Source organism: Hemitrygon akajei, chromosome 4 (assembly GCF_048418815.1).
Source record: "Hemitrygon akajei chromosome 4, sHemAka1.3, whole genome shotgun sequence".
Lineage (NCBI taxonomy): Eukaryota > Metazoa > Chordata > Chondrichthyes > Myliobatiformes > Dasyatidae > Hemitrygon > Hemitrygon akajei.
In genome coordinates this window covers 132,057,522-132,201,700 of record NC_133127.1, presented here as the reverse complement: position 1 = coordinate 132,201,700, position 144,179 = coordinate 132,057,522, and the positions used below count along the sequence as shown (strand labels likewise).

General features: G+C 40.7%; 3 protein-coding genes across 4 annotated transcripts in view; 1 reads left to right on the top strand and 2 right to left on the bottom strand.

The window, feature by feature from the left end:
* The window catches only part of med17 (mediator complex subunit 17), a 36,548-nt gene extending 6,599 nt beyond the window's left edge, over positions 1-29,949 (top strand). For both annotated transcript variants that reach the window (XM_073043332.1, XM_073043333.1), the window contains 9 exons: positions 202-338; positions 4,248-4,332; positions 16,841-16,993; positions 20,876-21,006; positions 25,185-25,369; positions 26,492-26,629; positions 27,015-27,132; positions 28,986-29,145; positions 29,494-29,949. In XM_073043332.1, coding sequence (XP_072899433.1) covers positions 202-338; positions 4,248-4,332; positions 16,841-16,993; positions 20,876-21,006; positions 25,185-25,369; positions 26,492-26,629; positions 27,015-27,132; positions 28,986-29,145; positions 29,494-29,702 — 1,316 coding nt within the window. In that variant the 3' untranslated portion in view covers positions 29,703-29,949. The remainder of the gene's footprint in view (positions 1-201; positions 339-4,247; positions 4,333-16,840; positions 16,994-20,875; positions 21,007-25,184; positions 25,370-26,491; positions 26,630-27,014; positions 27,133-28,985; positions 29,146-29,493) is intronic.
* A 3,521-nt stretch (positions 29,950-33,470) lies between these two features.
* On the bottom strand, positions 33,471-51,031 carry vstm5 (V-set and transmembrane domain containing 5). The gene is made up of 4 exons (XM_073043331.1): positions 50,898-51,031; positions 41,884-42,210; positions 35,425-35,565; positions 33,471-34,040 (listed from the first exon to the last, which is right to left on the bottom strand). Exons 1-4 carry the CDS (start codon positions 50,980-50,982, stop codon positions 34,009-34,011), a joined length of 585 nt encoding a protein of 194 aa, XP_072899432.1. The 5' UTR covers positions 50,983-51,031; the 3' UTR covers positions 33,471-34,008.
* Positions 51,032-88,387: 37,356 nt separating this feature from the next.
* On the bottom strand, positions 88,388-132,991 carry LOC140726019 (high affinity choline transporter 1-like). The gene is made up of 9 exons (XM_073041917.1): positions 132,946-132,991; positions 130,723-130,922; positions 124,966-125,079; positions 121,243-121,398; positions 120,991-121,139; positions 113,842-113,985; positions 107,870-108,023; positions 96,256-96,473; positions 88,388-88,891 (listed from the first exon to the last, which is right to left on the bottom strand). The coding sequence occupies exons 2-9, from the start codon at positions 130,904-130,906 to the stop codon at positions 88,388-88,390; spliced, it is 1,623 nt and encodes a 540-aa protein (XP_072898018.1). The 5' UTR covers positions 130,907-130,922; positions 132,946-132,991.
* Between the last annotated feature and the right edge of the window lie 11,188 nt (positions 132,992-144,179).

Here is a 144,179-nt window from a genome sequence, read left to right as displayed (position 1 = left end):
TTGTTGGCTAACACTAATTTACAAAAAAAAAGTGCTCTTCATCTTCACAAGAGAATATTTCAGTTTCTGATGTAAATAAGAGGGAATTTACATCATAGAGTTTAAGATAAATCACTGTATGCATAAAATTTTAGAAATAATGGATATTTCCCTTGAAGAATAGTGAAACACACTTCCATTAAACAATTTTTCCCCCCACAGGATCCCTTTTTCCTCATCATGGGACATTTGAAGTAATAAAGAATACTGATCTGGATTTAGATAAGAAAATTCCAGATGATTATTGTCCTCTTGATATATTGATTCCTAGTGATCTGGAGGGATCAGCACATATTAAGGTAATTATTAACTCATGAATAATGTTTGGTGATCTGTAGTCATTCTGCCTGCACCCTTTTAACACCCCCCCCCCCCCCCCACCACAAATTGGGAGGATGTCTTGCCACAAGTTCCATTCTTCTGGCCACTTTTGGAGAGGCTTATTGAGACTCTTCACTGTTAATATTTTCTGATCTTTCAGGGTTTGTTTTATTCCAAATTCTCCCTGCTTTCTCTTGTGTTGCACTAATGTCTCAATACCTGTTTTGGCTCTTTTCTCGCTGAAATCCTCAGGTCTACTTTTTGAAGTTATTACTTGTATTTTCTTGTACTACAAATACATCTGAAACTACTTGTAATCCTTGCTTTAAATATTAATTTGTATTAAGTGTGCAACTAAAATGAATTTAACGAACAATATTATTTAGTATTGTATTTCTTAAACCATTATATTTTTGAATTCCTCAGATAAAATGTGAAATTGACATTAACCGTTGTATTTGTAATAGTGTAGCTATTCAGTTTATGAAAGGGTTGCATTTGTGCAAAATGTTTTATAAAGTGAATATTTGCAAACTGAAAAAGCATTTCCCATTATTTTCCCATGCAAAACCTAGTTGCATTCTAGAACTTAAATAGTTCAAGCAGGAAAAGATGCACTTAAATCAAATAACAAAAGCAACTGAAATAAATAAAGTGCTGTGTTATAGCAATTAAACCTCAAATTTAAGTGATATAAAGCAAGGGGGACTCAAGAAGTGAAATGTGTTATTTCCAGAGAGGATGTGATAGGTGAACATGGAAAGATATTGCTTATGAAAAAAGTTGGAACTATTGATCATTATCTCCAAATAAGAACTTTCTCATTTATGACGAGATGAGGTATGTTTGTTTTTCCTGAAGTTTTGTGAAATTAGAATCTACTTTGTGGCAGGTTCTTGATAAGTAAGGGAGTGTGAGATTACCCTAGTCCAAGTAGACAGGAATGAAGAATCAAATAAATATTATTGAATGGTGGTACAGGTTAAGAGGACTGAGTGGTGTACTCCTATTCCTTGTATGTAAATAGCAGTGAGGCTCTGCATGTCAAGATAGTCGAAAGTGAAGTGGGAGGCTGAGTTGATACTGATGTTCAGATGATGTTGGTGGTAATGGTAATAGTAAATCTGTAGATGTGGTGCAGTTTGAGATGTTGATGGTCAGGATTTATTTTGTGATTGTTCCTGAGTGGCTGATGAGAAAGGCTTAAAGAAAATGTCAGTAACAACTTTTCAGTAAAGCTTTTGTTCCCACACCAATTCAGCAAATTTGCAGAATCAAAGAAGTTTCAAGTGCTCCTGCCACGTTTTGTTACCCTGCAACCTTATCCTTCAATCTCTTTGAATTGTGGAGGACAGTATGTGTATAAATGTGTCTCGCCAGCAGACTTCATGATCATCATGACTCCAGTATTTCTACTATTTTTTAATGTTTCTTAATTGTACATATGATTTTTTTTGTGTTCTATCGCTGACTGGCTTATCAGAGTTCTCTTTGGGATCTAGTTGACTTAATCAGCATTTCTGATTTGGCTATTGTTCACGATTGTACTTAATAAAAAACACACCAGGTTCAGGAAAAGTTATTAACCTTCAACCATCCAGCTGTTGAACCAGCGTGGATAACATCACTCACCTCAAAACTGAACTGATTACTGAACACAAGCTCTGATTCTCTCCAGCTCGTGTCCCCCATCCCCCTCTCATGTATTTGGACTGTTTGGCTTCTTAGCACATTGGTTGCTTGCCAGTCATTGTGTGTAGTTTTTCATTGATTCGATTGTATTTCACTGTTCTTCAGTAAAGCTGTCACTTTATTGAATATCTCCAAAAGCCTTTTTGTAATGAACTGTTTTGTTGGTGTTGGTACTCCTGCATTGGGAACTGCTTGTTACTCTTGCGACCATTGCTGCTCAAAGAAGCTATGATGACTCTGGCCGTAATAAACTTCATATATACTTCATGGTTTCTTGAGTTGTGTTATTTCAAGAATTACTGATGTAGCTGTAGCTTTCTTGATACTGCACCTGTCAGGTGTGAATGCTGGGTTTGTCATTGCTACTTGATTCAGAATTGACATACCTCACTGATCATTACAGGTACCTGAATGCCTTGATAGCACAATGATCCATGGGTTGTAACAATGAAATGGTATTGGAGAACAAGATTTAACCTGGTTGTTGTCAGCCAATTCCTTGATAAGTGCATGTAACCAGATTGTATCATTGATGAACAAGGCTCTTTTGTCCAGGTTATTTGGTCAGGTAGAGAAATAGTGATATCCTCAGATTGTCAAGACTGCTGGAGAATTGACCATTTTAGCATTTTGAGTGGTAGAGCTAGACAGAATTAACTTACAATTACCCTTGGCAGGAGAAACAGTTTTCATATTTTGAGGTAAAGTGTGAGGGCATCCGCTTTCAAAAGAGCTCTGTGCTACTTATGTAAACCTTAAGTGAGTAACCAATTGCTTGATTTATTCCACGTTCTTTTGGATCTTGGTATAATGACATCACTATTGTGGATCATCAAGGAGGCATATGCCAATTATTTAAATTTCTAACCACAGTTTTATATCTTTTTCCATTTCTCCATAATGCTGATAAGTGCGAGGTGCTACATTTTGGTAGGAATAATCCAAATAGGACATACATGGTAGATGGTAGGGCATTGAAGAATGCAGTAGAACAGAGTGATCTAGGGATAATGGTGCATAGTTCCCTGAAGGTGGAATCTCATGTGGAGAGGGTGGTGAAAAAAGCTTTTGGTATGCTGGCCTTTATAAATCAGAGCATTGAGTATAGGAGTTGGGATGTAATGTTAAAATTGTACAAGGCATTGGTAAGGCCGAATTTGGAGTATTGTGTACGGTTCTGGTCACCGAATTATAGGAAAGATGTCAACAAAATAGAGCGAGTACAGAGGAGATTTACTAGAATGTTACCTGGGTTTCAGCATCTAAGTTACAGAGAAAAGTTGAACAAGTTAGGTCTTTATTCTTTGGAGCATAGAAGGTTGAGGGGGGACTTGATAGAGGTATTTAAAATTATGAGGGGGATAGATAGAGTTGACGTGGATAGGCTTTTTCCATTGAGAGTAGGGGAGATTCAAACAAGAGGACATGAGTTGAGAGGAGACAAAAGTTTAGGGGTAGCACAAGGCAAAAAATTTTTCCTCAGAGTGGTAGCTGTGTGGAATGAGCTTCCAGTAGAAGTGGTAGAGCCAGGTTTGGTGTTGTCATTTAAAGTAAAATTGGATAGGTATATGGACAGGAAAGGAATGGAGGGTTATGGGCTGAGTGCAGGTTGGTGGGACTAGTTGAGAGTAAGCGTTCGGCATGGACTAGAAGGGCCAAGATGGCCTGTTTTTCGTGCTGTCATTGTTATATGGTTATAATAATATCTCTTCCAATTGTAACAATAATACACTTACAAGGGTAACAACTTTTAATTCATCCACATAATTAAGAATTGTTTCCATTGTCAAGATTTAACAAGCGGCTGATGTCCAGGGACCTCTCACCTTTTTCACTTGCATTAATGGGATCGAGTTTTATATTAATGTTTATAGCTTGCTGTGACTTTTTAGAGGAGGTGCATTATCGTTTCAAAGTCAAGTTGAAGGATACACAGAACAAGTTAAGGTGAATCCTGTTAACAATGAAAGCACTATTATTGCCTTGTTCTCGATGAATGGTGTAGGAGGAAGTACAAAATACATTATAGATGCAGTTTGGCAAGCATTTCACTATAACAGTGCAAATTAATCTCCAGGAATGGAGGACAGTGAAGCAGTGAAATTTTATATATAAGGAAATGCGTTTAATAACCTTTCTGTGTTACTTGCCAAGTGGCCTAAAATTATTGTAAATCTATGAATTTTCTTTTAAAGGTTTCTATACAGAAGCAAGCTAATGATATTGGAGATCTTGGCACAGTCAACCTCTTTAGAAGACCTTCACAGAAACCTAGTCAAGGTACTTAGATTTTCAGAATCAAAAATTGGTTTATATTTGGAATTGCCATTTGCTTCTTGATGTAAATCCTGTTGCATGACTAGTATGCTAGTTACAATTGTTACGAAAACCCCGTAACCAGGTAACTTACCAGCAAAGATAGATGGGTCAGCTGAGTCGGATGCTACTATTTTCAAACGTTTTATTCAACAAGGGCACAAACGTATGGTTAATACAAAACATTCAGATCATACACGTCGTCAAAACTCAATCTAAAACACCGGTGTAACCATAATCAATCAGAAATAAGCTCTACAGTTGTCTAGGGGTTAATACTGAGTCCAACGGAAATATAAAGAGTCACTCAGAAGTTTGCCGGCTTTTCCTTTTGGGAACCGCTGGGATTTTCACGTTGTAGAGAGAGAGACGATTTAGAAAAGATACACACTTGCCCGTTGTCTTGGCAGAGCTGGTTCTTGGAATCAGGGGAGCAGACTTCCCCGTTGTTGTTTAAAAGCAGTCTTTCGTTGGTTTTAGCCACAGATTCAAATTCGGAATCTACCGCACGTGGCTTCCTTCAAAATGGCGTCCCGCTCCCACGGGAATTCGATCTCGTGTCTACTGGGTGCGTCTGGGTGCTTCTGAGGGTCCTCCTCTCAGACCCGCCTTTATACTTCTTCACGGGATCGCAGGTGTCAATCAAGTTGCAGGTAATGCGATCTCTCTCTCAACCAGCCCACTTTGCCCGAGGGCTTTTCACGTGGTCTCCATGAGACAATAGTCAAAGTCACCTTTATTCTGCTTCTTGGGAGAACGTGGTCTTCCGCACGTCTCTCTCTTGGGTCAGTTGACCCCCCTTAACTAGAGTTCTTGCGATTTTCACAAAGGAGGGGGCCAATGGCATAACACAATAGAAAATCTTACCTTTTAATGTACATATTTATTGCCTGTTTGAAAGTGGAATGATTCTAGGAACTTGATTTTTTTATATATGAAAACTTCACAACATTGATTTGCCTATCATCTGTCCTAAGCGTATCACCCTTTGCATTAATGATGGTAGATTTATGTTCCACATCACAGATGAAATTATAACACACAGATTTAGGAAGAAGCTTTGGTGTATTACCAAAGGCTGCATATCTCTTTTTGGAGACAATGCCAAGGGTAATTGTATATTAAGTCTCTCTTGATCTACTGCTCAGAGAAAACTAAAATGGCTGATCTTCCAGTAGTGTGACATCCAACACAAACATGTGAATGTTGGCACAGCTCTTTGAGGATTATATCACAGTTCCTCTACCTTAATGATACCATACAAAGAATAACCTGGTTATAAGTGCTGCATCAGATAAGACAGCTTTTGGCAGAAATGTTAAACTGAGTTCATGTGAATAAAAGATTCCATATTGTGTCTTTCCAGAGACCAAGTGATTGTTATACTACAGTTAACACTACCACTAAAGCAGTTACAATTCCTACCTCTCAAAGCAAAGTTGGCTGTAAAGGGCTTTGAGATATTTTGGTTTTGTGAAGGTCTTAGGAGAGCAGGTAAAAGAGGCAGGGAAGATTAACAAATAACAAGCAATTAAAAAAAGATTTCTAAGGTGTAGAAATATAGATGGCCCTTTATTTACAGTTGAAGTCAGAAGTTTACATACACCTTAGCCAAGTACATTTAAACTCAGTTTTTCACAATTCCTGACATTTAATCCTAGAAAACATTCCCTGTCTTAGGTCAGTTAGGATCACTACTTTATTTTAAGAATGTGAAATGTCAGAATAATAGTAGAGAGAATGATTTATTTCAGCTTTTACTTCTTGCATCACTTTCCCAGTGGGTCAGAAGTTTATATACACTTTGTTAGTATTTGGTAGCATTGCCTTTAAATTGTTTAACTTGGGTCAAACATCTTGGGTGGCCTTCCACAAACTTCTCATAGTAAGTTGCTGAAATTTTGTTCCATTCCTCCAGACAGAACTGGTGTAACTGAGTCAGATTTGTAGGCCTCCTTGCTCGCACACACTTTTTCAGTTCTGTCCATAAATTTTCTATCGGATTGAGGTCAGAAAATGATGTCAAGTCTGGTTCATCCTTGGGAGCAATTTCCAAGTGCCTGAAGGTACCACGTTCAGCTGTACAAACAATAGTACACAAGTATAAACACCATGGGACCACGCAGCTGTCATACCGCTCAGGAAGGAGACGCATTCTGTCTCCTAGAGATGAACGTACTTTGGCACGAAAAGTGCAAATCAATCCCAGAACAACAGCAAAGGACCTTGTGGAGATGCTGGAGGAAACAGGTAGACAAGTTTCTATATCCACAGTAAACGAATCCTATACCAACATAACCTGAAAGGCTGCTCAGCAAGGAAGAAGCCACTGCTCCAAAACTGCCATAAAAAAGCCAGACTACAGTTTGCAAGTGCACATGGAAAAAGATCTTACTTTTTGGAGAAATGTCCGCTGGTCTGATGAAACAACAATTGAACTGTTTGTTAGAGGTCAGCAGGAGACGCTCATGGAGTGAGCACTGTTTCAGATTCGCTCCATAACCTTTACTTTTTTTAACCTATGATCACCCTTATTTAACTTACTTTTACCTACACCAAAAGATTCTTGCTACTTTTTTGGACTTACCTTTAAGAGTTTATTGTGAATTTTGAAGAAATGAATACAGAAATGGCTCTGAGATCTAAAGGGCGAGACCCTGGGAAAGATTCTAACGGGAACGGGAAGAAGAAAAAGACCGATCCTAAGCGCACTGAATTGACTTATGAAATGTTATTGGAGGTTTTAAATGAAAAATTTGAAGAACAACAATGAGTTTTCAAACAAGATATAAAGGCTTTTCAGGTTTATATGGAGAAGACTGATTCAGTAGTTAACCAGCAGCAAGCTTTATTCGCAGCTTTGCAAGAGGATGCTCGGAAGCGAGACTTGATAATCGAAAAACTGGAGCAGAAATTATCTTCGACGATTAAACAGGTGGAAACACTTAAAGCCAAGAGTGTCGACTTTGAAAATCGGTCCAGAAGACAGAACTTACGCATACTTGGTCTCCCGGAAGGTATTGAACAAGGGGACCCCTGAAGTATTTTGCTCAACTTTTAAAGGATGCGTTCCCTTCTGTATTCCCTGACGGTCCTCCGTTACTTGATCGTGCTCACAGAATTATGCGTCGATCACCAAGTGCTTCAGCTAAACCACCGGTTGTAATTGTCCGATTTCACTATGTGCATGTTAAAGAGCAACTTATTCATGTGGCTCGGCGTGTAGGGATTGTCAAATTCCAAGAATTTGATTTTCGATTAGTGGAGGATTTTAGTCCAGAAGTAATGAAGACAAGGCATCTTTTTAAACCTCTGATGTCCGAATGTTATGAGAAAAATCTAAAACCTGCGCTCTTATACCCTGCGAAGCTCAGAATCTCACCTCCCAATGCATCTCGGCGTGTTTTCTTTTCTACATCTGAAGCGAGAAGCTTTCTGAATGAGAACTTCCCTACTGCTGCGGATTCTCATCTTCAATAAATGAGTGATTTTGATCGTTGTTAGATGGTTTTTGTTTCCAAAACCAGATTTTGTTTCTGGCTATTGGTGTAGGTTTACTCTATATTTTATACTCCAGCTAAAGTTTTTTTTGATGTACTAATCTTTTTATTTTACTTACTTCAATCACTGTACTTTAGCTTTGGTCATTATTATTAATCCTTTGAAGGTGAATTTCTTTTACTAAGATGGCGGTTTCTTCTCTAAAATATTTTTGTTTTTTTTTGATTTCGCCATTTTTTTTCTCTCGTCTTCTTCCTATAATGCATTTCTTATCACAGTTTAAATTTTTTATGGTTTGTTTGGGTTTTAACCTGATTTATAAGTTACTAGTGATTATATTCTTTTTGGTTTTTTTTTACTAGCAATTATATTAAGAAGTTTGGTTTCAGTATAGTGATTATTATTTCTTTAGAGTTTGGGTGGATCTTTTTTATCCTTTATATCCGGAGTTGCCTTCTGCTGATATGGGGGTAGATTTAGTTTCATTCCTCTTTTTTCCCAGCCTTTTCCTAGCTGGGGTGGCTTTTTTTCCTCTTGGGTGGGGGGATGGGGGGGTCTATTTCTAAATCTTATGCTCTTTACACCAGTTTTTTTTTAGTTTTTTCATTTGGGCTGATTTTAAACTACTAAAATGTCCGCGTTGTCGTCATTTCCGGGTCCGCCCCTTATTTTTGTTCCTCTTCCGGGTGCATGAGTTCATAATTTTGTTAACCCTTTATATACCAAAGGGTTGATTTTAGAAATATGGCTCAGACTATTAATTTTGTCTCTTGGAATACTAATGGCTTAAACCATCCGATTAAACGAAAAAAGATTTTCACAACCAATTCCAAAGACTGAATGCACATATTATTTTTGCACAAGAAACTCATGTGAGGAAAGAGGACAAGTACGGTTTTTTTAGGTTTTGGAGGGGTGAACAGTACCATTCGAATGCTAAAGTAAGGGGAGTTTCAATTTTTATTGACTCCTCTATTGCATTTGTCCAACATGATATTTTTTCGGATCCGAATGGTAGGTTTTTGTTAATTACTGGCTTACTTTTTAACAAAAAGGTTGCTCTGGTTAATGTTTATGCTCCAAATGTGGATTATCCTGATTTTTTTTTTAAGTCCTTATTTACTTCTCTACCTAATCTAAATGAATATAAGTTAATAATGGGTGGTGACTTTAATTGTTGTTTAAATCCTTTGTTGGACAGATCTATATCTACTCAGACTTTACCTAATAAGTCGGCCACTTATATTAACTCTTTTTTGACTGATAATGGAATTTTTGATATTCGGAGATTTCGGCACTCTAAGGACAAAGAGTTTTCATTTTTCTCACATGTTTATCATTCCTACTCGAGAATTGATTATTTTTTTATTGACTCTTGTTTTATTCCATCGGTAATTGGTTGTAATTATGATATTATAGCCATTTCTGACCATGCTCCATTAAAACTTTCTATTAAATTTACGGATACAGCTTCTAATGCTAGACAATGGCGATTTGATTCTACCTTATTGCAAGATCCGGATTTTATTAAATTTATGAAGGAACAGATTGATTTCTTCTTTTCAACTAATTCCACGGATGATATTTCTTGCGGAACACTTCGGGACACTTTTAAAGCATATATACATTGACAGATTATCTCCTACTCCGTTGGTCTGAGAAAACGCAATAAGAAGGAAACTCTTTTATTGGTTGAAAAAATTAAAGAGATTGACAAGAAATATTCGACTACTCCTAGTGAGGAGCTTTACAAACAAAGGGTTGAACTTCAAATGGAACATAGTTTATTACTTACATCTTCAAGTGAAAATCAATTAATGAAAACCAGATCTGATTTTTATATACATAGTGATAAATCCGGTAAACTGTTAGCGAGTCAATTGAAGAATGCTTCGGTTAAACGTCAAATTACTAAGATTCGTCAGCAGAATGGGGATCTGACAGTTAACCATGATGAGATAAACAAACCTTTTCAAGATTTTTATACCTCCCTGTATCATTCTGAATTCCCTCATGATTATAATACCATGTATGATTTTCTTGGGAAATTGAATTTTCCAAAATTATCATCAGATGATCTTTCAATATTAGAAACTCCTATTACGGATGCAGAAATTAAAGGGGTTATTTCCTCTATGAATTCTGGGAAAGCACCAGGTCCAGATGGGTATACTGTAGAATTTTTAAAATGTTTTTCCGCTACTCTTTCTCCTTGGTTATGCAGAGTTTTCGAAGAAGCAATTAGATTGGGTAATCTGCCACAATCTTTTTATAGAGCTTCCATTTCTTTAATATTGAAGAAAGATAAAGACCCTACTGACTGTGCATCCTATAGACCAATATCTTTATTGAATGTAGATTCCAAGATCTTTTCCAAGTTACTGGCATCCAGGCTGGAGAAGGTATTACCTCAAATTATCTTGGAAGATCAAACTGGTTTTATTAAAAATCGCTATTCTTTTTTCAATGTTAGGAGATTATTGAATATTGTTTATACTCCTTCACATAGCACTTCAGAATGTGTCATTTCATTAGATGCGGAGAAAGCATTTGATTAGAGTTGAATGGCCATACTTATTTACTGTGCTTGAGAAGTTTAATTTTAGTCCGACATTCATTTCCTGGATTAAACTGATATATCATACTCCAGTAGCCTTGGTGCTTACTAACAATCAAAGATCTCCCTTTTTTCGTTTATTTCAGGGTACTAGACAAGGCTGTCCTCTTAGTCCATTATTATTTGATATTGCTTTAGAACCTTTGGCAATTGCTATCAGAGAATCACAGAACATTTTTGGCATTAATCGTGGGACGGATATACATAAGCTATCATTATATGCAGATGATTTATTATTATTTATTTCTGATCCTGAGAAATCCATTCCTGCAGTTATATCATTGTTGGCTCAATTTAGTAATTTTTCCGGGTATAAATTAAATCTTAATAAGAGTGAATTGTTTCCTTTAAATAGACAGGTTCCAATTTATGGAAATTTACCTTTTAAATTAGTTAATGACTCTTATTTATTTAGGGATTAAAATCACCAAAAACTATAAGGACTTATTTAAGGTTAATTTTTTACCCCTAATCGATCAGATTAAATGTTTGTTTACTAAATGGTCGCCAGTATCTTTATCTCTGATAAGTCAGATTAATGCTACTAAGATGGTTATTTTACCCAAGTTTTTATATATATATATATATATTCCAAGCGGTACCAATTTTTATTCCGAAATCTTTTTTTGCTAATGTTGATTCAAAAATTTCCTCATATATATGGCAGAATAAAAATCCTAGATTAGGTAAAAAATATCTACAGAAGGCAAGGAAGGAAGGTGGATTGGCATTGCCTAATTTTAGATTTTATTATTGGGCAGTCAATATCCGATATTTGATATGTTGGTTAAAGGATTGGGATTTATCTTTTAGCCCTCATTGGGTGAACCTGGAAATTAAATCTGTACAAGGATTTTCATTGGGTTCTATTTTAGGGTCTTCTCTTCCCTTTGCTCTTTCTAAATTGCAGAAATGAATTGACAGTCCGATAGTTAAACATACTTTACGTATATGGTTTCAATTTCGGAAATTTTTTGGGTTGACTCAGTTTGTTTTAAATATTCCTATTGTATCCAATTGCTTTTTTTATCCTTCTATTATAGACCAAGCTTATTCAGCTTGGAAGACTAAAGGATTACTACGTTTTTCCGATTTATTTTTGGATAATTGTTTTATGTCTTTTGAACAATTATCTAATAAATATAATTTGCCTAGATTTCATTTCTTTAGATACTTACAGATTAGGAATTTCTTAAATACTGTACTTCCTACCTTTCCAAATCTTGTGTCTTCAGATATTTTGGAGAATTTGTTTGAACTAAATCCTTCTCAGAAAGGGCTAATATCAAAACTTTACAATATAATTATGAAGATACATTCAGAGCCCTTTTATAAGATTAAAAATGATTGGGAAAGAGAACTTAACCTTACTATCCCTATTGAGAATTGGGATAAAATTCTTCAATTAGTTAATACATCATCTATATGTGCTAAACATTCATTAATACAGTTTAAGGTTGTGTATAGGGCTCATATGTCCAAGGATAAATTGGCTCATTTTTATTCCTATATAAATCCTATTTGTGACAGATGTCATTCAGAGATAGCATCTTTAACTCATATGTTCTGGTGTTGTCCGCTTTTGAAAAAATATTGGAAAGACATTTTTGATATTATTTCCACGGTATTGAACATTGATTTACAACCTCATCCTATTACTGCAATTTTTGGTTTACCAATGATGGACTCACTTCATTTATCCTCTTCTGCTTGTCGAATGATTGCATTTCTTACATTAATGGCTAGAAGATCTATTTTGTTGAATTGGAAAGGAATTAATCCTCCTACCGTATTTCATTGGTTTTCTCAAACTATGTTATGTTTAAATTTAGAAAAAATTAGAAGTGTTGTATTTGATACTTCTATTAAATTTGAAAAGATATGGAGACCATTTATTCAATATTTTCATATGATGTAATATGACCCTGTTCCAAGCCTATTTGTTTTTCCAGTTTTGATTTTACATATGTTGAGTGAATCGGAGTTGACGACACTGATGATTTTGTATCTTTGTTAGATATTATAAACAGCCCTTTTTTTCATTTTTTCTTTTTCTCTTTTTTTCTTTTTTTGTTTTTTTTTGCATAATTTTTTTTCTTTTTCTGTTTTCTTTTTTTTAATACATATTACGATATACCTAGGTTTGCCTTGTTTATTGGTTACTTGTATCGTCCATGATTTGGGAAGACTCATTTATACTGTAACTGTTGCTTATGTATTCTCTCATGTTCAGTTGAAATGTGTATGTTTGTAATCCCATTATCTATGTATCAATCTTATTATGTTGATATTAATAATAATAATAATAAAAAGATTGAAAAAGAACAATTGAACTGTTTGGCCATAATGACCATCGTTATGTTTGGAGGAAAAAGGGTGAGGTTTGCAAGCTGAAGAACACCATCCCAACTGTGAAGCATGGGGGTGGCAGCATCATGTTGTGAGGGTGCTTTGCTGCTGGAGGGACTGGTGCACTTAACAAAATTGATGGCATCATTAGGAATGAAAATTATGTGGATATATTGAAGCAACATTGCAAGGCAACAGCCAGGAAGTTAAAGCTTGGTTGCAAATGGGTCTTCCAAATGGACAATGACCCCAAGCATACCTCCAAAGTTGAGGCAAAATTGCTTAAGGACAACAAAGTCAAGGTATTAGAGTGGCCATCACAAAGCCCTGACCTCAATCCGATAGAAAATTTGTGGGCAGAACTGAAAAAGTGTGTGCAAGCAAGGAGGCCTACAAACCTGACTCAGTTACACCAGTTCTGTCTGGAGGAATGGAACAAAATTCCACCAACTTACTGTGAGAAGCTTGTGGAAGGCTACCCAAGACGTTTGACCCAAGTTAAACAATTTAAAGGCAATGCTACCAAATACTAACAAAGTGTATGTAGACTTCTGGCCCACTGGGAAAGTGATGCAAGAAGTAAAAGCTGAAATAAATCATTCTCTCTACTATTATTCTGACATTTCACATTCTTAAAATAAAGTAGTGATCCTAACTGACCTAAGACAGGGAATGTTTTCTAGGATTAAATGTCAGGAATTGTGAAAAACTGAGTTTAAATGTATTTGGCTAAGGTGTCTGTAAACTTCTGACTTCAACTGTAAGTGGTTACAAAGGTGATTACATACCATCGTTTTGTGTTGTCTTAATATGACAGCAAGCCTTCAAATAGATAAAATTAAGTCTTATAATGCAAGTAATTGGTGGTGTCAGTTCAATGTTACATCTCCACCTTGCAGCAGATGGTGCAACTATACAGCTGACTTTCTTTTCATGAATAATAAACCCACCACAGTTGGAGATAATAGTGCACAATAAATGTCTTTCAGGTGTACCATTCTAGAGGGCAAAACCATTTTTGATGCTGCTAGCCTGGTGTTGAACACTACAAGCTGACTGTTCTATAATCAGTCATTTCAAAGCAACATTGAACATTAAAATTTTATTAACCTCTTCTATTGAGGAAAGCAAAGACAGCAGATACCTGAGAATGTCATGATGTAGCTTTTATCCCTTGTGAACATTACTCTGAATTTGAAAAATGTCCTTCATTGTTGCTGGATATAATTCGTGGCACTCCCAACCCAATAGCAACTTAGAAGTATTTTCACAAAAGGCCACAGTAAGGTTGAAGACGATAGCTCATTGCCATTTTAAAGAACGAATAGGGTTGAGCAATAAAGATCAGCTGTTGATGATGCCCTCATCTGTAAATGAATTAGAAAAAAAAGGTAATTTTTCAGGTATGTTTATTTTGTCATTCAAGATTGTTTAATGTAATTTCCAGTACACAAGTGTAAAGAAGAACTAAATAATTGGTACTCTGGCTTTGATAAAAAGAACACATTAATCATAATAAAAAGACACAAATATAAATAAGATATCTTGTACGTAGATTGTTTTTATGTCTATAAAGTGCCGCTAGGCACAGGAATGTCAATGTAAGGTTACCGACAGGAAATGATAAAATAGTAATGTCTATGGAGAGATGGCTTATTGGGTGGAGGTGTTGATCAGTCTTCCTGCTTGAAGAAAGTAACTGTTTTCAAGTCTGGTTGTCTTGATGTGGATGCATGCTACTTAGCCTCCTTCCTGATGGGAGTGGGACACAGTTTATGAGCAGGGTGAGTGAGATCCTTCATGATGTCCTTTTTTGGCTCCTTTCTGTACAGAATATGTTCTTGTGTGTAGGCTGGATTTGTGATGTGTTGGGCAGTTTTGACTGCCCGTTGTAGAGCCTTTCTGTGTCATAGTGCTGTTCCTATACCACGCAGTGATGTAGCTTGTTAGGATGCTGTCTATTGTGCTTCCTTAGAATGACATGAATATGCTGTGGATGTGCATAGTCCAGCTCTCTTCAGCCTCCTCAGAAAGTAGAGGCAGTGGTGAGCCTTCTTGATTGCGTAGAATGTGTTCTGGGACCATGAGAGGTGCGAAATGTGCACTCTCAGGAGTTTGAAACGACTCCGTTTCCATTTCTGTGCTGCCGATATAAAGAGGGGTCTGAGTTTTCCTGATGTCAATAACAAACTACTTTGTCTTGTTGACAAAGTTATTTTCCTGGCCTCAAACTGTTCGACCTCTTCTCTGTAAACTGTCTCCTCCTTGTTCCTTTTCAAATAAGAAAAGTATACGATAACTTTCACACAAAGTGTGGTTATCTTTCTAATGTGTTGCAGGAGTGAGGTTCTAACAGGTGGTAATAGCACTTTGTAATTTAAGGCTATGTGCACACTAGACCTGATAATTTTGAAAACACCGGTTTCACGTAGAAACGATAAGGCGTCCACACCAGGCGTTATTGAAAATACCTCCGTCCACATTAAAACGGGTATTTGGGCAAAACTCCTCCTACTGGGCATACACAGGACACATCTACAGAAAACAAACGAAGAGGAAACGGTATTCCATTTCCGCGGTAGCATTGAAACCTGCGATGTGGAGGATAGGGTTGACGCACATCACAGCGACCGAAGTTCAGCCTCTTCACCTACTTCGATGAGTACACCCAACTCCGACAGTTTGGACCAAGCAATAGGTGATGGCTGCAACATGTTTGGTGTCGAATCTTGCCGTGTAAGACTTGGTGCATGTTTGTCCAGTTACAGACCAGAAAAACTCAAAAAGAAATTGCCAAACGACGGACAGCTGTTGGCTCTCGTGCAGGAGGACATAAAACTAAAAGAACAAATACTGGAGCGTATGGAGGCGACCGACAGGGAGTTCACAGACAGTGTGACCCAGCTGACGATGAACATTGAAAAACTGACTAACTCTGTTGCAGAGGGATTTGCAATGATAAATATGACGACGTTCCCCCCCCCCCCCCCCCAGTACTTTTCACCGCCACAATACCAGCCTCACAGCCACTACCATAGCTACACATACGGACGCACAGACCCCCGGGTGGCTCACCAACATCTTCCCCACTCCCACAAAAGGGTCACCCTGGAAACATTTCCCACAACCATAGACACATCATGACAGCATTTTTAATAAGCTCTGGCTTCCCTGTCCACACTACACCACCCAACCAGTGTTTTCAAATTTACACACTCTGGAGAGTGTTTTAGAAAAGCTCTGTTTTCAGGGGAGGAAAACGCCGTTACAGTGTGGACGGAGGGTCAAAACGAAGAGAAAAAGCTTTGGTTGTGGATTTATCCGGTCTAGTGTGGACGTAGCCCAAGTTGTTTCCCGATGGTACTTCTCTTGCAAACATTCTAGTTAGGGTAGTTTTCAATAGGAAATTAATTAAAATAAAGAATGCAGATGATTCTGTAAATCCTTGATGCTTTGCATAAGTATTAATGTGCTAAAGGGCCTGTTACTGTGTATGATTCTATATAATTAAAATAACTTTTAAGTTATTAATCACTAATGTGGAGCTTTTTATTAACAACTTTTTAAATAAATATTTTTAATATTGTCAAAATTGTGCTGGAAAACTTTTGTGCTTCTGATATACTATGAGATTTATGCACCTGAAGAACATTATTCTAATGCCTTTGATCTGTGTCTCTCAAAAATATGTATGGTGATGGGAGACGGCGGGGGGTGGTTAGGATTCCTGCCTATTTTCTGATCTTGGTTGCCTGATGGACAATAGAACATGTAGAAAATTTTATTTTGTGTGATCAAGAGCTTTCTCCTTGTTGTGTTAAAATGGTTTTCATGCAGGGTGAATGCCAAAATTGCAACCAAAAATGACTTCATTTGGAGGAATCTGTTAAGAAAATGAATGAATCTGAAAGTGTTATAATAGATATTGCAGATGAGAAATATTTTAAGTAATGGAAGTATACATCAAATGTTCTAAGCAGATTTTAAACTACACATAATTTATAGGTAATGCACACTGGCAGACAAAGCTAGAAGAAGCACAAAATGTTCTGTTGTGTAAAGAAATCTTCGCACAGCTGTCCCGAGAAGCAGTTCAGATTAAATCACAGGTACCACACATTGTAGTAAAGAACCAGATCATCTCTCAACCATTTCCAGGTAAGGCACTGAATTTGTTTTAGCATTTATTTTAAGTGCTGTTGTTTTATGCTTGTAACTTTGAGGAAAACTTTTATGCAGGGCTAAATGTAAGATTTGAAACATGTTTATTTTATGTGTGTTTTGTATTGTTAAATCTGTTTGAAATGTTTCAACTTGATGATAATTTTTTTCAGTTTAATAATGTTTCATGGTTCAATTTCATGTCATCTATTAGAACATCAGCAGTTGCAGCAACTGGGGGAACATTGCTGCAAATGCATGAAAGGCAAACTTATCAATGACAATAAACTAAGACTGCAAGACAGCTGAACCCTCCAGGTAGTGGAAATGCACCAGCACAGAATTCAAAAAACTTGAGATATGGAATAGTTTTTCTCTTGTAGAATTTGTGGTGGAAAAAAAGTATGAAAGAAACAACATTTTTGTCAGATTTTATTTTTAGTCACTCAATATTGTGGGGCAATAAGTTTTATATTTCAAAACTAAGCTTTAGTCATTATTTTTAAAAATGTATAAATACAAAGGAAGAAAGTGCAAAAAAAATCTTTATATTTACGGTCGGTGCACTTGTTTATTAGATACTGTGCAGGGAATATGCCCTCCTGATCCTTTGAGCCACACTGTCCAGCAGCTCCTGATTTAACCCTATCCTAATCATGGGACAATTTTACCTTGACCAGTAACCTACCAACTGGTATGTCTTTGGACTATAGGAGGAAACCAGAGCACCCAGAGGAAAGCCACACGGTCATGGGAGAACGTGCAAGTTCCTTACAGTCAGCTGCGGGAATTGAACTCTGGTTACTGGTACTGCAAAGCGTAGTGTAAATTCTAAAGCGATAAAGGCACAAAGAAACATAGTGCCATTGCCAGTCATGTAGCTTCCTGAAGTAATCATAGCCTTTGATTGTTTGAGGGGCTTTCCCCTCTTCCCCACCCTACTCAGCCCCTCTTTGTATGGTGATAGAAGGAGCCTATGCAGTAGCTCTTCTGCAGAGTACCTTAGCATTGGCTGCATGAAGCTTTTGTGCATCCCTCAGCATGTACATCTGCAGGCTGGACTGAGGCAGCCTGCATCATTCTCTCGAATCTTGGTGCTACGTTTAGGGCAGACCAGAGGGCATCTTTTATCGTTAATGACCTTCAAGCAACACATAATATCTGTCTTGGTGTGTGTCCCTGGAAGCAGCATGTAGATGAGAGTCCTCTATTACACAACTGCTGGGTCTAGACCAGTTACGGACCATTGCATTCTCCTCCGCACCCCCTTTGCAAATCCACATTCTGCAAAGAGGTGGGTGATTGTTTCATCTCCACTGCAGATGTTCTGAGGGCAATGTATATTTAGAGTGATGAGTCATTTGTAGAGGAAAGCTCTGCCTGGGTGGGCTTCTCTCACTGCCAAGTAAAAGAGGTCTTGGTGCTTGTTGGTCAGATCTAACAGTGAGGTATTCTGCCATATGGTTTGGACTGTTTGTTTAGGGAACAAGCCCATAGAATCCATAGTTCCCTTTTCTATAGTGTCAGAAGTACATTCTACACTGACCACTGCCTATGGACTCGTGGTCAGAGATGATTACGGAAGAACACTTCCACAGAGTACTCCTCCACCAATGTTCAGCTGACTAGGCTGGCTAGGCCTCTCTTCAGCAACACCAGGGATAAGTAGGACCTTAGTAAGTAGTTATAATTGGTGTCCATGTACTTTGTGTTCACACACAAACTAATGCAGTCAATCACGAGGGTGGCCAGCAGGATGAAGGAAATGTTAGGTTGACTTTTGCCCCCATTGTCAGTAGACACTTTCATCATTACCCATTGGACTTGCTCCTTCTTGAGCCCTCTGATAAACTGGAAAAGATCCTAAGTTATTACCGAGGCAGTGGACCGAGGAACAGGTCATAGCTGTACCAGGTGCTTCTAAGAGTCCTGCCATTTACTACATATTTACTCTTGCATTTGACCTCCCAAAGTACAACACCTTACATTTGTCTGGATTAAAATCTATCTGTCATTTCCCAGCCTGTATTTTCAACTGGTCTATATCCTCCTTTGATAACCTTCCTCACTGTCCACAACTTGGCTAATTTTCTTGTCATCTGTAAACTTAATACTCAACCCACATATGTTTTTACTCAGCCATTGATATGTATATCAGAAACAACATTATATACAGAGTATCTCTGGTCATAGACTTCCAATCAGAGTAACATGTCTCCATTACTACTCTGTCTTCTATGGTCAAGCTATTTTTGAAACCAGTCTACCAATTCTCTAAAGATCCTATCTGCCTTATTTTCTGGATCAGTTTACCATAAGGACCCTTGTTGAAAGTTTGTATACAACATCCACAGCCCTCCCTCAACAATCCTGGTCACCTTCTCAAAAAAAAAACTCAGCTAAATGTGTAAGGTATGACCTCCCCTGCAGTAAGTCATGCTGACTGTCTATAATAAATCTATGCTTTTCTGAAATACTCACTAAAAGTGGAAAGAGAAGAAACAAAACTCTGCCATATTTCAAGATGAATACTGTACATACACCAGGCATGAATTTAATTATTTTATGGGAGCTGGATTACAAATAATAGTCCATTAGTTGGACATTTACAACCCAGGATGGCCTGTACAGAATTCTTCCTGGCTTCTTTTAAGTAACTCCTATTGGATTTTTTTCACCCCCAAAATTATGACTGACACAAATTCTCCTGGTATAAGTCATGGAGGAATTATCAAAACAAAATACTCAGTTTGCTAAACCTACTTTGGTGGCCCAAAGCAAATACAGAGATACTATTCTTATTAATGGAATGGTCAAAACTAAGCAGCATTGATTGAAAATAATCGGGAAAAGAGGGTAAAACTTTTTGTGTGTAAAGAGTAGTAAGAATTGGAATATGGGTAGTAGTGGAGTCCAGTTTATCCATACCATTCAAAAAGGAGCTGGATAAGGATTTGAATAAGAATAATTTAACGGGAAGATTTTAAAATTCTTTCAAGCTTTCCTCATAAGACAAAAGCTAGTACTTTTCTCTTTGGAGTGATAGAAGATGAGAAGCAATTTCTTAGAGATGTATAAGGTTATGGGAGGCATAGGTAGAGTAGATAGCCAGCACTTTTCTTCCAGGCTGACAATAGCCAGTACCAGAGGACATCCATTTAAGGTGGATGGAGGAAAGTTTAGGTGTCAGAGGTAGTTTCTTTTTACACAAGTGGTGAGGTAATGGTAGAGGCTGATACATTAGGGATATTTAAAAGACAAATAGGCACGTGTGTAAGGAAAATGAAGAGTTAAGGGCTGTGTAGGAGAGAAGGGTTAGATTGATCGTAGAGTAGTTTTATATTGTTCAGCGCAATATTGTATGCCAAAGGGTCTTTTCTTTGTCGTACTGCTCTAGTTCAATATTTTATCTCTTCCCAAAGTTATTTACTGGGAAGTAAATTTTTATATCATCGTACTGTAAGAAATTAATCAGCAGGTATAAAGTACTAAATGTGGTGGTTTTCTGATCTGTCTTTTTACAAGTATGTACTGTCTCTAAAAAAAGATGTTAATAAAACTGGCTAAGTTCAAGTTACTTTTTCATTTACCTTGTAAAACTCCGATAATCTGGCACCCAATAATTTGGAATTTCTAATGTTCTGGCATGTGGTTCATTTGTAGTCCAGAATGTGAACTGGCAAAGTGGGTGGACGGTTCAGAGAGTAAGAAAGCTGTGTGTCCAGAGGCTGTGGTCTAGACCCATGGATTTGGCTATTAATAGTGGCAACATCTAACAATCTGAAAAGTATCTTGTAGATGCTGATTTTTTTGAAGTTTTATATATGATTTGCATCTTTTGGATAGCATATACAAATTAATTTGTGTAATACTTCTTAGGTTTGCAGTTATCCATTTCCTTGTGCCATTTTGTGAATGATAAGAAAGCTCAGAAATCTTCTGTTGAAAAGCAACGGCCTGATGATCACCTGTATGTGCTAGAACACAACCTTCACCAGCTAATGAGAGAGGTATTGAAGGATCTTTAAACAATTTTGTTTGAGCAAATCACTTGCTGTAACAATTTTATATTAGATTTTAATGTAGATAAATATCTTAAGGTGCCTTCTGATAAAATGTTTGATAAGAAAAGCCAAATTTTAAAAGGAACTTGGGATTCCCCCTGAGGAGTGAAATAAAGAGAGAAGAAAGAAAGCATTTAGGAGCACTTAAAGCTCTGTGAAATATTGACAATTTAGGGTTAAGGAGAATCACATGCTATTCTGTAAGTATGCCAGGACCAAGAAGATAGCCAAGGAGAGAATTGGGGACTAGCGAGGCAATCTCTATAAGCTGACATGAGTGAGGCCCTAATGAATAGTTCTTATCTGTGTTCACCAAGAAGGATGTGGAAGATAGTGAGTTCAGAAAAGGATGTATAGAAAATTTGGAGCAGGTTAGAATTAAAAAGACAGTGGTGTGGCTGTCATTCAATTCATGAAAGTTGTTAAATCCCCAGAGATGGATGAGATCTATCTCGCATTGCTAAAGAGAGGAGATAGCTGGGACCTGAAGGAGATTTTTGCATCTGTTAGTACAGCCGTGGTGCTAAAAGACCAAAGAATAATCAATGCTGCTCCTTTACTTAAGAAGGGAGCATAGATAATCCTGGTACCTTCAGGCCAGGGAGCCGTGTCGTTGATAAGGAAATAATTGGAGAAGATCCCAAGGATTTAATTTATGTATATTAGGAAAGGCAAGGGCTATTCAGGGTACTCGGCATGGCTCCATCGTTCAGTTTTCTGTAAGGTTATTTAAGAAGTTTATTGAAGGGTATAGTAAATGTCTACATGGACTTTAGGCATTTGATGTCTTTCATGGTAAACTGGTCTAGAAAATTGAGGCAGAATGGATCCAAGGTGAATTGGCTAATTGGAACCTAAAATAACTTGGTGATAAAAGGCAGAAGGTAGCGGTAAAAGGAATTTTTTTTCTGACAAACTTTTGAACAATGGTGTACTGCAGGGATTGATGCTGGGACACTTGTTTTTAATGGTGTATACTAACAACGTGGATGTGAATGTAGCAAGGATGATATGTAAGTTTGTAAATGACAAGAAAGTTGGTGGTGTGCATAGCATGAAGGCTCTCTAAGACTATAGCTTGACATAGATAAAATTTAATGCCAGCATATGCAAAGTGTACAGTTTGGAAAGTCATTTTGATAGGATGCTGAGGAACATTGAACTGTGTTCTTGTCATTATTATCTATTCTTCCCTGAAACTGGAAACATTTGGTGACAAATGCTGATGGTATGTTTACCTTCATAGGTTGGAAGAAAGAATAAAGTCTGGTACTTTAGGTTGCAACTTTACAAAACACTAGTTGGATGACATTTTCAGTATTGTGTGAGGAATACAAAATTACAAGAGCCATATATAGAATAGATGACAAGAATCTTTTTTCCCCATAGTAGGGGGGGGGGGATCAAGAATATTAGGACGTCTGTTTAAAATGAAAGGAAAGAGCTGTGAAGAGGATTTTGGGGGAACATTGATTCTATTGTGTATTTTGGTTTTTACTGTGAATACCCGCAAGAAAATAACTCTCATGGGAGCATATGGTGACATTGTACTTCAGTAAATTTACTTTCAAACTTTTATTTGAAATTTTGTAGTCCATAGATATAGGATTAAATACTGGGCAGAAAAAAAGCAGTGGGCAAAGTTGTAGTGAGGTTTTCAGTTAACTCGTTACATTTTCTGTAGGTAAGAATCCTGTATTTGAATTTTATAGTTTGGTAATTAAGTTGACATGGTGAAACATTCTGACGGTAAGCAAGGTTCAAGTGATCTTCTAAAGCTGGTTACTGCCCTTTCTGCCATTTAGACTAAAAATCACAAATACAAGCTTGCTGGGGCCAGGCATTATCTATACACTTGTCCCGATACTCTTTAAAAATAGCAAAAACAAATTTAATGGCTTTTTAAAAAAATTTAAATTGCTTTTGGCTCTATGGCAACTTAGTTCACCTTGGTTTTTTAGTTTTGTTTTTGCAATGGAAAATTGAATATATTATGAGGAAAGAATTTTATTTTGGTTGATAAGTAATAGTTTTATAGGTAGGAAATAAATAAAGCTGGAAGTTTGTTTAAATGATGTAAGATGGATACAAGGAATTCTTTAAAAAGAGAAGTCAAGCAAGGGACAAAGGACCCTGGTCCTGCTCCAGGTTGATTATTTCATTGGAATTAACACATATTTATTATGTTATGTTTGAATAATTTTCCTGAAAATTAGGTAGAGAGATCTGTTTTATTTATTTTATTTAGAGGAAACCGTTTGAGAAATTGGGAATCGTGGAGGGGATTATTGAATAAAACTGAGAAAAAATTAAGAGTTTTGAGGAGCATACTGTGAAGGCTTGTTATCCTGTTTTATTCTGGGCTCTGTGCTTACTGAAAAGAAAATGATATTTGCTGTGCATTCTCAGTTGCATTATCATGGCAGTATTTATTGCCTGAGAGCAGTATGGGTCAAGCCACCTACAGGCAACCTACAAGCATGGGTATTAAACAGGTTGTATCTGGCATTGGTGAATATTGCATTGGATGATTCCTACGTAGGACTGAAGGGTCACAATCACCCTGTCAGTTAAGGAAAAGAGGGGCGATAGTAAAGTTACACACACAATGCTGGAGGAATGAGTTCTGATGAATGGTCTTAGCCCAAAAAGTCGACTGTACTCTTTTCCATAGATGCTACCTGGCCTGCTGAGTTCCTCCAGCATATTGTGTATGTTGCTTTGGATTTTCAGCATCTGTAGATTTTCTCTTGTTTGTAAAGTAGGTGTGTTACTTTTTAAAGGTGTGGATATAACGAGGAAGAGATTTGGAATGAAATGTAAATTGGAGCAAGCTGGAGGGAAAAAAATTGCAAGGTGTATTGAAAGCTGAGAGCAATACACAAAAGGAATTGCAAGATGTGTAGACCAGATGGAGAAGTTTTCTTGAGTTGTGATGGATATTTGCTACTTGGGCTAGTGGGCCTCTTGCTCATGTTTGCGAAATTCTCTTTCTAAACATAGCAGCTGCCACTTGTAAGATCACAAACAGTTGTAAGAAAACTTACAACTAATATTTAGCTTGATGTAAACAGGAGTCAGTCTTCGGTTTTTAAATGTAAATGGCAAGCAGTAATCAGCTTGAAGTTTAAAAAACAGCTTTACAAACAAGCTCTGTATTGCAGGCGGTTTGACTATAGAAAGCAGTTGCTAGTTCACAACACCTAGTTTATTTCTGCTTGGGAGATGTAGTCTATGACAGTAGGTTATTTAATTTCGTTTGTTTCAAAACAGACAATGCTAAATTGGTTAGTTCAAGGAATATTGCAGGCCAGATGGATAATGTCATTTAGCATATCAATAACTGAAGTGTTTATAGTTGGGAGTTTTGTGTAATCAGAGAAGTTAGCTTTACAGCATAAATGTAGGTAGCTGGTAACTATGTCATCAAGAGGCTTTTAGACTTCGTGTAAGAAGTGTAGCTGGGGAAATAATCACGTGTGTGAAGTCATCCAAATGGCTAAGAAGCTGTATTTATTGTAGACAGCACTTCAGGATTCTTAGAAATAGTGTAAGGAGCATCAGGAAGCATGAAAGAAACATGGAGCAAACTGGAATCTGTTCCTCTGGGTTCAGTTTCTGTGATGAATTACTTCTTTGTATGTCTTTAGATTATAGAAATTGTACCTATGTTTTGGAAGTACTTTCTGCTTTGGAAATGTTTAAGACAGAAATCCTATGTGAGTTTTAAATGTGCTTTGAGAGTGTTGTTTGGATTCAAATGTGTATCACTGAAAGTAAATGAACTGTATTTTAAACTACTTTGTTAGCTGGAAGTATCTTCTCCTTAGTAGGGAGACGGAACTCACTGCTTGATTAGTGGGTATTGGTAGCTAAGCTCACCGTGGACAATAATAGAAAAGTGAAAGTCTTTGAAGATTGAGTAGCTATGGCATAATCTCTCTCATTGCTACTTATATCTAATAAGGCTAAGCACCTTCGTTTGATTTTAGAATGTAGCGCTCAGCAAACCCAATACCATCACACAGAATTACTGATGATTTTATTGGATGATAGGGCAGGATTGAGGAACTGTGTAGTCCATTCTCATGTGTCCTTAATAAACCTTAAATTTTATCTTGCAGTTCCATAAACAGACCTTGAATTCTTCAGTGATGCCCCACCCAGCTACTGCACCTTTTGGGCTGAAGAGAATGAGGTTAGCAGGACCCCTGGCATATGACAAAGGAGAGATCAGTGCCTTACAGCAGAATGAAGGATTACTGGAGAAGATCATAAAACAGGCTAAGCACATCTTTTTGAGACGTAGGTGAGTATTACTGGGGGTAAATTGTGCATGTAGAAAAATATTAAATTTGTTGGAAGTATTCAGAGTAGAATATTTTTGTTGGCTCTTTCAGGATAAATAATTTAGCATTCTTTAAAGGAGCTAATGTGAATAAATGTTATTACGTTTAAAAACTATGTAATTCTCCACTTTAAATGCCTGCTGAGGACAGCAAGCACTGTGTATAGAGCTTTCTCTTATCTAAAATTATCTAGTATTGTTTAATTTAAAATTATGTTATTAATGTCATTTAATCAGTAAAAACTGGGAAGCTCGGTGTCTAGTTGAGGTAGAAGAACAAAATGATCTTGGAGAAATAAAGATATAGAGATGATAATTTTGGATCAGTATCTGAACACAGGTTTACCACTGAGTTCTGGATGTGTATTATAAAAAGGATATTGATGTAATGGGAGAGTGCCGAAAGAATTTACAAGGGTGATACCAGAAAAGAGGATAGGATGAATAGACCAGGTCTTTCCTTCTCATGAAGAAAAGTTGAGAAGTGAATTAGAAGCTTGTAAAATTACAAAATTATGTTTTTTTTCCCCACAGATGGATGCAGAGAGAATTCCAGTTGTGGGGAAAAGCATAACTCAAGGTCATTATTATTAGATGCTCATCAAAATATGCAAGAGGAATCAAAAGAAACTTTATTCAGAGTAGTGTATAAGTGGCATTCTGTACCACAAGCAATGGTTATAGAAACATTTTAAATAAGGGTAGCAAACCCATTAAAGAGAGAAGGGAATGGAGAGCTACCTGGCCTATTTTCAAATAAGTCTTATGTAGATAACATGCAACTCTAAGCATCCCAAAGTATTTCGAGGTGTCAAATAAACTTTTCAGACTTCCAGCCGGATACAGATATCAATTATAACTGAAGTTTTGATGAAGCTCTGCCACCTTCTGGCAGAATCTGACATTGGTTATAATTGATACCTGTACCCACTGGATGCCTAAGAAGAGTTTATTTGTCATGTACGCAGGGAAAGCACTAGGTCCTTTTTTTTTAATTTCAAGGTGTAATCATATAAAACAAATTACAAGGAATTTTCAATAGTTTAGTTATACTAGCTTTTATCTATTTGCTTTTAACTTTAGAACTGCAAGGACAATTGACAACTTGGCCAGTCGTATTGAAGATCCACAGATACAGGCTCACTGGTCGAACATTAATGATGTATATGAATCCAGTGTAAAAGTGTTGATAACATCCCAAGGCTATGAACAGATTTGCAAGTGAGTAATTATGCAATAATGACTTTGTAGACTTTTTAAAAAAGTAAATGTTGATGCTAACATTTGAATTAGGATGCTTTATATGAGTATTTGAAGATGTGATATATTCAAAGTACTATATTCAAAGTGTTCGAGGTGGGACTTTTCTGATCTTAAGGTTTTTGAGTGGTGTGTGTGTGAGGGAGAAGGAGATATGAATTATTTTATTTCTGTTAACCTGACCAAACGTAGCCCTTTATTTATCCACATTTCAATATAGATGATATTTTGTTCTTCCTTGCATTCTCATCATCTGCAATGCTATATGGATTTATATTTATAGAAAAGTTGTAGTTCTGGAATCAGAAATGGCATTCCTGCTTTAATGTGACTTTTTTCTTCTCAGATCAATTCAGCTGCAGTTGAACATTGGTATTGAACAGATTAAGGTGGTGCACAGAGATGGTAGAGTAATTACGATATCTCATCAGGAGCAGGAATTGCAGGATTTTCTTCTCTCCCAGGTAACCATATGAAAGAAATGATATCATGAACAATCAAAACACTTGGCATAAAAATGCATTAAAACAACAAGGTTTTAATGATGCAGCTTTTAATTCACTAAATGGAATAGCATTGCAGCTATAACCTACTGCAGTTCTGAATCTAGACTAAATTTCCTATTTAATCCTGGCAGTGATAACCATACTTATTTTACATTGTACAATAAGGTATATTTATAATACAGTGGGCCCTCCTTATCCACGGGGATTGGTTCCAGGACTCCCCGCAGATGCTCAAGTCTGTTATTTAACCTGTCTCAGTGCAGTTGGCTTTAGGACCCAGCAGAGCTCCGGGCCTTATTTAACCTGCTCTGAATCTGCAGTGTTTCTGTTCCATTGACAGAAAACGATCACGATTGAAAATAAAGTGGAAATAATAAAGTGATCAGAAAGCGATGAAATGCCATCGGTCATTGGAAAAGCGTTAGGCTACAGTCGGTCAATGATCGGAACAATTTTAAAGGATAAAGTGAGAAAAATGGAGCATGTGAAAGGCCCTGCCCCGATGAGAACTACAATTATTACTAAGCAATGCAGTTGTTTAATTATTGAAATACATACATTTCTTAAGTGTTTTGTATGCATAGAAAGGTAAAATATATTCTGTATACTAAGACAAACGTTTGACTAACTGACGCTAAATAATACCGGATGTACCTGTTCCGACTTACTTAGTAAGAGAACTTTTTTTTCGATCCCGATCCACGGTAACCTATGCACATCCTCCCATATATTTAAATCATCTCTAGATTACTTATAATACCCAATACAACTTAAATGCTATGTAAATAGTTGTTATACTGTATTGTTTAGGGAATAATGACATGAAAAAAATTTCTGTACATGCTCAAACAACAAGTGCTGGAGAGAGAACTTCTGGTTTTCCCGATCCACGGTTGGTTGAATCCGCACATACGGAACCCGTGGATAAGGAGGGCCGACTGTATCTGGAGCTAGAACTTGCTGCTCACAGACCCAACTAGTCAACTCAGACTTGGTTTCCCAAACCCCTTAGCATTGAATTTGCTTCCTAAGATTGAATCTGTCCAAAATGAATAGGCCTTAGATTTTTAAGGTTTAAAACATCTGACCAACAATCAAGGCTCTAAAGGACTTCGTTTCTGATTGTCTCATTCAAGAACATCGAAGAACTAATAGAAATCACTGAATTATAACTTTAATTAAAAGTTAAAGCAAAGCTCTTGGAAAAAATTTTAAACATAATCTCAATTTAAATTTCCTGATTTCCTCCCAGCCCTCCCCCTCATTTCAAGTGGATAGACTAGATATTCCATCTGCTGTAGGTTTAGTGAATGAGAATTGTGACAAGTTTATGCTCCGCTTTGGGACCAACATCAAAGTACTATTGGAGAATCAGTGGTTAAGTTCATCACTTCTCCATGCACATGAATCATGAGCTTGGTGATATGTGTGTGCAGAAATGCTGGAAAATCAATATAGAATTGCTGCCATTTCCAGCAGCCTGAATGGTATTGTTAGAACATTGGGTACACATCGGTTTTCTTTTGCATGTTATAGAATAAGATGTCTGGTTTGATAACATTTTTGAGGATATAAAAATATATTTTGTCATATACCTGTATGGCTTATCTAACGGTCCTTAACTCCACTACACCTGAAAGATTGCATCCAAATAGGCACATTATGAACAAGGTATAGATAATCTTGTCATTTGATGAACAGCCTGAAGACTTTGATTTTATATATAAAAAAAATAACTTTCTGCCTTTCTGATGTCATAATGTAGAGCCCTGATTTGTATGTAACCAAGTCTTTTTTTGTGTCTCTGATAGATGTCACAACACCAGGTGCATGCAGTTCAGCAGCTGGCCAAAGTAATGGGCTGGCATCTGTTGAGCTTCAGCAATCATGTGGGCCTGGGTCCAGTGGAGAGTATTGGGAATGCTTCTGCAATAACTGTAGCTTCACCCAATGGAGAATATTCAATTTCAGGTATGTATATGTTACAACAATTGAAACATTATCATTTAAGTTCAACAAATATGGATACATTATACAGCTTAAGTGCATTTGTATATCTATATACACCTCCTTCAGCTTCTCTTCAATACCAAGTGTACTCTATCTTTTATAGAATATTAGCAAGCAGAACAATGGCTGGGAGTCTTAAGTCACTTGCAGTGTTTCTTTTCAATTTTTGGTGTTAAATGGTTTTCAGTGCAGTGGCATAAACATCATCTGTTGGATAGTGAGCACTATGTTCTGATGTTACTGTACACTTAGGTGGAAAGTGTGTAAATTTTTATAAAGATTCTTATCATATGTTATTTCTTGTTACAGTACGAAATGGGCCTGAAAGTGGCTGTAGAGTGGTGGTTCAGTTTCCTAGAAGTCAGTGCAAAGATCTTCCCAAGAGTGATGTGATGCAGGACAGTAAATGGAATCATCTTCGAGGACCATACAAGGAAGTACTGTGGAGTAAGATGGAAGGACGTAACTTTGTTTATAAAATGGAACTCCTGATGGCAGCTCTTGCTCCTTGCCCATAATTGATGATTTTTGTACTTTCCACTTAGCGTTCTGCTGAAGCAATAGGATACAAATTTAAAACTGCCATTGAGTGTACTTTGTTTTACTGAAATTGAAAAGATGTATTCCACTAATTATGGAAATGAGTGAAAGTTTTAATAGGTACTCACTATTGGCAATTAGTGGTTAAGGTGCTATTGTATCTTTTGTTCATCTGTGTATAATTTTCTATGGTTTGTAAATAAAGTAAATTGATTTGTTTGCAAATGTCTGCATTATTTAACAAAGCCAACAATGACAGTCATATCATTGAGCTGAGACTGAACTAGCTGTCTCTCATCATAATAGAAGTGCTATATTATGAAAAAGTTACCCAAAAAATTTATTTCTTGAGTATATTTCCCCAGGCAATGGAACTGGGATACTAACTCTACAAATGGCCAGTGAAATGTCTATTTGTATAAAAGGAACCCAACACCTTTTAATAACCTTTCTGCTCACCAAAATCCATTATGAAATTCTTGGATAATGGTGCCACTTTAGCTAATTAGAGATGTTCTGTAATGTATATTCAGTGTCCTATTGCATTTATAAATATATTTTATTTAAAAGCATTGGCATTTATAAATATACTTTATCTTTGCTTTGTTTTTTTGGCCTAAGTCCTGGTGCATAAAGGATATTTATGTCATTAAAACTTCTGATCTTATTCATACCTTGTACTTTTTAAAGTTGTGTTTTTTTTATTTTGAACTGCTATCCTTAAATTTCAATGTAGGCACCATATGAACTGTGAATGATTTCTGTTTAATAATGCAGATGCATCAGACTGACTGGTTTCTATCCATCTCCTACACTGGCAGTGCAGGGTGAATGTAATATGCGTTGTAGTTCAAGTGACAGGAAAGAAGGGTATTGGCTCAAAACATTGATAGTTTGTTCATTTGCCTGGATGTTCCCTGACCTGCTGAATTCCTCCAGCATTTTGTGTGTGTTGATATGGAGCCCAGTTTCATTGAATAGAGTGCAACTTCCACAGGAAAGACATCCTAAGAATTTGCTTGTGTATACTCATTTTTAGGAGTTGTAAAGGCAAGCATTGACAAATGGTTAAATTGCCATAACTTCAACATTGCCAGCTGATCCATATTCCATAAAAAATATAAAATGTTGTTATTTCTGCTTCAGGTATTGATCATGTGGATATCTGGAAGATTTTGCCCAAGGTTGAAATGGTTATCATGAGGGGGCATAGTTTTAAGGTGCCTGGAAGGAGGTACACAGAGAGTGGTGGGTGTGTGGAATGCACTGCCAGAGAAGGTGGTAGTGGCGAATACGTCAGGGTCTTTTAAGAGAATCTTAGGTACATGGAGCTTAGAAAAGTAGAGGGCTATGCAGTAGGGAAGTTCTAGACAGTTTCTAGAGTAGGTTACATGATTGGCACAACATTGTGGGCCAAAGGACCTGTAATGTGCTGTAGAATTCTATGTTTCATCTGTTTAATTACAGTATACTAGCCTTTGCATTACTATATCCCAATAAATCAAGATGAGGAAGGCTGCACCTTAATATTTTTAGATATAAGTAGTACTTAAATCCACTATGAGGAAGTACTTTGAGAGGCTGGTGATGAGAAGCGACTTCGATCCACTCCAATTTTCCTACTGTCATAACAGGTCAACAGCAGATGCCATTTCATTGGCTCTTCACTCAATCCTGAATATCTGGACAGTAATAATGCATACATCAGGATTCTCTTCCTTGATTTACAGCTTGATATTCAATATCAGCCCCTCAAAACTAACCAAAAAGCTTCAAGACCTAGGCCTTGATACCTCTTTGTGCAACTGGACCCTCAATTTCCGCACTTGCAGACTCCATTCAGTTGTGATTGGCAACTTCTCCTCACGATCTCCATCAGTACAGGTGCACCACAAAACTGTATGCTTAGCCCACTACTCTACCCACTTAATACATAGGTCTATGAAGCTAAGCACAGCTCCAATGCCAAGTTTATTTGCTGGCAACACCTCTGTTGACCGAATCAAAGGTGGTGACAAATCAGCATATAGTAGAGAGAGTGAAAATCTAGCTGCGCAGTGCCACAACAATCTCTCAGGAAGACCAAGGAGATGATAATTGACGTCAGGAGGAGGAAACCAAAGGTCCCATGAGCCAGTCTTCATTGAGCGATCAGGGTGGAGAGGGTCGACAACTTTAAACTTCTCAGTGTTACTATTTCAGAAAACCTGTCCTGGGTCTAGCATGTAAGTGTCATTACGAAGAAAGCGTAGCAGCGCCTCTCTCAGAAGTTTGTGAAGATTCTGCATGTAATCTAAAAATCTGACAAATTTCTATAGATATGTGGTGGAGAGTATATTGACTGGTTGCATCATGGATAGTTATGGAAATACCAATGCCTTTGAATGGAAGAGCCTACAAAAAGTAGTTGATACAACCCAGTCCATCACAGTTAAAGTCCTCCCTGGCATTGCATGCATCTACACGGAGGTCTGTTGCAGGAAAGCAATATTCATCATCAAGGACCCCCGCCATGCTCTCTTCTTGCTACTGCAACCAGGAAGGTGATACAGGAGCCTCAGGACTCTCACCACCAGGTTCAGGAGCAGTTATTATCGCATCACTGAAGTGCTCCCACAATCTATGGACTCACTTTCAAAGACTTCATCTCATGTTCTTGATGTTTATTTCTTATTTAATATTACTATTATAATTAATTTTTCTGCTTGTTTTGCACTTTCTGTTATCTTTTGCACATTGGTTGCTTGTCCTGTTGGGTTCAATCTTTCATTGATTCTATTGAGTTTCTTTTATTTACTGTGCATGCCCACAAGAAAATGAATCTGTGTTTTATATGGTGACACATGTACTTTCATAATTTTCTTTGAACTTCTATGTAAACTGTGATCAATTGGAACTCTACCACAAAGGAAGCTAGAATTTTAAGTGACTGTAAGGTACCAATAATTTTCTGGGGACAAAAAGATCAAAGCTTTTATCTAAATTTCTTCTGTGAATTTACTATCGATGCAATGCTCCTCAGACGGGATGATGAGGTCAATACACCCCAATGCCATTAGGCTTTACAATTCTACCGCCAGGACTTAAGAACTTTTTAAAAGCTATTATTAATGCTTTTTGAGATAGTGATATAGATGCATATAATATTTTTTTTTTACTGAGTTAAGTATTGTATGTAATTAGTTATGCTACAACAAGTGTGTGGGACATTGGAAAAAAAGTTGAATTTCCCCATGGGGATGAATAAAGTATCTATCTATCTATCTATCTATCTATGAATACTGTTGCAATTTGCAGTTAGAAAATTTAAAATATTAATTAAAAATTGTAAAAAGATGTTTTAATTAAGCTCTTTGGTACTACAAGGTGATACTAGGAGTTGAAGAAGTCAATGATAGTCTTGAACTGTTGGTCTAATTTTATTAGCTTCTTGGGTAATATGTGTCAGTTAAACTTTCAGGTACTATGGGCCACCACAGTAGTTGAAAAGGTGAATGAATGGCAAGTTGGTATCTGCTTATTTTAATATGGAACAAAGTTGTGGTATCTTATTTCATTAAAACCAATAACTCAGCTCAGATGCCATACTGCAAATTGCAGTTATGCATTGAAAATGAATTCAGCAACAATATTATTGACTTTTATTACTCCACAAGTGATCTGAATCACTGATAAAATTAATGTTAATACTTAGTCCACTTTGTGTAAACTTAAAACTATTTGAAAAAATGAACATAACCTTTTAATTAATAGAACTGAAATTTAATAGAGATTTTACAGATTGTTCATAATATAGTCATGGACTTCAAAATATATACTATGTTTTTCCTTCAGTAAACAGTTTTGATAATCAGAACCATTTTCCTTAGTTGTTTTGTTCACCCAGCCATTCAAAAATCGACATTTTAAAGAATCCTGCAATCCAAGTTTAAACAGTTGTCAACAGAATGTACTCATTCAAATTTTCTTGCTTTGATGTAATGAATTAATTTTTATCTAGTGCATGCTTTTGCTATTCTACTGGCATATAATGGAATCATTGAGTAGCAAATGCCATGCTTATATTGCACTTTTTTATAAAGTCAATTTAAAAAATTTACACAACAGCTGAAACCATTTACTTCTCATGGCAGGATGATTGTTGGCTCATCTGTTTTGTCAAAATAAAGGAAATAAGTAACATGGACGATATTCTCAAATATTTCTAAGTATGACCATGTTCCTTCTCTTTTCAAATTCTGTTAGTCTTGATCCAGCATATAAACTGGAATCGATCTACCGACTTTAAAGTGATGTTACTTCCATATCTGTAGAACCTTAGACATGGGGGGAAAAAGCATAATATTAGAAAAAATTCATACTGTGGTCAACAGAAAAAAGGAAATAAATATTTTCAATTAAGTGTCTCAGTGGAAAATATAAATGCCAGTCTTTTACGCCACTCCAACATTAAGAATTGAGATAGCATCTTAATTAACCTGGTGGGTTTCTGTCTTGCTGTATTGATTTTGGGTGAAGCATGACAATCCTTACTGCTGAGTATCTGTCATTGCCTTTTACCTAGAGCTGTCATGTTAAACTAAAATGGCACGTAATCTGAAATGTCATTCAGTCTTACAAGTCTGCCTCAGTATTGATTTACATTACTATGCTTGTAATGTTGATTAAGACAATCTGATATTATAAATTATATCTTAACTGTTTATCCTTTCTTCCCATCCAGTGTAATACAATTTTTTTTTACCACAGAACAAAACTTTGTTATTAAGTGTATGTTTTAACCGGCTGCACAATGGTGTAATTAACAGAGCTGCTGACTCACAACTCCAGTGACCCAAATTCAACCCTGGCATTTGGTACTGTCTGTGAGGAGTCCACATATTCTCCATCTGAATGGTTGCTTCTGGTTGCTCTAATTTCCTCCAAAAGACATGTGAATTTTGTAGACTACTTGGCCTGTAATGTAGGTGGCTGCTAGAATTTAATAGGAATGAGAAGAATAGGTTATAGGAAAAATCAGTGGGGTGTGGGATTGGTCTGTCAGCATAGCATATGCTAGCATAGACGTGATGAGCCAAATGGCCTCATTCTATAATGCATGAAAACTATGAAAATGGACAATTACTATCAAGCAAAAAGATGGCGAGACTGTGAAGGAAGTAGATTTTAAATAAGTGTCTTAAAGTATAGAAGTGGATGTTTATTGCAGTTCCATAGGACGTAGACTCTGAAGTTGGGGGTGCCAATCAGTGAGTAAAACAAGGCACGTGCAAAGGGACAGACAAATGCAGAGACTTTGGAAGGTCTTAGAGGCTGCAAAAGTAATGAAAGTTAAACCATGGAGGCATGAGAACTTTAAAAATTGATGCTTTACAGAGAGTTGTTCTAGGATAGTTATAATAAATGAATGAGATTATAAATTAGAATGCAGGCAGAAAGATTTTGCATGTTTAAGTTAGGTGGGAGGCTGCCAAAAGCAGCATTGGACTAGCTGTGCCTCAAAAGTAAAAAGGTATGAATAAGGACCTTGGCAGCAGGTGGAGAATATAGATGAGAAATAAGACAAGGAGATGAAACTGTACTACACATGTTTTTTTTTAAAAATTGCACTAATTACACCACACAAAATACTGATCCCCAAGCTTCTGAGCTCCATCCTTTGTCACAATTAATTCTTCCATCAAACCACAATTTGATTACCATTTGCATTCGGTGTTCTCTTTATTTTGTAGAGTTCCACACTTTGATTGCAGATCCATAGCAAGAACATTAAAATAATAGATAATGTTACAAGTACTGTAACAATGACAGCCACAAAATGCAGGTCCTTATAAATTGGTTCTGTAGAAAGACAAATGTTAAAATGTTATAACATTTATAATTAGATTTCTGACTCTAGTTTGATTTCTTATTGTCTTGCTCATTTTGTAAATTGTTTCCTCTGAAAACTGACATGAGAAAATTAATATAGCTCTTGTGAGTTATTCAGGAGTGTAACAGAAGGCTATACTCTTGGAGGAGATACTCCAACATTCAACTTCAATGTAGCAAGGGTATGGTTCTCTCAAAGATAAAAATTAGGCTGTGACTTACATACACAGTAGGTCTTTATCCCGAAGGGCAGACCTCTTCTCACTGTCCAGCAGGATAGGAAAGGATTTGCCGTCTTAGTGCTGATAATTTCCAAACTCCAGATTTTTGTTGGTAATTACAATGTTGGAATTGGCTACAAACCATATCTAGGTGAACATGATTGGTTTGAAAGTTTTTCCAGGTCAAGTTTGCAAAAGCCAATAAATAGTTAAAATATCATTAGAATTACATCAGGTGTAAGTAAGATTCAAGACAATATTAGGAAATGGCTGTTAAGGAGGCTGTGGAAAGTAATCTATCAAAATTAACTGTTGTTTTAGACTCAATTGCAAAACACTTCGTAGGTCAAACGGTTCTTAGGATATTAGGTTCAATAGGTACATTTAATGTCAGAGAAATGTATACAATATACATCCTGAAAGTCTTTTTCTTTGCAAATATCCACTAAAACAGAGGATTGCCCCAAAGAATGAATGACAGTTAAATGTTAGAACCCCAAAGGCCCCCCCAGCTCCCCCTCCCATCCACAAGCAACAGCAAGGCAACAACCCCCCTCCCCCACTAGCAAAACAGCATTGGCACCCTCCACTAAGCACTCAAGTGTGCAGCAAAGAATCAATAAAGACACAGACTTGCAGTACCCCAAAGACTACTCATTCACTCAGTAATTCAGCATACCACAGGTGCTCTCTCCCTAATAAGGGAAAAAGAGGTGTCCATTTCCATAAGACATAGAAGCAGAATTAGGCCATCTGGCCCACCGAGTCTTCTCTGCCATTTAATTATGGCTGATCCTTTTTTTTCCCCTCCTCAACCCAATTTCCCATCCTTCTCCCCGTAACCTTTGATGCCATGTCCAATCAAGAAACTATCAACCTCTGCCTTAAATACACCCAACAACCTGGCCTCCACAGATGCATGTGGCAACAAATTCCACAAATTGGCTGCCCTTTGGCTAAAGAACTTTCTCCACTCTCTATTTTGAAAGGGTGCCCCTCTATCCTGAGGCTGTGCCCTCTTGTCCTAGATTCTCCCACCATGGGAAACATCCTTTCCACATCTACTCTGTCCAGGCCTTTCAACATTTGAAAGGTTTCAATGAGATCCCCACTCATCCTTCTGAATTCCAGCGAGTACAGACCCAAAGACATTAAGCGTTCTTTGTATGATAACCCTTTTCATTCTTGGAATCATCCTTGTGAACCTTCTTTGGACCCTCTCCAATGCCAACACATCTTTTCTAAGATTAGGGGTCCAAAACTGTTCACAAAACCCAAAGTGAGGCCTCTCCAGTGCCTTATAAAGCCTCAGCATCACATCCCTGCTCTTGTGTTCTAGACAATAGACAATAGGTGCAGGAGTAGGCTATTCGGCCCTTCTAGCCAGCACTGCCATTCACTGTGATCATGGCTGATCATACACAATCAGTACCCCGTTCCTGCCCTCTCCCCATATCCCTCGACCCCGCTATCTATAAGAGCTCTATCTAACTCTCTCTTGAATGCATCCAGAGACTTGGCCTCCACTGCCTTCTGGGGCAGAGCATTCCACATATCCACCACTCTCTGGGTGAAAAAGTTTTTCCGCATCTCTGTTCTAAATGGCCTACCCCTTATTCTTAAACTGTGGCCTCTAGTTCTGGACTCACCCATCAGTGGGAACATGCTTCCTGCCTCCAGCATGTCCAATCCCTTAATAATCTTATATGTCTCAATCAGATCCCCTCTCATCCTTCTAAATTCCAGTGTATACAAGCCCAGTCGCTCCAATCTTTCAACATATGACAGTGCCACCATTCCGGGAATTAACCTTGTGAACCTACGCTGCACTCCCTCAATAGCAAGAATGTCCTTCCTCAAATTTGGAGACCAAAACTGCACACAATACTCCAGGTGGGGTCTCACCAGGACCCTGTACAGCTGCAGAAGGACCTCCTTACTCCTATACTCAATTCCTCTTCTTATAAAGGCCAGCATGCCATTAGCTTTCTTCACTGCTTGCTGTACCTGCATGCTTGCTTTCATTGACTGATGTACAAGAACACCTAGATCTCGTGCTTCCCCTTTTCCTAACTTGACTCCATTTATATAGTAATCTGCTTTCCTGTTCTTGCCACCAAAGTGGATAACCTCACATTTATCCACATTAAACTGCATCTGCCATACATTTGCCCACTCACCCAACCTGTCCAACTCCCCCTGCATTCTCATAACATCCTCCTGACATTTCACACTGCCACCCAGCTTTGAGTCATCAGCAAATTTGTTAATGTTACTCTTAATCCCTTCATCTAAATCATTAATGTATATTGTAAACAGCTGCGGTCCCAGCACCGATCCTTGCGGTACCCCACTGGTCACAGCCTGCCATTCCAAAAGGGACCCGTTAATCGCTACTTTTTGTTTCCTGTCAGCCAGCCAATTTTCAATCCATGTCAGTACTCTGCCCCCAATAACATGTGCCCTACTTTTGCCCACTAATCTCCTATGTGGGACTTTATCAAAAGCTTTCTGGAAGTCCAGGTACACTACATCCACTGGCTCTCCCTTGTCCATTTTCATAGTCACATTTTCATAGACGTCTTGAAATGAATGCTAACATGGCATTTGCCTTCCTCACCACCAACTCAACCTGCAAGGGAGTTCTGCACAAGGACTCCCAAATGCTTCTACATTTCAGACTTCTGGATTTTCTCCCCATTTAGAAAACAGTCCGCACATCCATTTCTAATACCAAAGTACATGACCATGCAATTTCCAACATTGTATTTCATTTGCCACTTTCTTGCTCATTCTCCTAATCTATCTAAGCCTTTCTGCAAAATATCTGTTACTTCAACACTATCTGCCCCTCCACTCGTCTTTGTAACAAAGCCATCTATTCCATCACCTAAATCATTTATATACAGTATAAAAAGAAATGGCCTCAACTCCGATCCCTGAGGAACACCACTAGTCACTGGCAGCCAACCAGACAAGGGTCCTCTTATTCCCACTTGCTGCCTCCTACCAATCAGTCATTGCTCTGACTGTGTTAGTAACTTTCCTGTAATACCATGGGGTCTTAACTTGGTAAGCAGCCTCATGTGTGGCACCTTGTCAAAGGCCTTCTGAAAGTCCAAATATACCACATCCACTGTATCCCTTTTATCTATCCTACTTGTAACCTCCTCAAAGAATTCCAACAGGTTTGTCAGTCCACCACCTCATCCTTAACAACTGACTCCAACATCTTCCCAACCACTGAGGTCAGGCTAACTGGTCAATAATTTCCTTTCTGCTGCCTTCCTCCTTTCTTAAAGAGTGGAGTGACATTTGCTATTTTCCAGTCCTCTAGCACCATGCCAGAGTCCAATGATTTTTGAAAGATCATTTCTAATGCCACCACAATCTCTTAATGCTAGGCTGCAATTCCTCTGGTCCGGGTGACTTATGTACCTTTAGGTCTTTCAGCTTTTTGAGCAACTGCACCCACTTCTCTTCCTTCACACACTACAACGTCAGGCATACTGCTGGTGTCTTCCACAGTAAAGACTGATGCAAAATATTCATTTAGTTCATCAGCCATCTCCTTGTCCCCCGTTATTATTTCTCTTGCCTCATTATCTAGCAGTCCTATATCCACTCTCATTTCTCTTTTATTTTTAACATACTTGAACAAACTTTTACTATCCACTTTGATATTATTTGCTAGCTTGCTTTCATATTTCATCTTTCCCCTTCGAAAGATTTTTTTAAAGTTGCTCTCTGTAGATTTTTAAAAACTTCCCTATCTTCCCACTAATTTTAGCTTTGTTGTATGTCCTTTCTTTTGGTTTTACAATTGGTTTAACTTCCCTTGTCAGCCATGGTTGTGCTATTTTACCATTTGAGTATTTCTTCATTTTTGGAATACACGTCTTACACCTTCCTCATTTTCCCCAGAAGCATATGCCATTGCTGTGCTGCTGACATCCCTGCCAGCAGCTCCTTCCAAACTACTTTGGTCAACTCCTCTCTCATACCACAGTAATTTCCCTTATGCTACTGAAATACTGCTACATCAGACCTTACTTTCTCCCTATCAAATTTCAAGTTGAACACAATCATATTGTGATCACTGGCTCCTAAGGGTTTTTTTTTTACCTTAAGTTCCCTAATCACTCAATGACAAACTGCTCTAAAAAGCTATCTTTTAGGCATTCAACAAAATCGCTTTCTTGAGATCCATTACCAACTGGATTTTTCCAATCGAGCTACATGTTAAAATCTCCCATGACTCCCCTTTTCCACTACCTGTTGTAACCTGTGATCCACCTCCCAGGAAGCCTATATATAACTGCCATCAACAACCTCTCACAGCAAGTGGGGAGACATAACAAACAATTATGGGGATATTAGCCCCATCATTATTAGGCAGAAGAACAATGATGTAAGGAGAAATCAGCAAATAGTCCGCCATCAATTTTTAAAACAAATTGTGGACTCTGGATTGGATTGGAAGCCTGACTAGAAGTTACCTCAGGAACTCGTCAGCGATGGGAACAACAAGAGGTTCACCAGAAAGGCTATGTCTGTCCTATGGGATAAAGGCACACTAGACCTGATAGCTCCCAAAATCCCACCAGTCAGTGACTGTTACAGGTAGCGATTGTAGCGAAGTTTGGACTACAACTGAGTGTTCTTGGATCAGGGTGGTGAGACAACAGCTGTCATATTGAGAAGGAAGAAGGATACCTGGCCCAAAGGAAATGGAAGAACTTCCCTTGTGATTCAGTAAAAAAAAATCCACATTTACAAGAAAATATGAAATACAGATCTTGCCTTCTGGCATACTTCTGACCTAGGGTCTGGTTCCTGGTCCATTTTGGCTGAAAGGAATTTTACATCCCTACTGCCTGGGTCCCAGGTTAAGATTCCTAATTGACTGCTAAAATAAAATCACCAAGAATCATTGGCACTTCCTCAATGCTGAATTTTCCTGGCAGAAAGAGAAAAGGAACAGTCATTATGGAACAGTAAGTATTCTAGTTTTAACTGCAACCCCTGCCCCAACCCATTGTACAATGAGAACTTGTTCAGTGTGCCAGATGTTCTCAGGAAAGATGACACTCATGGAGTCAACATTTTAAAAAGGAAGGAGGGTCACGGCTGTTGTGATGGGAAACTAGCACCAGTCCCTGTCCTTCACACTCTGACATTTTTGCCCACTGTTACAGTGGGAACCTGGGGATGCCAAGATGTTGGTGCAAGTTTCAGCCCTCCTCCGGCACTCCTATACAGGACTGTCAACGACTCCCTGCAGTCTTGGGTCAAGCAGTTGCCATACCACGCTGTGATATATCAGGAGAGGAGGCATTCATCAATTTTTTTTAACAGATGCATCATAGAAAACATCCCATCTGGATGCATTATGGCTTGGTATGACAACCGCTCTGCCCAACACCACAAGAAACTGCACAGCTCAGCAAATCACAAAATCCAGCCTCACCACCATAGGCTCTGCCTACACTTCTCCCTGCCTTGGCAAATAAAAACCACCAACATAATCAAAGATCTCACAGCCAGACTTCTTCTCTTCTTCATCCTCTCAAAGATTCCACTCAATCAGACATTTTCTCTTCTCCAGACTGAATACATGAACCACCAGGCTCAAGGATAGCTTCCATCCCACTGATATAAGACGTTGTTGGCTGCACATCTTCCCCAAAGCAACAGCTATCAACCCAAACAGTGATTTAAAAAAAAAATCACAGGTGGATCTGTAGCTGTGAGTGTTTCGGCTCCAAGATCTAGGGTGTGATGGTGAATCTGTTATTTGAAAGCTAACACGAGCAGAGTACCACTGTCAAAGCTGAGGCTGCATGTCCTACCTTTGGATAAAATTTTATTCTCTTTTTGCACATTTTAAAAATATATTTCTTTGGCAAGTTAAAGATATTTTTAATGTATTGCACTGTACCACTGCGGCAAAACAGCAAGTTTCACAATATATGTCAGTGATAGTAAACCTGATTTTGAAATACTAAAATTCAAAAGACTGAAACTTTAAGTGAAAACAGGGAGTGGATTCTTAATTGTTTCTTACCATTTATATTCAACATAATAACACCATCCTTGCTGCTTCCTTCTTTATCTGTTATAGTCACGACATAACAACCGGCATCATTGAACTGAACATTTGAAAGCCGGATGGATCCATTTCTGTACAGCTCAATCCGGTCTTCATAACCTTTTGAAATGTTTTGATAATTGCCTGGTTTCCAGACAACAATGTTCTTCATTCCCCATGGTAATAGGTGCTTCCATTTAATAGAAAGTGTCCTATTGCATCTATTGTCCACTGAAAGAGTGGCATTCTCATTCACTGTGGCGTTGACGATATAGTGAGGTACTGATATTGTAACTCCATGAACTGAAAAATGACAGAAACAGATGTATTCATTATATTTACAAATAAGCTGCTGAAATTGTCTTCCTTCAAGCATCTTGAACATACTGAGGACATAACACAGCAGGAGACTAGAACAGTTGCAGAATTGCCCTTTGGTGATACAGCTACAATACAAAAGAGTCTAACCCACAATGGTAGTCAAGCACCAAGCAAGGACTGAAATGTTCCACCTAATATTGGGCTTACCTGTCAAACCTGCTGTTTCAGGCATGGGTTCATATCTGTGTCATGCATCTGCAATTTGGTGCTAAGAATGTGGCTCCTTTGCAACATCAAGCTGTGCTAATTCTTTCTGAAGACCTGGTTTTGAGTACAGCTGGTTCAAGGAGGTTCATAACTCTGTTAGTATCCAAAATCGTTCAAGTTTAGAGTCTAAGTGGCACGGGTTGCTAAAATGATCTACCACTTTTTTATGTCTACAGCCCAGAAAAGATCCTATGACCCAAGGACCCTAACACTAGGATGGTTGGATGTTGACTAGTGGGGTGACTGATGAGGGTAAACCTTGCAGTCAGTGTTGGGACCTTGTTAATTATTATGGATGCAAATTATTTGAATGTGAATATATATGGCATGGTTAGCAAATTTGCTGATGATACTAAATTCAGGGGTCCTTTTGATGGTGAACCTGGTTACTAGGAACTGCAAAGAGATCTTGATCAGGTAGGGAGATGGGCTGAGGATTGCAGCTTAGATGTGTATGAGGTGATGCATTTGGCCAGTGAATGGCAGGGCACTGGTGGGTGTTTTGGAAGAGGAATGTGCACAGTTCATCGAAAGCGACCACACAAAGAGACAGGGAGGTGAAGAAGATGTTTGGCATGCTGCCCATCATCAGTCAGGGCATCAAGTTTAGAAGGTGGGACATTCTGTTGTAGTTATACAAGTTATCGATGAGGCTGTACTTGGAGTATTGTGTACAGTTTAGGTCACACTATTAAAGGAATGATGTGGTCATGCTAATGTGGGTGCAGGAGAGATTTATGAAGATGTTACCAGAACTAGAGAGCCTGAGGTTGTTGGGGAGATTGGTCAAGTTGGATCTTTATTCTCTGGAGCACAGGAAAATGAGGGGTGACCTCTTTGAACTTTATAAAATCTTGAAGGGTATGGAGAAGTTGAACGGCCATAGTCTTTGGCCCAGGATTGAGGAGATCCAAACAAGTGGGCACAGATACAAGATAAAATGGGGAGATTTAAAAGACACCTGAGAGCTAACTTGTTTACAAAGGGGGAAGTGAAAACCTGGGATGAGGTGCTGGTGGAAGAGGTTAAGGAAAGTACAATTGCAGCATTTAAGAGGCATTTGGATAGGTACATGGATGCGAAGGGCTTGGAGGGCTATGGTCTGTCTACAGGAAACTAGGATGAGCAAATGGGATGCTATGGTTACAGAGATCCGACAGACTGAAGGACCCGTTTCTGTGCTGTGGTACTCTCCGACCACTGGTGATATTGATGGCCACAGCCAGAGATGGATGTTCACACATTATCTTCCACCTGGAAATGTGTGGCATGGTAAATAAATCATATTCTTAGAAAAAGCTTATGAAGTTAAACTCTATTCCATTGTCTCAAGAGATCAGGCTGTATTTAAGGTACAAAAATGTCTTATTTACAAAGCCAGATATTGGTACAATTCATGTTCTTCATTCCTGATAGACAATGTCAATAGAAACTGTGTTTTAAACACAGAAAAGCCAAATAAACAAAAGGTACATTATTTGTGATTGTGATTTCACAAACTCATGCTTGTGAAAAGATAAATGATTATAGGTTTGTGTACGATCTTGTGTTAAATGTTGGGAAGAAAGGAATTGTCATTGAGCAATGTGTCAGTTTTAGGATAACAGTCATAAAGACAACTTTAAAAACCCAGCCTGTTCATGATTAATGTCGAAGTTTACACTTTTCACTCTAATATTTATATAATGAATCAGCAAATACAGCAGTATTGAATGAATGTTTAATTTAAAATATTTGCATTTCCTGTATTACATTCTTCCATATTAATTAAGAATGTATTTTTTTCTTGACAATGAAAGCTGGATTCAGTATGCATGATAGTTCTTTTTTCCCTTATTGATTTCACTTGATGGTACTGGTGGAGTCAGGCAAGTAAAACTGGGGATAGACCACTGAACAGTACAGGTCATTCAGCCCATGACATTGTGCCATTCTTGATGACAATTCATACTGCATGACACCCTCCTCCTGTGTACCTTCCATATCCCTCCATTCCCTTCATAGTCATGTGCCTATCTAAAGCTCCTTAGACTCCACCAATCGGCCTGATTCCACCACTATCCTTTGTAACCTATTCTCTGCTTAAACAAAAGACTTGCCCATCACATTACTTGTAAACTTCCCCCATCTAACCTTAAAAGCATGTCCTCTGGTGTATGACATTTCTACCTGGGGGGAAAGATTCTGACTGTTTACCCTATCTATGCCTCTCATAATAAAATAAAATAACATAAAAAACCTATCAGGTCTCCTCTTGGCTTCTAACACTCTAGGGACAATAACCAAAGTTTGTCCAAACTTTACTTATAACTCATACACTCTAGTGCAGCCATCCCATCATCCTGGTAAACCTCTTCTGCACCATCCCCACTGTCTCCACATCCTTTTTATAATGGGGCAACAAGAAATGTATGCAATGCCAGTGCAGACTGACCATATTTTTTATATAGCTAAAAATTGACATCCTGATTCTGATATTCAGCAGCCCTTCCAATGAAGGAAAGCATACCATATACTTTCTTAACCATTTTATAATATTGTGTAACCACTTTCAGTGACCTGGACCCCAAGATCCCTCTGTACATCAATGCTTTTAAGGGGTCTACCAATAACTATGCTTTCTCTTTCAATTGGCTTTCAAAAATGCAACAATTCACACTTGGCTGGATTAAACTCCATCTGCCACTTCTCTGCCCATGCCAGTAACCGACCCACTGTATTCTTTGGTACTCAGTTACACTGTCTACAACTCCTCCAGTCTTATTGTCATCTGCAAACTTGCTATTCTATCCATCTACATTTTCATCTGAATCATTAATATATATCACAAACAACAGAGGTCCCAGCGCCGGCACTTGTGGAACACCACTGATCAAGGGCCTCCAGAAAAGATAACAGACTTTCAACCTTGCTCTGTTTTCTATGGCTAAACCAGTTCCGTATCCAATCTTGTAATTCGCGCTGGATTCCATACATCTTTATCTTCTGAATCAACCTGCATGAGGGGCTTCTTAAATTCCAGGAAGACAGTTATCCTCAAGCTCTTTTGTCATCTTCTCAAAAAACTTGATCAAGCTTGTAAGGCATGACATGCCCTGCACAAAGGCATGCTGATGGTCTCCAAGCAGACCATGTCTTTCCAAATGCACATAAATACCATCCCTCAGTATCCTTTCCAATAGCTTCACCACCACCAGGCTCCCTGGCCTACAATTGCCTGGATTGTCCCGATTTCCTTTCCTGAACAAAAGCCCAACGTTTGATATTCTCCAGAACTTTGGGACCTCATCTGTTGCTGACAAGGACACAGAAATACTTACCAAAGTCCCAGCAATCTCTTCACTTCTGTCTTTCAGACATTCCAGGATCTAGGCCATTAGGCCCTGGGAACTTGATGTCTGAGCACATTAACATGCCTACTGTCCCTTACCTTTCCTCCAAGTCATCCTCCACAGTAAATATTGATGCAAAGTTTTCAGTTAATATCTTATCAAATACTCTGACTCTAAGCACAAATTCACTCCTTTATCTTTGAGTGAACCTACCCTCATCTCAGTTATCCTCTTTTTCTTAAACCAAGTATAAAATGCATTTGGATTCTCTTTGCCTTTCCTGTCAGCTTATTCAGCTTTTTCCTATTATTTATATATTCCACAAGGTTCCAATCAGATTTTATCTTTCTAAACCTTATAGATGCTTATTTTTCCTCCCTGTCTAAATCTAGGACCTCTCAGGTCATCCAGGGTTCCCTTACCCTACTCTCCTTGTCCTTAACCCTGACTGAAAAATGTTGATCCTGAATTCTGATCAGCTGGTCTTTAAACAAGTCCCATTCATCAGACATGGATTTCTCATGGTGGAGATCGATACAATAGGGTCTTTTAAGAGACTCTTAGATAGGTACATGGAGCTTAGAAAAATTGAGGACTATGCAGTAGGGAAATTCTAGGCAGTTTCTAGAGTAGCTTACAAGGTCGGCACAACATTGTGGGCTGAAGGGCCTGTAATGTGCTGTAGATTTCTATATTCTATGTTCATAACTGCAGCAGCTTAAGATATAATGAGTTATGGTCACTATTTCCAAAATGTTCACTCACTATCAGATCTGTCACCAACCTGGCCTGGCTCATTTCCCAAAAGCAGGTCGAGAATGTTTTCTCCTGTAGCTAGACTCTCCACATACTGTTTCAAGCCAACATCTTGGATGCTGAAGGATGCCTGCTCCATCTAACCCTCATGCATTAAGGAAATTCCAGTCAATGTGGGGAAGCTAAGGTCTCCCACTGTAACGTTATTGTTCCTGCAGCTTTCCATAAACTGCTTATATATCTGTTACTCCTTCTCTCAGTAACTATTAGTGGGGGTGGGAGTGAGTATAATCCCATCAGTGTAATTTTACATTTCTTCAGAGCTCCATCCAAATTGCCTCTGTGGATGAGTCCTCCAGTGTGTCCTCCGAATACCACTGTGGTGGCCTCCCTTATCACTGGTACAACCCCTCCTTCTCTTTTACCCCCCTCTCTATCACGTTTGAACAGCAAAACCCGGGAACACAGAACTGCCATTCCTGACCATCACATAACCAGGTATCTGTAAATGGTAACATTGTAATCCTATATACTGTTCTCAGTTTATCCTCAAGCACAATACTCCGAGCACTGAAAGAGCCACATTGCAGCCCTTCAGCCCCACCAGGTTTCTGTCCCATCAGCCCCTTCCAATCTTACTTGTCATACCATCTTTGTTACTCTCAACTTTTCCACTTTCTGCCCTGCTGTTGTGGTTCCAATCTCCTTGTCACTCTAATCTAAACCTTTCCAAGTGGCACCAGCGAGCCTCCTAGTGAGGATGTTAGTTCCTCTCCAGTTCAGATGAAAAATGTCTTATTTGTACAGGTCACACCTGCCCTACAAGAGAGCCTGATAATCCATAAACCTGAAGCCCTATTTCCCACACCAACTTCTTAGCCACATGTTGAACTGCACAGTGCATCTATTTCTCAACTCACTAGCACACGGCATGTATAGTAATCTTGACATTACAAACCTGGAGGTTCTGCTCTTCTACCAATCTCCTTCGTCCCTTTGAAGGACCTCATCCCTGCTCCTGTCTATGTATTGGTAACTATATGGACCACAGCCTCTGGCTTCTCATTTGCCTCTCTCAGCATGTCCTGTGGTTACCAGGAGAAGTGAAGGGAGTGTGGGATTACAATCTGTAGCCTGCACCTGAGGTGTGACCACCTCACTAAAACTCGCATCCATGATCTGCTGGGTAATTCTGAGTACAGCCAATTGCACCTCAAGTTCCTTGACCTGGTCTGTCAGGAGTTGCAGCCGGCCGCACTTCCCACAGATATAGGATCTACCCTGATGGCAGTGAATGGTGCTGATGTAAGTAGAACTGAGTGCACAGATAATGCAATGTCCAGTTCTGCTACTTATTTAACAGATTTACAAAATAATTGTTGGAAAAGTATCACACACATGCACTGAGATGCTCTTTATTGACTACAGTTTTGCATTCAAATACCATCATCTCCTCAAAACTAATCAATAGGCTTCAAGACATTAGCCTCAATACATCCTTGTGCAATTGGATCCTCGATTTCCTCACCTGCAGACCCCAGCCAGTTCAGATTGGCAATAATATCTCCTCCACAATCTCCACCAGCACAGGTTCACCACAAGACTGTGTGCTCAACCCCTGCTCTACTTGCTTTAAAGCTCCAATGTCACATTTAAGTTAGCTGACATCACCACTATCGTAGGCCGAATCAAAGGTGGTGACAAATCAACAATCAGGAGGGAGATTGAAAATCTGGCTGAGTGGTGTCACAACAACAGCCTCTTACTCAAAGTCAGCAAAACCACGGTGCTGATTATCGGCTTCAGGAGGAGGAAACCAGAGGCCCATGAGCCAGTCCTCATTGAGGGATCTGAGGTGGAGAGGATCAGCAACTTTAAATTTCTCATTTCAGAGGACCTGTCCTGGGCCCAGCATGTAAGTGCAATTATGAAGAAAGCATGGCAGCAACTCTACTTCCTTAGAAGTTGGTTAAAATTTCAGCATGACATCTAAAACTTTGACAAATTTCTCTAATTGTGTGGTGGAGATTATAATCACTGGCTGCGTTACAGTCTGGTATGGAAGCACCAATGCCCTGAATGGAAAATACAACAAATAGTGGATATGACCAAGTCCTCCCCACCAATAAGCCCACACAAAGCAACATCCATCATCAAGGACCCCACCACCCATGTCATGCTCTCTTCTCACTGTTGCCATCAGGAAGAAGGTAGACAAGCCTCAGGTTTACAGCACCAGGTTCAGGAACAGCTATTACCCCTCAAACATCAGGCTCTTAAACGAGAGGGGATAACTTCAGTCGTCCCATCACTGAAATGTTTCCACAACTTATGGGCTCACTTTCAAGGACTCTTCATCTTATGTTCTCGATATTTATTGCTCATTATTTGTTTATTATTAATTTCTTTCTTTCTGTACTCACACAGTTTGTTGTCTTTTGCACACTGCCTGGCCACCCTGTTGGTGTGGTCTTTCACTGATTCCGTTAAGTTTGTCGGATTTATTGGGTATGCTCGTGAGGAAATGAATCTCAGGGTTGTATGTGGTGACATGTGTACTTTGATAATGAATTTACTTAGAATTTAGAAATAAAGGTGTTCATTTACAACAAATAATTATTTATTCAAAATTGCTATACCGTTTTTCACATAGCTAGGCAGGCTGGTGTATTAGAATGTGTTGCTTAACGGTGAGGTGTAGACAGACAGTTTTGTATTTACTTTCATATTCATGCTTTGAGCAAGATATGTTGCCAATATCCAATTTATGAACATTTTTACATATTTCTGGGCATCAGCAAAGGGGTACTGAGCAGATTCAAAATATGTGACTATATGTTGTTTTAAAAATATAGATAATTTGACACTTGAATCATTGCCAGTCCTGGTATCTCTGTAGGCTCCTTTTGAAAAATAAAGGTGCACTATCTATTCCTTCTGATCAGCCCTTCCTGCTTCATCTTCAAGGACGTACCAGATCGGTCGAATGGGATTTCCTAAATGCTTTGTAACCATGCCCATATTAATAGGCTTCCTTACAACAGGTTTATGACACTGCCAGTTAGTTCCCTTATTTAGTCTCCTTCATTTCTAGAATGACGATGCTGCAATCACCTTCACTCTGCCTCCTATCCTTAGCCTTACTTTTTTTTTGGTACAATTAAATACCTCTTCTTTAAAACAAAACGATTTTATTGAACTCTTTAACTGGCTGTGATGGATAACTTGTCTGTGGAGAATGTATTGTTCAATGAAATGTCCTTTTGTTGAGAATTACAAATGGTAAGTCAAATTCCAAAATATGTCTTCAAATGTTTCCATTATTTAAATATAAGGAAACAATTATACCGGACTTCCTAATCTACTGCTGCCAGCTCACACCCCTCCCACCCCACTCCACCTTCCCATTTCAGTGGCTTTCTGTGATTAGATTGTAACTCTTGGAAGAAAATGTGAAATAAGCTCTCATTAAAATACTGTCTCCATAGAACAACCCTTACGATCAGGAACCTAATTAATCCTGTCTCACTACCCAAAGACAGATCTAAAATAACTTATCTCACTTCCAAAAACAATAGGAAAATTACAGATAGTTTTGGAATGATTATTTGGGGATTAAGTACTTGATGCCTTTGTAATCAGTTTTAATTAGTGGTGGCAAAGCATCTATACCTGGATCAGGGGAGCGGCTTTAGACCACCTCAAGCTCACTTGGACCTTCTACCTCTCTGTCAAAACTGAGGTGATCTTCAAGAACCAAGATTATCCAAATCTCATTATGTACACTGTCCCTTTCCACCCACATTTAAACAAACATGAAGCTAATGGATTTCTTTATCATCCCATAGAAACAGTTTAAGTTGATTTGCAGACCCAAGAGACTGCAGATGCTGTAACCTGGAGCAAAATTCAAGTGCTGAAGGACCTAGTAGGTCAGGCAGCATCTGTGGAGGCAGAGGGAATGTAGTTCTGATGCAGGGTCTCACAGGGATGGCCACCATTTTGGGTTGAGACCGTGCATCCAAATTACATTCCCTCAGACTCCACAGATGCTGCCTGACCTGCTGAGTTCCGCCAGTAGTTTGTTGTTTATTTTTTCACTATTTGCTTATTGCTGCTGCTTAAGTTATCTTCTCTGTCCTTCAAACTAAATCTCCCTCATCTCCCACTTCCCAATATAACAGCTGCTTTCCGTTTCCCTTCCTAGCTCCCATGCTGACTGAAACTTGTCAGAGTGTGAGTTAGGAGGGAATTCTGCCCTCTTTTTTTAAAAAAAAGAAGAAACCATTCATAAATACAAAAATGATTACTTACTTTGTAGCAACAAGCCTGACAAACACAATATTGAGAGAAGCCATTTGTAGTTCCAACTGTTTGTCCTCATTAGAAACACAACCATCCATCAGGAGTCAGGTTAGTAGCACAGCATGCACTGCACTTACAGTGTCTGCTTCTGCAAAATGCACTTGATTGGACTTTGGACGGAATATACACTGGTTAGACTGGTTTTGTTTCATCTGCCTATGAGCTGGCACACAGCCTAACACGAGGAAGGTGTTGCATATACAGGAAGTTTATCCAGGCCTCGTCTCTGTGTGCGCATGGCCGAGAGATGCATCTCAGTAGAAACATCTCCACACAGGTATGATTCTGATCTATATCTTGCTCTGGCATTAGATCTCCTTCCTCATGAGCCCCAACACCTTTAATTTTCACATCTTCTGCAGACTTACTAATCACACCTCTTACAGTCACATCAGAAAACGGGCCCAGCACAGTTCCCTGTGCCACGTCACTGGCCCAATCTTCCAAACAGAGAAAACATCTTTCCAGTGCATCCCATCACTAAGCCCATTTTGAATCCAATTAGCTAGCTATCCTTGGATCTCACCTGCTTAAGCCTTCTGACATGGGACATTGTCAAATGCCTTATTAAGTACACATTGACAATGTCTACTGCCCTGCCTTCAGCAATTTTTGTAGTTACCTTCTCAAATTAGAGAGCGAGGATTTCCTCTGTTCAAAGCTGATTATTCATAATCAGTCCCTGCCTTTCCAAATAACACCATAAGACATAGGAGCAGAATTAGGTCATTCAGCCCATCGAGTCTGCTCTGCCATTCTATCATGGCTGATTCTGGATCCCACTCAATCCCATACACCTGCCTTCTCGCCATATCCTACAATGTCCTGACTGATCAGGAAACTATCAATTTCTGCCATGAATATACCCAAGGACTTGGCCTTTACTGCAGTCTGTGGCAGAGCATTCCACAGATTTACTGTTCTCTGGCTAAAAAAATTCCTCCTTACCTCTGTTCTAAGGAGTCACCTCTCAATTTTGAGGCTGTGCCCTTTAGTTCTGGATACCCCCACCATAGGAAACATCCTCTCCACACCCACTATATCTAGTCCTTTCAACGTTTGGTAGGTTTCAATGAGATCCCTTCATTCCCAGAATCATCCTCATGAATCTCCTCTGGACTCTCTCCAATGACAACACATCCTTTCTGAGATAGGAGGCCAAAACTGTTGACAATCCTCCAAGTGCGGCCTGACTAGTGTCTTATAAAGGCTCAGCATTGTCTCCTTGCTTTTATATTCTATTCCCCTTGAAATAAATGCCAACATTTCATTTGCCTTCTTTACCACAGACGCAACCTGCAAGTTAACCTTCTGGGAGTCTTGCACAAGGAATTCTAAGTCCCTCGGCATTTCTGATGTTTGCACCTTCTCCCCATTTAAATAATCTTCTGCGCTATTGTTCCTTTTACCAAAATGCATTATCATACATTTCCCAACACAGTATTTCATCTGTCACTTTTTTCCCCACTTTTCCAATTTGTCTCGGTTCTGCTGCGATCGCATTGCTTCCTCAGAGCTACCTACCCCTCTTCCTATCTTCATATCATTTGCAAAGTTTGTCCTAAAGCCATCAATTCCAAATCATTGACAATGTGAAAAGTAGCGATCCCAATACTGACTCGACGAACACCACTCATCGCCGGCAGCCAACCAGAAAAGGCCCCTTTTATTCTTACTCGCTGCCTGCTGTCCGTGAGCCGTTCCTCTATCCCTTAGAAGTTTCTCCAATAATTTTTCCACCAGCGATATAACACTTACCTGGCGGTGTTTATTTTTCTCAAATAAAGGAGTAATATTGACTACATAATGGCAGAGTTGTTGGCAGGAGTCCCATGTCCATCCAGTGTTTATAAAAAAGTTCCATTATCAGAATCTCAGTGAGGAATCTGTACATGAGCAGTGCACCTGAGTACATTCTGTCAGCTGCTGTATCCTCTTTCACCATTCAATAATCATATAGTTTGGATTCATCTCTCTGCCCCATATCTTTATCTGTTAAGTCACTTGGTCTTGTCAGTTCTGAGTAACTCCAGCAGAAGGAACGTTAAAAATGTACAGCCCTCTGAGTAATTCCTTTTCATTTTGGTGTTAAATAATAGATCCTTTATCCTGAAGTTACACCCTATTTTATAGCTTCTTTATCAAGTTCTCCAGCACAGCTTGAAATTCAGCTTGTGAAATTATTGACTTTTTACCGACTTCTGTTTGTATTGCCCGGCAGCGTCATCTCTGACTCCTTGTGCTTTAAGAGCACAATGTACATTGCATGGAAAGTCTCAGTAAACATGTAACAAAAGGGGCTATTACTAAAACATTGCTTGTTTGAAGAAAACCGAATGAAATTTCTTGATCAGCTGATGAACTGTCTGTATTTCTGTGTTTTGTCATAACATCACGCGTACTCCCTCACCGGTTCACTGACAGGAAAAATATCTATTTGTATGTCTGGAATTAACAAGGCAGCTGGCAAAAGCAAATTCAGTTAAATAGATCTGCACTTAAATCAGAGATCTTATACATTATGTAATAAAACACAATCTGGAATAAATCTTTAACAAGAAAAGCTGTCTTTAGAAATAGTAACTATGAAAATACCTGATTATCATCAAAATCCAACTGGATAATTAATAATCATGGGGAAAGAATATCTGGGCTGCTCTTTCTGTCTCCATATCCAGTTTATGCTTTGCCGCTTCTTCAATTCAAAGATGATTTGAGAATGACGACAAGTACTTGCTTTGCCAGTGATGACCAGGTCCCATGAATAAATACATTTTCAAATTCAGTTTACCATAAGACCATAAGACATAGGAGCAGAATCAGGCCATCTGGCCCCTCAAGCCTACTCCACCATTCAATCATGGCTGATCCTTTTTTTCTCTCCTCCTTCTCCCCGTAACCTTTGATGTCATGTCCAATCAAGAGCCTATTAATCTTTGCCTTAAATACAGCCAACGACCTGGCCTCCACAGCTGCATGTGGCAACAAATTCCACAAATTCACCACCCTTTGGCTAAAGAAATTTCTCCATATCTCTGTTCTGAAAGGGCGCCCCCTATCCTGAGGCTGTGCCCTATTGTGCTAGACTCTCCCACCATGGGAAACACCCTTTCCACATCAACTCTGTCTAGGCCCTTCACCATTCGAAAGGTTTCAATGGGATTCGCCTCTTCCTTCTAAATTCCAGCGAGTACAGACCCAGAGCCATCAAATGTTCCTCGTATGATAACCCTTTCATTCCTGGAATCATCCTTGTGAACCTCCTCTGGACCCACATTGAGAATAAAACAAAATATTAAAATGTTTGTTTTTGACTCAAAGGATGATGCACCTTTAAGTGAGTACAGTATTGCAACATATCTTCATATTATTTGATGTTAACTTCAGTCACGCAATTAAAAATTCTGTTGAACCAGAATTGTAACTGGTATTTTTAGCTTATTTACATTCCAGGACTGGGACCTCAACAGTGAATAAGGTTATGCAAAGATGTTTTCCTCAAAAGTCAATTCATATATTTTTCTTGAGTCCTGAACAGTTCTGGGGTCTAAGTAAAGCAGGTATGCTTAATCACAAGAAACTTTACAAGATGTTAGTTACACTTTCCCTCACCCTAAGCAAAGCACAATGACCACAAGGTGTGTTGTATTTATTTAGCTTATCCTGCTCAGCTATCATTAATGTTTTTACATTGCGAAATGCACACAGATTCTTTTATAACCAACAGATCTTACTCACTTGAGTTTAGATATAATCACCAACAGGTGAAAAATGGCTGTTTCTTTCACTCACTTCCTGCTGCCTCTCTATGCATTCTAACTTTCTGGCGGCAATCTTCCCTGGTGTTCAAAAGAGAGAACAAAAATTCTTTGGAAAAAAATGGTAGACTCATGAAAGTATGTAAATGGTCCTTTAAGAGCCAATTACCAAAGTCTCCCTCACCACTATCAACCACTACTGTTGTCCACCAATCAGTAGAAGGAATGATCACCCCAAGTTCCCTTCAAACAGATAATGCTTTCTTGTAGGTTTTTTTTTGAGTTTTTATTTCACTTTAAGAAATCTGAAAGTACTTCAACATTAAGTTCTGAAACTATGTCATCTACTTACAATTTCTCTATGGAGAACAAACAGAATTAATCCCTCAGTAGTTACCAAAAACCCTTGGAAAGTGGTCTCATCGACTGGATTCATCTCTCCAAGGCCTGGTGGCGAGGGCTTTTCAGGCCACGCCTTACTCACCCACAATATTTGAACCAGCTTTAAACTGAGATCTTTGACTTTGCTGAACATTGCTTTGTGGTTGAGAACTAGGGGAATTATTGGATGACAGAGGAAAGATCAGAGATGATGGCTGGAGATGAGTTGTATCCTCCCAAGACAAGCAGTGGAGCTGCCTGTTAACGTTGTGGACTTTAGTTAGACTATACAATATAGGAACAAAATTTGGCCATTTGGCCCATCAAGTCTGCTCCACCATTTCATCATGGCTGATCCATTTTCCCTCTCAGCCCCAATCTCCTGCCTTCTCCCCCGAATCCCTTCATGCCCTGACTAATCAAGAATCTATCAATTCTGCCTTAAATACACTCAGCGACTTGACCTCTTCAGCTGCCTGTGGCAACAAATTCCACAGATTCAACAGTCTCTGGCACTAGTTAACAGTGAATCTTATCAGAACTATTGGTCAAGCCCTGTGTAATTAAATAGTTCAATGAATCATATCGTCTCATTTCAACAAATGTTTGCCTGTTCATTTTTCAAGAAACAGCTGCAGGGACTGTAGAAAGTTGACCCTTTATTTGATTTAATTCAATTGGCTTAAATTAGTTCTTTATTTTAAGTTTACATGAGCTTTTTGGTACTGTAAGTAATTACCGTAAATTTCGGTGTATAAGCCGAGAATTTGGCCCTAAATTTTTGTCCTAAGTTAGGGGGTTGGCTTATACACAGGGTGCCAACTTTGGAAAAATGAATACATGGAAGACAGGTCATATTTATTGGCTGTTTTTGAGTCAAATTGGTTCCACTGTCGACGGTTTGTTTAAGCTCACATCTAGTGGCTGGAGCACGGACATCAAACCACCGGGGATGACTGCAATGTCCGTATTTTCAGCTTTCAGTGCTGCTTTTGTCTCACCTAACAAGTGCACTTTAAAACATGTCCCAGACAGGTAGCGACTTTTCCTTCCTGAAACCTTCGGGACGTCGATGCCCCACCTCTTTAACCCACTTCAAGCAACCCACTTCATCAATCCAGCAGCGTTCTTGAACGTAAACAACACCCCGTGGGAATTTTCTGAGCAATCTTTGTTTTTTGTCTCAACACAAGATCACGTCTATTCATAAATCGGGTGCACCAACTTTGCATAGCTTTGAAATTTTCGCTGACCTCATAGTGTTTTTCATCCCATTTCAACACTTGTACTCGAATCAATTCTCTGGAAACAATGTATCCAGACGATCGCCGGTGATTCACCCACTCTAAAACTTTTTCTTTCAGTTCTGACCGCTGGCATGTTTTCCCGCGGTTTGCACATTTCATCTTTGGCATTTCCCTCAGCGTGTCCTCTGCCTTTCTCCACTCTGTCACTCTCTCTCTTTTACACTAAACTTCTTAGCAGCTGCAGAATTATTCGTTCCTTTAGCAAAATCAACAACCTTCAGCTTGAAGCCAGCATCATATTGCATTTGTTTTAATGTTTTGTACATGGTGGTCGCAAACTCAATACTGAGTACACGTACTGATCCCGCCACCCCGTGTTATGTTTTAACAAGATTACGATGGGCGCTAAATGGTTTCATGAGGGTTACATTTCAGAGGATTCTTTTCCATTGGAAACCTACTCCAAAATTTCTCTTCTGATTTATTTATTAAGAATTTGCTTATAACGCTTTACAATGTGTAAGCCTGTTTTCTTAGCAGGTTCTCAAAATTCCCAGGTTCCGGATCCGGCAAAGCTGAGTACCGATATGTGAGATCTTGCGATCTTTTCTGGTTAAATCAAAAACCTCTACAAAAGGGATCGGCTTATACAAAGGTAAAATGAAAAAGTCACTTTTTTAACCTTGAAAATGGGGGTCGGCTTATACTCCGGAATGTACGATAATGATCTTGGATTTTAAATGGAACCTTCAGAAAGTACTTGCAGTGTGTTTAAAGTAGTTTAAAAGTTAATTGCAAACAACTTATTGCAACCAATTAAGTTAAGCAACAGCTATGGTGATTCTCTGGGAGGACCTCAGTTGTTATCAAGGACTTTCTGAGTTGTAACTAGCTACTCGTGCTTGGAGTGATCCTGTGGACTAGTTTGCTGGAGCTTGATGACCATTTGAGTGTAGCCTCCTGCTGAGGAGTGCACCCTGTCACACTGGAAGAAACAGTGTAGTCCACAGTTAAGAGCACCTCACTGATTTGCAGACATTATAAGTTTGCAGATGTTATAAGACTTGAATTGACTGCTTCAAGCAAATCTACATTTTAACCATTTTTCCTTCATAACAAGGGGATCAAGTACTCCATGTGTTGCCTGTACAATACTTCCCTGTTTCGAAACTCCAGTCCTCTTGCTTTTCCCAGCATCTTGTTAACAACAGAAGTAATGCTAACAGACCTGTACCTACCTTCTTTTTGTCTTCCTCCCTCTTTTAAAATTCTTTTTATTTATTTATTTATTTATTTATTTATTTTTAAAGAAAATTACAAAGAATAAATGTAATGATAAAATAGTGAAAGAAAAAAAATAATATTGACCCTCCCCCCTCCCCTTAACCCTCCTCCCCCCCTTAAACCCTTATCTAAAGAAAGAAAAAAAAAGAAAGAAAGAAGAGAAAGATTGCCTGGATATTGGAGGATCCCCACATGCTCCATGGAGTTCAAAATAATTTTATTTTTTATTTTTACTTTCCCAATTACTTTATAATTTTATCTTCAAAGGACCTATGTATTTAATCCTATCTTTTGTAGGTATGGGAGCCAAATTTTCAAAAATATATCATATTCATTTCTTAGATTATATGTAATTTTTTCAAGTGGAATATAACTATATATTTCATTATTTCAATGATCCATAGTTAAATATAAGTCAGATTTCCAAGTAACTGTGATAACTTTTTTGGCTACTGCCAATGCAATTTTTATAAATTTTTTCTGATACTTATTCAATTTAAGTTTCGGTATTGTCCCTTCAATGTCTCCTAATAAAAATAATATTGGACTTTGTGGGAGTTGTACTCCAGTAATTTGTTCCAATAAAAGTCTTAGATTTATCTAAAATGATTGAATTTTAAAACAAGACCAAGTAGAATGTAAAAAAGTACCAATTTCTTGATTACATCGAAAACATTGGTCAGACATATTTGAATTTAATCTATTTATTTTCTGTGGTGTTATATATAATTAATGTAAAAAGTTATATTGTACTAATCTAAGTTGAACATTTATTGTATTTATCATACTATCAGAACATAATCTTGACCAGTTTTTTCCATCAATTTTAATATTCAAATCAGATTCCCATTTTTGTCTTGATTTATTAATTCCTGATTTAATTGTCTGTTTTTGAATCAAATTGTACATACAGGATGTAAATTTTTTAATTTTTCCTTTTTGAATTAATATTTCTATTTCGCTAGGTTTTGGCATTCATATTGTTTGACCCAGCTTTTCTCGTAAATAAGCCTTTAATTGAAAATAACAGAAAAGAGTGTTGTTTGATATTTTATACTTACTTTTTAATTGATCAAACGACATCAATATACCTCCTTCAAAACAATCACCTATATATTTAGTCCTCCCTCTTGAACAGATGATTTATTACTAAGCCAAAAATTCGGTAGGTAGTGAAAATCTTTTCCTCATGACAAGTGTATCAAAACAGGAGTGTATTGGTTTGATGGGAGATCTTGGGGAATAATATTTTTACACAAAGAATGGAATGTATTGTACTGTGAGAAGGTGTGAGGGGATCATATACAATTGCTATATTTAAGCGTTACTTAAATAGGTAGGGCATAGAAGTATATTATCCTAATCATCACCACCAGCGATCACACAAAGTCATGTATGATTCTTCTGCTGGTTGATCTGGTCACTTGTGGGTCTTGAAATGACTGGAGAGGCTGATCGTGATGCACAAGTCCAATTGCAGTGTTGGCAGGTGTAGGTCATTGAAGTGATGGTGGATGTAGCTGGTTGCGTTTTTCCTTGTCTCTTCTTACATTGAAGCCGCTTAGTCTCAGCGGCATGGTGGGGGTTTTCTTCGAGCTCTGCAGTCCCCTCATAGAATGACCTTCTCCAGCTTTCCCTATCCTGTGCTGATTTCTCCCATCCATTCAGGATGATGCGGCACTTCCGCAGGTGGGTCTGGATATTGTTCTTGAACCGCTTTTCCTGCCCTCTAGGAGTGTGCTTTGCATCCTTGAGTTGGCTGAACAGGTGTTGATTAGGGAGGTGGGAGTCAGGCATACGGATGATGTGACTGAACCATTCATTGCAATTGGTGTTGAGTCGCGATTGTTTCTAAGGAGCTAATGTTAGCTTCCTCCAGGATGCTGGGGTCAGTATGCCTGTTCTTCCAACTAACTCTCAGAATCTTTCAGAGGCATCTTTGATGGTAAGTTACAAGGGATTTTATGTGTCTGCTGTATGTTGTCCATGGCTCTGTTCCATATAGCAAGGAGTGGAGGTTTATAGACCAGAAGCTTAGTGTTGGGCTTGATAGCCCAATCTTCAAAAACCTTCCTTCTCAGCCTGAGAAAAGCTTCACTCACACAGCCTATTCTGTGATTTAATTCAAGCTCAGTGTTGTCTCTTGAGGAAAGAAGGCTGCCAAGGTTGGGAAATGATCAGTGTTCTCCAGAGGGATGTTGTCAACTTGGATGGTTGGAGGTTTAGGAGCTTGATCTGGAACAGGTTGATGCAGGACTTGGGTTTTCTTGATGTTTAGATTAAGCCCCAGGAGCTGGTATGATCTGGCAAAAGGACTCATTATGCACTGCAGGTCCTCCTCAGAGTGAGCTACAGTGGCGTTGCATATTGGAGATCCATGATGGAAGTAGTTGACTCCTTGCTCTTTGCCTTGAACCTGTTAAGGTTAAAGAGGCCCCCATGTATCCTATAGAGAATCTGGACTCCTTGTGGGAGGCCTTGGCCTGTGAGGTGAAGAACGGTTGCAATGAAAATGGCAAACAGAGTTGGGCAATGATACACCCTTGTCCAACCCCAGTCTCAACCTTATAAAGTGCTGTATCAGAGCCGCTGTTGCTGATGACTGTTGCACTTACACCACTGTGTAAGAGCTGTAGGGTCCCGAGGCATTTCTCTGGGCACCCAATTTTGGACACTACCTGCCCAAGGGCAGGATGATTTACTGAATAAAATGCTTTTGTAAGGTCTACGAAGGCCATATAAAGTGGAGATTTTGCAATTGATGTGCTGTCAAAATAATGTCAGAGTTCCTTTGTCTGGATGGAAGCCTCACTAAGACTCAGGCAGGAGATCTACTGCCAGCGATGAAAGCCGGTCACATAAAATCTGGGTGAGTACCTTTCCTGTTGTAGAGAGGAGGGAGATGCCTCTAGTTTTCACCGTACCCTTTATTACCCTTTTTGAAGAGTATGACAATCAGGGTGTCCCTGAGTTCAGCTGGAGTCTTCTCCTGGTCCCAGATCTTCACAAGTAGGTCATGAATATGATTTTAAAATTCTGTGTCTCCTTCCTTGAGGATTTCTGCTGGAATTCTATCAGACCCAGTGGCCTCGTTGTTCCTCAATTTCTTGCAAGCCGTCTGCACCTCTTTGATACTAGGAGGTCTACTTCATGGGTTGTTGTGGGAGCTGGTTGATGACTTCAATATCAACAGTGGGGTTATGTTTTTGCAGCTCCTGAAAGTGTTCCTTCCATGGAGAATTGATGGCATCATTGCCCTTTAGCAGCCTTTGTCCAACTTTGGAGCAAAGTGGGTTTAGGCCATGATGGTTTGGGCCATATACTGTCTTGGTGGCAACAAAGAAACCCCTGATATCACCAGAGTCCTATTGCAGACAAATTGGCTTAATGTAGGAAGGTATAAATGTTGGTATCCACACGATGAGCCAAAGGGCTCTTTATGTCTGATACACACTAGGACTCTATTAGTGTTCCATTTCACTGGTGCTTATGAGAACTTGGTGGGTTTTGAAAAGCCTCAAAAATGGGTTTGCTATCTCTACAGTTGTTTCCTTGAAATCCCACAAGTACAGGCCACCAGGACCTGGTGACTTGTCTGCCTTCAGTCCCATTAATATTTCCAATATTTTGTCTTTTGTGATAAGAATTTTTATATTTTCCACCCTCATCTCATATGAACTCATTGGTATTGTTGGGGTGTTTGCAATGTGACATTTCCAGAGATTAATACAATTCGCTGGTTTATCAACTATTTCCTTTTTTGTCATTATTCTCTGAGCTCACTCTTCAGGCATTTCACATTTATCTTAGCAAACATCTTCCTTTTTTTATACCGGAGTCTCTTGCTGTTTGTTTGATATTATTTTTTCAATTTATTCTCATAATGAATTTTCTCCCTCCTTGTTAGCATTTTAGTTCTCTACAACTGGTTCCCAAAAATTTCCCAGCCTTTTTGTCAAACATTTACTTTGATAGGCTACGGCTTTTGACTACACGCCTATGATATTTGTCCATTCTCACCGTCCTATTGTTGGAGATTGAGGAGTTATAGAATTGTGAATATAGCAGATAATTTAAGTGAGAACCATTCTGCAGTTCTTAAAGTAAATTGCAAGCAACAATCAGTTTGAAGAGGACAGCTTTGCAGACCAAGCAGCACCATCTACGGAGCACAGATCGCTTGACCCACAACAAGGTGTTGCTTGCTAAAAGATGTGGTTTGTTTAGTGAAGGTACCCTGAGACATTCTTGTATGCATCAGCCAATGGGGTTGTTAACTAGCCTACATCAAATTAGGTAGCTATGGACTGTTGCTTGCACCATTGTGCCTATGTACAAGGAAGTTTACAGACCAGACTGATTTTCTCACTTAGCACAGCAAACATGGTCACAGACATGTTTGATCTATCAATGGTTGGAAGATTAGTGTACTCAGACTTAGCCCTCACAGCATTGATTTAAGGTGTTCGGGTTTTCAGTTTGTAGAAACTTTCAAACCATCCATGTGAATTACTTTTTCTCTCCAAATGTGCTTGAACATTCAGTGGTGTCGGACTCAACACACAGTGGTGTCAGACTCAAAATGTTGAACTAAACAATGCCATTGCATAGAAACATAGAAAACCTACAGCAGAATACAGGCCCTTTGGCCCACAATGCTGTGCCGAGCATGTATGTACTTTAGAAATTACCTCGGGTTATGCATAGCCCCCTATTTTTCAAAGCTCCACGTACCTATCCAGGAGTCTCTTAAAAGACCCTATCGTATCCGTCTCCACCACCGTTGCCGGCAGCCCATTCCACGCACTCACCACTCTCTGCGTAAAAAATTTAATCCTGACATCCCCCCATACCTACTTCCAAGCACCTTAAAACTGTGCCCTCTCGTGCTAGCCATTTCAGCCCTGGGAAAAAGCCTCTGACTATCCACACGATCAATGCCTCTCATCATCTTATACACCTCTATCAGGTCACCTCTCATCCTCCAAGGAGAAAAGGCCGAGTTCACTCAACCTATTCTCATAAGGCATGCTCCCCAATCCAGGCAACGTCCTTGTGAATCTCCTCTTCACCCTTTCTATAGTTTCCACATCCTTCCTGTAGTGAGGTGACTAGAACTGAGCACAGTACTCCAAGTGGGGTCTGACCAGGGTCCTATATAGCTGTAACATTACCTCTTGGGTCTTAAACTCAATCCCATGGTTGATGAAGGCCAGTGCACTGTATGCCTTCTGAACCACAGAGTCAACCTGCATAGCAGCTTTGAGTGTCCTATGGATTCGGACCCCAAGATCCCTCTGATCCTCCACACTGCTAAGAGTCTTATCATTAATGCTATATTCTGCCATCATATTTGACCTGCCAAAATGAACCACCTCACACTTATCTGGGTTGAACTCCATCTGCCACTTCTCAGCCCTATTTTACATCTTATTATGTCCTGCTGTAATATCTGACAGTCCTCCACACTATCCACAACAGCTTCAACCTTTGTGTCATCAGCAGATTTACTAATCCATCCTCCACTTCCTCATCCAGGTCATTTATAAAAATCATGAAGAGTAAGGGTCCCAGAACAGATCCCTGAGGCACACCACTGGTCACTGGCCTCCATGTAGAATATGACCTGTCTACAACCACTCTTTGCATTCTGTGGGCAAGCTAGTTCTGGATCCACAAAGCAATATCCTCTTGGATCCTATGCCTCCTTACTTTCTCAATAAGCCTTGCATGGGGTACCTTATCAAATGTCTTGCTGAAATCCATATACACTACCTCTAATGCTCTTCCTTCATCAACGTGTTTAGTCACATACTCAAAAAATTCAATCAGGCTCGTAAGACACGACCTGCCTTTCACAAAGCCATGCTGACTACTCCTAATCATATTATGCCTCTCAAAATGTTCATAAATCCTTCCTCTCAGGATCTTCTCCATCAGAAATTAATAAGCAAAAAGCACCAGAAATATGCTGAATTAAAAGAGGACATTGAAAGTCTGTGGTACATGAGCAGTGTATATATTGTCCCGATAGTAACATCTACAACTGGTATCATGCCAAAGTCACTACACAATACCATTAAACAATTAGGCCTACACGAGAATATTTATGTAAATCTTCAGAAAGCCACAATACTGTACACCACTAGAATAGTCCAAAAGTTCCTAACAATTGAGAAATGAGTGTGCTTGGCTATGCTTGTACCTCAGGTTTTACCAACGAGCTGAGAAATAATAAAAAATACAATAAATAACAAATATTGAGAACACGAGATGAAGTGAGCCCGTAGTTCAGTATTCAGTATTGATCTTTGTATCAGAGGTCAGTTCAACGATCCCTTAAAAATGATTCATCTGAACACTGGACACGATCACTGAATCTTCCCACAGGACAAATGACTCTCTCCACACTGCATTCATTGCTACCCTGATGTAACAGGTGGGAAATCTCAGAAGATGCATAATATTCCTCCACCTTGGCAGGTCTGTCTGCACTGCTTGTAGCCTGTTAAGGAATTAACCACTTTTTTTCCTGTTTAGATGCCCTTTCACGGCATCCTGGTATTTCACTGTTTTTCTAAGCACTCTGACCTCAGCACAGCATACATACTCCTTGTAGGAGCCCCACGTAAGAGATGTTAACCATGATTGAAAACCTTCTTGCTTTGGCCTGATGATCAACATCGATGATGGACATTCACCTTTATGGTCAATGGAGCAGAGAATACATTAAGCAGATTCCATGCAAGAGGTAGGGAAGTGCTTTGGGGAGGGGGGGGGGTGTTAACATTTCAAACTTGTCACTTGCAATCAGGGATGAGAAAATGCTTGTGATACTTGCTTGGAGTTTAAGTGATTGAAGCAATTGACTATTCCGTGTTAAGTACAATGAAGTACTGCCACAGTTTCAGTAGATGAAAGACCATATTCCACTTTCCACGCTAATCAGATATGACCGATATCCTCTCCGTGGAATCACTTACCTCAGTGAAGAATCCTACGTGTCAATGAAAGATGCTGGAGATGTATAGTAAGTGTCTTTCTCCATGCAACCTTGCTCATGATCTTCAGTTTTACATGAGTTGATCCTTCGGAAAATGCCATTACACATCTAACAGTGCACCTGTCGTGGTGAATAATCTATAGAACAGAGTTAACTTTTTATCCAAGGACAGATTTGTTCAGCGTATCAATTACCAGGGAATGGTGACATCAGTCATACTGTTGTACACACAGTCTCCAGGAGCAGCCTGGTGTAGACAACTCAAGGCAAATATCTGATGACAAAAATCAATCATTTTTACGTAAAATTGCCCTTGGATTATATGCACAGATAGAGTTTAGCCTTTTCTATTTAAAACAGCTGAAGATTACTAGTAAGCATCCGGTAATACTGATTTAGAGTCTAAACCCAGGAGCATGTACTGAACAGTTTCTTTGGCTGAGGAGAGTAGTTGTGCCCAGCAGTGCAATAAGTGTGTTTCAACAGCCCTGCCAAGTTTTGCGACGGAGGTGCATTGACAAAGTAATAAAACAACATGGTGATTTAACAAAAAAAAAGCTGCAAGAACTCAGTGGGTCCAAAAGGAGTGAGCTGCCATTTCAGGGTGAGATGCTCATCAGGACTGAGTGGGAACAGGAAGGGTTGCCAGTATTTAACAGTATTTAACAGAAGCTGGTAAGTGACAGGTGGAAAAAAATGGAGAGAGGTTGATGGACAAAACCATTTGGGGAAGGATGAATGTTTCACCTCTCACCTACCAGCCTGTGTCCTACCCACCTACGTTCTGCTATATTCTTTTCTGCTCCCTCTTATTCCTGATTCAGAGTCTGACCCTGAAACATTGACTTCTACCTTTATTTCCACTGGCCCACTGAGCTCTTCCTGCATTCCGCTTGTTACTCGGGATTTCAACATCTGCAGTCTCTTTTGGCTACTTACTGATGTAACTGCCTCCTTTAACTCATCTTTATTGATGCTTATGTAAAAAAGTTAACCAAGTCTCACAGAGGCCAATGCAAAAAAATAATTCTCAATGCAAAGGAATGCCAGAATCCTTTTTTAAAAATCCCATTCCAGTTCAATTCATCCACTGTATTATTAGCACAAACAAAGATCCGTTCAGGTTTAAAATCCCATCCCAGTTCAATTCATCCACTGTGTTACTAGTGCAAACAAGGATCCTTTCAGGTTTGGGGTCAACCATGTGGGTCCATTCTCCCAGCCATTTATTTAAGGGCTTTGGCACCATCTATTAAGTGGCTTCTCGAGTAGACTGCCACCTTCTCTGCATTCGGGGTTGTGTCTGCAGGTAGGATGGTGTTACATTGTGGTATTCCTAGTTGAGTGATGTTCCTCTGTCCCTGACAATGACTCTGTGTGACTTTTAACGGTACATAAATTCTCTTAAATCACCCAGGTGGGAAGATTTTCCCCAACAAGTTGCTGCAGGTTTCCTCACCAAGCAAGACCCATACACTGTATACATTATTTCATGCTGCTCTGCCATCTGTATCCTTCTTATACTTTGACTTACTATCTAGCATGCCATTCTACATATCTAGCCACATCCTATGTGTCTTAATTTAGATCTTTATTTCCTGTTTTAAGGGTTGCTCTGCATTAGGTAAATCAAGGTGATTAAAAACGTAATATTAATCACAGCCTCAGCATAATATTTTGATAATTGTTTCTTGACACCATTTCCCCCAGACCATTTAATAGAAGTTTTAGCACTTTTAACACTCTATTGCCCCCTTCTGCATCTACATGGTATAGATCTTCAGCTCTGATTCTACAGTGATTATATTAGCCCTCCATAAAATCTCGTAATTAGTTCTCACAGCAGTCCTAGTAAAGCTGTGCCAGTTGAGGTTTATATCAGTCCTGTAATAATATCTGTCAATACTGGAACCCCTTCTGACGCATATTATGGTGCAATTACATCCACTTTGGAACGCATTTGATGACTTTGATCGGGGCGATTTTTTTCCAACAAACTATTTCAGTTTCTTTTTTCCTTTTCCAGATGTTGTTTAACAATGTGTATTTTTATAGGGGAAGGCTTTGGGCAGATGTTCAGTTTGACATGAACGATCACACACCCTTTTATTGCACCCCTGCGTGTGATAAGAGCTGATGGTGGTTCCACTGCTTCCAATGACGCTGACTCAATTTCTAACTATGGTCAGAGATTGTATTTCCATTTTCTTTCCCCAACTATAGTAAGCCTGTCCAAATTTCTGCAGATCCTAGTTGTTACGTTTCTTATGCCTAAATCCAATTTCCACCGTCAAGGCCTAAATACCATCAATTGGGTCTTTGTTATGCTTTGTAACTTCCAAACACTAAACTAATTGAAATGAAGATGTGGGGAATCTGAAATATGGGTGTAACTTGGAGTTTACTTTTAGAGCATTTTGACATATGAATTATTTAAACAAACAAGAATGTTTAATCAAATAATATATTTACAATATTACTCAAATATTATTGAAATATTAAATACACAACACTCCTCCAACTATACACAGACATCTGCAGCATCTTAAATTTTAGTTTGTCCCATTCAAGCTTGAAGATTTAATCACTGTGGAGGATTTCTTACTCATGTGGGGTAACTTCTTTCCTGGCAAGGGGGTTCACTGTGCCTGGCAGGTGAAATACGTGGCTGTGAGTATGCAGAAACTAGAACTCTGTGAACTGTGGCCAGCTGTTGGTGCCAGCCTCTGTGCCCTGGTTGGAAAGTATATTGGACCAAAGAATGGTCATGCTGCTCAGTGGAAACATGAAAGTGACAGAAGCAGCAATCCAACTACAACGGTGTTCGTAGGCAACGTATCTGAGAAAGATTCTGATATGTTAATCAGACAGTTACTTATAACATCAGGTGTTCTAGCACCTTCCAAATTACTTTGGCATGAATTAAAGCAGTTTGATTGAATAGACACTTTGTCCTGCAATCTTGCAATGACTCAACAAATATTTCTAATCAGTTGTGCTTTTACAGAATGATCCAGTGTTCTTTTTCACATTGAACCTTTCAGTTATCTTATAGTCTAGCTTCCTGAGTTATGTCTTTCTATACTCACTGAGAAGCAGAGTATTTAATGCTGAAATTGCAAATACAAGACCAATGAGGACAAGCCAACAGAACAGAGCCAGTTAGCACATCTAATCCTTTGTTTTGTGGCATTGACACCACACATATAGAGGCCATATAGGAATTCAGCAAGCATTATACATTGTGGAGGATATATTTTTTAGAGAAAGAAGTAAGAAAGAAGAATAAGGAACAAAGAACAATACAGCGCAGTACAGGCCATTCGATCCACAATGTTGTGCCGACCCTTAAACCCTGCCTCCCATATAACCCTCCACCTTAAATTCCTCCATATACTTATCTTATACTAAGCTTATCTTTTCCTCACCTCATTTGCCCCAGAGTGAAATGAGGCAATTAGGTTGTATTGAGTGCTCCAAACAAGCTCTGTGATAATAATCAGACAACATTGGAGAACAAAACCTGACTATAACAACAGGGAGGGCCCTCTTCCCTTCTTTATTAACTCTATAGTTTATTTTATGTTCTGAAAGGACAGGCAAGTTAAACATTTCATCTAAAATATGTCATCTTCAATTGTGCAGTATGATTACAGCTCCCCACTGAGGAATTTGCATTTGTGTCCAGCCTACCAGAGAGGATTGTAAACCTCTAATTCAGAGATTAAAGTACTGCCAACTGATTCAGAGCTGATGCCAATTTAATCTATTTTGGTTTAAATTTTGTCTTATCTACTATACGTAAATGTAAAAAAAAGAATGCCGCAAATATGTAAGTTAGTTTTCAAGCTGTCTTGTTGCCATTGCTGGATAGCTGTCCTGATACCATGACTTCCTAATATGTTTGCCCGTAAACATGTTGATACAATCTATGCAATCAAATTTGTTTGGCTTTGCAAAGCAAAACTAATACTGAAAATATTCAGTCATCAATATATTGTCCACATTTTTCAGCTGGGATTCTGCTAATAATTTTTAAGACATGTAGACTGATATTTCATTGCAGCATTGAAAACTTCCTTCACTGTAGGATTTTGCTGTTTTTTGATTGCAAATTCCCACCTCTCCTTCACAGTGACATCGAAGATCAACTGGTGCAAAGTGAAAGAGAATAGTGAAAGTTTTTTGGAGTCCACCTGCTATTTTCTCCTTGTCTAACATGGTAAAAGGGATTAGCTGCTTATTATCTCATTGTTTACAAAACCTTACTCAGTGAAAATTGTCCCAGTATCATAAAAATAATTATTTCAGAAGACATTCATTGCTTAAAGGCTTTTTGGAATATCCGGAGACCATGGAGGTGCATTATAAATGAAAATCTTTTTTACACGGTGCCATTTTTGAATAAGAGTTAACACTTATTACCAGGGACAAAGGGGTTCATTACAAAGTCCCTCTTTTGGGATTACCATGGGACGTTCACTTGTCTTTTTATGCTGGTTTTCCATCTAGACTCACAAGGAAGATCTTTGACACACATGATGTATGTCATGAGCTCTGGGTGGAGACTCAAGACATCAAATGGACAAAGTGATCCACTCTTGCCCTTGTAAGCCTGCATATAGCGTATTAAAACAAAATGCTTTATTGGTGTCTCCTGGCACTGGTTCCCCTTACTGATGAGAAAGCCACCTTTACTAAAGCAACAGCTGACAATATGCGATGGACGTACATGTCTATAAAAAGTATTCGCCCCCCCCCCCACCTGCGTAAGTTTTCATGTTTTATTGTTTTACAGCATTGAATCACAGTGGATTTAATTTGGCTTTTTTTTTGACACTGATCAACAGAAAAAGACTCGTGTCAAAGTGAAAACAGATCTCTATAAAGTGATCTAAGTTAATTATAAATATAAAACACAAAATAATTGATTGCATTAGTATTCATCCCCTTCAAGTCAGTATTTAGTAGATGCACCTTTGACAGCAATTACAGCCTTTAGTCTGTGTGGATAGGTCTCTATCAGCTTTGCACATCTGGACACTGCAATTTTTCTCCATTCTTCTTTACAAAACTGCTCAAGTTCTGTCAGATTGCATGGGGATCATAAGTAAACAATCCTTTTCAAGTCCAGCCACAAATTCTCAATTGGATTGAGGTCTGGTCTCTGACTTGGCCACTCGAGAATGTTAACTTTGTTGTCTTTAAGCAATTCCTGGATAGCTTTGGCTTTATGCTTGGAGGTCATTGTCTTCTGGAAAACGAAACTTTTTCTAAGTCGCAGTTCTCTTGCAGACTGCATCAGGTATTCCTTCAGTATTTCCCTGTAATTTGCTGCATTCATTTTACCCTCTAGCTTCACAAGCCTTCCGGGTCCTGCTGCAATGAAGCATCCCCACAGCATGATACAGCCACCACCATGCTTCACAATAGGGATGGTGTGTTTTTGATGAAGTGCACTGTCAGCTTACGCCAAACATAGCATTTAGTCTGATGGCAAAAAAGCTCAATTTCGGTTTCATCAGACCATAGAGCCTTCTTCCAGCTAACTTCAGAGTTTCCCAAATGCCTTCTGGCAACTCTAACCATAATTTCATGTGAGTTTTTTGCAACAGTAACTTTCTCTTTGCCCCTCTCAGATGAAGCAGCAACTGGTGAAGCACCTGGGCAACGGTTGTTGTGTGGGCAGTCTTTCCCATCTCAGCTACTGAAGCTTGTAACTCCTCCACAGTTGTCATAGGTCTCTTGATAGTCTCCCTCACTCATCATCCCCTTGCACGGTCACTTAGTTTCTGAGGACGGCCTGCTCCAGGCAGATTAACAGCTATGCCATATTCTTTCCATTTCTTGATGATTGACTTAACTGTACTCCAAGGGATATTCAGTGGCTTGGAAATTTTCTTGTATCCATCTCCTGACTTGTGCTTTACAATAACCTTTTTGCAGAGTTCCTTGGAGTGTTGATTTGTCTTCACGGTGTAGTTTTTGCCAGGATACTGACTCACCAGCAGTCTGACCTTCCAGATACAGGTGTATTTTTACTGCAATCAATTGAAACACCTTGACTACGCAGACTCCAAAAACAGATCTCCATTTAACGAATTATGTGATTTCTAAAACCAATTTGATGCACCAGTGATGATTTGATGTGTCATATTAATGGGGGGGGGGGAATGAATAGTATACAATCAATTATTTTGTGTTTTGTATTTGTAATTAATTTAGACCACTTTGTAGAAATCTGTTTTTACTTTGACACAAAAGAGTCTTCTGTTGATCAGTGTCAAAAAAGCCAAATTAAATCCACTGTGGTTCAATGTTGCAAAACAATAAAAAGTTGAAAACTTCTAAGGGGGGGGGGGGGCTGAATACTTTTTATAGGCACTGTATTTAAAATTGACCATATTGACTTGGAAAGATTGCTTGTGTTATTGTGTTAACAGATTCAGTGCACAACAGAGAAGTGATTCTTATCTGTACTACTTCACTTTGAAGCTACTGATAAATATTAATATAATTGTTCAAAGCTATCAAATTAAAAAAACTAACTCAGATCATCAATTAATATAGTACATTGTATTTATGATTGTTTTCAAAAGTTTAACTTGCATTTCGTTTCATATCACTGGATTCAGCGTTAGCACTGAAGAAGCTGACTTTACAGAGAATGCTGCACCTGAATAATAGGTAAATCTTATCTCAGGCAGATCTTTATCTAAGTATACAGCTGCTGGAGAGTCACACATTGTTACAAAAGAGAGCATCCCCACTATTGAAGTTGTACATTATTAGTAAATGGATCACAGTAATAAATAATATGTCCCTGGCAAGTGCAGCAACTATTGTGGTCTATGAATAACCACTGACCTAGATAATCTCCAAAATTCCCTTTATAGAAAGGTTGAGTGTAATATATCTTCATTCTGTCAAAGGCACTTTTCATTCCTCATTCTCCAAATGCAGCTGCTAGGAGCAATTCACACAGTTAAATATAACAAGACTTGGTTTAAGAAAAACATTAGTGAAGCAAGAAGTTAGTAATTCATGCAATTATTCAAAATGTCCTTGTGAAATATTGGAATTAAAGCACTTAAAAACTCAAATCTCTCTGTCCTTTACTGTTGGTAGGCTTATCTTTCCAGGTGGAAAAGTTAGCTGTAATCATTCACTCAGTTATTGTTTTATAGAGTTAATCATTATGTGGAAAAATCCTTAATTTATTCTGTAAATAGCATTTGTTGATGTTTCTTCCTTTAGACAATAAAAGTCAAAATTGCAATTGGACTGCTGACTTTATTGCTCACTCACATGAGTCTTAAATCAATCCCTGTTTTTGATTTGTCATCTGTAGTTCTTGCCAAGGTCATTGTTTTCTGCCAATACCAAATGGTGTCATGACTTCATGGTTTGTGACCTGATAGGAGAGGCTAGAAACCTAAAAAGTGATTTGGGAAATATAGATAAATCAACAAACAAAGACATGAAATTCATACATGAAATTGTGAAGCACCATTCATAACAAGTAAAATCACCAACATGGATGCCGAATAATGCTACTAAAATAACTACTGTTGAAACTGAAAGGAATTTTTATCAAATTACTGTATGCGTTAAACGTATCTGAAGTAAACATTTAGTCTGGTTAACAGAAATCTAGAGAGAGACCAGAAATCTAGAGAGCTCTCAAAATTCATGTGGATAAATCACCTGGACCAGATGGCTACACTCCAGTGTTCTGAATGAGGTTCCTGAAGACATTGTGGAGACATTCATGGTGGTCTTTCAAGAATTGTTGGAGACAGGGAGGGTACAGAGGATTGGGAAATCATAAGTGTGACACCACTGTTTAGGAAAGGAGTGAGGCAAAAAACCAAAAAATTATAGGCCTGATAGCCTGAACTCAGTAGTTGTTATGATTTTAGAGTCCATTATTAAGGATGAAATTTCATGGTATTTGTAAGTGTATGATAAATTGGGAGGAGGTCAGCATGGTTTCATAAAGGGGAGATCTTGCCTGACAAACCTGTTAGAATTCGTTGAGGAGGTAACAGGCAAGGAGAGTCAGTGGATGTTATTTGCCTGGATTTTCAGAAGCACTTAGACAAGGTACCGCACACAAAGCTGCCGAACAAGGTAAGAGCCCTTGTGGTGCTCGAGGCAATGTACTAACACGCATAGAAGAATGCCTGACTGGTAGAAATCAAAGAGTAGGTTTAAAAGGGTCTTTTTCTGGATAGCTGCTGGTGCCTACTGGAGTTCTGCAGGGGTTGATTTTACGTCTGCAACTTTTCACTTTATGTATTAATGACTTGGACGAAGGAACTGATGATACTTTGGCTAAGTTTGCAGACAATATTAAGATTGGTGGCGGTACAGGATCATGAAGGCAGGGAGACTGTAGAAGGACATGGACAGGTTGGAAGAATGAACAAAGAAGTGGCAGAAGGAATACAACATGGGGACTGTGTGTTTATGCACTTTGACAGAAAGAGTAAAGATGTAGACTATTTTATTCATGGAAGAAAATCCTGGAATCAGAGATGCAAAGGGACTTGGAGGTCTGAACTCAGGATTCCTCCTACATTCGTATCCAAAGCTATATGGAACAGACTGAAGGGATCCCAGGATCAGGCCTTGTAGTTCACCACTGGTGACAGGCTTCTAGTCACAGAACCAGCCATCCAATGTAACCGTTACTTGCCAATTTGGATCCAGTTTGTTAACGGATCTGGGAACCCATAGGCTTTGAAATTTTGGATCACTGCCCTATGCAGTCCTTGTCAAGTCCTTAGTGAAGTCCATGTGTTAGGGAGTTGTCAGAAGTAGGACATATTTAGGGGTTATGGAGTAGGGAGAGCAGGAATGAATACAAACAAGATAAAACAATCTTCAAAAATAGACTTGTTGAAACGTAAAGAAAAAGCAATAATTGGTTTTGAAATGAACAGTATCTATGAGCTGCTAACCCACAGCAGAGGACTGGCGGTCACAATATGGTCTGTAAACTGACATAAATGTGAGACGTTCTCATGTGCATCAGTTAAACGTAAGCCAATGGAGCTACGTAAATTGGCCAACATCAAGCATGTCACCTACAGCCAAGTTATTTTGCACCCTTCTTCCGGAGGTCAAGGAGGGCTGCCATGCCAGACTAAACATGGTCACTTAGAATATCGACATTGTCAATAACTGGGACGTTTGTGTACTCAGACAGCCAGCCCACACAACACTAATCTTTGGTGTTGGTTCTCTGAGCTCAGAGAAGGTGAATAATCAACACTTTAGGACCAGTTTATTCCCCTCCACCACCAGAGAAACCTATGATTGTGTGGTTAAGGAGAGCTCCAGTTTGCTGATGACTGATCACTGTTGCTGGCTGAATAGAAGGTGGTAACAAATTGGCATAGAGGATGGAGATTGAAAAAACTGAGGACTTGTTAAAAAATGAAGTGCCAAGCAGGTATATGGCGGTGGGAACAAATGAGGTGCTTATGGAGTATATGAAATACAAGAGATCATTAAGAAAGAAATGAGAGAAAGGGGGCGACGTTGAGGAAGGAAAGGATGCTTGAAGTACAGGAGACTCCAGGGGATGTACCTCTCGTAAACAGGTTCACACTCTTGGAAGCTGTCAGGACAGAAGATACTGCCAGTCTGAGAGGTGGACAGGTCTGCGAGCCGAAAATTGGTGCAGAAGCAGAGCCGAGGAGTCAGACATCAGGAAGAGCCGTGGTAGTAGGGGACTCCATAGTAAGAGGTACAGAAAGAGGTTTCTGTGGCAACAGGCGAGATTTAAGGATGGTGTGTTGCCTCCCTGGTGCTAGGATCCAGGACGTCACGGACCGATTGCAGGGAATCCTCAAGGGTGAAAGTGAACAGCCAGAAGTGGTAGTGCATGTCAGCACAAATGACATTGGGAAGAAGAGGAAGGACATTCTGCAGCGGGACTTCAGAGAACTCGGAAGAAGGCTGAAAAGCAGGACTTCCATGGTGGTTAGAAACATAGAAACATAGAAAATAGGTGCAGGAGTAGGCCATTCGGCCCTTCGAGCCTGCACCGCCATTCAGTATGATCATGGCTGATCGTCCAACTCAGAACCCTGTACGTGCTTTCTCTCCATACCCCCTGATCCCTTTAGCCACAGGGGCCATATCTAACTTCCTCTTAAATATAGCCAATGAACCGGCCTCAACTGTTTCCTGTGGCAGAGAATTTCACAGATTCACCACTCTCTGTGTGAAGAAGTTTTTCCTCATCTCGGTCCTAAAAGGCTTACCCTTTATCCTTAAACTGTGACCCCCTCGTTCTGGACTTCCCCAACATCGGAAACAATCTTCCTGCATCTAGCCTGTCCAATCCCTTTAGAATTTTATACGTTTCAATAAGATCCCCCCTCAATCTTCTAAATTCCAGTGAGTATAAGCCTAGTCGATCCAGTTTTTCTTCATATGAAAGTCCTGCCATCCCAGGAATCAATCTGGTGAACCTTCTTTGTACTCCCTCTATGGCAAGAATGTCTTTCCTCAGATTAGGGGACCAAAACTGCACACAATATTCTAGGTGTGGTCTCACCAAGGCCTTGTACAACTGCAGTGGAACCTCCCTGCTCCTGTATTCAAATCCTCTTGCTATGAATGCCAACATACCATTTGCCTTTTTCACCGCCTGCTGTACCTGCATGCCCACCTTCAATGACTGGTGTACAATGACACCCAGGTCTCGTTGCATCTCCCCTTTTCCTAATCGGCCACCGTTCAGATAATAATCTGTTTTCCTGTTCTTGCAACCAAAGTGGATAACTTCACATTTATCCACATTAAATTGCATCTGCCATGAATTTGCCCACTCACCTAACCTATCCAAGTCACCCTGCATCCTCTTAGCATCCTCCTCACAGCTAACACCGCCGCCCAGCTTCGTGTCATCTGCAAACTTGGAGATGCTGCATTTAATTCCCTTGTCTAAATCATTAATATATATTGTAAACAACTGGGGTCCCAGCACTGAGCCTTGCGTTACCTCACTAGTCACTGCCTGCCATTCTGAAAAGGTCCCGTTTACTCCCACTCTTTGCTTCCTGTCTGCCAACCAATTCTCTATCCACATCAATACCATACCCCCAATACCGTGTGCTTTAAGTTTGCACACTAATCTCCTGTGTGGGACCTTGTCAAAAGCCTTTTGAAAATCTAAATATACCACATCCACTGGCTCTCCCCTATCCACTCTACTAGTTACATCTTCAAAAAATTCTATAAGATTCGTCAGACATGATTTTCCTTTCACAAATCCATGCTGACTTTGTCCGATGATTTCACCTCTTTCCAAATGTGCTGTTATCACATCTTTGATAACCGACTCTAGCATTTTCCCCACCACTGATGTCAGACTAACCGGTCTATAATTCCCCAGTTTCTCTCTCCCTCCTTTTTTAAAAAGTGGGGTTACATTAGCCACCCTCCAATCCTCAGGAACTAATCCAGAATCTAAGGAGTTTTGAAAAATTATCACTAATGCATCCACTATTTCTTGGGCTACTTCCTTAAGCACTCTGGGATGCAGACCATCTGGCCCTGGGGATTTATCTGCCTTTAATCCTTTCAATTTACCTAACACCACTTCCCTACTAACATGTATTTCCCTCAGTTCCTCCATCTCACTAGACCCTCGATCCCTTAGTATTTCCGGAAGATTATCTATGGTTTGCTTCCAGTTCCTCGTGCTGGAGAGGGCAGGAACAGGGAGATAATGGATCTGAATGTGTGGCTGAGGAACTGGTGCAGGAAGCAAGGATTTACATTCTTAGACTACTGGGATCTGTTTTGGGGTAGGGATGAATTGTACAAAAGGGACAGGTTGCACCTTAATAGGCGGGGGACCAGCATTCTGGCAGACAGGTTTGCCACTGCAACACGGATGTGTTTAAACTAAGTAGTGGGGGGGAGGGGATGAACTGGAAATATAAGGATGGAGTTAAAGGGAAAGTAAAAATAAGAAAAGTTAAAAAGGACAACAGAATCAATGGAGTAGAAAGCTCAAGAAGAGATCATACAGTATGGCCAAGTGAAATAGGAATTGATATGAAAGGAGAGGGGAGTACCGAATTAAAAGTATTATATATGAATGCACGAAGTATAAGGAATAAAGTAGATGAGCTTGAGGCTCAGTTGAAAATTGGCAAGTACGATGTTGTGGGAATAACTGAGACATGGCTTCAAGCCTGGGAAATGAATATTCAAGGATATACATCTTATCGAAAGGACAGACTCACTGGCAGAGGGGTGGGGTGGTTCTGTTGGTGAGAAATGATATTCAGTCCCTTGCGAGGGGGGACATAGAATCAGGGAATGTAGTGTCAGTATGGATAGAACTGAGAAATTCTAAGGATAGAAAGACCCTAATGGGAGTTATCTACAGGCCCCCAAAGAGCAGTCTGGATGTAGGGTGCAAGTTGAATGAAGAGTTAAAATTGACATGTCGCAAAGGTAATGATACAGTTGTCATGGGGGATTTCAACATGCACGTTGACTGGGAGAATCAGAATGGTACTGGACCCCAAGAAAGGGAGTTTGTGGAGTGCCTCCGAGACGGATTCTTAGAACAGCTTGTACTGGAGCCTACCAGGGAGAAGGCAATTCTAGATTTGTGCAAATCTTGTGTTGTGCAATGAACCGGATTTGATCAGGGACCTTGAGGTAAAGGAACCATTAGGAGGTAGTGACCATAATATGATATGTTTTAACCTACAATTTGAGAAGGAGAAGGGAAAATTGGATGTGTCAGTATTACAGTTGAACAAAGGGAACTATGGAGCTAAGAGGGAGGATCTGGCCAAAGTTCAATGGAACAATACCCTAGCAGGGAAGACAGTGGAACAACAATGGCAGGTATTTCTGGGAATAATGCAGAAGGTGCAGGATCGGTTCATTCCAAAGAGGAAGAAAGATCCTATGGGGAGTAAGGGGCGGCTCTGGCTGACCATATAACCATATAACCATATAACAATCACAGCACGGAAACAGGCCATCTCGGCCCTCCTAGTCCGTGCCGAACTCTTAATCTCACCTAGTCCCACCTACCCGCACTCAGCCCATAACCCTCCATTCCTTTCTTATCCATATACCTATCCAATTTTACCTTAAATGACACAACTGAACTGGCCTCTACTACTTCTACAGGAAGCTCATTCCACACAGCTATCACTCTCTGAGTAAAGAAATACCCCCTTGTGTTTCCCTTAAACTTTTGCCCCCTAACTCTCAAATCATGTCCTCTCATTTGAATCTCCCCTACTTTCAATGGAAACAGCCTATTCACGTCAACTCTATCTATCCCTCTCAAAATTTTAAATACCTCGATCAAATCCCCCCTCAACCTTCTACGCTCCAATGAATAGAGACCTAACTTGTTCAACCTTTCTCTGTAACTTAAGTGCTGAAACCCAGGTAACATCCTAGTAAATCGAGGGAAGTAAAGGGCAGTATAAAAATAAAAGAGAAGAAGTATAACATAGCAAAGATGAGCAGGAAACTGGAGGACTGGGAAGCTTTCAAAGAGCAGCAGAAGATAACAAAAAAGGCAATACGCCAAGAAAAAATGAGGTACGAAGGTAAACTAGCCAAGAATATAAAGGAGGATAGTAAAAGCTTCTTTAGGTATGTGAATAGCAAAAAAATAGTAAAGACCAAAACTGGGCCATTGAAGACAGAAACGGGTGAATTTATTATGGGGAACTAGGAAATGGCAGATGAGTTGAACAGGTACTTTGGATCTGTCTTCACTAGGGAAGACACAAACAATCTCCCAGATGTAATAATGGCCAAAGGAACTAGGGTAAAGGATGAACTGAAGGAAATGTATATTAGGCAAGAAATGGTGTTGGATAGACTGTTGAGTCTGAACGCTGATAAGTCCCCGGGACCTGATGGTCTGCATCCCAGGGTACTTAAAGAGGTGGCTCTAGAAATCGTGGATGCATTGGTAATCATTTTCCAATGTTCTATAGATTCAGGAACAGTTCCTGCTGATTGGAGGGTGGCTAATGTTGTCTCACTTTTCAAGAAAGGAGGGAGAGAGAAAACAGGGAATTATAGACCAGTTAGCCTGACGTCAGTGGTGGGAAAGATGCTGGAGTCAATTATAAAAGAGGAAATTACATTTGGATAATAGTAGAAGGATCAGTCCGAGTCAGCATGGATTTATGAAGGGAAAATCATGCTTGACTAATCTTCTGGAGTTTTTTGAGGATGTAACTATGAAAATGGACAAGGGAGAGCCAGTGGATGTAGTGTACCTGGACTTCCAGAAAGCTTTTGATAAAGTCCCACATAGGAGATTAGTGGGCAAAATTAGGGCACATGGTATTGGGGGCAGAGTACTGACATGGATTGAAAATTGGCTGGCTGACAGGAAACAAAGAGTAGTGATTAACGGGTCCCTTTCGGAATGGCAGGCTGTGACCAGTGGGGTACCGCAAGGTTCGGTGCTGGGACCGCAGCTGTTTACAATATACATTAATGATTTAGATGAAGGGATTAAAAGTAACATTAGCAAATTTGCTGATGACACAAAGCTGGGTGGCAGTGTGAAATGTCAGGAGGATGTTGTGAGAATGCAGGGTGACTTGGACAGGTTGGGTGAGTGGGCAAATGTATGGCAGATGCAGTTTAATGTAGATAAATGTGAGGTTATCCACTTTGGTGGCAAGAACAGGAAGGCAGATTACTATCTAAATGGAGTCAAGTTAGGAAAAGGGGAAGTACAACGAGATCTAGGTGTCCTTGTACATCAGTCAATGAAAGCAAGCATGTAGGTACAGCAGGCAGTGAAGAAAGCTAATGGCATGCTGGCTTTTATAACAAGAGGAATTGAGTATAGGAGTAAAGAGGTCCTTCTGCAGCTGTACAGGGCCCTGGTTAGACCCCACCTGGAGTATTGTGTGCAGTTTTGGTCTCCAAATTTGAGGAAGGACATTCTTGCTATTGAGGGAGTGCAGCGTAGGTTCACAAGGTTAATTCCCGGAATGGCGGGACTGTCATATGTTGAAAGATTGGAGCGACTGGGCTTGTATGCACTGGAATTTAGAAGGATGAGAGGGGATCTGATTGAAACATATAAGATTATTAAGGGATTGGACACACTGGAGGCAGGAAGCATGTTCCCGCTGATGGATGAGTCCAGAACTAGAGGCCACAGTTTAAGAATAAAGGGTAGGCCATTTAGAACAGAGTTGCAGAAACACTTTTTCACCCAGAGAGTGGTGGATATGTGGAATGCTCTGCCCCAGAAGGCAGTGGAGGCCAAGTCTCTGGATGCATTCAAGAGAGAGTTAGATAGAGCTCTTATAGATAGTGGGGTCGAGGGATATGGAGAGAGGGCAGGAACGGGGTACTGATTGTGTATGATCAGCCATGATCACAGTGAATGGCGGTGCTAGCTAGAAGGGCTGAATGGCCCACTCCTGCACCTACTGTCTATTGTCTAAATTAGGAGGGCTAATAGAAGGCACTAGTAATGTGAAGGAGAATCCTAAGGGATTCTATGGATATGTTAAGAGCAAAAGGATTGCAAGGGACAAAATTGGTCCTCTGGAAGATCAGAATGGTAACCTATATGTTGAGCTAAAGGAGATGGGGGAGATCTTGCATGGGTGTTTTGTATTTGTATTTACTGGGGAGACAGACACAGAGTCTGTAGAAGTGGGGCAAAGAAGCTGCACTGTCATGAACCCTGTACAGATTATAGAGGAGGAGGTGTTTGCTGGCTTGAGGGAGATTAGGGCCTGACAAGGTGTTCCCTCGGACTATGTGAGAAGCAAATACAGAAATTTCCAGGGCCATAGCAGACATATTTATATCAGGTGAGGTACTGGAGGATTGGAGGATAGCGAATGTTGTTCCAGTGAGTAGCCAGTGCACAGGCGTGGGAAGCGTCAGAGGCATCGGCAGCAGTGGAAGCAGGCAGAGCTCCACCAAATGCAGTGAGTTCTTTCTCCTTGTGTGGCAGGTTTCCTTAGTTTTTAAACCATACAACAGAGATAGGGTCTAGCAGAGCGACCATCGTCGGAGTGGGGGCTGGAGTCAGAGTGGGAATTTAGAGGCTTTACTCAAGAGGCTTCGATGAGAAGAGGCTGAGGCCAAAGAAACAGGCAAGAAGGGTAGGTTTTTCCATTCGTTATTGCTGATTTGGTTCTGGTTGCCCATTGTACAGCGCAGGCAGGATGGCAGATATGGCAGTGGAATGCTCTTCCTGTAGGATGTGGGAATTCATAGAACCCGATGGTCTCCCTGATGACTACACCTGCAGGAAGTGCAGTCAACTCCAATTCCTGAAAGACCGTATTAAGGAGCCGGAGCTGGAGTTGGATGAACTAAAGTTAATTCGGGAGGCAGAGGAATTATTACAGTGCAGTACTATTAGGGTTATTGTGATGGGTGATTTTAACTTTCCTAACATTGACTGGCATCTCTTTAGAGCAAGGGGTTTAAATGGAGTGGAGTTTGTTAGGTGAGTTCAGGAAGGTTTCCTGGCACAATATGTAAATAAGCCAACTAGAGGAGAGGCTGTACTTGATCTGGTATTGGGAAATGAACCTGGTCAGGTGTCAGATTTCTCATTGGGGGAGCATTTTGGAGATAGTGACCACAACTCTATCTCCTTTACCATAGCACTGGAGAGGGATAGGAGCAGGCAATCTGGGAAAATATTTAATTGGGATAGGGGGAAATATGATGCTATTAGGCAGATACTTGGGAGTATAAATTGGGAGCAGATGTTCTCAGGGAAATGCATGGCAGAAATGTGGCTAATGTTCAGGGAACATTTGCATGGAGTTCTGCATAGGTATGTTCCATTGAGGCAGGGAAAGGATGGTAGGGTTAAAGAACCATGGTGTACAAAGGATGTAGAAAATCTAGTTAAGAAGAAAAGCTTATGAAAGGTTCAAGAAACTAGGTACTGTTAGAGCTCTAGAAAATTACAAGAATGCTAGGAAGGAGCTTAAGAATGAAATTAGGAGAGCTAGAAGAGGCCATGAGAAGGCTTTGGCGAGCAGGATTAAGGAAAATTCCAAGGCATTCTACAAGTATGTGAAGACCAAGAAGATGAGCCGTGTGAGGATAGGACCAATCAGGTGTGATAGTGGAAATGTGTGTATGGAATTGGAGGAGGTACTTAATGAACACTTTGCTTCAGTATTCACCATTGAAAAGGACCTTGGAAACTGTGCAGATAACTTTCAGCCAAATGAAATGCTTGAGCATATAGACATTAAGGAAGAGGATGTCCTGGAACTTTTGAAAAGCATTAAGTTAGGTAAGTCGCCAGGACCGGAGGAGATATACCCCAGGCTACTGTGGGAGGAGATTGCTGAGCCTCTCGTGATGATCTTTGCATCATCAATAGGAACGGAAGAAGTACCAGAGGATTGGAGGGGTGCAAATGTTGTCCTTGTTCAAGAAAGGGAGTAAAGATAACCCATGGAATTATAGACTAGTGAGCCTGACTTCAGTGGTGGGCAAGATGCTGGAGAAGACCCTGAGAGGCAGGATTTATGAGCATATGGAGAGACACAATAAGGGATCATCAGCATGGCTTTGTCAAAGGCAGGTCATGTCTTATGAGCCTGATGGAATTTTTTGAGGATGGGACAAAACACATTGATCAAGGTAGAGCAGTGGATGTAGTGTACATGGGTTTCAGCAAGGCATTTGATAAGGTTCCCCATTCAAGGCTCATTCAGAGAGTAAGGATGCATGGACTAGTTAGGGATAGTCAGCATGGCTTCGTGCATGGTAGGTCACGTCTAGCCAATCTTATAGTGTTTTTCAAGGAAGTTACCAAGAAAGTTGATTAAGGCAAGGCATTTGACAAGGTCCTGCGTGGGAGGTTGGTCAAGAGGTTCAATCGCTCTGTATGCAAGATGAAGTAGCAAATTGGATTAGACATTGGCTTCATGGGAGAGGCCAGACAGTGGCAGAAGACGGTTGCCTTACTGACTGGAGGCCTGTGACTAGTGGAGTGCCACAGGGATCTGTGCTGGGTCCATAGTTGTTTGTCATCTATTTCAATGATTTGGATGGAAATGTGGTTAATTGTATCAGAAAATTTTCAGATCACACCAAGAATGGGGGTGTAGTGGACAGCGAGGAACACTGTAAGAACTTGCAGCAGGATCTGGACCAGCTGGGAAAATAGGCTGAAAAACGGCAGATGGAATTTAGTACAGACAAACGTGAAGTGTTGCACTTTGGTAGGACAAACAGGGTAGTTCTTACACAGTGAACGGTAGGTCACTGAGGAGTGTGGGAGAAGAAAGGGATTTGGGAGTATGGATACATAATTCATTGAAAATAGCAGCTCAGGTAGATAGGGTCATAAAGAAAGTTCTTGTCACATTGGCCTTCAGAAATCAAAGTATTGAGTACAAGAGATGGGATGTTATGTTGAATTTGTACAAGACATTGGTGAGGCCTAATTTGGAGTATTGGGTGCAGTCTTGGTCACTTACAGGAAATATACAAATTTGGTTGAAAGAGTGCAGAAAAAAACTAACAAAGATGTGGGCAGAACTAGAGGACCTGACATAAGGAAATATTTTAATTTCACATCCCATTCCCATTCTGATATATCTATCCATGGCCTCCTCTACAGTCAAGATGAAGCCACACTCAGGTTGGAGGAACAACACCTTATATACCGGCTGGGTAGCCTCCAACCTGATGGCATGAACATTGACTTCTCTAACTTCCGTTAATGCCCCTCCTCCCCTTCTTACCCCATCCCTGACATATTTAGTTGTTTGTTTTTTTCTCTCTCTCTGCCCATCACTCTGCCTGTTCTCCATCGCCCTCTGGTGCTCCCCCCTCCCCCTTTCTTTCTCCCAAGACCTCCCGTCCCATGATCCTTTTCCTTCTCCAGCTCTGTATCACTTTCGCCAATCACCTTTCCAGCTCTTAGCTTCATCCCACCCTCCGGTCTTCTCCTATCATTTCGCATTTCCCCCTCCCCCCACTACTTTCAAATCTCTTAGTATCTTTCTCTTCAGTTAGTCCTGATGAAGAGTCTCGGCCCGAAACGTCGACAGCGCTTCTCCTTATAGATGCTGCCTGGCCTGCTGTGTTCCACCAGCATTTTGTGTGTGTTATAAGGAAATATCATATAGGTTAGACTGAGGGGAACATGAGGAGAAACTTCTTCATTCAGAGTGTCTTTAGAGTGTGGAATGTGCTGCCAGTGCAAGTGGTACATGTGAGCTCAACTTCAATGTTCAAGGGAAGTTCTGATAGGTACAGGGATAGTAGGGTATGGAAGTCTATGGTCTGGGTACAGGTTGATGGGACTAGGCAGTTTAAATGGTTTGGCATGGGCTAGATGGGCTGAAGGGCCTGGCTCTGTGCTGTACTTTTCTATGACCATTAGATGGTGCCATAGCAACAAACTCTCACTCAACGTCAATAAAATCAAAGAACTGACTACAAGAAGAAGCTGGAGGGCTGGAGGTCCACGAGCAAATCCTCATTAGGGAATTAGAGGTGGATAGTGTCAGTAACTTTAAACTCCTTGGTGTTATCAAATCAGAGGATTTAAACTGGGACAACATGTGAGTGTCATCATAAAGAAGTTTGCGTAGATTTGCCACGTCATTTAAAACTTCGATAAACTTCTATAGATGCACAGTGGAGACTATCCTGGCCAGTTGCATCAAAACCTGGCATGGAAACATCAATTCCCAGGAAGTGAGAAGTCTACAAAAGGTGGTGAATACAGCCCAGTCCATTGCAGACAGAGCCATCCCCACCACTGAGCACATTTACACGGAACATTGCCACAGGAAAGCAGCATCCATCATCAAGTACCCCCACCATCTAGGCAAAGCTCTCTTCTTGCTACCACCATTGGACAGGAGGCACAGGAGTCTTCGGTCCCACACCACTAGAGTAGGGAACGGTTATTACCCGACAACTATCGGACTCCTGAACCAGTGTGGATAAGTTCATTCACTTCGATTACTCAACTGACTTTCAAGGACTCTACAACTCATGTTCTCAGTATTATTTATTCCCTTATATTTTATTTGCACAGTTTATCTTCATTTGAAAATCGGTTGTTTGTCTTTTTCTATAGTTTTTTCATAAATTCTATTGTATTTCTTTATTTTCCTGTAAATGCGTGCAAGAAAATGAATCACAAAGTAGTATATGGTGACATATGCAAATTTTGCTAATAAATGTACTTAGAGCTTTGAACTTTGATTACTGAGCTGTTCGTGAACCCATGAACATTACTTCATTGTCAACAAAACCAAAGAACACGCAGGGATTTCAGGAAACAACATTATTAATAAAGCATCTAATATACATAAGCTCCCAATTCAGTTTACTGAATGAATGTATTTATTTAAATTGCTAAATCCTTTTTCAAAATGCACATCTATTTTAATAAGCTCTCCTCTTTCTAGCAATGGATCCTGAGATAAATTTGGACATCAAGGAGCAAAACTTTCATTACCTAATCAGTTTTGATGACATGGCCAAAAAGGAACACAAAATAACATAAACATAACCCAAAGCACAAGAATTGTTAAGTTTAATTAAAACTCTTAACCAGCATAGTGATTGACATACAGAATTGCAGTTTGGCAAAATGTTGATTAGTAAATATACAGGCCGATCAAAAGACCTGAGCGTAACGTCTCAGTGAATTGGTTAAATACAGATGAAACCATATACATTTTAGCTCTTGAAATCTTTGAATGAAAACCTTGGGTGGAATCTGGTGCCAAAACAAAGTTTTTAATTTGCCATGCTCAGATTGGTGTGTGATCATGTGTATGATTATCAGTTATCTGTTGTACTCACTCCCTGAACAGTCAGTGGCCTTTGCTTCACAGGGTGATGGAGTTGAATATAAATCAAGGAAAGATAAGTTTGTACTATAGTTAATACTGTGGGGGCAAATATTATTGCTGAAATAGAATTATAGATTTAACAGATTGAATGATGGAAAGGAGAGAGGGAAGGAGAAAAGAGGAAAGGTTTACCAAAGGAAGGAGAGATTAAGTGATAAAAAGGATAATGTGTAAGACAAAATGATGATATTGGGAGCACGTTTAAAAGAAAAGTAAAGGTCTAAAAGCAGATGGCTTTTAGAAGAACAAAATCAACAGCAGAAGTTCTGTTGAGTAAAATGGAGGCAATAGTTATGATATGAAATAATTGAGCTCAACCTTAAGTTTAGAAGATTGGAGTGTCAAATCAAAACTACATCGAGCTGCATTGGATCAGTTTGGGAGGAGAGAGACATCAGAGGGGATATGGACTGTGTTCAAATTGACAGGTGACTGGAAGCTCCAGATCATGCTATCATCTTGGATGAATGTTCTCTGTAAAACGGTTAACCAATCTGTATTCAGTACACTCATTGTGGAGGAGACATCATAGTGAGCAGGAAGTACAGCTGACGGGAAAGAAGAAAATGCACAATAATCATAAATATTTGTTGTGTTGGCCATTGGGAAGGGAGATGACAAAAGTCTAAGTGTGGGATCTCTAGAGGTCATGTGGAAAGGAAGAGTCTCATTTGTTTTTCCTGCAAGGACTTCACCTTCTCTGCATTCATTACACCTGTTATGACCCTCTACATTTGTGTTCTTGTGTGTATTCTATTTGCATTATTTGAGAATTCTCCTCCGCTTCGGTTGACAGCATCATCATCTATCATTTACAGCATTGTCAGGAATTACCTTTTGTATCTTCAGTTTCTTGAAACTTTGTAAATTTTCCTAGCTGTGTTTAACTGTTCCATGCAAAATTAATTGTGATGCATCCTATGGATTATTTCTTAACATCAGATAAAAAGAAACTGGTAATTGAATATTGATGCAATTTGTCTAAACAGCGTCTATCAAATAAATGTTAACATAGATTGTTCTTTACAATCTTTTCTGCCAATCTTTCAAGGTCTAGGATTTAGAGCCAAAACATCCACAATTCCTAGTCCCCACGCATGTTGCTTGACCCATGTGATTCCTACAGCTGATTGCTTGTTGTCACAATATTTAATCTTTTATTGTCATTTCCTTATGTATCCGTTGATTTTATTTTGTTGCAAGCGTGAAGATAGTTTTGATTGGGAAGCTCAGCCAATGCTTTCTAAAGACAAGACGTTCCCAGTTATTGTCATAGAGATGGCAGTAAGTGCTCGAGTTCATACGAATATCAGTCAGGCAAAAGACTTCAAAGACACTGTTTATTACTAAATTTAATCCATACATCCTTCCAATCTCTCTTTGAAGAGGGGATTAAAATGAAAAACTGTATGTTCTTTTGAAATACGTTCGCTTCTCAAGAAGTCAGTGGTTCAATGGTTCAATTTAATATCAGAGAATTAAATTGACCAGCATACAGCCTGAAATCCTTATCCTTTGAATTAGAAATTCAATATTAAATTGGATCTAATTACTGCATTGTAGTTGATAAACTTGGATATAAATAGTATGGTCATCCTCTGATTCTTAATATAAGAACTCCAGGTACATTACTCACACAAAATTAACCCTGTAATTGCCATGAATTACTCATTTCTTACTGTGTGTGCCACAAATCCTGAGCTGTTAATTTGCGATAGAAATCCTGTATACAGTTGAAGCTTGGTCTTATATTCTCATGGAATGCACAAACCTGGGGTCAGTTGAGGATGCTTTATGGCTGCAAGTTGCAGTCAACCACACAGGAGTATATTGTTTAGTAATGGTCTTTAAGATGCAGCATGGAGAGACTGGACATCACTGGCTTTACCAACATTTAAAAGCTTTTCAGCCAGCTCTCATTGACTCATGTGGCTCTTGGGAAATCCCCTTTCCCAAACAATGCAAGTCCTTCCTCCCTCAGAATGCACAACGAGGATGCCAGCTGGCCACATTTCATGCAGGGTGCTGTTTGATTTGACTTTCTGATTCTCTTGAGTGAAACACCAAAATTGAGATTTCTGTTGGGAGACCCTCGGGTTAGAGAGGAGGAAGGGTGCTGTTGGAAGTAGAAAGAAAGAAAGGCAGTGGAAAGAGTACTTACAGGAAAAGGTTGATAAATGGCATCAACAGCATCTTCTCACAGAGTTCATTAAGTGAAAGTCCAGGTAACTTTGACCGGTGATAGTGTGAAACAGGCAGCCATGTATCTATGTTCCTAAATTCGATTTCCTCTCACTACTGCTGCCCCTCCAGAACCTCTGGACTGAGTTTTTATGGATATGGTTACCAATCAGCCTTACTCATGAATATTGTGAAATGATGCATTGGACAATATGACGTTAATCTCTCCGCAGTATTACTTAGACTGAATTTCCTGACTGTTTTCTCTGGTGCTTGTAATGTGGGTGATGGTGATGAAGGCAAACCAGGGTAAGAGATATACACCCAAAGTTCTGATGAGGAAGTAGAGTAGCAAGTGGAGAAAGACCCTGACTGTCACTCTGTAATTATCATGAAAATCATCACAACTTGATAAATTTTACTATGTTACTATGCGTGCTTAAAAAACGGGGCTGAATTCCCCAAAGCGACTCCTGTTTCTGTAGCACAGAACAGCATTTATACGTTCACAAGCAATGGGGATTCCCATAATGCTTCAGAGGGTATTATGGTGGCAGTACAGGTGAAGCAGGAAGTGCACCCCAGCACCTCTGTTGAATATTTATTAGAGAGTTAATAAACACTAATGACATAATAATAATAATTATTATTACACATTTTTCTGGTCAGCCTCAGGTTAATCAATTCTGCAATCTTTTAAAGTAATTTGTTCATCTTGTGCTGCGGGCACCTCTCTTACTTTTTCAGTAATTTTAAAAACATCGAATCGTACAGGCAGAATCTTTCTCTTAAATACAAATGACGCCAGATATGAGAACACCACAGTGGAAAGTAAGGACAGCAGCATTGTGAAGGTTTTAAATGGAAAACGCTGTTCAAAGGTGCCATTCTTAAAGGAAATGCCTGGATATTGAATTATTGGTGGGATCTGAAGGAAAGGTTCACCAGCTAGTAGTCTCAGAGTTAATCCAATCAAATACCCGGCAGCCGATCCATAGGTATTTGTGCTCGGGATGAAGAGGACACAGACAAGTTGTGGAAACAGTATGGCATACACAAATTCTGAACTCAGGAACCACAGGCCATAAATAGAATTTGTTAGAATTGCCAGTACGGTAGCTAAAGCTCCAAACAAAACCACTGCAGTCCTCATAATCCATATCACTTCCTTCTCAGCAGCCTGCAGATAAAGTAAATACAATGGATTAATGTAAAACTTGCTATAATTAATGGGCTATGGTACTCATAGGTACACCATTCTACTAAAACACAAGTTATGGTTGGAATCTCTAGCAATCCACTTGGGAAGTGGAGATGGAGGGGAGGTTACTGTTTGGTCACTGAAGCAACACACACAATCAAGCAATGGATGCTGGTTATGAGCAATCCCATTGACATCACTGGAATTGAATAGGCAGGAGGTAAGCATGATTGACAGCCACTGCTCACACGTGTATTTAGTGCGAGTTAACAAAGCAAACTTCTCCCAACATCAGTGCGTTGTGGTTATCAGAACCATCGCCAGGAATAAATACAAAACTAGGGAAAAGGGAGTAGAGATGATGCAGCTTAATCAGCAATGATTTTCATATTCCTATGCGTGGTATATCATATTTGCCACTAAACCAGCATACATTTCACACTACATGAGAAAATTTTCAGATGCCGGAAATACAAAGCAACACACTGTGCCACTCTTAAATAAAATGCTTGCATATTGAATTTTTGGTGGGCTTTGAAGGAAAGATTCACCAGCTAATAGTCTCAAGGCTAATCCAATCAAATATCATGCAGCCAATGTACAGTATTCTGAATGATGTGAGCAGTATTTTGAAACATATATAACAGCCAATGAAAAGCAAGTGCCGGTGTTGCTCAGTGTAAGAGGTGGAAAAGCATGCAGTTTGTTTAGATGTTTAACTGCTCCCACTAAAAGAGCCAAAAAGAGCTTTGCTGATATTGTGAACGTAATGCAGGAACATTTAGAACCAAAACCATGGTTGATTGTAGTGTTACGACTGTGCCCCAACTCTGAGGGGCCGAAGGGTACAAAGTAGCCCCCTCCTTTTTGGGAATCGCAAGATCGCTATTAATTCAGGTCAGGAGACCCAGGAAATGAGAGAAAGACATGCAGAATCCACAAAGGGATTTGGAATTAATCCCCTCAGCGATACAAAGCCACGGGAAACGGCCATTGTCTCTTGGAGATGGAATTGTGTATTGAGTACTGTACTATTTATTTGAAGCCCTTAGGGAATGAACAAAGTGGGCTGGTTTGAGGGATGGCATCATTCCAACCTGATTGACATCTGAGACCCCGTGAGTAAGGATAAAAGAAGGTCTGGGGAACAACCCCTTTAGACGCACCAGGAGAAACGCTAGAAATCCCGTGACAGCATAATAGCGACAGCCGGTGGAAAGCCCACGTGCGTCCTTTTCCATTTGTCTTGGAATTGGTGGGCCTCACCATGGAAGAACGGCTTTAGCTAAAAGGGGAAACCAGCCCCAATGACATTTCGAAGGATCGACATCATAAAAAGGAAAAACGGGCAAGTTCCAAAATCTCTCTCTCTTGACTCCAACCAAAGGCCGCAGCCTGCATGATCTTGAGTGACTTTTATATTTCCATCGGACAATACATTATCCCCTAGACAACGATAGAGCTATTTCTTATTGGTTATTATTATACCCGCGCTTTTAGATTTAGTATTGACGACGTATATTATCTGTATGTTTGCATTGATATTATTTTTGTGTATTTTTATCAATAAATACTGTTAAAAATAGTACCATCAGACTTCCAACGGACCTCTCTATCTTTGCTGGTAAGTGACCCAGTTACGGGGTACGTAACAGTAGAATGCTTTAGGTTTCATAGATGGAATAAAAAGGAAGGGGAGTCCAATTCAGCTTACGTGGCAGAAGTGAGGAAACTATCCGAGCATTGTCAGTTCAGTGATGGGCTGAACGACACACTGAGAGATTGTTTATTTTGTGGAATCTTACTAGAAAGCATTCAAATTGGAAAAGTAAATTTCTAAATTTACTAAATTTCCTATTTCCTACTAATTTCCTAAATTACTTTTCCAATTTATAAAGTTTAACAGTGCACAGACTTTTATGTATATTTTTATCTTCTCTTCTTAAGTGAATATGTCTTTTTTTTCTAATTATCCATTGTCATCCATCAGCTTTTTTCTTTGGTAGTTGGTAGGGGGTTGACTTTTTTTAATATAAAAAATTTATTTTATGATGTATGACTTATCTTAAAAATTTTGATTACAGAGTGGTATACCTTTATGTGTTATGCTATAACATTTTGATCAATTTTATTACAATATATGAATGTACACAAGTTATGTTGAGATGTATCTATGTTTTGCACTCTGTAAATCTTGTTTTTTTTCTTCTAAATAAAAATATTGTAAAAAGAAAGAAAGCATTCAAAAATGGCTCGTAACTGAAGAACAGTTCACATTTAAAAGAGCAGCTGAAATCACTGTATCAATGGAAATAGCAGCCAGTGACACAACTGAGTTGAAGTCAGGAATGAAAGTGAGTGTGAACATAATTGCAACATCTTCTGGCTGAATGAATGGTGTTACCATTGTAACAGGGGCTCATGTACACCAAACCAATGCAGGTTTAAAGGTGAAACCTGCAGAAAATACAACAAAGTAGGGCACCTACAAAGAGCAAGTCATCCAGACAAAAATGAATGGAGTGCACAGGGAAGAGGAAAAGCTAAAAAATGGTTGCAGTTTTTAAAAGAGCACTAATCTGCATGCTGTTGATAAAAAAAACCAGTGACTCAGGACTGGGTAGCCTTATGATTTCAAGTGTGAAAACTAACAATAGACAAGCAATATGGCTTAAACCAGAAGTGAACAGCAAATTAATTAAAATAGAATTGGACACTGGCTTGTTTGTTTCAGCCATTCCACAAAATGAGTTTGAACGGCATTTCAAAGATGAACTGAAGCCTGCAGATATCCAACTAAGAACTTATATTGGAGAAAAGATAACTCCTGTGGGAATGGCATTTGAAACAATGAAACACAACAACCGACAAACCATATTGGGCTTTTACGTGGTATAAACAGGAGGGCCAGCATTGTGGAGCCATGATTGGCTGAGACAGCTACACTTGATTGGAGATCCATCCACTATGTGTTTGCCACATCCCCTGCAAAGAGGCCAGCTGAAAGCAAATTAAGAAATGTACCGGATGATGCCACAGCAGTGTTCAAGGACAGCACTGGAAAACACAAGCGTATCAAAGGTAAAATGGTGTTAAATGAAAATGCCACACCCAGGTTTATCAAAGCCCATCCTGTTCCTTATATCACTAGTGATAAAGTAACCAGTGAGCTGGATCATGTGGAAGCTGAAGGAACTCTTCCTAGGCTGAGTGAAGCCCATAGGCAACATCAGTGATTCCAGTAGCCTAGAAGGATGGATCTGACAGCATCTGTGCTGGCTTTAAGGTTACCATTAATGTTGTGCTGAAAATAGATCAATAACCTCTACTCAGGATAGAGGATATCTTTGCAAACCTTTCTGGGGGGGGGGAAACAATTCAGCAAAGTGGACTTAACTGAGACCTAACTACAGATGGAGATGGAAGAAGAGTCCAAAGACACTCACAAAGGGCTTTATCACTATAATAGGCTTATATTTGGAGTAGCATCTGCACCTGCACTCTGGCAGAAAGCTATAGGACAGGTGTTACAGGTTGCCCAGGTACTCAGTTTTACCTGGGTGACATAATTGTTACTCATGAGGATAACACAGAACATCCCCAAAATCTCAAGATAGTGTTAAAAAGATTAGAAGATTATGGGCTCAGAGCATGACACAGCAAGTGTGAATTACTTAAACTTACTGTGGTCAAACCACTGATGCACGAGTATTACACAAGTGTGCCTAGAACATTCAAGCAGCAGTGGATGTCCCAAAGCCAAAAGACATGTGTTCCTTTTTAGGATTTGTCAATTACTATAACTACAACCTGGCTACTGTGTTCCACCCTTTGAGCTCATTACGATAGATTGGGAAGAAATGGTAATGGGCCAAGCAGTATGTGGTAGCTTTCACAAAGGTGAAGTAAATGGTGACATTAGGCACTACTCACACATTATGATCCACATTGTCCAGTGAAGCTTGCCTGTGATCTCTTCCAAAAGTGAAACCAGAAAAGAACCCAACACTGTCTCAGGTCTACGTGGCAACCCAAAATGGCTGGGATGTGCAGCAGAAATTCCAGTTCCCCCATTTTTACCAGCACTGGGATGAATTTGCCCTTGACGGGGATTGCCTCATGTGGGGATTGAGAGTTGTACCATCCAAGCTGAGAGCTAACGTCTTGGAGGAGCCACATGCCAGCCATCTAGGTGTGGCCAAAATGAAAGTGCTGGCTCAAAGCTTTGTCAGGTGGCCTGGGATAGATTGGCAGATCAAGTAGCTTGTCATGCACTGTTCAGTATGCCAGCACTTCCAGAAGATGCCAAGAGCAGTGTTCCTCCATCCCCGAGAACGGCCTGCATTGTCCTGGCAGAGAACTCATGTGGATTCGTGGGCTCAAATTTCTCAGGAGTAGTGGATGCAGCTACAAAGTGGCCAGAAGTGTTCCCGACAGCCTCCGCTACAGCCTCGCACACTGGTGATGCATTGATAAGCCTCTTTGCAAGGACTGGGGTTCCAGAGCACTTAGTGACAATGGGCCACAGTTTGTTGCTGAACAGTTTTAGTCATTCCTGAAAATAAATGGAATAAGACATATTACATCTGCACTGTACCACCCAGCTACAAATGGCTTGGTGGAAAGTTTTGTCCAGAGTTTAAAGAACACACTGCGAGCATTGTCAGAAGAACAACTACACTGATACTGAATCAGAAGGTTGCCAATTTCCTCTTTGTATATCGCTGTGCAACACACTCCACTACCAACAACTCACCAGGTCTGCTGTTCCTGGGCCATCCTTTGCGTTCACGCTGGGATCTCCTCAAGCCCAATCTCAAAAGGAGTGTGCAGCATAAACAGCTGAGACAAACTGAGGGCTCATCAAACAAGGAGCTTGACTACAGAGATGATCAAAAATGAATACTTCAAAAGATTAAGGACAGAACCAGACAGAGCACTCACTCTCCTACACAGTGAAGATTGTGTCTGATGTCATCTGGAGATGATACATTGATCAGTTGAGGAGAGCAGAGCCAATTGTTAGTGAAGAAAGGTGTACAGGACTGTTAGAACTACTTCCTGCAGTCCCAAAGTCAACTCCTACAACCACTACGGAGGAGACCAGAGATCCTGAGATTGTTTCACAGCCCCAAGTCTCACCTGCCAAGCAGAGTGATTCCACCACCATGTCAGGAAAGATTTTATCTTTTAAGAGTAAGAAGACCTTCACAGCAATAAAATCCTTAGCCATGAATTGCAGAATTTACTATGCTGTGGATGTCTATATAGTAGTTTTATTATATAGTATACCATGTATATAAGATGACTAGAGAACAATACATTACATATTTGAGTTGAGATGCATTCTACATTGAGTTGGAGTTTATAGGTAAGTGGGGGTGTGTAGTGTATTTAATATTTCAGTAATACTTGAGTAATATTGTAAATATATTGTTTGATTAAACATTCTTTGTTGTTTCTATAATTCATTGCAGTTTATATGTAAACGTATGTGAACGGCATATGTTATCACGGCACTACGTCATTCGCGAGCACCTCACTAAGAAAAAGGAAAAGAAATAAGCTAGACAAAACATATCCCAGCTCCTATGTTTTTCTTTCGATTATCTTCTGGAGTTGATTTTGATTGCAAGATTCGTGGGTGGTGGTAATGGAGACTGGGTAAGGATCATGAGTTTGGTAGAAGGGATAAGAGTCACTACAGTAAAACTCTGTTAATCCAGCACACACTGAAGACTAGCAGGACTTCTGCAGTTTTAGATGTTCTTTGTATTTATGTTCCAACACAATTCATTTCTTTTTAGATGCTATGCATCAGAATAATGAACTTTCCAATTAACCGGTCTATGTCCTGAGCAAATACAGATGCAAAATATCCAGTTAAGATCTCCCCCCACCTCTTAGATGGCTTCTCTGATCTACCAGAGGACCAGTTTTGTCCCTTGCTACTCTTTTTCTCTTAATATATCTGTAGAAGCCCCTGGGATTCTCCTTTACCTAGTTTGCTAGAGCAACTTCATGCTTTCTTTAAGCCCTCCTGATTTCTTTGGGTGTATGGGATGGATACGTCTACCAAAGGAGGTGTAAGGCACACCTTCCCACAGCTAGCCTGCATAATTACCCTTGGGCAAGGTGTTGTGCCTCTTAGCCTCCCCAATCAGGGTCACATAAAGCCATGGGAGGAGGCCGGATGTACAGCTGGTACTAGTTATGTAACCACTAGCGCCAGGAAGACAATCTCTGAAGAGTATTGATAATGGCTGGGGGCCACCTGTTTTGTAGACACTGCCCAGAAGAAGGCACTGGCAAACAAATACTGTAGAAAAATTTGCAAAGAACAATCGTGGTCATGGATAAGACCATGATTGCCCACGTCAATATGACACGGCACATGATGATGATGATGCTGACGATTTCCTCCCTAAGTGGTCTCCTGCTTTTCCTATACTCTTCAAGTAGCTCATTTATTCCTACTTGCCTGCACCTGCTATGCACCTCTTTCTTCTTCTTAACCGGGGCCTCAATATCTCTCAAAAACCAACCTGTCATCATTGCTTTTTATTCTGACAGGAACACACAATCATGTAATTTCAAAATTTCACGTTTGAAAGCTTCCCACTTAACAAGCGCACTTCTGCTAGAAAACAATCTGCTCCAATCAACACTTGCAACATCCTTCCTGATACATTTCTCCAATTTAGAATCTCAACCTAAGGACCAGACCTATCCTTCTCCCACATTATCTTGAAACTAATGGCATTATGTCCACGAGATCCAGTGTTCCCCTATGCACACTTCTGTCAACTGCCCTGCCTTGTTCCCTAACAGGAAGAAAAAGTATCACATTCTCTCTATTTGGGAACTCTATATATTGATTAAAGAAATTTATCCTGAATACATTTGACAAACTCTATCCCATCCAGTCCTTTTACTGCATGGAAGTCCCAGTAAGTATGTGGAAAGTTATAATCATCTACTATAACAAACTTATGTACCTTGCAACTTTCTGCAATCTCTTTATACATTTGTTCCTCCAAATTCCACTGACTACTTGGTGGTCTATAATAGAATCCCATTAATGTGATCATCCCTTTATTATTCTTCAGTTCTACCCATATAGTCTCAGCAGATGAGTTCTCCAGTCTGTCCTGTCTCAGCACTACTGTGACAGTTTCCCCTGATAAGTATTGCCAGTCCTCCCACTTTATCAGGTCAAAAACAATAGGAGCCTGGAACACTGAACCGCCAGTCCTGCCCCTCCTGCAAACTAGTCCTACAATGTCACAATTCCATGTGCTGATCCACGCTCTAAGCTCATCCACCGTCCCCACAATGCTCACCTTTTTCCTGATAATGGTCTTGTAGATATTGCGTGCAAACATAGAGCTTGCTGATAAAAGTGATGAATCTGCAGATGACATAACTGCTGCTGAAACGGCACCAATTCCCAACATGGCAACATAAGCAGGGCAAAGATACTGGAGGACAATGGGCAATATCATGCTTGATTCTTGTCTCTCACTTGGAGTGGGTAAACCGTAGCTTGTTTGATTCCAATCTGAAAAAGGTACAATAAGTTAAATTTTAGCACAGCTTTAATCAATATTTATTTAATAGGAGATTGTAATTCCTAAAATCATGAACATACCTTAAGGTATAATGGGTAGAAAATAGATCCTTAAACAGACTTTCCACCACATAAATTCCTCAGCTCTGCCATGCAAAATGAGCAAGCTTTGAGTACTTCTGAACAAGAACAGAGTATGTCTTAGGCCTCTGTCACATACTTACAGAATTTCCTCATGTTTATGACTAAATAATGAATTATTGATCAGATGGTTAGTCCTATTTATGAAGCTGTGACACATTTACATTTAAAGAGTTCCAGGGCAGAGTGGACAGCCAGTGCCTTTTTCCTAGAGTAGCAATAGCTAATATAAGAGGGAATAATCTTTAAGTGACCAGAGAAATGTATGGGAGGATGGGGTTGCTGACAGCGGTAGGGAGTGGCAAAGTGCATGGAACACACAGCCGGGGTAGTGCTAGAGGTAAGGACATTTAAAAGCCTTTAGATAGATTAGGACATTGATGAAAGAGAAATTGAAGGCTAAGCAGGAGGGAAGGGCTAGATTGATTTTGGAGTAGGTTAAAAAGGTGCAGAACATAGTTCTATGTTCCAAAGGCTTTTCTGGGCATTGGATCTGCAGACGCTGATGCCTACATAACTGAAGACCAGAGACTTCCACGGTGTTGAAGTTTATTGGCAACATTAAATTGGTTGTCCTTCCTGTGATATAGATAATCTGACTGAAAGGAAAAGCTTTAAAGTATTTTCTTTTTCTGCTGTTTTCCCCATTCCTCAATTTTAACCTGTTTATTCTTGATTCTGATCTCTATTTTTTCAGTCTTTTTCAGCAACGTCATCTCTCCTTCTAAGAAGCCTTTTCTCAGCCCAATGGCCTCTTCTGCCTCATTTTGTCCTCAGTGTATCATGAAGCATGTTGGGAGCCATGAAATCAAACAAGGTTAGTTCATTATCAATGCTTCGGGGCTGAGCCACTGGATTATAACTGTTATATCAGAATAATGAATTTTTGATTGGGCCCCAGTGAGTTTCAACAAAGTGTGGAAACAAAAGCAATTGAGATTAAAAGAGGCTGGAGACTCTTAAAAGAGGCTGAACAAAGATCCCTTTGTTCAACTGCATGCCTCAGTGCCCTACTGCTCACCTTGTAAGATCTACCCTGGTTAGTCCTCCGGAAGTGCAGCACCTTACACTTGTCTGCATTAAATTCCGTCTGCCATTTCTTAGCCCCTTTTATTCAGCCGATCCAGATCCCACTGCAAGCCATGCTAACTTTCCCCACTGTCTACTACACTCACAATCTTGGTGTCACCTGCAAATTTGCTGATCCAGTTGACCACATTATCATCCAGATAGTTGATATAGATGACAAACAACAACGGACCCAGCATGGATCCCTGCAGCATATCATTATTCACAGGCCTCCAGTCAGAGAGGCAACCATCTACTACCACTCTCTGGCTTCTCTTACAAAGCCAATGTCTAATCCAATTTACTCCACCTTGAATACCGAGTGACTGAACCCTCTTGACCAACCTCCCATGCAGGACTTGTAAAATGCCTTGCTAAAGTCCACATAGACAACATCCAGTGCCTTGCCTTCACCCACTTTCCTGGTAACATCCTCAAAAATATCTATAAGATTGGTTAAACATGATCTACCACGCATGAAGCTATGCTGACTGTCCCTAATCAGTCCATGTCAATCCAAACACCCATATATTGGTCCCTCAGAATACCTTCCAATAACTTACCCACAACTGATGTCAGACTCATAGGCCTATAATTTCCTAGTTTCTGTTTAGATCCTTTCTTAAAAAACTGAACAAAATTGGCTGTCCTCCAATCCTCTGATACCTCTCCTGTCGTTAAGGATGATTTAATTATCTCTGCTAGAGCACTGGAAGTTTCAGTATTTGCCTCCTGTAGGGTCTAAGAGAAAACCTTGTCAGACCCTGTGGATTTATCCACTCTGATTTGCCTCTTCTATAGATTCTGTGCCAATCTCTTCAGTAAATACAGATGTAAAAAAATGATCGAAGATCTCCTTCAACTGTTTTGACTCCGCATATGGATTACCATTCTGATCTTCCAGAGGACCGATTTCGTCCCTTGCAATCCTTTTGCTCTTGATGTAGCTGGTTTGGGTGACTTATCTACCTTCAGACCTTTCAGCTTCCCAAGCACTTTCTCCCTATCAATAGCAACTGTTGATACTCTTAAACTTCTGGCATAGTGCAAATCTCGTCCACAGTGAAGATTGACACAAAATAATTATTCAGTTCATCTGCCTTCTCCATGTCCCCCATCACTACCTCTCCAGTGTCATTTTCCAGTGGTATGATAGCTACTCTTACCTCTCTTTTACTCTTTAAATATCTGAAAAAATATTTGGCATCATGATTTATATTGTCTAGCTTACTTCCATATTTCATCTTTTCCCTCCAATGAGCTTTGTTAGTTGCCCTCTGTTGGTTTTTAAAAGCTTCCCAATCCTCCACCTTGCCACTATTTTTTGATCTATTATACGCCCTCTGTTTCGCTTTTACTTTGGTTCTGACTTCCCTTGTCAGCCACGGTTGTGTCATCCTGCTGTGGGATCACTCTTTATTTCCTGATCCCTGGGGTTCTTCCGGAAGTCAGGAATGCCAAGCAGTCCTAATTCCAAGATTTTAGTTTACTTTAGAGTGTGAACAAATAATAAACAAACTAGATAAAGAGCTGATGTTGAGAGGTGAATGAGAAGACAAAGGAATAAAAAAAGCATAAGATGGAGCCTCTGAAAAATCCATCACTTTTACAGGTAAGATTAGAAATTCCTTAGATATGAATGAATTAGTTAATAGGCCACATCATTAAAGCAATTACATCATGTGAGTAATGTGCTAATACTTAGCCAATGAAAAATGAGAAAGATGATAAATTGATGTTGTCCGACCTGTTGAGTTCCTCCAGCGTGTTGTGCGTGTTGATAAATCGTTAGTTTAGCTGCTATATCACTTTCTGCCAGCGAGTGGGGACGAACCACCACACACTACGAAAAATGCATGAATTTGTTAAAAAGTAAGAATCTTATAAAAAGTATTATTAATAACACTGTGGTTTCTGACACTGCCTTTAGAATAATTCTTCTTTGGGATGTGTCTGTACTTTTCCATCCAAATTGGTTCACAGAAACTCCAGCCATTGCTGCTCTGCTGTCATCCATTCTAGTGTTCCCTTCCAATCAACCTTGGCCAGCTCCTCTCTTACGCCTCTGTAATTCTCTTTACTCCACTGTTATACTGACTTTAGCTTCTCCCTCTAAAGTTGCAGAGTGTATTCTATCATATTATGATCACTATGGTTTACCTTAAGCTCCCTAATCAATTCCAGTTCATCAAACAATGCCCAATCCAGAATGGCTGTTCCTCTAGCGGGCTCCACCAACCACAAGCTGCTCTAAAAAGCCATCTCATAGGCATTCTACAAATTCTCCCTCTGGAGATCAAAAATCAGCACCAACCTGATTTTCCCTAATCTACCTGCAAAGTGAAATCCCTCATGACTATCCCTCATTGCCCTTTGTACATGCATTTTCTATCTTCTGTTGTAATTTGTAGCTCAAATCCTGGCTACCATTCGGAGGCCTGTATGGAATCTCCACCAGGGTTATTTTACCCTTGAAGTTCCTTAACTCTACCCACAAGGGTTCCACATCTTTTGATCCTGAGTCACCTCCTTCTAAGGATTTGATTTCAATTTTTACCAACCATGTCACCCCCTCTGCCTACCTGCCTGTCCTTTCAATACAATGTGTATCCTTGGATGTTAAGCTCCCAACTATAATCTTCTTTTAGCCACAACTCAGTGATTCTCACAACGTCATACCTGCCAATCTTTAACTGCGCTACAGGATCATCTACCTTATTTTGAATACTGCATGCATTCAAATATAACACCTTCAGTCCTGTATTTGACACCCTTTGTGATTTTGCCCCTGTTACACTGCAATTTTGCCCTATCATCCTCCCTGTCAGTCTCACTACTACCTCTACTTGTACACTAACTGCTCCATTCTCAGCCCTATCACTCAGTTTCCCATCCTCCGGCCAAATCAGTTTATAAGTCTAACTTCATAGCTTTGCAACCATATTCAGATCCTAGTGCTCTCACAAAGTCCCATGACTCTGGAACAGTGCAACGATATGCTTCAGACTAATACACCTATTGGTACTCCTCTGTGGTTCTTCGAACAAATATGATTTTTCAATTGCAGCTAGTTTTCTAACAGGAAGATGGTCTTCTGTTGCTTGACAACTAGTAGTGTAATTGTAATCTCTTCTTTTTGTAACATTCAATGGCGGTTGGCAGGCCAACATAATGTGCATTGAGCACCCTACTGAGTTGGAGAGTGGAGGAAGTATGCCCACTAAATCCAACCCCCAAAAGAAAACTCAAATAATATCAAAAAGTCTAATACTCTTCAGAAAGTCAAATGCACATTATGTACATTATGATGGCAGTGATATCCCAACTAACTTTCCATGTTAATCTATCTGTCCCAAAGATCTCAATTTAACATTTAGATGTTTCCTTTGCACCTCATAGGAACTGCATTCAAACAATATATGCCACACTGTTTCTTGCCAAGTGCACTCTCTACAAATGCCTGTATCATGCATTTTAATTCTGAACAAGGAATTATTCAACCTTAAATGTCCAATATGTAAATGTGTAGGTATAACTTCTCTCCTTCTATACCCACCTCTCACTTGGATATCCAGCAGCCTCTGAATTTTATATAAATCCTGTCCTTTCTTTCCCTTATCCCAACTTTGTTGCTACAGTGATTGAATAGAGTCTTTAATTATGTTTTCATTGCCCCCTTATGCAAAGGCACCAGTACATTTATATCCTTAATTTTAACTGATTGCTTGGCTAAAATCCCTGTCACTTCATTTTCTTCAGCCCCATGACGGGCAGGGACTCAGAAGAAACTATTACTCAAGCCTAGACCCTGCAGCCTTGTTGTCCAATTCAAGAAGAATCTCTGGCCTACAACTTGGAATACCATTTTTAATAGATGTCAAAACAAAGAATGAATCAGTGCACAGAACTACGTTATCAGGTCACATCTTTAACCCACTCCAATGATCTCCTGGTGGCTACCCATTTCAACTGTACTTCCCATTCCCTTTCTGACATGCCCGTCCACGGCCTCCTCTGCAGCCACGATGAGTCCACACACGTTGGAGGAGCAACACCTTATATTCTGTCTGGGCAGCCTCCACCCTGATGGCATGAATACTGATTTCTCAAACTTCTGGTAATTTCCTCCCTCCCTCATCATTTCCCCATTCTATTTTCCCTGTCTCTCATGTTACCTCTTTACCTGCCCATCACCTCTCTCTGGTGTTTCGCCCCTTTCCCTTTCTTCCATGGTCTTCTACCCTCTCCTATCAGATTCCCCCTTCTCCAGCCCTTTAGTTCCTTCACAATCAACTTTCCAGCTCTTTACTTCACCCCCCCTCTCTCTCTCTCTCTCTCTCTCTCTCTCTCCTGGTTTCACCTATCACCTACTACCTTACATTCCTTCTTCCCCTCCCCCTACCTTTTTGCTCTTTTTTTCCAGGCCTGATGAAGGGTCTCCACCCGAAACATTGGCTGTGCTCTTTTCCATAGATGCTGCCTGACCTGCTGAGTTCCTCCAGCACTTTGTGTGTGTTGATGTGAAGGTATTTCACCCATTCCTACCAGCAATGCCGAAAGTGCTTGAGCCTGAACTTTATCTAGGGACCTTAAGACAGCTGGTGAGGCTGACCCATAAGCAACACATTCATAATCAAAGGTAGATCTGATTAAAGCAATGCACCTTTGTTTAAGTAACCTCTTACTCGCACCCCAATCACACCCAACTAAGCCCCTGAGCACATTAAGGGCTTTTTTATACTTCTCTAGAATTTTACTTATGTGTGCCTTCCATGTTAGCCTTACGTCTTAATTGTTATCTCAAAGGTAGTTCCAACTACTTAGTGGACTTTCACCTCACTGGCTATTGGCACTGCCAAAGTGATTGCATTAATTGTGACATCACCTTGTTCTAGTTTACAATTTTTGAAAAGAAAAAAAAATTCTGCAGCATGTGTCAGTTATAAGTCCTGGAATCATTTGGAAGAGTCCATTTATCATTGCTAACAATAACAGCATGCTGTAAGGGAGGCAGACAATAATGGCTTCACGTGATCTTGTAAGGTAATATTTTAGATTGGCCTCACGCAGCTCGACTCACTGCCCTCCTCTTTAAATGACTGATTGGAAGTTTTGAAGAGTGAGTGGAATCAGCAGCCAGTTACATTAAAATGACTTTACTTAGTTTACAGTTGCACAAGTGGAACAACTGTACTGAAACAAGTAACTTGATTGAAAGCGAAACTTACTGAAACAAAATCTATTCACCACTCAAGCCCTTTAGTGTTTGTGCTTTACCACATGTTTGAAAGCTGCGCTGTAGTACCACACCATAAGTCCATAAGATATGAGAGCAGAAACAGGCTATTTGGCCCATCAGATCTGGTCCACCATTCAACCATAGCTGATTTTTTATTTTCAACTGCATTTTCCTGCTTCCTCCCCCTAATCCTTAACTCATTTACCAATCAAGAATCTCTTTGCCTCCACAGCCCTCCGTGACAAAAATTACACAAATTCACTGTGCTCTGGCTAAAGAAATTCCCTCTCATCTGTTCTAAAGGAACATGCCTTTATTTTGAGGCTGTGCCCTTGAATTCTAGATTCTCCTACTAATGGAAACATCTTCTTCACATCTATTCAGGTTCTTTCGATATCTGGTGGGTATCAATGAGACTCCCCCCCCCCCCCCCCCCCAACTCAATGTTATGAATTCTGCTGAGTACAGGCCTAGAGATGGGCTGGCAGCCTGGCTAGAAACCAAACCATGTCTGCTGCCTGGTGCTAGTAAGCTGGCTGTCTTGGCTCTGGTACAAATGTCTTTCCAGGATGCTGCAGTGAACTGTTCTACTTGAGGGCTGTCTCCAGACTGCATAGTGTGCTTGTACTCTGGCAAAGCAGATTGGCGAGGACCGTCTCGGAGGGCCAGCAAATGCAGGGGAGATCCTAACATCCTGAGAGACTATGGCAGTCTGAGTTCCTGCATAGCCAACCCTAAAGAGCAGAGGATGGTGTGCCCAGACAGTAAACCTACAGTTCTCAGTGAGTGACTTTGTTATGTAACAGCTCCCTGAGAGCATAGCAGCAACCCTGCTGGTCCAGGGAGCTACGGCTTTCTCAGACTCAGATCCAGGGGGCTAGAGGCAGAAACCTGCTCTCTCAGTCCCTATATTTCATTACTATCACCACTTCTGGCATGGAGGGTCCAATCACTTCTGAACTAGAGGTAGGGCTGTCCTGGACAGCATACAAAATGCTGGAGGAACTTAGCAGGTCATGCAACATCTATGGAGGGAAATGAACAGCTGACATTTCAGGCCAAGGCCCTGAAACATTACTGTTTATTTTCCTCCACAGAGGCTGCATGACCGCTGAGTTCATCCGAAATCCTGTTCACGTTCAGGATTTCCAGCTCTGCAGAATCTCCTGTGACCCTGCGGCATTCCTGGCTCTGGACTGTCGCCGGAGGGAACATGAACACCGACTGCTCCACATGTCTACTAATCCCATAGGACCGATCTGACAGGCTCTAAGCATTTCAGTGTGTTTACCCCAGCCTGTTCTTACATGCTTCAAAGGCAAGTCTGGATGAATTGTCACTCAGATCAATTGACTAAATTGTTGTTTGACTTTTCAAAAGTTCAGCTGGGGATCTGAGAATCATTCGGTCCTCCATTTTCCATGTGCTCCTTGTCAGCTCTGCTGAAGCTGAAAAACCCATCCTGAGGTGAAGTATGAAATAGCCATACTGCTGATTTTATTTTTAGATTATTTATTTATTTAGACATATGGTGTGGAGCAGGTCCTTCTGGCTCTATGAGCCACACTGTCCAGCAACCCTCCTGTTTAACCCTGGCCTAATCACAGAACAATTTACTATGAACTATTAGAGGAAACCCATGCATTCACGGAAAGGACCGTACAAATGCCTTGCTGACCACGTTGGAAGTGAACTCTGAACTCTGACGCCCCAAGCTGCAGTAGAGTCGAGCTAACCACTATGCTACTGTGGTCACGGTAGTAAATAAGATTCATATCGCTCTGAATCAGTTGTAGGGATGTTATTGGAGGGAATTCTGAGGGACAAAATCTTCCATTACTTGGATAGTCAAGGCCTGATCAGAAATAGCATGGTTTTGTAAGGACATGTCGGAGAAATCTTTTGGAGTTTTTCAAAGAGGTAACTAAGGGGGAAAATTGAGTTTGGGCAGTGAATGTTTGTCTCTATGAACTTTAGCAAGGCCTTTGATAAAGTCCCAGATGACAGGCTGAACTGGAAGTTCAGATGGTGTAGGATTTAAGGGAAGCTTGCCATGTGGATTCAGAATTGACTCAATGATAGGAAGTAGATGGCCCATGTCTAATGGGGTGCCCCAGGGGACCTCTGTATTTCATTGTTTATGTCAATTTAATGTGGCTAAATGTGAGGTTATCCACTTTGGTGGCAAGAACAGGAAGGCAGATTACTATCTGAATGGTGTCAAGTTAGGAAAAGGGGAAGCACAACGAGATCTAGGTGTCCTTGTTCATCAGTCACTGAAAGTAAGCATGCAGGTACAGCAGGCAGTGAAGTAAGCTAATGGCATGTTGGCCTTCATAACAAGGGGAGTTGAGTATAGGAGCAAAGAGGTCCTTCTGCAGTTGTACAGGGCCCTGGTGAAACCACACCTGGAGTATTGTGTTCAGTTTTGGTCTCCAAATTTGAGGAAGGACATTCTTGCTATTGAGGGAGTGCAGCATAGGTTCACGAGGTTAATTCCCAGGATGGCGGGACTGTCATATGTTGAAAGCTTGGAGCGACTGGGCTTGTAAACACTGGAATTTAGAAGGATGAGAGGGGATCTGATTGAAACATATAAGATTATTAAGGGATTGGACACGCTACAGGCAGGAAACAAGTTCCTGATGTTGGGGGAGTCCAGAACCAGAGGTCACAGTTTAAGAATAAGTGGTAGGCCATTTAGAACAGAGTTGAGGAAAAACTTTTTACCCAGAGAGTTGTGGATCTGTGGAATGCTCTGCCTCAGAAGGCAGTGTAGGCCAATTCTCTGGATGCTTTCAAGAAAGAGTTTGATAGAGCTCTTAAAGATAGTGGAGTCAAGGGATATGGGGAGAAAGCAGAAACGGGGTACTGATTGTGGATGATCAGCCATGATCACAGTGAATGACGGTGCTGGCTCCAAGGGCCGAATGGCCTACTCCTGCCCCTATTGTCTATTGTCTAAATTATTTGGTTGTGAATGTACATGGCCCAATTAGCAAGTTTGCTGATGATATTAATTTAGGGGGTCTTGTTGATTGTGAAACAGGTTACAATGAATTGTGAAGAGATATTGATTGCAAAGGGATTTCAACCTAGATAAGTGTGAGATGCTTCAGTTTCCACAGAAAACCAGGGAGGGACATACAGAGAATACTGGGTACTAACTAGTGTTGCGGAACAGAGTGACCTGGGAGCACAAGAGTGCAGTTTACTGAAAGTGGCCACAAAAGTAGACAGGGTAGTGAAAAAGGTGTTTAACATGCTGCCTTCATTGGTCAAGGCATTGAGTTTAGGGGTATGGACATTATATGCAGTTACATAAGATATTGGTATTGCTACACTTGGTTATTGGCATTGTCCACTCATTTGATCTCCCTGTTATAGGAAAGCTGGACAGGGTGCAGAAGAGATTTATGAGGATACTGTCTGGACTAGAGGGGTTGAATTATAGGGGGAGTTTGGCCACACTGAATCTTTATTAACTGGAGTGTAGTGAAAAATTGGAATAAGACTCATTCATTAACTAATGTATTTTTTTGACATAATGAGGTTTTAAAAAGAATGTTTCAACACACAAAGATCACATCATCCTGGCTGCCAGCAAACTAACTTCTTACATCGTTTATAACAATTCATTTCTTGTTGGCCAAACCAAATGTCCAATGCAATACCTATCTAATCACCATGCTTACACCAATCTAGGGCAACCCTTCTAGGAATCAACCAGGAATGGTTATCCAGTATGGTGAAAAATCTGGGTTATATTGGCAGAGCTATGCACAGCCTCAGACTCAACCTATACAAGCTTAATCTTCTCACTGCCAACAGTCAAGGTGAAAAGTCTTTCCGACAATCCACTTCCTGGACCAGGTCCTGATCACATTGATCTTCTGGCTGGGAGAATACAAGTTCAAAGGACTTTACAGCAGAAGAAGACACACAATATAGGTAGTCCCTGGGAGTATTTCCATGCCAGCTCCATAGAATAATTTAACCATTGTATAATGTATGGGATATTGTGGTGCATTTAGTGAATTCATAGTGTCAAAGTTATCTACTAGAGGTTGTAGTTCCTTTACCTGCTTTTTTAGGTTAGTTAATGTATTGTATGATCTGCTATACTGAGGGTAACTCTGGAAACATTCAAAACCACTGCCTACTTTATCAATCTGGCAGAGAGAATAAACATACTTTGAATTTGCTACCTTTATCAATTTTCTCTCAAACAATCACAGGAGTCACTTACACTATCATTTCCTCTATCCAATTCTCCAAGCCAGAATAAGCTTGCCTGTAGTGCCTAGATCTTGCGGTGGCGGACCACGGAAGTCAGAATGCAGTTTTGGCTTGACTGCTCCCCATTACTTGCCCAGCTTCTGAAAATTGTTCTGCTGGTTGTGAGAACTTTCTTGTGGGAATATAAAATTATTTCAGTAATCCATTGCAACTCAACTTAATGCTTAACATGATAGGAATAACACTTGTCGAGCCCACGGGAAACTACTGAGTGCTACATGTGTTTAAATCCTACAACAGCAACTTTCCTACCCTCACCTAACCCAGCAGAGGAGGAAGAAGAGGACGATGAGGATGAATGTTAAGTGGTCACTATGTGGGGGTGGAGGCTGTGTCTCCTGCTCACTAACAATATGCTGATCCGATGCTTTCTAGTGGATTCAGCGCTTGTTGGCTAGAAGTCCTGTGAATTAAAAAGACTATGGGAGGTTTGAATAAATCCAATGTCTTGTATTTGGACTTCGTATTAATTCAAATCGCTCCAAATATCACTCTGAATCTACAAAGCAATGCATAGAATAGATACAATATCTTATACATTGTTAGCTCTTTTAAATCAACGTGTGTTAAGGATTTAAGTGCATCTTGTACAAACTAATTTTCATTGAGTAATGTATCACATCGTGTTTCAATAGTTTACCTGTAGATACAGCAACTGCTCCAATAATGATGGAAGGGAAAGACAATGTGAAGCAGAAGACACCGGCTATGTAAGATGTCTTTCTTGCTTGAGAAGTAGATGATGCTGCAAGAACTCGCTGAAAGTACACCTGCCAAGGAATACCTCCCAAACTCTGCAGGGAATTAACAAGAAGCCAGCTTTTCAGAACAAAACAAATTATCCAGTCAATTACTTAGCAATGATGCTTTCAATCAAAGAAAGAATGTTAATTGAATGGTTTCATCACAATATTGCAAATATAACTTCAAATAAAGTCATGGAGTCAGAGCAAAAGTATAGCAAAGAAACAGGCTGTTCGGCTCATCTAAACCTCCCACTCCCATCAACCTGCACCATTTCTGACCTGAGCATTTCTTTTACATCCTAGGTGTGTCCCTATCATAGGTGACCTCTTCTGCTTTTTTCCATGCTGGGGTTTGGATTATCCAACCTGGTGGTCAGCAGCTTCGCCAGGACAGGTCAGGTGGTGGAGACACCAGTGGAGGTTGTGGTGAACTACATATACCTGTCTGGACACGCCCCTCTGCTGACTGCTCCTGTGGCTCCTCCCACAGACCCCTGTATAAAGGTGATTGAAGACACTGCTCCTCCCTCAGTCTCCAGGATGTTGTGTGGTGGTCTCTTGCTGCTGACGGTGCTTTCTCTTCCAGCTAATAAAAGCCTATCTCTCGCCTCATGTCTCCGAGAGTTATTGATGGTGCATCAGAGGTTTCCACCAACCACCAAACGTCCTACATCCTCAGCACTCTGTGTGCTGTTCACATCGGTCCTTAGATGTCTTACTGAGCTCTTGTGGAGCTCGGGTTGGTAGACAGCACCTGCTACCAGTAATTTAGAGAGTAGCAAATTCTTTGGCACACTTGGACTGCTGAATGGGTGATTTCTTCTGCTGAGATCAGAACCATGAAGGAGTATAATCTCTGGCTGACCTTAGGACTCTGGCCAGTTGTGTGGATGAGTGAAGCTTGAGACAAAAGAATAGAAAGTTTCATCAGAGCTGTTATCTCTCTCCGTTTTCTATTATCTGAAACCTATTTAGACAATTCCTAGGAAGATAAGATTAGTTAATAATGAGCTAACCAAGTAGAGGTATCTTGAGCAAAAACTTTACATGGAGATGATATTTTTTAATACATCATCAGTGCAGGAAATGACCAGTCTCGTGGGGAGCTTGGTGAGGAGGGAGTGAGGTAAAGGAATGGAGCATGCTGTGATCGTGAACACAGAAAATCTGACCCAAGCTTTCAGCTCCCTTTGCTGCTCTGGAGAAGACCTCTCTGCACAGCAACCTGACTGATGAATGCAGCACAACTTCACCATCGTGAAGGTCTGCCTCTATCCTTCAGCAGTACTGTAAATAGATGAGGAGAAGGGGGGGGGGGGAGGAGATATCTGATTCTTCTGTGATACTCCAAAACGCAAGTACAATTCTCTGTTCACCAACTTACTTCCTCTCTCATGCCATCAAACTCGGTCACAAGCCCAAAATAAACACTGCAAACAGAATCTATAAGGGACACCACACTACACTTCAGAGCAACAATCAACTCGAGGTATAACAAATCCTGGGGTGAAAGACTTGGATTCAGCCACCCTCACCTTTGCTTGGGTGGAAGTACTCTAGGATGGTGAGCTAACGATGGCTTTCAGAACTTCAGAAATGTGGGCAACAACAGGGACACTGGTGCCACCCGAGAAGAAGACCATCGGTTTGCACTCTGGAGAGCCGCTGTTACTGCTGCAGACTGTTACCCCAACAACGTTAGTCAGATCAGAAGCTGACTGGACTACTCAGCAGATGAAGAACAGATCTCCACCTTCATGGAGGCTTAGTGGATCCCTCAAGAGTACTGTGAGGAGCTGTGAGCGGTGGAGGAGGAGAAAGCAAGAGAGGAAGAAGAAGATAATGGACAAGAAGAGGAACCACTTATTGGAGGTAAATTAAACAAGAGGACATCCATTTAGGGTAAGTGGTGAGCAATTTAGAGAGTTTCTGAGGGAGACTCTTTTCACCCAGAAAGATGACTACCTGGAAAAACACTACCAGAGGGAGTAATGGAAGCAGAGTAACAGACGTTATATAACAGAAGTCTAGAAGAGCACTTGAATCACTGAGGCATTGAAGGCTAACTGCTGGAAAGTGGAATTGGCCTAGATAGGTGCCCAGTGATCAGAGTGGTCACGAGGAAGAGACTGCTTCCAAATGAGTGACTCTGTGACTACGAGGAGCTCATCAAAGAATAAAAGAAGCAGAAAGAGTTGGGAGTAACGTTGAGAACCATTCTTCTGGTGGTTCCGCCAGAGATTAAGCAACTGTGCAATTCAATGAGAACGTACAAAACAGAAGCAGAATTAAGTCATTCGATCTCTTGGGCTTTTTCCAATAGCACCACTTTCCTGGAACAACCCAATATTTCTTCATTCCCTTAATATCGAAAACTGTATTGATGTCAGTATTAAATTTACTGATCCTTCAGAGCCCTTTTCAAAATTCTAAATATTCACTCTCCTCTGGGTGAATAAATGCTACTCTAATTCTGCAGCGTACAGCAGAGTACTGCCTAATGTTTGGCGGCTGCTGATTTCCAGTTGATGAGACTGCAGACAGACCTACAAGATGGGCTGAATCAGGCTACACCACCTTGTCATGGAGAAATGTTCATTCCCCGTCAGTTCACTGCTGCTGGCCTTTGACTGTGCTAACATTTCCTTCAAGAGCGACAGCTGTGAGCTCTATCTCGTTGAGGTAAAATACACACCGTGGTGCAGTAACTGACAGTGTGTGCAAGCTGTGAAATAAGGAATTAGGCACAGAGTGTTGGTGTGTTGGGAAGTTGACAGCTTGGTTAGATACCTGATTGATCATGGTATCGATCATGGTAAAGAGACGGAGAATCATGGGTGATAGTGTATTTCGTGGCTCAGAGGATTTGATGGTGTATTTGTGGAGTTGTGTGCATGATGATTAAACATCTTGTGACACTGTATCTATGCGCTGGCAGCTTCATTCTTCTCACTACTTCTTGACTATGTACCTGAAGACTTTTCTACCCCCTTCTTGGTACAGAACGTTTTTCTTCCCTTCCTCTTCATCCACCAAAGCCCAGGGGTTGCTTTGGAAAATCAATACACCTATTTGCATCCATGGCCAGTCATCCCTTCCAATAGTTGCAGAGCGCTACCCAAACACCATTGTAACCAAAAGCTTTTAGGGGTGCAGGTAGGCTTAACGAATGTCAGGTTGTGTCATATCCTGCCATTAATTATTGGTCAGAACTGTTACATTAGGATGGTTGCTCTTGCCCATTTGCTTAGGAAATCTCTTTGGGAGCTCCTCAGGATTATCTCCCATTTCCTTGTTCTTTCTGTTAACTTTCATCCAAGCACTGTGCCACTTTCTTGGCCTCCTCCAGTCCCTGTACTCTGTTGTGGCAACACTGACACCAAGTCTCCTGCTCGTTCTTTCATTTCCATGTTCTGAACCCAGTGCAGACCGTACTGTTTGATCCAGTTTAAGGTGATGCTGATGAATCTCGGTGACTTCTGGCTGGTGGGCAATGTAACAAAGAAAACAACCAAATACTGTAATCTGTTATTCACTCTTTTTTTCTGGTAAATGATAAATTGCAAATAATATCCTGTAACTTCCCTTTGGAATTGGAGGCAATTCGATGTTGTGGAACTGAGGTGAGGCGAGGCAGCCGAGAATGAGGAAGACCTGAGGTTCAATCGATTTAAGTGCTGTCCGAATTGGAAAGGTCGGGTATGGGTTGAATTGATGCGGCGGGGTCCGAGCTGCAGTGCATATTGGCGTGATTGAACCCGATGTTTGGACGCCGATTTAGCTGCTGGGCCAAATTGAAAAGATCAAGGTGTTGGAGTCCGAGGTGAAGGATGGGCTGGTTCAGTACACTGCTCGGCTTTGCGTTGAACTAAGGGTCTGTGGACAGACTTTCTTCGTGGATTTCAGTTTAGAACAGTATTTGTGTGCAATTGTTTGCACGATTTCTTCCTTTTCATTGGGTGTTAAATCATCTTCTTTTCTTAATAGGTTCTTTTGGGTTTCTTTGTTTGGCTGCTGCCTGTTAGGAGATGAATCTCAAGGTTGTATAATGTATACATAATTTGATAATAAATGTATTTTGAAATTTGAACTTCATTACAGTTAATATATTTTATGACATTGATCTCTCTAACTTCCTGTACCTCATTCTCTATAGTTATAATTTTTCAAACATACTGATCCGCAGTTTGTTTTCACATCTTTTAATTCCTCAACTTTATCTGGCTCAGCACAGTTTATTAATTAGCGATATATTTTGTGGCTAATCACTTTTACTAGGAGTTTCAATTTTATATTGCAGGCACTTCGTTATTTACCAGAGTGTTCCCTTTTGAACCAATTCCTCTTCATTCCATAATTCACTATCTGCTTACCCTTTAAACCTATGGCTGACAGTCAGACTCTGTGCCAAAGCATTTGGGATTTATTAATTAAATTTTCTTTTCTACTGCTGTATCACATATACTACCTGATTGCTGAAAGTGCACTTGAAAAACTTTGGAGAAGTGAGCTCCCAACTGCATTGATAACCTGTAATGTGGAAACCCATGAAGCAGGTTATCAGTGTTCCACTGCTCAAATACTTTCTGTTTGTTCTCACAGTATAATATTTATGATTTTCAGTGAAAAATGTGACCTGAGAAGATGCATGCCTCTGCTAAATTCTATGGTGCATGATAAATGCTATTCCCACTTATTTCATATTTGTCCTCCGCAGATGGTTGAATCGATGCTGACTCATATGATTAAAAATAAAATAATTCTTATGATCCAGTATATTTGCTATGGTAGGTTCCCATTTGAAGTTAGATTTATATTCACGCAGAAACATTGATCACATTGCTCTGAAGCTCTGAATCAAGAAGGAACTCTGTGAGTACGATGATCAGGTCACTTCAGACGTAACTAAACTTGGAGATTAAACCAACTTTGGATAGGAAAGGGTACAAAACTATTGATTGCTGGTATTTTATATATTTCTGAATATGGTAGTATTCTAGGACTTTTAAATAAGAATGAGCTTTTAAGGTGGAGACTGGGCAACAGTGAATGACCAAATGGCAATTTTTAAAGCTGATAAACCCAAAAGCTAAGGAGACAAAAAACGATCAGTAGCCAAAGCTGGAATGTTTATCAGAAACAAGTGTTTGGTCTTACTGCATATCTTCGCCAATTATATTTTAGTGCAGCCATTAAGCATTATACAACAAGTGTTCAAGAATTACGCCTTTTAGTTATTCATTTCAGCTTGACAGTAATCATCTGGCATCTGTTCAAGGCTCACCGTGAGAAACATGCATGAAGTTCATAGCATTGCATATAGTGTGACAAAACACATGGACCCAGTACCATAACCCAGATCAACATGTCTCCTAGGAGTGAAAATGGTAGCAGAAACGAAAATCGTTGATGCTTTGAAATAATGAAAAATAAAAGAAATATTTTGGAAATATTCACCAAGAGAAGCAGCATCTGTGGGGAGTAAACCAAGGTCAACCTTTCAGGTTGATGATATGATATCCAGTATTTTCATTTATTTCTTATTTAGATACAACACAGTAACAGCCCTTCTGACCCAACAAGGCCACACCACCCATCTGATCAATTAACCTTCTAACCCATATGTCTTTGGAATGTGGGAGGGAATCAGGGCACCTGGAGGTCATAGGGAGAACATAAAAACTCCTTGCTGCGGAATTGAAACAGGTTTGCTGATAATGTAAGGGTGTTACTCTACCTGCTACACTTCTGTACATCATAGTCAATACATTTTGCAATAAGTCTTGGGATGAGAGATTTGGCAAGTTTAATTATAGAGTAAAACAAATCATTTTAAAGGCATATTTGAAATAGAAGGAGTTCTAACCATGTAAAGAAGATCATCAATCCATCGGGAGATCTGATTCGTCTCTATTTTACCAATCCATGGGCTCTGATAAAGTTCATTTACCATGGTGTACTTGATGTCTGCAACTGCTGGATTCATAATGGCAAAAGGCACGCAAAACCACTAGTAGGAGAAAAAATATACAACACAGTAAGATAATTTAACTCTATGTGGTTTACATTATCCACATTCACAAACCTACTTTTAGTATTTGAGTTCTTTGTTAAACATTCAGATATAGTAAAGGGTTTCCATTGCAATTAGCACAGTACAATGTAGTCCTCAGGCAATGCTTATCAGTTTTATGGACACTTCAGATAATGTAATATTGTAGTTGGGAAAGAGATGCTGTTCTGCAAATTAATGGCTTTGTTATCCCATCATTTTCAAAAGCTTATGTCATGTAGAAGATGCAAGTGATAAGGGGCTCCACTCAATTTGTTGGATTAGTCTAAATAAGAAAGTGGATAAATATACAGTATGATCATCAGGTCAAATACAGATGCTAAACTTGGTTTAAGACTTCTCCTTAACTTCCACATTTGTATTTCGTAGTGGACTTCTTCTGACATACCAATCTCAAAAATTTACTGCTTGCGTTTGGAGTGATTTGCGATCAGCTAGAGAACACCAGCTTGAGCTCTGAAACCAACTTGCACGTTGCGGTTGAAAAATCTATGTCATGTTTTTATTGTCCTTGAGACTCTCTTGAAATGGCCAGAAGTCTGTGAGCACGACCTAACTAACTGCCATGGGCTGGCTGAAACTGGTTTGAATCAACCGGACTTTGGAAAACAGAATGGAAGAGACACGAGGCCCAGGTCCTTATTTGGGAGAAGAGCAACGAGATGCTACTGCCTGAAACATTGGGCTTGCTTCAATGGAGAGAGGACACAAATTAGTCAAGTAAAACAGAAGCAGCAAAATCAAAACACAAAGGTGCACAACTGATAAGAAAGAGAATAAGAATGGAATATTTTGGGTGCCGGCATGCCAGCCTCTTGATTCTAGGTTATTGAGCTTTCTATTCTGATTGACTGTTCGGGGATGCCACTGAATCAATATGGAGATGTTGCCTTTTACTTGGCTTCTTGCATAGGGGAGTCACTGAGAGGTTTGTTAAAATGATTGTTGTTCTCTACAAAACCCTTGACAAAGTATACAAATACCAATTAAATGCATTGAAAATGTTCAACTGATGATGAATTTTGAAGGTTATAAAATTGATTATAAACTTGGAGAAGTGATATCTATGAATGCTCCTAAATTGGCAAGAAAAACTGCCAATCCTCAGAAAAGGTATCTGCTCGCTTCAGATATTTTACACACTTCACTTTATTGACAAGTTACCACGGTTGGTGAAGTTGGATTTTGTACATAAAATAACGTTCGAAGTTATCTAAATGAGGTAGTGTGGCGACCCACTTCCCAGCGCACTCGAACCGGCTCACAAAGTGGCGCGCGCCGGCATTGAGGCCGGTCCCAAAGAGGGCGCCAAGCCTGCTTCACCAGCAAAGGGAAAAGCCTGCGCACGGGACGGGACTGTGAATACGTGCCCCCTATAGCATTCCCGCCCGGGGAGGGCGGGATCAGGAAGGCTTTAAAGCGAGGCAGCGAAGTTTGAATAAACCTCTTTTGCAACTGCAGCTCACCGACTCCATGTTGTTTATTGCAGCGCTGCGTGTAGCACACCGCTACAATTGGTGACCCCGACGGCCCAAATGATATTTTGGCCGAAGATGAACGACACCACATCTGTTCATGCAGTTTTGTTAAAACTGCCAAGCTTCTGGACGCTGCGACCTCACCTATGGTTCCAGCAAGCAGAAGCCCAATTCCACATTCGACAGATAACCTCGGATGCCACACGTTACTACTACGTGGTGAGCTCCCTCGACCAGGAAACAGCGGCCCAGGTTGAGGAGTTCATACAGTCTCCCCCAGTGGATGGCAAATACATAGAATTCAAAGCCTTGCTCATAAGGACTTTTGGACTCTCACGGTGCGAGCGAGCTGCCCGCTTACTGCACCTGGATGGTTTGGGGGGACAGGCCACCATCGGCTTTGATGAATGAGATGCTGTCCCTGGCCGGAGGTCACAAGCCCTGCCTCATGTTTGAGCAGGCATTCCTGGAGCGGCTGCCCGAGGACATACGCCTGCTGCAGTCCAACGCGGATTTCAGCGACCCCCGGAAGGTGGCAGCCTGGGCGGACGTGCTGTGGAAAGCCAAGAAGGAGAGTGGGGCGTCTGTCACACAGATCGCCAAGCCACGCTCCCAGCAGCAGACCAGACCAGGCCCGGCCGCAGAGCCCACTAACCCCAGAGGCAGGGTGAGGAGACCAACAAACACTGGTGTTTCTACCACCAGCGGTGGGGCGCAGAAGCCCACCGCTGTAGCCCGCCCTGCAAGTTCCCGGGAAACGCCAGGGCCAGCCGCCACTGATGGCTACGGCGGCTGACCATCGGGATAGCCTCCTATATGTCTGGGACAAGCAGTCAGGACGCCACTTTTTGGTCAACACCGGAGCCGAGATCAGCGTCTTACCTCCGACGAGTTACAACACCCGCAACAGAGAACCGGGTCCCACCCTGAGGGCCGCAAACGGCAGCACAGTAAGGACCTATGGCACCCGTATGGTGCGGCTACAGTTCAGCTCCAGCCGGTTCACGTGGGACTTCACACTGGCCGCCGTAGCCCAACCGCTCCTGGGAGCAGAATTTTTGCGAGCTCACAGCCTACTGGTCAACCTGCCAAGGAAGAGACTGGTCCACGCCGAGACCTTTCAAACGTTCTCCCTGGGTGAAGCCCAGTTGCCGGCCCCACACCTAGACTCCATCACGCTGTCCGATAATGACTACACCAGAGTCCTGGCGGATTTCCCATCAGTTCTGGCACCGCAGTTCACGGCAGCCATGCCCAAACATGACGTACAGCACCACATCCCGACACAGGGACCACCCCTCCACGCCCGTGCTCGAAGGCTTCCCCTGGACAAGCTCCGACTGGCGAAGGAGGAGTTCAAGAGGATGGAGGAATTGGGGATCATACGGCGGTCCGACAGCCCATGGGCCTCCCCCCTGCACATGGTGCCCAAAGCAACAGGGGGCTGGAGACCATGCGGCGACTACCGCAAGCTGAATGAGGCCACAACACTGGACCGCTACCCTGTGCCGCACATTCAGGACTTTGCAGCAAACCTGCACGACGCACAGATCTTCTCCAAGGTAGACCTCGTCCAGGGATACCATCAAATCCCGATGCATCTGGACAACGTCCCCAAAACGGCACTCATCACCCCTTTCGGCCTTTTCGAGTTCCTCCGCATGCCGTTCGGCCTAAAGAATGCCGCACAGACGTTTCAGCGGTTAATGGACGCGGTGGGATGCGACCTGGACTTCGCTTTCATCTATTTGGACGACATCCTCATAGCCAGCAGCAGTCGTCAGGAGCATCTGTCCCACTCTATGCCCGACTGAGTGAATACTGCCTGACAATCAACCCGGCCAAATGCCAGTTCGAGCTTGACACCATCTACTTCCTGGGCCACAGGATTACTAAAGACGGGGCAACCCCTCTGCCCGCTAAGGTAGACACAGTCCTCCATTTCCCCCGACCCAACACAATCAAAGGCCTTCAGGAATTTGTGGGTATGGTAAATTTCTACCACCACTTCCTCCCTTCAGTTGCCCAAATCATGCGCCCCCTGTTCGTCCTGATGTCGGGTAAGGGCAAGGATATTACCTGGGACGAGGAGTCCGCCGCCGCTTTCATTAAAATGAAAGAAGCCTTAGCAAATGCCGTGATGCTAGTGCACCCCAGAACGTACGTCCCTACCGCCCTCACAGTGGACGCATCTAACACGGCAGTCGGTGGAGTGCTGGAACAACTCATCGAGGGTCGCTGGCAACCCCTGGTGTTTTTCAGCAAACACCTGCGACCGCCCAAGCTCAAATACAGTGCTTTCGACCGGGAACTGTTGGCGCTATACCTGGCAATCCGGCATTTCAGGTACTTCCTAGAAGGTAGGCCCTTCACCGCGTTCACGGACCACAAACCTCTTACCTTTGCGTTCACGAAAGCATCTGACCCCTGGTCGTCCCGCCGGCAGCGACATCTGTCCTACATCTCCGAATACACGACGGATGTCCAGCATGTCTCGGGAAAGGACAAAGTCGTGGCGGATGCCCTCTCCCGCCCTAACATCCAAGCCCTGTCCCAGGGGGTAGACTATGAAGCACTGGCAGAGGCGCAGCAGGCAGACGAGGAGATCCCTAGCTACAGGACTGCAGTCTCCGGTTTGCAGCTCCAGGACCACCCCGTAGGCCCAGGTGAGAGGACCCTACTCTGTGACATCACCACCGGCCAACCCTGCCCCGTCGTCCCGGCAGCCTGGCGGCGGCGAGTTTTCAACTCCATTCACAACTTAGCGCACCCCTCCATCAGGACAACTGTCCAGATGGCGGCCAACAGGTTCGTTTGGCACGGACTCCGCAAGCAGGTCAGTGAATGGGCCAGAACGTGCATGCACTGCCAAACAGCCAAGGTGCAGCGGCACACCAAAGCCCTGCCGCAGCAGTTCCATCCCACCCACCGGGGTTTCGACCACATTCATGTGGATATCGTGGGCTCCCTGCCAGTGTCGCGAGGAGCGCGGCACCTCCTGACTATCGTGGACAGGTTCACAAGATGGCCAGAGGCGGTCCCGCTCACCGACACCATGTCCGAATCCTGCGCCTGGGCACTGATCGCCACCTGGGTGTCTCGCCTTGGTGTACCGGCCCACATTACCTCCCACAGAGGCGCCCAGTTCACCTCCAGCCTGTGGTCAGCTATGGCCAGCCTTTTGGGGACACAGCTGCAGCACACAACTGCCTACCACCCACAGTCGAACGGACTAGTGGAGCGTTTCCACCGTCACCTGAAGTCGGCTTTCATGGCCCGCCTCAAGAGGCCTAACTGGGTGGACGAGCTTCCCTGGGTCCTGCTTGGAATCCGCACGGCGCCCAAAGAAGATTTGCACACCTTGTCGGCCAAGTTGGTGTACGGCGCACCCCTGGTCGTCCCAGGAGAGTTCATACCAGCCCCAAGGGGGCAAGAGGAAAAACCCACAGCAGTCCTGGACAGACTACGTGAGAGGCTCGGCAACCTGGCCCCCATACCCACTTCGCAGCATGGGCAGAACCTGACCTGCGTACCCAAAGACCTGCAAAACTGTAAGTTCGTTTTTGTACGACGGGGCGGACATCAGGCACCGCTACAGCGGCCCTACAAGGGGCCGTTTATGGTGATCAGAAACAACGGGTCCACACTCGTGCTGGACATTGGGAGGAAAGAGGAGGTTTTCACAGTGGACCGACTCAAACCGGCCCATGTGGACTTGGCGCAGCCGGTCGAGATTCCGGCACCGTGGCGCAGAGGCAGACCTCCCAAACAGAGTCCGACCCAGACTGTGGACATTGGGGGGTGTATCGCCGGTACTGGGGGGGGGGGGGGGGGTTATGTGGCGACCCACTTCCCAACGCACTCGAACCGGCTCACAAAGTGGCGCGCGCCGGCATTGAGGCCGGTCCCAAAGAGGGCGCCAAGCCTGCTTCACCAGCAAGGGGAAAAGCCCGCGCACGGGACGGGACTGTGAATACGTGCCCCCTACAGCATTCCCGCCTGGGGAGGGCGGGATCAGGAAGGCTTTAAAGCGAGGCCGCGAAGTTTGAATAAACCTTTTCTGCAACTGCAGCTCATCGACTCCGTGTTGTTTATTGCGGCGCTGCGTGTAGCCACACCGCTACAGTAGCAAATTTTTGCCAAGATTCTGGTCCTGAAATCAGTAGTCCTCTGGGAGACGTTCAGATCGTCAGTCTTCCTTTTATCACCATCACACAGATAAAGACATTAAAGATTCCGATGCATTTTGCACAACACCTAATTGACATGAAGTAGATGAAGTGGAAAAATAAGTTATGAAACTGTTATTTCTTGTAAAGCTGCAATTGGAAAATAAAGCCCAAAATCTCTTTGAATATTTACTTTTCAGTTTGAAATAGTGTCCAGGGTATTGCACAAATTAATTTTGAATATTTTTCCTCTTTCTCATCTTTCCCATAGAAGGAGACCATCTGGCACATCTACTCTATAGATCTCTCAGCAATTTTGACATTTCCACTTATTTCACTGTTATCTCTTCAAATAAAACTCCCCATGAGACAGTGTGATTAATCAGTTCTTGTCTAAAACACAATTATTGTCAAGATGTTAAGCGCTTTAAAAAGAAAAAAAACTAAGAACAAGTCTTTATCGGGGTAAGGCTGAATATTTTTTCATTAATTCCTATAGAGTAGAACCATAGGACATAAAAACAGGCCCTTCGGCCCACATCTGCGTGCTGATCATTGATGCCCATCTATGCCTGTCCTATTAACTAGCAATGCTGTGGTGATTCAATTGCTCATCCAGTTACTTCTTAAATTCTGTTGAGGCACCTGTTTCTACCCACTCTCATGAGGTGTCTTTAAGGCAGCTCTGACTTCCAATTAATTAAAAAATTCTCCGCATAGTCTTTCTGTTTGATATTTTGTTCAATAAAGAGAAGTTTCATCCTGAAAACAGGCCATAATTCAAGTTATTATTCAAAAGTGGCTTTAATCCGGTCAGCCAGAATGCATATAAGCCTGAGAAACTGCCCACAAAGTAATAAACCTACCAAAATATGGCATTTGGAGAAGATGGATGTTGCAACCCTGGGGTGTATCTAATTTTGTGGGTTGGTTGCTTTTTTTTGATTCAAATGACGTAGACAGTAATTCTGTATCTGCAGATACTGTAGATAGTATCTTCTGTAGAGGTTGCTGAGGAAACTTGCAGCCCGGTGGCAGCTGGCAAATCTATGCTGCCAGTTTCCTAAAGGCGATGGGCTGTACAGACATTAGGCATGTAAACGCTGGGGAGGATCTGTAACTGAAAAGGTCAGATTGAGCTAATTTACAAAAGGAGCTCATCTTTGCCAAAGCCTCCACAATCTCATAATATGTTTTTCTATTTCCCAACCAGAATGAGTATAACCAGTGCTTCAATACCCTTTAGTGACAGCTAATAGAACTTCCACATCAGATAAGGGATAGTAAGCACTTACCAGACTGATGACAATAAAGACCATTTGCATTACATCTGTATAAGCTACTGAATAGAGGCCCCCCAGTAGTGTGTATATTGTAACCACACAGGCTGACAGGATGATGGACAAATAGGTTTCAATGTCCAAAATTACAGTCATTGTCGCTCCTGAAATAGATCCCAAACGTGCCAATCATTGTTAGTACCCAACAAAATTATAGCAAAATATATTACAGTTTGTGTATGTAACCAACAACTTGTAGAAACTTACCCAGTGCTGCAAGAATAGCAGCCGACCAAAATATATCTCCCAGTACAGCTGGGATCAAGAGGAGGCTGCCCATCACTCTGCCAAATTTCTCCTGGAATGGATCCATCATTGTGACAAACTGCTTAGCCCGCATTGGCTTAACAAAGAAAAGGCCACCTGGATGAAAGAAAACAGACTCATGGGTGCAAAGCCTATGGTGGTAATACTGCTAACTGAGCTGGGGTCTGTGTTGCTGGCTCCCTCCAGTGTTAACCATTCTTGGGGCATGGTATAGCCATGGTACCTTTGGCTGCGAATGACAGTTCTAATACATACATTACAGGCAACTGTTGTAATCTCCCGTCCATTTGGATGTAGTTTTTGTCGGGCCTGAACAGTCTCCACCCAGCTGTTTCCAACCGGCAGCCTATTTAAACCCAGCTCTCATCCTCAATCCTCCTTCACTCATACAAACCAGCCAACTCCAACCAGTTGTTCCTAGCCTTCAGTTACCTTGTTGCCTTGTCGTGTTCTCTCTTATTTTGTGGCCTGTCATGGCTTGTTATTTTGCAGTTTATTAGTAAAATGTCATTTACTGATCAATAGTCTCCGCTGCTCTGTGTTTGGGTCAAGCCCCTTCTACCGTTCCTGACAGGAATCCAACGATTGACCCAGCAGAGTATGCTCACCTGAAGGAAGCTGTCCATCGACAGAACACAATTCCAAAGCGTCAGGAAATCACTGGTCATTTGCTTGCCAGTCTTAACCAACTCGCCACCTGGACACAGCAACCGTGTGGCAGTCTACCTCCTCCATCAGAGCCCCAGATTCTGGTGTCTGAATGCTGCAACAGATCCCCGACTCAAATCCATAACTTCTGTCCCAGTGCATCTTTACTCTTTGAGCTCCAGCCATCTCTGTATGCTACGGACTGAGGCAAAATTCCCTTCATCATTTCTCTCTTGTCTGGGACTACTCTGACCTGGGACACTGCTAACTGGGACAATAAAACTACCACTTGCATTAAATATGTAGATTTTACCACTGTGATGCACCGGGTACTCAACCACCCAGGAAATGAACAGGAGCAGCAGATCGGATGCTTCGAAGTGCACGGTCGGTGCGGGATTACATCATGGAATTCAGGACACTTGCAGCAGAATGTGGCTGTACAATCCCGAAACATCAGAGAGATAGCTGTGAAAAACTGCTTCTCAAATCTGCGTCATTCTCATCCAAATATTCCAATATTCCAGCTACGCTGGACATTCTCTCTTCTGCCCTATCAGGCATAAGGTACAAAAACTCGACAGCACACACCACCAGGCAGAAGGACAGCTTCTACCCCACTGTTGTAAGACTACTGAATGGTTCCCTAGTATGATAGGTGTCCTGATGAAGGATCTGGACCCAAGATGTTGACTGTTTATTCCCTCCTCGTTCTCCTCCAACCTTTTTGAGTGTGTTGCACCATAGATTTCCAGCGTCTGCATAATTTGCTGGTGGAACGCAGCAGGCCAGGCAGCATCTATAGGAAGAAGCACAGTCGACATTTCCAGCCCAGTCCTGACGAAGGGTCTCGGCCCGAAACGTTGACAGTGCTTCTTCCTATAGATGCTGCCTGGCCTGTTGCGTTCCACCAGCATTTTGTGTGTGTTGCTTAAATTTCCAACGTCTGCAGATTTCCTCATGTCTGCATAATTTTTTGTGTTTACAGTGTCACAAATATTTTGCACCTTATTGTTTAACTACACTGCACTTTCTCTGTAGCCCTAACACTTTATTCTGCATTGTTATTGACTGATCTCGTTCTACCTTAATGCACCTTATCAAGATTCGATCTGTATGAATAGCATGCAAGACAAGCTTTTCCTAGTACCTCAGTACATGTGGACAACAACAAACTAATTCCAATTCCTGTTGAATTCTTTCCCATTGGAAATATGGAATCTTCTTAATTGTCTGATGTACAGTGTTGAGCTGTCAAATGTTGCTCAACAGTTGGTACTTTCTTCATATATTCATCTAAACAGGATCTGGTGTTCATCATATCAGCCCTTATCGCCTAGCCCTCGCTGCTTTTGAACTAAGTTAATTTTAAGGTTATTTTAGAGGGAGCTTGAGAGTCAATCACTTTGACAGCAGGAATGGAATTGCAAAACACCTTTCAATACTTGATTATTTATGGCTTGGTCACGGTTCAGTAACATGCACCATTTTATAACTATACCCTTTTCATAATATTAATTTTCTTGACTGGAAATCCAACAGCAGGGCTGCTTACAAGAAGGGGATGAGCAGACTATTTTCTAAGGAAACTAAGATCCTTCAACGTGAGCAGCAGGATGTTGGAGATCTTTTACCAGCCTGTTGTTGTGAGTGCAGTCTCCTTTGCTGCTTTATGTTGGGGGAACAGCATCGGTGCTGGTGATGCAAAAAGACTAAATAAACTCATCAGAAAGGCTGGATCCGTCCTTGGCTACAATCTGGATTTCTTTCGAGTTAGAGGTGGAGAGAAGGTCACTAAACAAACCGTTATCCATTATGGACAATCTGGCACATCCTCTCCATGACCCACTGAATAAGCAGCAGAGTACCTTTTCAAACACTCATTCAGCTCCGCTGTCACAAGGATCGTTACAGAAAATGTTTCCTATCAAATGCAATAAGCATATACAACAGTTCATCTTTGTATGACAGGAGAACGCACATCATAGTACAATAGTTTCTGTTTTATAATTTTGTACATTATTTTTGCACATTGGTAAATTATTGTTGTGTGTATTATTATTCTGTACTTTATTATCAGTTAAAATTATTATATTTATTATTATTATTTATTATTGCTAACTGTGTTTTTAAATACTGCTACTGTAATGAAATAATGAAATTATTTATTATTATTATTACCCATTATTGATTTCAAATGACTCATCTGTTTTTGGGGACTTGATGGGAAACTGCTAGGCATTCTCCCAGAATTTCTGCTAACAGTGTTTTACACTGGATCAATTGCGGCTCACTCTGAAATCCTCCTTCTGTAAAAGCTACCTGATTTTCACCTTCTTGTTCATAACTATGTAGTAATAGTTAAGAATTCACCAAACCATACTGAGTGAATGCCCGAGATCCATTGATATGTGAGGAAGCACATTGAAGTTCCAGGGCCGACTTTCATAAACTACATTAAAACTTAATTAATCTGCCTGATCCATTTTGTTTTTCTGTGTGTGGGAGGAGGGATTTGGGGGTTGATCTGCCTGATCCATTTTGTTTTTTCTGTGTGTGGGAGGAGGGATTTGGGGGCTGATCTGCCTGATCCATTTTGTTTTTTCTGTGTGTGGGAGGAGGGATTTGGGGGCTGATCTGCCTGATCCATTTTGTTTTTTCTGTGTGTGGGAGGAGGGATTTGGGGGCTGATCTGCCTGATCCATTTTGTTTTTTCTGTGTGTGGGAGGAGGGATTTGGGGGCTGATCTGCCTGATCCATTTTGTTTTTTCTGTGTGTGGGAGGAGGGATTTGGGGGCTGATCTGCCTGATCCATTTTGGTTTGTTTTTTTTCACAGGGAGGTGGGATGTGGGGATTGATGATCATGTTGCCTTCCTTCTCTTTCTCAGTTTCACGGCTATCTGGAGAATTGAAGAATTTCAGAGCTGTATACTTTGATAATAAAATGAACCTTTGAATCTTTTAACCTTTGAATTGTCTTGCAATGCTTTGGAGTTATGATTATTGGCTCTTACCTAAAATAAGACTGAAAGAATAACCAAGAGGTGCCTGCACCCAGCTTATTCCCCGATGTGGCAGATAAGTTATCTCAGCAATGCCATTGATGAAGCCTCCTCCAACCCACGTCGCTGTAAAAACATAACATGTGAAAGTAAGATGAATCATATTAGCTCACACTTGTTGGGTTGTAGCCATGCCCATATTCACCTGCTTTTAAGATTACTGTACAATACAGCTAGATTAAAACTTTGTTCCATTCTTCCTTGGACGTGGCGGTGAATATGTTTGCATATGATTTTCACGTTTAATTAAGTTATGAGCCCATTTAAATTTATTGTAAAATTATTGACGAAGTATCAAAATGGAAGCACTGATGTACAGCTGTCCGCATCCCAACATATGTGCATGCTGGTGAAAGATGGAAGCCTGAGATGCCCTTGGAGTCAGACGCTGGTGCATCTTACTGACTACTCTGTCCTAAGCTCGTGTCAAAATGTAACTGCTTTACTGATTTTATTTTACTCCATTTTAAATTATTTCATAGTGCTTTGCATGCTCTTTTAATTTGTTCTCTTTTTAAGGTTCCTACTAATTTTATTTTCTTAGTTATTTAAATATTTTGAACAAATTTTAAATGTCCCTTATTATTAACTCCAGTTAAAATGCCCTTCGAGACCAGTTACCCTCCAGAGACCATCAGGGCTGCCTGTGGCATGGCATTGGACTTGATGCCTGAGGTGTACTGGGAGCCTGGGGCCTGCGCAGTCACATAGAGCAGTAAGGTGCAGAGGATAACGAATGCAGTGAACCAGCATGGGGCAGGCGTGTCAATGGAAAGTACAAGCAGCAGTCTGGAATTCCCTGGCACTCTGTTTCATACAGTAGACAATGACTGGATGTAGAAAGTATGTCATTAGTCGAAAGAACTTTGGAATTTGCTCTGGTGATGAAAGGCTCCATAAAACCACAATCAGTCCTTTTGCAAATGTCACTCCACTCTTAAAGGAGGGAAGATATTATAGATCAGTTAGCCTGACTTCAGTGGTTGGGAAAGAGGTTGGAATCCATTATTAAGGATGAATTTTGGGGGTACTTGGAGGTCCAGCGTCTGTTAAGATAGGTCGAGGTCAGCATGGTTTCCTTAAGGGGAAATCTTGCCTGCTCAGTCTGCTGGAATTCTTTGAGGAAGTAACAGGCAGGATAGACAAAAGAGAGTTAGTGGATGTGTGGGAATGAAGGGGGCATTTTCTGGTTGGCTGCTGGTGACGTTCCACAGGGGTCGGTGTTGCGACTGCTTTTTTAATGTTATATATCAATGATTTGGATGATGGAATTGATGGCTTTGTGGCTAAGTTTGTGGATGATACAAAGAAAGGTGGAGAAGCAGGTAGTGTTGAGATAACAGGGTGTCTGCAAAAGGTCTTAGATTAGGCGAATGGATAAAGAAGTAACAAATGGAATACAGTATAGGGAGGTGTATGGTCCTGCACTTTGATAGAAGGATAAAGGTGTAGACTATTTTCTAAGTGGGAAGCAAATTTGGAAATCAGGAATGTAATGCAACTTGGGAGTCCTTGTGCAGGATTCCTTAAAGGTTAACTTGCAGGATGAGTCTGTGGTAAGGAAATCAAATGCAATGCCAGCATTCATTTCGAGAGGACTAGCATATAAAAAACAAGGATGTAATGCTGACATTTTATAAGGCATTGGTCAGTCTGCACTTGAGGTATTGTTTGGGCCCCTTGTCTAAGAAAGAATGTGCTGGAATTGGAGAGGGCTCAGAGGAAGTTCACGAGAATGATACCGGGAAAGAAAGGGTTAACATATAATGAGCATTTGATGGCACTTGGCCTGTATTCACTGGAGTTTAGAAAAAGGAAAGGGAATCTCATTGAAACCAATGAATATTGAAAGGCCTGGACAGAGGGGACTTGGAGAGGATGTTTCCTACAGTGGAGGGGTCTAGGACTAAAGAGCCCAGCCTCAGAATAGAACGATGTCCCTTTAGAACAAAGATAAGATAAGGAGGAATTTCTTTAGCCAGAGGGTGGTCAATCCGTGGGATTCATTGCCATAGACACCTATGGATACCTGTTTAATGAGTATACTTATTGTGGAGCTGGATAGGTCCTGGAGAGGATATCGGGAGAAGACCAGAGACTAGGGTTGAGAGGAATAATATATCAGCCTTGATGGAATGGCAGAGCAAACTCATGGACCAAATGGCATAATTCTGCTCCTATGTTTTATGGTCTTATGGTCTTGCTTTCTTATTTCCTCTTTCCTTCATACCTTTCTGTCCAATATGGTCCTGAGGAAAGGGTTGGCAGGGGAATTTCACTGATTTCTCCTTTGTTTATGGGTAAGGCATTTCATACATGCATGCCCTAATTGCACAGAACTTAATTAGTTCTTGTGTTTGTCAGTAATGTTTATATCCTTCAAAACTCCGCTGTCCGCTTCCTATCCCACATCACCCAATTTAATCAACATCTCTGTCTTTGCCATCCTGTTCTGGAGTTTGTTCAATAGAAACATAGAAACATAGAAAATAGGTGCAGGAGTAGGCCATTTGGCCCTTCGAGCCTGCACTGTCATTTGGTATGATCATGGCTGATCATCCAACTCAGAACCCTGTACCTGCTTTCTCTCCATACCCCCTGATCCCTTTAGCCACAAGGGCCATATCTAACTCCCTCTTAAATATAGCCAATGAACCGGCCTCAACTGTTTCCTGTGGCAGAGAATTCCACAGATTCACCACTCTCTGTGTGAAGAAGTTTTTCCTCATCTCGGTCCTAAAAGGCTTCCCCTTTATCCTTAAACTGTGACCCCTCGTTCTGGACTTCCCCAACATCGGAAACAATCTTCCTGCATCTAGCCTGTTCAATCCCTTTAGAATTTTATACGTTTCAATAAGATCCCCCCTCAATCTTCTAAATTCCAGTGAGTATAGATAGATAGATAGATAGATAGATACTTTATTCATCCCCATGGGGAAATTCAACTTTTTTCCAATGTCCCATACACTTGTTGTAGCAAAACTAATTACATACAATACTTAACTCAGTAAAAAAAAATATGATATGCATCTAAATCACCATCTCAAAAAGCATTAATAATAGCTTTAAAAAGTTCTTAAGTCCTGGCGGTAGAATTGTAAAGCCTAATGGCATTGGGGAGTATTGACCTCTTCATCCTGTCTGAGGAGCATTGCATCGATAGTAACCTGTCGCTGAAACTGCTTCTCTGTCTCTGGATGGTGCTATGTAGAGGATGTTCAGAGTTATCCATAATTGACCATAGCCTACTCAGCGCCCTTTGCTCAGCTACCGATGTTAAACTCTCCAGTACTTTGCCCACGACAGAGCCCGCCTTCCTTACCAGCTTATTAAGACGTGAGGCGTCCCTCTTCTTAATGCTTCCTCCCCAACACGCCACCACAAAGAAGAGGGTGCTCTCCACCTAATATAATATAAGCCTAATTGATCCAGTCTTTCTTCATATAAAAGTCCTGCCATCCCAGGAATCAATCTAGTGAACCTTCTCTGTACTCCCTCTATGGCAAGAATGTCTTTCCTCAGATTAGGGGACCAAAACTGCACACAATCCTCCAGGTGCAGTCTCACCAAGGCCTTGTACAACTGCAGTAGAACCTCCATGCTCCTGTACTCAAATCCTTTTGCTATGAATGCCAACATACCATTTGTCTTTTTCACCGCCTGCTGTACCTGCATGCCCACCTTCAATGACTGGTGTACAATGACACCCAGGTCTCATTGCATCTCCCCTTTTCCTAATCGGCCACCGTTCAGATAATAACCTGTTTTCCTGTTCTTGCAACCAAAGTGGATAACCTTACATTTATCCACATTAAATTGCATCTGCCATGAATTTGCCCACTCACCTAACCTATCCAAGTCACCCTGCATCCTCTTAGCATCCTCCTCACAGCTAACACCGCCACCCAGCTTCGTGTCATCCGCAAACTTGGAGATGCTGCATTTAATTCCCTCGTCTAAATCATTAATATATATTGTAAACAACTGGGGTCCCAGCACTGAGCCTTGTGGTACCCCACTAGTCACTGCCTGCCATTCTGAAAAGGTCCCATTTACTCCCACTCTTTGCTTCCTGTCTGCCAACCAATTCTCTATTCACATCAATACCATACCCCCAATACCGTGTGCTTTAAGTTTGCACACTAATCTCCTGTGTGGGACCTTATCAAAAGCCTTTTAAAAATCTAAATATACCACATCCACTGGCTCTCCCCTATCCACCCTACTAGTTTCATCTTCAAAAAATTCTATAAGATTCGTCAGACATGATTTTCCTTTCACAAATCCATGCTGACTTTGTCCGATGATTTCACCTCTTTCCAAATGTGCTGTTATCACATCTTTGATAACCGACTCTAGCATTTTCCCCACCACCGATGTCAGACTAACCGGTCTATAATTCCCCGGTTTCTCTCTCCCTCCTTTTTTAAAAAGTGGGGTTACATTAGCCACCCTCCAATCCTCAGGAACTAATCCAGAATCTAAGGAGTTTTGAAAAATTATCACTAATGCATCCACTATTTCTTGGGCTACTTCCTTAAGCACTCTGGGATGCAGACCATCTGGCCCTGGGGATTTATCTGCCTTTAATCCCTTCAATTTACGTAACACCACTTCCTTACTAACATGTATTTCCCTCAGTTCCTCCATCTCACTAGACCCTCGGTCCCTTACTATTTCCGGAAGATTATTTATGTCCTCCTTAGTGAAGACAGAACCAAAGTAGTTATTCAATTGGTCTGCTGTGTCTTTGTTCCCTATGATCAATTCACCTGTTTCTGACTGTAAAGGACCAACATTTGTCTTGACCAATCTTTTTCTTTTCACGTATCTCTAAAAGCTTTTACAGTCAGTTTTTATGTTCCCTGCCAGCCTTCTCTCATAATCTTTTTTCCCTTTCCTAATTAAGCCCTTTGTCCTCCTCTGCTGGTCTCTGAATTTCTCCCAGTCCTCAGGTGTGCCACTTTTTTTTGCTAATTTATATGTTTCTTCTTTGGACATGATACTATCCCTAATTTTCCTTGTCAGCCACGGGTGCACTACCTTCCCTGGTTTATTCTTTTGCCAAACTGGGATGAACAATTGTTGTAGTTCATCCATGCGATCTTTAAATGCTTGCCATTGCATATCCACCGTCAACCCTTTAAGTATCATTTGCCAGTCTATCTTAGCTAATTCATGGCTCATACCTTCAAAGTTACCCTTCTTTAAATTCAGAACCTTTGTTTCTGAATTATCTATGTCACTCTCCATCTTAATGAAGAATTCCACCATATTATGGTCACTCTTACCCAAGGGGCCTCGCATGACAAGATTGCTAACTAACCCTTCCTCATTGCTCAATACCCAATCTAGAATGGCCTGCTCTCTAGTTGGCATCTCATAATACACATCTCAAACATAAGATTCCCATATCAACTTAAATGGGAGACAAGGTGACATGATGGATAGAAAGGCAAACTGTATAGCAGCTGAGTTTCTTTTTCACTTGTGGGTTGAACCTGAAGAGTTGGTATATGAAAGAAGTGATGCACTGCGTATGATCCTCTGGGGGTAATTAGGTCATCATATTTGAATTAATCCCCTCAGAGATTAAACACTTCGATTAATTGCTCGACATGTGCTCCGAGTATGAAGTTGTCCATTTTTGACGTTTCAGGGTTTAAAGTTACATATAGCAATTTCACTTTAGCAGACATCTCTGTGTACCTGTTGTTGTAAAAATCCCAACCAAGGTTCCAATGTTCCTGCCTCCAACCATGGCCACTTCACTTCTGGGTCCAGGGCATGATTTTTCTTCTCGCTTTGATTTTCGAGAAGCCCAAATCCCAGTTGCAAGAATCAGCATATAAAAAACAATGACAGCCACAAGTCCAAGGAGATTGACAGCCATTCTCACCAGTGAGAATCTACAATAGAATGAAGTATAGTTACCAGCCTTAAACAGTTACTCACAGCTTCTTACTGTATTTACATTTGTACTTTCTGTGAAAAACCTTCCTCTTTTTGACATTAATTTTCCACACTGTTCAGACCAGTTTGCATTCTAATGACTGATTTTTAAAATTCACATATGACTATAACTAGCTGACTGGTGATGTAGTGGCATCCACACCGGACTTTGAGGCGAGTGGTCCTGGGTTCAAATCCAGCCGGTTCCTTGCACGACTTCCATCTGGTTTGGGTTGAATGATCAGCTGGCAACTCAGCCTTGTAAAAACAGACAAGTGCTAAAGAAACGGCAGAGTTGCCTCCCGATGCGCCACGAGGTGTGGAGACAAACACCAAACAGTCAGTATAAAACCAACCCTTTTGTTATAAAGATACCGCTCAATAGGTTTCAATAGGTACATTTAATGTCAGAGAAGTGTCAATGCCTCCAGAAGACCCTAGTCATAAATTCTTACAAATAAAAAACAGATTCATGTTGTTTCCTGAAATTCAGATACCTTTCATCTAAACTGAATAGATAAGGTGTCAATGCAGGTTCTAGGTCAACATTAAAGACTCCTCACACCCTCTCCGTAAACTGTTTGTTCTTCTGCCATCAGGCAAATGTTACAGGAGCATCAAAACAAAAACCACAAGGCTACTAAACAGCTTCCTCCCACAGGCAGTCAGACTGCTAAATAGCTGCTCTACCTGACTCTGCTTTGGACACTTTTAACTTGCACTGGACACTTATAACTTAATTTTAACCAACATGTGGCCATTGTGTTTTACTATTTATTGTTGTGTTTATTATTTATTGTTGTGTTTGTTATGTTATGATTGCACTTGCCCCTGGGAAACACTGTCTCATTCTGCCCTGCAGAGCTGATGTACGGTTAGAATGACAATAACGTTTTTGAATCTTGAATCTTGAATATACACCCTGAAATTCTTTTTCTTCTCTGAGAAATATACTCCAAAAGATTATCATCTAGTTTTTACTGATTGATTAATTTAATGTTAATCTATCTGATTTCAAAATGTATCTTTTTCAGCTAAAAATAATCATAAAATATTAGTCACTATTTAATTCACATTATGGTAGATGTATGAGGTAAGTTCCTGATGTATTGAATGTTTGGTTAGGGCATGAAAAGCATGCTGAATTAAAACTGGGAGAATTTCTACGTGCATTTACCCTATTAGACATTTGAATATTGCTTCTTGTAATCAATCTCTGAGATAATCTAGCCCTTCCAGAAATCTGAATTCCTAATGGGATCTATGGCTTCAAAGTGAGCCCTTCCACATAATCCGCACAAGTGTGAGATCTCCTACTGTAACAACGCAATGGAAAGAGAACAAATACTTCCCATGTTCCTTCAGTTGTAGGCTTTCATGTTGTTACTTTTGAAGCAGTGTGACCATTAATTTTATCTCCCAAAGTTTTCCACCATCTTCATCACTCCTATACCCAAGAAGGTGTGAAAGACTGATTTTGATTTTGATTTTAAGTCAAGTTCCCAACCACCACAAAGGATATTAAAATACTGTGATTGAGCAAGTTGACTCCACTCCTGCACAACTGCACATGAGGCAACCGCTCGAAGAAACAATAGCAAACAAGAGATTCATAAACATGCAAGAAGTCTTCCATCCACAATTCAGTCTTCACCTGGAGTTGACTGGTAATTCAACCTTCAGTCTTAACAATTTCAGTAAACTCAAAGCATCAGTCAGAAATTTTTGCATCATCCTCATTCCTGCACAAAACAGGAAGTAGCAGAAGGCTGGAATTGGTGATATAAAGCAAGTCACGGAATTTTGTGAGATTAAGCTGATCGATCAGTTCTGCATGTCTGAAATACATTCTCCAATGAATTAAGAAATCATCTTACTTAATGAAGTGTGGTACTCCATAGTGATAAATGCAAATTGCCCAGTTGTTCTGGCGGAAGGAAGACATTAATTTTAAAAAGGGGTGATATCAAAAACACATACCTGCATTTAATGTACCTCCTCAGGAATCAGCTACTTTCATTCCGAAACAGGGATTGCTTTGCTTTTCAATCACTGTCATAAAATCGCAGCACAGACTGTTTTCAACCTTATCTATTCCATTTAGAGCAAAGGTATCTGAATTTCAGGAAACGACGTGAATCTGTTTTTTATCTGTAAGAATTTATGACTAGAAGATAATACGTGGTTAGATAACAAAGAAGCATATTGGGAGATTATAAAGCTTCTGTCAAAAATATGTTAATAATTCACCTCTTTTAATGGGTGAATTGTCTCTGCAGCTTGCAGTGTTTAAATACATGTCCTCCTTCCATGAAACAGATTGAATTTATACTGCTGGTCTCTACTGTGGACAAATGCACTACTGCCAGTGGACCTTTACAGCAGTTTGAGTTTGTGCAATATGTGATGGAAATGGGGAATAGTTTAGTAGGAAGTATTCACGAACGTTTTCTGAATTATTAAGGGATCTGTTTAATGATAGATTAAAACTCCCATATAGGTTGCAGGTAAAGAGGATTTTAATTTCTCAGGGTTGATCTCAGTAGTTGAGAGTAAAGGAAATAGTAATAGATGGTGGTGGACTTTAGGAGATCTAGGCCTCATATGGAGCCAGTGATCATTAATGGAGAATGTGTGGAGCAGGTTAAGACCTACAAGTATCTGGGAGTACAGTTAGACGAGAAGCTAGACTGGACTGCCAACACAGATGCCTTGTGCAGGAAGGCACAGAGGCGACTGTACTTCCTAAGAAGGTTGGCGTCATTCAATGTCTGTGGTGAGATGCTGAAGATGTTCTATAGGTCAGTTGTGGAGAGCGCCCTCTTCTTTGTGGTGGCGTGTTGGGGAGGAAGCATTAAGAAGAGGGACGCCTCACGTCTTAATAAGCTGGTAAGGAAGGCGGGCTCTGTCGTGGGCAAAGTACTGGAGAGTTTAACATCGGTAGCTGAGCGAAGGGCGCTGAGTAGGCTACGGTCAATGCTCCTCAGACAGGATGAAGAGGTCAATACTCCCCAATGCCATTAGGCTTTACAATTCTACCGCCAGGACTTAAGAACTTTTTAAAAGCTATTATTAATGCTTTTGAGATAGTGATTTAGATGCATATCATATATTTTTTTTACTGAGTTAAGTATTGTATGTAATTAGTTTTGCTACAACAAGTGTATGGGACATTGGAAAAAAAGTTGGAATTTCCCCATGGGGATGAATAAAGTATCTATCTATCTATCTATCTATCTATCTATCTATCTAGAGACAAGACTAGCAGTGAGGCAGAGTGGGAATGTATCACTGACTAACGGGAGGCAGGGTTGGAATGTATCGTTGACTAACGGGATGCAGGGTGGGAATGTATCGTTGACTAACGGGATGCAGGGTTGGAATGTATCATTGACTAACGGGAGGCAGGGTGGGAATGTATCGTTGACTAACGGGATGCAGGGTTGGAATGTATCGTTGACTAACGGGAGGCAGGGTGGGAATGTATCGTTGACTAACGGGAGGCAGGGTTGGAATGTATCGTTGACTAACGGGATGCAGGGTGGGAATGTATCATTGACTAACGGGAGGCAGGGTGGGAATGTATCGTTGACTAACGGGAGGCAGGGTTGGAATGTATCGTTGACTAACGGGAGGCAGGGTGGGAATGTATCGTTGACTAACGGGAGGCAGGGTTGGAATGTATCGTTGACTAACGGGATGCAGGGTTGGAATGTATCGTTGACTAACGGGAGGCAGGGTTGGAATGTATCGTTGACTAACAGGAGGCAGGGTGGAAATGTATCGTTGACTAACGGGAGGCAGGGTTGGAATGTATTGTTGACTAACGGGATGCAGGGTGGGAATGTATCGTTGGCTAACGGGAGGCAGAGTGGGAATGTATCGTTGGCTAACGGGAGGCAGGGTGGGAATGTATCGTTGACTAACAGGAGGCAGGGTGGGAATGTATAGTTGACTAACGGGAGGCAGGGTGGGAATGTATCGTTGACTAACGGGAGGCAGGGTTGGAATGTATCGTTGACTAACGGGATGCAGGGTGGGAATGTATCATTGACTAACGGGAGGCAGGGTTGGAATGTATCGTTAACTAACGGGAAGCAGGGTTGGAATGTATCGTTGACTAACGGGAGGCAGGGTGGGAATGTATCGTTGACTAACGGGAGGCAGGGTGGGAATGTATCATTGACTAACGGGAGGCAGGGTGGGAATGTATCGTTGACTAACAGGAGGCAGGGTGGGAATGTATCGTTGACTAACGGGAGGCAGGGTGGGAATGTATCATTGACTAACGGGAGGCAGGGTGGGAATGTATCGTTGACTAACGGGATACAGGGTGGGAATGTATCGTTGACTAACAGGAGGCAGGGTGGGAATGTATCGTTGGCTAACGGGAGGCAGGGTGGGAATGTATCGTTGACTAACAGGAGGCAGGGTGGGAATGTATCGTTGGCTAACGGGAGGCAGGGTGGGAATGTATCGTTGACTGATGGGAGGCAGGGTGGGAATGTATCGTTGACTAACAGGAGGCAGGGTGGGAATGTATCGTTGGCTAACGGGAGGCAGGGTGGGAATGTATCGTTGACTAACGGGATACAGGGTGGGAATGTATCGTTGACTAACAGGAGGCAGGGTGGGAATGTATCGTTGACTAACGGGAGGCAGGGTGGGAATGTATCGTTGACTAACGGGAGGCAGGGTGGGAATGTATCGTTGACTAACGGGAGGCAGGGTGGGAATGTATCGTTGACTAACGGGATACAGGGTGGGAATGTATCGTTGACTAACGGGATACAGGGTGGGAATGTATCGTTGACTAACAGGAGGCAGGGTGGGAATGTATCGTTGGCTAACGGGAGGCAGGGTGGGAATGTATCGTTGACTAACGGGAGGCAGGGTGGGAATGTATCGTTGACTAAAGGGAGGCAGGGTGGGAATGTATCGTTGACTAACGGGATGCAGGGTTGGAATGTATCGTTGACTAACGGGAGGCAGGGTGGGAATGTATCGTTGACTAACGGGAGGCAGGGTGGGAATGTATCGTTGACTAACAGGAGGCAGGGTGGGAATGTATCGTTGACTAACGGGAGGCAGGGTGGGAATGTATCGTTGACTAACGGGAGGCAGGGTGGGAATGTATCGTTGACTAACGGGAGGCAGGGTGGGAATGTATCGTTGACTAACGGGATGCAGGGTGGGAATGTATCGTTGACTAACAGGAGGCAGGGTGGGAATGTATCGTTGGCTAATGGGAGGCAGGGTGGGAATGTATCGTTGACTGACGGGAGGCAGGGGAACGAAATGGAGAGTAGAAATCAACATTAGTACAAAGTGGTGGAAAAAAATCCGAATCAGATGTCAGAATTAGAATCAGAATCAGCTTTATTATCACCAGCTTATGTTGTGAAATGCATAATAAGTAGAGAGGATAAAACTGAGTTATAGTGAGTATATGTATGTCTATTAAATAGTTAAGTTAAAATAAGTAGTAAAAAGGAACAGATATAAAAAAGTAGTGAGGTAGTGTTCATGGGTTCAGTGTCCATTTATATTTCAGATGGCAGAGAGGAAGAAGCTGTTCCTGAATTGCTGAGTGTGTGCCTTCAGGCTTCTGTACCGCCTCCCTGATGGTAACATGAGAAGAGGGCATGCCCTGGGTGGTAGGAGTCCTTAATAATGGATGCCACCTTCCTAAGGCACCGCTCCTTAAAGTTGGCTTGGATACTATGGAGGCTGGTACTCACGATGGAGCTGACTAATTTTACAAGGCCAGTAATGGCAGATACACCCCGGGACCTGATGATACGCATCACAATGTTTTGAAAGAGGTAGCAACAGAGACAGTGAACACACTGGTTGTTATTTTCCAAAGATTAAAAAAAAAATCCATAGATTCTAGAAAAATTTCCACAGAATGGAATTCTTTAGTTTCTAAAGAACAAGTAACTACAGATTAGTTAAACTGACAACAGTTATAGGAAAGATTTTGTTAGCTTATCATTAAGGAAATGCTAACAGGGAACTTAGAAAATAATGCTAGGAGAGTTAACATGGATTGATAGTCATAGAGACGTAGAAAAGTACAGTGCAGAAACGCACCCTTCAGCCTGGAGGGGGGTTGTTGGGAGTGGAGGGGGTGGGGAGTGGGGCAGAGGGGTAGGAGGGGAAGTGGGAGATCTGAAGCAATTGCCACCACAAAATCCTGATATTCTTTCTCATGCGATGCCTCAGTCGGCCACCCCGACCTGGAACTGCTGGACCACAGGGCCGTGCCTTCCATGCCACATCTGGAGAATGTCGGAAAACAGCTGGTTGGTCGGTGAGTTCCAGTAGAGAGAGCTTATCCACCCAGAAAAACTGCCGTTTGAGTGCTGTTTCAGATCAGGGACTTCGATAGAACCCCAGCCACCTTGAAAAGGATATAAGAGACATTAAAGGGAGGGATTTAAGCTGTTTCCATAGATGAGCCTGGAGAAGCAGCCATTTCAGCCCCAGAAATGCTAACATTTCTGCCCCTATTATGTCCTTCAATCTGGTTTCCCAATCAAGCAAAGCCGATTCACTCCTCACATTCTCACAATTCCTATTGTTTGGATTTGACTCTAGTTTCAGATTGAACTTCATTTTCAATCAATGTAAAATTCTATCAAGGGTTACTTTTCTGTAAAGGCCCATTGTAACAAAGATAGACTAACCCTTTCTCAATGCACAACATGAGGTCTAAACTCCCTCACTGGTTATTCAACATACTGATCTAGAAAACCAAGGTCTCAGCCCGAAACGAAGACTGTTTACTCTTTTCCATAGATGCTGCCTGACCTGCTGAGTTCCTCCAGCATTTTGTGTGTGTTGCTCTGGATTTCCAGCATCTGCAGACTTTCTTGTGTTTGTTACATATTTCATGAGTTTGTCCTTTGCCTTTTGCTGCTAATTTGAGCTTCTATTTGTAAGTTAAACTTCCCCACTTGGAATTTACTGATTTATATCTAGCACTAGTGATCACTTGAGTCGAGTAAGCTGTCTTCCTAAGGGGTTATCTATTGCTGGGTCTTCCACCGGCCGTAGAGGCCGACCTGGGATCCACGTATTCTTGAGAGATGGCGATGCGTGTGTGTTGTGGCTGTGGTTAGTAACGGAGTCTTTTGGTTGTTCAGACTCTCCTTTCACAGCAGCCAATTGCTCTCTGTAGCACAGCAAAGGTCGCTCTCAAGTTCAAGCTGACATGGCACTCAGTATTTGTAAGCACCTGTCAGGGCAGCCAGGTCTTGATAGTATAAGCCGGAGAACTTGGCAGGCTACTTTGTCAAATCTATGAAAGTCTTCATTCGCAACATTTTTCCTATAACTGGCATGCTGTGAAGATCATGTCTGTGGTACCTCTAGGAGGGCAGAAACCACACTGTGATTCAGAGAGTAATCCTTCAGATAGCAGAAGGAGTCGGTTGATAAGGATACGTGCAGGCACTTTGCTGTTGTTGACAGGAGGGAGCTGCCTATGTAATTACCACATCTGTCTTGTCTCCTTTCTTGAACATGATTACTGCTAGAGCGTCCCTGAGCTCTGAGGTGGCTCTTCCTTTCCCCAGATCCTCGGGTGCTGGCTCACCCTCCTCGGGGCTCTCCGCTCCAGCAAAGGTCAATCAATAACTGCCCCCCAAAGATTTTGTCCTTTTGCTGTTTTTTTTTTAAACTCCAACCAGATTGATTCCAATTCTACAGACAAACACAAAAGATTGGAGCACCCGTGGGTCACCTAGCCCCTAAGCCCTGCTCCAGCATTTAGCAAGACCACGACCGTTGCAATTGTAACCTAAACTCAGCATTCCTGTCTTCTTTCACAACCGTGCTTATAAGAAGCTACCTACCTCTGCTGCAGAAATATTCCAAAGCTCTACTTTGAAGAAAAAGATCCAAAGGTTCACGATTCTCTGAGGAAGGAAGTGCCACACCTTAGTTTTCAGTGGGCGAACCTTTATTTTTAAATAGTGGCCCTTTACTCTGAAATTATCCCACAAGGGGAAACTTCCTCAGAAACAGCTTCTTCCCCTTTGCTATCAGGTTTATGAAAGGTCTTCGTTATTTATTTTATTTTGGAATATATTTATTTTATAATTTATAGTTATTTATGTCTGCACTGTACTGCTGCCAGAAAACAACAAATCTCACATCATATAAGACAGTGAAAATAAACCTGAGTTTGATTCCCTCCACATCTACCCTACCAAAACCCCTCAGGGTCTCATTTACATTGATTGCCCCCTTCTAGTTAAATGTCTTTTCTACTGACTCTTGTAAGCTCTAACAGTTGTATGACTATCCCATCACAAACAGGAAAAAAATCTGCAGATGCTGGAAATCCAAGCAACACACCCAAATGTTGGAGGAACTCAGCAGGACAGGCAGCTTTTTTTTCTTTTTTTTAAATTAGTTTTTCAAAACATTTTACAAATTAAAAACCCCAAATCCCAATGAGAAGTGTTAATACAGTGCAAAATTAAGCATACAATAACAATATGCTACAAAGGAAGAGAATTTAACAAAAAAGCACCTAAATTAAAGACAAGTAAGCTTAGTGTCCTCCCCAAGCCCCACAACACAAGAAAAAAACAACAACAACTCCAGACCGACCACAATACAATATAGAGAGTATAAGTCAGGACAGTCAAACTCCCAGAATGTGAATACACTTAGCAACAGAGGATAATAATGCCTACTACCAGAAAAAAAAGGAGCTGAAAGCAAGGGACCGAAAAGAAGAAAAAAAAGAAAAAAAAAACCCTAGTCAAGAGGAAGGTTATGAAAGTACTCGATAAAAGGTCCCCAGACCTTATGGAACTTTAGATCCGAATTAAGAACTGAATAATGAATTTTTTCGAGGTCCAAGCAGGCCATAATGTCGTTAAGCCATTGTGCATGAGTGGGCGGGGCAACATCTCTCCATCTAAGGAGGATCAAGCGTCTAGCCAGGAGAGAGGCAAAGGATAGTATTCGGCATTTGGTCGGACCCAGACATAAATCTGTCTCGCCCCAAAAACCGAACAGAGCAATTAAGGGGTTTGGTTCTAGGTGCTGATTCAGAATACCCGATAATGTAGTGAAGACATCTTTCCAAAATTTCTCCAAGCTAGGACAGAACCAGTACATATGGATGAGAGAGGCCACGCCCCTCTTGCATTTATCACAGAGCGGACTAATGCCAGGGTAGAATCGAGATAGTTTAGATTTAGACATATGGGCTCTATGAACAATCTTAAACTGTAAAAGGAAATGGCGAGCACAAAGAGAGGTTGAGTTAACCGATTTGAGAACTGAGTCCCAGCTCTCCTCGGATAAGGAGATATTTAAATCCTGCTCCCAGGCCATTTTAATTTTATCCATAGGGGCCCATCGTAAGGCTGCTAGTTTATCTCGGATAATTGATATTAAACCTTTACCTAGTGGATTAATGAAAAGAAATAGGTCCATAGCATTTTTCGTAGGCATTTCAGGAAAGTTAGGAATTAAAGGAGCAATAAAGTGTCGGATTTGGAGATATCTGAAAAAATGAGCGTTAGGCATGTTGAACTTAACAGAGAGCTGCTGAAAAGAAGCGAAGCGATTATCAATGAAAAGATCTTCAAAATGTCTAATGCCCTTCCTATACCAAACATGGAATGCTGAATCATACATAGTAGGTAAAAAAAGGTGATTATGTGCGACAGGGCTAGAAACGGAAAACCTCTGGAAACCATAGCACTTCCTGAACTGAGCCCATATACGCAAAGTGTGTCTGACCAGAGGATTAGCTATTGATCTGGGCAAACTGCTAGGGAGTGCAGAGCCAAGAAGTGCAGAGATAGATAATTCTTTAGTGGAGCTCAACTCCATTGTCACCCAGTTAGGGCACTCGGGTTGGCTGTGGAAGAAAGACCAAAAGGTAGCACAACGTATATTAGCTGCCCAGTAATATAAGCGAAAGTTAGGTAAAGCCATGCCACCCTCTTTTTTAGATTTTTGGAGGTGGATTTTATTAATTCTAGAGCGCTTATTCTGCCACAGATATGACAAAATAATAGAGTCTAAGGAATCAAAAAAAGATTTAGGAATAAAAATTGGGATAGATTGAAATAAGTATAAAAATTTGGGGAGAACATACATTTTAACAACATTAATACGACCTACCAAAGACATAGATAGAGGTGACCATTGTACCAGACTCTGTTTTATAGCATATGAAAGATTGACAAAGTTTTCACGAAAGAGATCTTTAAACTTCCTTGTGACTGTAATTCCAAGATAAGTAAATTGATTATGGACTACTTTAAAAGGGAGATCACAAAATATTAGTTCTTGTGCTTCTTTATTAATTGGGAAAAGTTCACTCTTATGTAAATTAAGTTTATAGCCAGAGATCTGGCTAAACTGGTCAAGAAGTGAAAACATTAGAGGTAAGGATGTAGACGGATTTGAGAGAAAGAGTAATAAGTCATCAGCATAGAGAGAAACTTTATGCTCAACACCCCCTCTCCAAATCCCGGTCAATTCAGGACAGTTTCGAAATGCTATCGCCAGAGGTTCTATAGCCAAATCAAAGAGAAAGGGACTTAAGGGGCATCCCTGATGGGTGCCACGTTTGAGATTAAATACTTGGGATTTCTGAAAATTAGTTAAAACAGAAGCAGTAGGACACAGGTACAGCAATAGGATCCAAGAGATGAAACTTTGGCCGAGGTCAAATTTTTCTAAGACTGCAAAAAGGTAGTTCCACTCTATACGATCAAATGCTTTCTCCGCATCAAGGGAGATAACACATTCAGGAGTCCCAGTTGGAACTGAGTATAAAATATTAAATAGACGCCGAATGTTAAAAAAAGGGAGACGGTTTTTAATAAAGCCTGTTTGGTCATCAGAGATAATGGAGGGAATAACGGTTTCTAATCTATGAGCCAACACTTTAGCTAAGATCTTTACATCAACATTGAGCAGAGAGATCAGCCTGTACGAGGAACACTCTGTTGGGTCTTTGCCCTTTTTTAAAAGAAGAATAATAGATGCCTCATTGAAAGAGGGTGGCAATTTGCCGTAATTAAACGAGTCAGATAATACTGAGAGTAACTGAGGAGAAAGAAGTGAAGAGAATGATTTATAAAATTCCACAGGGAACCCATCAGGTCCAGGAGATTTCCCTGAGGACAGTGCAGAAATTGCAAAAGATATTTCTTCTGGTGATATAGGCGCATTGAGTTTGGCTTTGAAATCAGATGAAAGTGAGGGGATATTCAGATTCTGTAAAAATTGATCCACAGAGATATTGTCATTCAGAGATTCAGAGGAATAAAGCCGAGAATAAAAATTTTTAAATGCGTCATTAATTTCTAAATGATCCGATGTAAAGTCTCCATTCTCCTTCCAGATCTTTGTAATATGTTGTTTAGCTTTGGAACGCCTCAGCTGATTGGCTAGGAATTTACCAGACTTATCCCCATGAATGTAAAAGCGGCTCTTGCTTTCGAGAAGTTGGCGTTCGACAGGTTGAGTGGACAGAAGGTTAAATTTAGTTTGGAGTTCAACGCGCTTCTTGTATAATTCAGGGTTCTTAGTTTGGGCATATATTTGATCCAAATCTTTAATCTAGTTAATGAGGTCTGCTCGATCTGCACGGGATCTTCTATTGAGATTTGCTGTGTAAGAGATTATTTGACCCCTCAGATATGCTTTCATGGCATCCCAGACAATCTGGGATGGCACTTCAGGTGATGTATTAGTGTTAAAATAAAAGGTTATCTAATCCTTAATAAATTTTACGAAATCATCATCCGATAATAAAGTTGAATCGAACCGCCAGTGTTTATTCCTCTGAGGGAGACCAGGAAAGTTCAGAGAGAGGGTAATTGGGGCATGGTCAGAAATCAGTATACTCTGATAGTCACAAGAGTGGGCAAATGGGATAAGTTGGTTATCGAGTAAGAAATAGTCAATTCTAGTGAAGGTATGGTGAACATGTGAGAAAAAAGAATAATCTCTCTCCGTAGGATGGAGGAAACGCCATATATCAGAGATACCAAAATTAGAGAGAAACGATTGGATAGCTAAGGCAGATTTAGTAGGTGATCTGGTAACAGAGGACGATCGATCCAGTTTAGGATCCAAACAACAGTTGAAGTCACCACCCAGTATAAGAGAGTATGAGTTTAAGCCTGGTAGTGAGGAAAAAAACCGTTCAAAAAAGTTAACATCGTCAAAGTTGGGGGCATACAGGTTTGCTAGTGCAACTTTAGTGTTATATAGTTTACCAGAAACAATAATAAAACGGCCATTTGTATCAGATATTTTATTATGGAGTTCAAAAGGAATATTTGAGTTAATAAGAATGGAGACTCCCCTAGCTTTAGCGGCAAAGGATGAATGAAAATGCTGACCCGTCCACTTTGACAGAAGCCGGGAGTTATCCAAACAACGAATATGAGTTTCTTGAAGGAAAGCAATGTCAGCTTTGAGTTGTTTGATATGTGAGAATACCTTCCTCCTTTTAACAGGGTGATTCAATCCCTTTACATTCCAGCTCACGAATTTAAGTGCACTAGCCATTATCAATTACTAATGCATAAAAGGCAGCAGGCATATAAAAAGTCAAGCAGTACAATAGCAGTCTGGGAGTAGAGATGTAAACATAGATTCGTAAAATCAAAACGTATACATGTCCTGAGCAATAAAGAGAAACAATAAATACAGTGAGTGATGTTGGAACTGGAAAACCCACCCCACCCGCACAACCCAAAACTAGACGGCTACCAAAACAAGTAGCTAGCTCTACCAAAAAAATTAACCCAAATACAACTTCCAGATCTGTGTCATTAACAACAGTTGCATATAAATACTATAGCAAATAGTAACTAGTTTATGCACTAGAAAACATAACTACAAATTAGAACACCTTCTGCAGAAACATAAAACTTAATACAGAGAAAATCGGAAGAAAACCAAAACTAACCTACCCGCGAAAAATTATAGAAGAATAAAGTAAGAGAAAGGGAAAAAAAGGTAAAAAAAAAGGAGAGGAAAGGGAAAATTATAAATTCAAGATGAGTATTTATCAACCATTTACAGAGAGGAGAGAAAAAAATTCAGAGATTAGAAAAAAGGGGTGAAGAAAAGAAAAAAAAAGGAAAAATAAATCAGCAATTAAACTGTGAACCAACAAACAGAGAGGCCTTCACTAAAGACTTCGAACCTCCAAA

What these genes read in the sequence shown, in the direction of transcription:
- vstm5 (XM_073043331.1), bottom strand. Translation starts at nt 50,982, where the DNA reads ATGGTTGTGTTTCTAATGAGGACAAACAGTTGGAACTACAAATGGCTT. An exon ending in GTCAGGCTTGTTGCTACAAA is followed by an intron (nt 42,211 to 50,897) that starts GTAAGTAATCAT and finishes GTCATTTTTCAG; the next exon opens with TTCATGGAGTTACAATATCA. An exon ending in TATTATGTTGAATATAAATG is followed by an intron (nt 35,566 to 41,883) that starts GTAAGAAACAAT and finishes GTCTTTCTACAG; the next exon opens with AACCAATTTATAAGGACCTG.
- LOC140726019 (XM_073041917.1), bottom strand. Translation starts at nt 130,906, where the DNA reads ATGGCTGTCAATCTCCTTGGACTTGTGGCTGTCATTGTTTTTTATATG. An exon ending in TTCTTTCAGTCTTATTTTAG is followed by an intron (nt 121,399 to 124,965) that starts GTAAGAGCCAAT and finishes TCTTTCATCCAG; the next exon opens with GTGGCCTTTTCTTTGTTAAG. An exon ending in TTGATGATCTTCTTTACATG is followed by an intron (nt 108,024 to 113,841) that starts GTTAGAACTCCT and finishes AATTCCCTGCAG; the next exon opens with AGTTTGGGAGGTATTCCTTG.